At 37.5% G+C, this 144,179-nt stretch overlaps 2 protein-coding genes and 2 pseudogenes across 4 annotated transcripts; 3 read left to right on the forward strand and 1 right to left on the reverse strand.

The window, feature by feature from the left end:
* Positions 1-12,223: 12,223 nt before the first annotated feature.
* Positions 12,224-87,621, reverse strand: LOC149220048 (uncharacterized). 3 transcript variants are annotated; one of them, XM_089384614.1, is made up of 9 exons: positions 87,304-87,621; positions 86,811-87,028; positions 86,573-86,643; positions 65,066-65,243; positions 64,589-64,894; positions 63,672-63,908; positions 63,306-63,523; positions 12,866-13,050; positions 12,224-12,771 (listed from the first exon to the last, which is right to left on the reverse strand). In XM_089384614.1, the coding sequence occupies exons 5-8, from the start codon at positions 64,889-64,891 to the stop codon at positions 12,897-12,899; spliced, it is 912 nt and encodes a 303-aa protein (XP_089240740.1). In that variant the 5' UTR covers positions 64,892-64,894; positions 65,066-65,243; positions 86,573-86,643; positions 86,811-87,028; positions 87,304-87,621; the 3' UTR covers positions 12,224-12,771; positions 12,866-12,896. The 3 variants fall into 3 exon arrangements, with proteins under 3 accessions (XP_089240740.1, XP_089240743.1, XP_089240741.1); XM_089384617.1 differs by having other exon boundaries at positions 86,573-86,654; XM_089384615.1 differs by having other exon boundaries at positions 86,811-87,083.
* A 24,188-nt stretch (positions 87,622-111,809) lies between these two features.
* On the forward strand, positions 111,810-112,599 carry LOC149220049 (putative kinase-like protein TMKL1; annotated as a pseudogene).
* A 341-nt stretch (positions 112,600-112,940) lies between these two features.
* Positions 112,941-113,794, forward strand: LOC149220050 (putative kinase-like protein TMKL1 pseudogene; annotated as a pseudogene).
* Positions 113,795-115,840: 2,046 nt separating this feature from the next.
* Positions 115,841-116,823, forward strand: LOC149220051 (xyloglucan endotransglucosylase protein 6-like). The gene is made up of 4 exons (XM_089386985.1): positions 115,841-116,033; positions 116,141-116,241; positions 116,348-116,541; positions 116,628-116,823. Exons 1-4 carry the CDS (start codon positions 115,841-115,843, stop codon positions 116,821-116,823), a joined length of 684 nt encoding a protein of 227 aa, XP_089243111.1.
* Positions 116,824-144,179: the final 27,356 nt, after the last annotated feature.

Raw genomic sequence — 144,179 nt, forward strand, 5'->3', positions numbered from 1 at the left:
TGGGTTGTGGTAAAGCCAGATTGTGTACCTCGGTGAGCCTAGGAATCCTTGCCGGTGAATGGTAGGATATACGGTAAATCCAAGAGGTGTATTTTCTCTCCGTTGGGCCTAGTGATTTTGGGATGGAATGCACGGTAAAACCTGGAGAGTATGTCTCGGTGTAAGGCCTAGTGATCCCTAGATTGTATTGCGGATGCACGGTAAAGCCTGAGAGACTAGGAGGCACTCAGTTTCCTCACGGTGTAGGCAGAGAACTTCAGTGGCATCCTCATTGATTGGTGCTTTTGATGTGTTCTATGAGTCCCACATTCATGCTTGGAATATGGCATGGGGTTGATTGGCTGAAGAGAGACTTGGCTCATCCAATCTATGGTCGGGTGGAACGTAGTAGTCCCATCTCCAGTCGGTTCATTACATTGATTAATGAGAAATTCATTCCATTGATTTTCATGTGTAAATGTGTTAGCGTATATATGGATTTTGATGGTTGATATGTTTATTGTAATTATGTTCCTATTACGTTGGTTATATGTTCATTTTATAGCAGCAGTTATGTTTGGTTCTTAGCATGTTTTTACTTGTAATTGAATTAATATTGTATCTATGACCTAATAAGTGGTAAAGCAACAAATGACATGAGGAAACAATGGTTCATGGTGATTCTCAGATAAGTAAGAAATCCCTACACTTAACTCTGTTATTTACACCTATAGGTTACATGTTGATATATTTGATGAAATTCTTGTCATGGCTAGTAGGGGTCTGGCTAAGGCCTTGATCAACTATTTACGTTTGCATCATTATTTCATGTACTTTACTGAATTCTGAACTTTCATTCCATTCTGGGCAGTGGCCTGGGCTTTGGGCCTGACAAAAATGGCTCATATCTAGGAGTCGTTGGCACAAAACTGGCAAGTTGGACCACAGTGACTGACAGGCAAGCCTATGAGAGTGACTTTAGGTCTATGGTCACTCCCTTGCCCATAGCATGAGAACCACTAAGCCTTAAATTGTCCAAAACAGCAGTGGGACCCCGGGGCAGGTTGTCTGAGTGGTTGACTTGTCTCTTGAGGGTTCTGTTGATGGTGTTGGATTGCTACATGTGATGTTTCGTCGATTCCAGTTCCGTAAGGTTACCTAGGATATCGAATCTAATCATAGTAGCCTCTCGTCTCATGTTTACCCCAGTTGGCATGGTTACTTGGGTGGATGTGGGAGGAGGGTGATACAGAGTGGTATCAGAGCGTGGTTGCACTCTCCTTGGGTTGTGTATTGATTATGCCTTCATGTTGGTTGCATATGTATTCCTTATGCATGCAATCCATGTGCTTCTTGCATTTGCATGGTGTTGATCATGGTTGTAGTGATGTCGCCATGTGGAGATTGAAGGCGTCGTGGAGTATGTCTTCATGTGTGTATGGTTGATTATGCGGTTTTAAGCACGTCAATGTTCACATGTTATCAAGTGCACGTGAGATGGTTTTTGTTGTCATGCATAAGGTCATGGTTTGTGTAGTTGATATGGTCATACATTCATGACTGGACTCTAGCTAAAATGGTGTGTATATGGTTTTGCACTCATGTGTTATATGTCTATATGCAATTGTTATGCATGTATAGTCTTGGTTATAATTATGCATGAATAGTAGGTCAAAAAAATGCCTTGTGAAGTCGTTGTATGAAAATTTAGGTCATCATGGTGCGATTGGTTGTTATGATGCTAACGTGTTGTTGAGATAGAGCAGGAGATGCAGATCATCATAATGAGGTTGCAGCATTAGACTTTGGGGTAAGAGCAGATCATCATATAGGTATTGTATGTTTGGCATGCAGGTATGTAAGTTAAGGATTGTCATATGCATTAGGTTTATGTAGATGTATTTTTATGTTATGATTACGTTCATGATAGATGTTAGTTGATTAGTGTAGTTATATGCACATGTGTCGGATAGTCAAGAATGATAGTAACCTATAACTGTATGCATTGCTATTGGCGTCTTATATTAGATATCCTGATGATTATGTTATATGTTGTTGATGAATATGTTATAAGTTAACTTGTTATTGTTACATGACAATTAGCTTGACGATTATGTTATATGTTGTCTTCGATCATGATATATAGCTTATGGTTGTTATATGGTAGTGACTTGATGATTAGGGCTATTTCATTAAGATCTCGATGTCATATGTATCATGTTAAATTGGATTGGTCTATGCAAATGGTTAGGGTTACGACATTCAAGTATGAGTCGACTTATTGTGTTGTATTGTGTGTTACTAATCTAGACTGATTGTACATATGTAATTGATATGCATGAATGATAAATGCTTATGAGTCTATGATGTGAACATGTTTGTTAGTTAGTATTATGGATATCGTGATCTTATTTATGTTTAAGTTGACATGTTGTAAAGTTATATCTCGCTAGCTAGATTGATTTTGCAAACAAGATAACCTCCGCTGAGATACATTAAGGTACGAACTTTCTTATGTCGTCTATTTAGTGTTTGAAAGTTTGATTATGTCGTTTATTTGGTGTTTGAGTATTTGGTGTCTATTATATCATCTAGTTGATTTATCTAACATGGTATGTTTGCAAGTTGGTTGAATGTTTGATGAATTGCATAATATGAGCATGTGGTTATAAGGTTTCTTGCCGAAATGATCTTGTTTTAAGAGGATTGTACTAACACATAGGTGTCGAGACAGTTGATATGTCATTAGGGGAATTTTGAGGTCTAAAATGGGCCTCCTAAGAAAAATGTACAACCAAAATAAACTTTATAAGAACCAATAGGATTCAAGATGATGATGTCGACCATGGGGGATGATTCACCATTTTTGGCGTAAAAAAGTAAAAAGATTAAAAAATAATAAAACTACTTTTTGAACTCGTATTTTCAACTTATCTCCCTAAGATTTTACTCAAATTTCGAGTGGGAGTACTCGCTGGATGAAAATTTTAATTCCTCATCCAAGGAGTATCCATATTGCATACTTTCGACGGACGTTGCTACACGAAAAATGAACAATACATGAAAACCGTGTTTGCAATCACGTTTTTCATGTATTTCTCATTTTTCGTGTAATAGGGTCCATCAAAAGTATGCAACATGGGTACTCCTTGGAGGAGGAATCGAATTATGCATCCAACGAGTATTGCCACTCAAAATTTGAGTAAACCCATAGAGAGATAAGTTGAAAATACGAATTGAAACAATAGTATTTTCTTTTTTCCCTCTATAATTTGATGATGTAATCTAATCTTATTTTATTATTTCTACTATTATTTTATAATTTCCTTAGGAGGCCTATTTTAGACCTCAAAACTCCCCTAATGTACTTGAGTATAGTAGGTGACATTTGTAGCATTGTGTCTAAGGAATATGAGTTGACTATGGATTATGACATGATTGTTTGTAAAGGTCAATTTCAAATTGATAGATATGATTGCCATGATAATTGGAACGTGTGATTGACATGGGTGAGAAGTTGAAGGAAACATGTTTGGTATTAGTATGACAAGGTAATAGTTGATATGTTTATATAACTAACAGTTGGGTGATGTGACAATACATAGTAAGTCTTGATCGCAACAAAGTAAAAAGGGTAAAAGAAAGGAATTGGACAAGAATTCCTTTGGCTATATTTGGAAACCCTAATTCCAAACAAATGAGTGCCTTGCATAGAGGAAGTCTCCTTAACCTTGATTTTGTCTGACGTTATGTGGATATGTTTTATAGTCATGAACATGTACTTGACAGGTATATTAGCCAGCCTCTAGCTGCAAGTGGATTTGTCAACGGAATTGGAGTCCCTTGAGAGATGGTGTGGATGTGTTCAGTTGCAAGCAATGTGCTTGCCCAACAAGGTAAGGTAACTAGTGTATTGTTATGTTTATTTATGCACTAATAGTTATGTGGTTATGGCAGTATGATGCAAGGGATTGAATGGCAAAAGAAATTGCCATGAAATCTCGAAGAAGGCTCTGGTTGAGTTTCCTTGGAAATCATGGGGATTGAGTCATGGTGTTTGTTTTTAGTCTTTTGATTTTGGCCTTTTGTTATTTGTTTGCCCTTGATTTGCAGTTTTGTTATGTCTAGTGCGTGATCATACCACTTTGTTGCGGAGTCATGTTGTTATTAGTTTTCATGGTTTTCTTCTTGTTTGTTTCTTGTCTTGCCTTTTATGTTTTGAGCCTTGGGGATTGTTTGGGGAAAGAGGAAAGTTAATGGAGCTTGAGGAGAGTTGTGTGGTACTCGACAGGTGATGTAAAGCTTGGATGAAACTTAGTGCATGAGTAAGCGCAGCAGAAGGTAAGACTACGACAGTCAGTTGAACTGGCTCGGTCCATTGTGGTAAATGGATAGTGGCAGTATAATCATGAGAAAGGTAACAGAAAAAGGTAAAGTAAATGGATTTAAAGCGTCATATGTCTTGGCTATGTTGGGAAATGTTATTCTTAATGTTGCACGTGTTGCATGAATAAAAGAAGTTCTCTTAACCTAGGCTTTATGTTATCTGGTAATTATGTTATAACCATGATTATGTTGATGTTTATATATGTATACATGAATGTATGTACGTCGTTTGACATGGTGATGATTATTTTATGCTAACGATTATATATGTATATATTTATGTATCTATGTCACTGTCTGATGAGGATTGTTATGTATCATTCTTGTGGAGGTATAATTGCTTACGCAAGTGAATGGCATGAAAAGGTTCCTGGTTCATGAGAAATCAAGTGGGAAGAGTAGTCATGAAAAATATATGAGGTCGGTATCATGGAGTTATGAGTTGATATTATGTGATTATATTATGTCTATGTTATGGACATGTTATACTAAGGGATACATCAGCAAAATAAAAGCAATGAGGTCTGCGTCATGTTGGGACAAGCATGGGTAAGACACTGAAATCAAAGTTGCTTGGCAGAGACAGTGTGGTTGGGATGTGTGGTACTATTGTTATGCATATGTTGTATATGTCGTACATGTGACCTCTGTGATGTTGTGTGCATGCGGTGTTGTGCATATATAGTGTGTGTACATGTTGTTTATGCGATGTTATGTACAAAGTGTTAATATAGATAGCGTTGTATGAATGTTGCATATTCAGTGTTGGGTATAGATGGTGCTATGTACATGTTGGATATGTGGTGTTGTGTACAGATGATGTTATGTACATGTTAGATATATAATGCTATGTACATATGTTGTTGTGCGCATATTGTACATGTGGTGCTATGCACATAAGGTGTGGTGTGCACTATTTTACAAGTAGTGTTGTGTGCATGCGGTGTTGTGTACATGTTGTACAAATGGTGTTGTGTGCAGGTGGTGTTGTGTACATGTTGTGCATGTGGTGTTGTGTACATGTGGTGTCGCGTACATGTCGTGTATGTGGTACTTTGTACATGTGATATTGTGTGCACATTGTACAGGTGGTGCGGTGTACATGTGGCATTGTGTACACGTTGTGCAGATAGTGTCATGTACATGTGATGTGGTGCACACATGCAGGTGGTGCTTTGTACAAGTGGTATGGTGTACATATTGTACATATGGTACTGGTGTACATGTGGGATTCAGTGCATGTCATATATGTTGTGTTGCAGGCATGCAGTGTTATGTATGTGCATTGTGTAGTCATGGTATTGTGACATATGCATTCATTATGTTGCACTCTAGACATGTATTTGGGTTATGTTGTACTTCAGGGGTAGGTGCATGTATTGTGTTATACACCGGATGTAGGTGTATGTATTGAGTTGTGTTGCACATCGGGTATAGGTGTATGAATTGTGTTGTGCATTGGGTATAGGTGTACGAGTTGTGTTGTATACCGGGTGTACGTGTATGCATTTTGTGGTGTCGCACATTGTGTGTGGATTCATGTCTTGTGATGTATATTGTGTACGTATACGTGTTGTGTTGTGTTGTACACCGAGTGCAGGTGTATGTATTGAATGTCAGGTGTCGTAATGTCATGTGTAGTTGTATGTGTTGTATGTCAGGTGTGGTATGTCGTGTGTGCACACCGTTGAGGAGAAGGCACTAGATGTTTGTCGGGTGCGGCAACCAATCCAGTGTGTGTACAGAAATAACGAACGCAGAAGTAAGGGACGATGAAGGATAAGTATTGGTATTTTATTTCAGCTTCATTATACATGTGGTTTATGATGATTACCTGTGATGTATGATTCTGGTTTATGATGGTTACATGTGATCTATGATTCTGGCTTATGATAGTTATGTTTTGAGCTAACCTAATGTTATATTTTTATACATGATGCTAGTTTGACTTGTCGTGATAGGAAGCAAACATGATTGCAAGTGTACCTTATTGACGAGCTACCAATGAGGTATGATTTGAAGTTATTTCAATTTATTTTGAATATAATGGAAGTTATGTGCTTAATACAGGAAGCATGAACATGCCCGGTTGGGTGGTTGAAATCAACTACAAGAATTAGCAGCAACAGTGAAAAGAATTGGAATTGCAGCAGTGTGTTGGTAAAGCACTTCAGGAACAGGGCCATTGTGGGACACCGGTACACAATAGTGTCCATTGATTGCCATGAGCATGTTATGACCGGTATGTTGGTTTTGAGGTAGGGATATGCCTTGGTTTTTGTATCTTCCGATGCGAGAAAACCTTGCCAAGGGATGGACTACTTGAGATGGGGGTGCCAACGGAATTTGGAAGGTGAGTGACTGCACGAAAGGGTTGACCGGATTGCCCGAGGAACTGTGTAGCAGAGAAGGGAAGTCCGAGGATGGATTTGTTTTGGTCATGAGCATTGCCAGATGGAATCAGATGCACATTGGGAGTGCGCCCTGGAACAATAAGTCAGTAACTGTTCACTGAGAGGACAAGTGGCACAGGATTATAGCGTTGGACATTGGATGCAGTTTGACTATGGCAGTGAATTCTGGACTTCCTGGGAAGGAGGTGAATCCTGGTATTACTTGAAGGTGGAGGTGTGAGCCTCTGGATTCCCTTGTTGCAGATGCAGGGATCGTATCTTTTTATTTGTTGGTTGAGCAAATGTGTGTGTATATTATTGTAAAATACTATATCGACCTGGATTTATAAAGCTCCATAGACAGTATGGTTATTTGTTGGTTGAAGCAAATGTGTATATGTATATGTGATTATTGTAAATACCGTAATGAATTGTGTTATAAAGCTCAATTATGCAGTATGTTGTCCATGTTGTCATGATGTTTTGTTTTAGTAGATGGTCATTGTAAATACTGCAACGAGCTATATTATAAAGCTGCATGAGAAATGTGTTTTGTTTTCAGTGGTCTTGTTGGTTATAGGTGTCATTGAACACCGAGGATGGTGTTACCCCAAGGGGGAGGGTTTTGTAACAGCGCTGGTGAAAATTCCATGTAAAAATATATAAATACCATAAATGATGGGACACGTATTCCAAGTTAAATGGTGGGCAAGACATCCTCGTGTGGGTGTTCATTTATTAGAGTTTCTTGGAGCACTTGGGCATTGGAGCAAGAAAGGAAAAGAAGGCAAGAGGAGTCAAAGATCAAGTAGGGAAAGGTAGGATTAAATAGCTACAACAGGCTTCATTGCAGGTATCAACTTGCATGTGTATTTTCCTTGCTATATTTGGCATGCATGGAATTGCATGTGTTTCTTTTCTACCATGGCATGGGTTTTTCCAGGTGTGACAATATTTTCAACCTAGCCTTGCCATTTTCTGATAGCTTTGATGAGATGGGTTCTCTCATTCGATTTACGTGGGATGGCCAGATTGGATTTGAAGTTGAATAATTGACAAACACATGGTGTAATGGTCCCTGAACCGGACTGAGGATGCACGAAGCCACTAGCCTAAGAACCCCTGAACTGCACTGTGGTTTGCGATAAAGTCAGATTGTGTGCCTCGATGGGCCTAGGAATGGTTGACTTGTCTCCTGAGGGTTATGTTGATGGTGTTGGATTGCTGCGTGTGATGTTCTGTCGATTCCACTTCCTTAAGGTTACCTAGGAAGTTGAATCTGATCATAGTAGCCTCTCGTCTCATGTTTACCCCAGTTGGCATGTTACTTGGGTGGGATGTGGGAGGAGGGTGTTACACTACTATTCTTTGATCTTCTCCCATGGGATCCTAAATCTTTGCTTCAAGTTCATTCTTGCTACAACAAACACAGTGAAGATTAGATCTCTCACTTTGATTATGCCTACCCCCTTGCCCTTGTAATTTTTCTTTCCACATCCTCTCTTAATACCTTCTTTAGATGAATCATGTGATTGATTACTCCCTTATTGAGCAACGCATGTAGCATTTATAATGGGCTGAATTGTCTTCTTCCCAAAATCTTTCACACATTCTAAAATTTTATCCACCAAAAAATAAAAATCAAATCAAAGGACTTTAGTTGTTCACTAGCTTGAAGTGATTCAAGCTTAATGAGAATATGTGTGGTAGAGGGCCTTAATGAAGGTCATGAGAGCAATTTCTATCTTCAAACCGATAAATTCAATGCCATGTAAGATGGCTTTAATTTTGAATACTAAAGCCATTGGATCGTTATCTTCCATCTCTAGGTTGAAGAACTTCTTGGACAATTAAATTAGCTCCAGTTCTACATGTGAACCATGTAGATCTTTTAACTTCTTCAAAGCACTCCAAGCATCTTTGATAGATCTAATATGACAACTCACCTCTTCATTTACAAAACCAATAATCAAAGCATATGCTTTCTTATTTTTATTCATCTATATGGCAAGTCATTTATCTACAATAGGTTTGATAGGTTTGGTATCTCCATCACAAATGCCATCCCAAAGATCATTGAAGATTAGAGTATGCTCAAAATTCTTTTTTCCATTCAACATGATTCTCTTTGCTACTAAGCACCACACCAATGATTGAGACAAGAAAATGAATTTTCATAAACAACAAATGGAGTCTCTACAATACACTAATAATCTGTATCTCTCAAATCCGTTCCTGGGAGACAGACTAGGTCCTCCAGCATTCAGGAGCTTGTGAACCCCCCCCCCAAAAATACGATTTAGTGCACAGTCTGCACTTTCCATCGGCTCTTCATCGGGCCAACAAACTTTGTTGAGTTTTTTCAGTGTTATTCTTTCAACCCCAGATGTTAGGAGAGATGGGTTTGATCCTCATACCTATTAGCTCCCGGATCTTCTCCACTAGGGCCAGATGTTGATTTACTTCATGCATTGTATCTTTGATTTACTTCATGCATTGTATCTTTTATAGGAGACCGTTTGGTTCTCCCACTTTGTATATACATCAGTGTAATCAACAGTCCCTTTGACCTACTTTGTAGTCATTAGTTGGACATAAATATAATTATCTTCTCTTATCTTATCTGCTTTGGTGACCTCTATCATCCACAAAGCCATTTAACAAGACCCTAAAAACATTACTTTAGTCATGTACCTCCAATTTAATGACCCGTGGGTCACTACTACTAGACAAAGAACTTGTCTCAAATTTGTTGTGTTCAGATAAAACCACCAAATTCGATAGAACATGTTTAACTTCATATAGAAAGAGCACCTTTGCTTGTGCTAGAAGTTCACACACAAAGGAAGAGATTATATTGATATATTACCTTATACACGATACACAAATCATTTTTTATAGAAAAAAAAATTGCATTGGCAACAACAACCCTTTGAATCGATATTTGCAACTTTATTATCTTGAATTGAACATTGCGCTCAACCCTTATAGAAATTTGAAGATGCATCTAACGCTCCATTTAAGGTTCGATCCGTGCAATATTTGCCGCTGGAATGGCTCAGTGTACATGTTTCTTTTGTCGTTCATTATCTTCGGCCTTCTTGTATACCAGAGAGCCCTCGAGCCCTCTTCTTGCAGTCGCCAAAAATTGACAACGTGTGGACGCTTCCATTAATGGTCGAGAGAGAAGAATGCCAAAACATTAAGTGAATCCCAATGGTTCTGTCAATGTTATTTGTCTTTTCTAATGATTATCACATTGATTCTCCCTATGATTCCGAGTATCTCACTAGAATCCTAACGTAGATTAGGTTTAGGTTCCAATGCGGGTATATCTAATGTGGAAATAAATAAGCAAGGCCTACAACACACCTTCAATCTTGACGGTAGCACTAGCTCCACAACGCACACAAGTCAGGAATGACGTAATAAGGTACGACGGACAGAGCAACACATCCAACTCCATTCAACATCTAATCAAAGAGTATTGTTTATGATATGTTCCACAAGAATCGTTTAGTGCAGGGTTTCTCTAGCTGACAATGAACAAATCTCGATGCACGGGCGGCGATTGGAAGGCAGATTGCAAAGGAGAGAGACAGATGAATAACTGATGTGTTCATATTACAAACCGAGAAGACAAAAAGCCAACTTGGCACTGACATACCAGGCTTGAATAACTCCGCATATTAAGTAATTTGATCATGGAATAACTCCACACATTAAGTAATTTGATCATGGAGTTTAAACCAATAAGAAGAAAAAAAAAACTCGGCTCTGACATACCAGGGTTGAATAACTCCACACATTAAGTAATTTTATTAATAAGAACCATATATAACTTTGATATATGACCTTTGGTTTCACAGGTCTGATAATTGTTCTTATTCACCTATAACTCCTTTACATTCACAAATACATAATTTACAAAACACCAATCCTTAAAATTAAATATCTAACATATGGGATAAATCCTGAGATTCAGTATTCAAAACTTCACACCACAACAACAACTAGAAAACACAAAACACAATTGAAAACAAAAATTAACTACAATGGTTATATGCCTAATATTTACAATTCATTGACAATTAAGGGTCAAGATACAGCCGGTCAGAAAATTCAGGTCCAAATGGTCTTTTTTCCCTCTTCTTTTTTGGATCAACAAGATCTTTATCGAATCTTTATGAACAGTATAACAGCGATAAATGCAAGGGTATTTACTTCCATGATCTCCTGATCTTGACTTTGTTCAAAAATAGCCCGAGATTTGATCTCATAGAGATGAATGAATCTGACTCAACCTTCAAAACTTTACACAAAACACAATTGAAAACAAAAATTAAATACAATGGTAATATGCCTAATATTTACAATTCATTGACAGTTAAGGGTCAAAGTACAGCCGGTCAGGAAATTCAGGTCCAAATGGTCTTTTTTCCCCTCTTCTTTTTTGGATCAACAAGTATAACAGCAATAAATGCAAGGGTATTTACTTCCGTGATCTCCTGATTTTGACTTTGTTCAAAAATAGCCCAAGATTGATCTCATAGAGATGAATGAATCTGACTCAATATTCAAAACTTTACACAAAACACAATTGAAAACAAAAATTAAATACAAACCAAACTCAAATTATAACTCAAAACTTTACACAAAACAACCCAAAAAAACAATTCAAAAGAAAAATTAAATACAAACCAAATTAACTCAAAACTAAAATGTTGCTTCAATCTTAACACAAATTTTTACTTGAAACTCATAGAAGTCAATACTCTCAAATGCAAACATTTACTTTGAATTCGCATCATCACATAGGAAAAATATGTTTACACGCAAAATATAACAATAATTACGACACATCATAAATTTAATGCAATATATAATGTGTCAATTAGAAGAATCATAACAATCAAGTCTATGCTTACTATCATATTATAAATGGCACTAAGTAATGCAAATTAATCTTAAGTGATCCTTAATCCCCTGTGCTGAAAAATATGAATATAAACGGCTATTATGGTTATTTTGATGTAAGCTCAAGCATTTATCTATCATGCATTTTATTTCGAAGTTTTAGAAGTAGATATGCTGTGTGTGCACATTTTCCTTATTTTAAAAGAAAAAATATCATAGCCAAAATTTTAAAAGTTACAGAAATTTACACACTATTTTTTTAGCTGTACATTTCCTTTCAGAGAAAGGTAATAAATTCCAGCGATGATATTCACTAGATTAAGTTTATATTTAAGTTGAATATATAGTTAATGACTCGATTGGTTATAAATTGAAATGTAGATTCATCCATTTTTTCCGTTTCAAGTCATCCATATATGGTAGTGAGGGTAGCAAAGGTGTGTGGCTTATGCATTTTGGCAATAGCAGACAACAGGATACTATAATCATAAATGCCCCACTGGTTGCTTCTCAAAATTCAACTTTATTTTTTGCACTTCACAGATTCATTGATATGAATAATGATACAATTTAAATCTATTACCAGATGAAATTTGTACAAGCATAGTGTAAAGCTGACAAATAAATGTCCACACTTCGTGTCTGTCTACGAGAACTACATACCAGAGTCATAAATGCTCCACTTGATGCTTTTCAAGTTATGACTTGATCTTTTGCACTTTACAAATTCATTGATACTAAAAATGATACAATTTAAATTGATTACCAGATGAAATTTGCACCAACATAGTGTAAAGATAACATATACATTTTCCCCACTGCGTGTATGACTACAAATTTCATCTGATCGACGATATTTTTCTACAGTCAATACGACTTGTATCAACGACAAATAATATGAAGAAACATAGAATCACGTATGCACGAAAATGGAAAACTTGACCTCATCTGTTGACTGCGTACTGAATTAGAATCCATAAAAGCTCCAGCATTTCCCAACGGAAGTCACATCATGTGTCGACCTCCATTTTACTACCAAACTACATCTTTGATTTGGTTGAGATATTGTGGTCATATCCCTTCAGTTTTTTAGTATCTGAAAATATGAGACAAATCCGTAACTTTGAGCCTTGCAAATGCTTTTGACTAAAATGAAAATTCCTCAGTGCAAACTACATGGATAGACTTACAGTGTGAAGCAATTCCACTGTTGCATTGTTTTCATGTCTGCAGAGTGCGTAATGCTTTCTTCGCATACAATGTGATGCAAATTGTGGTACCAATAGCCATGCAAAAGCCCAGAGTATTATATACATTCTGCAATGTCGTTAAATGATGATATTTCATGTCTGCCAATTCTCTTAGCAGCCTGCCACTGCAAGACCAGAAAATGGTTAACATTGTTAAACATATGAATTACACACAAAAACACCATTTAATGTTTCAGAGCAATGTTCTCACGTCCACAACTGAAATAACACATTCTTTCCAAAGGAGTCGTGTCCTCAATTCAGTCATGTGCATTGCTCAATAAGGACGACTCATAATTAAAATAATTCAAAGATGCAGACAGCGGCAGGAGAAACTCAAACATTTTTAATATTAGCTAAATGGATGACACTGAATTGATAGAATTGAGTCAATTGCCAAGTATCAATGCAGCAAGGTCCAGTGTAGCATTTCTGTTCTTACGGTGGTTGAACTGTCACTATGGCATTATATAATTCATATCAAGACCAGACTCATGATAACAGATAAATATCAGATATATCTGCACATATACTATAGGAATAGCAACCTAAGAGAGTTCCCGTCGTGTTAGAACTTAGAACTGAAACATCTTCTTGAGACAAAGCCAACCAATTTTTTATTCTTCTCGTTGCATCAAAAGGTAGTAAGATGTGCTACCACACGGACTATGGCGCAGGATCTCATCATCCTATAATCTACCCCGTTGTAGGTGAGAAGGTGCAACAAATGTTGGAACGAAGTCATAGTCCCCAACAGAAGTCTTAATCTCTACATATAATTGTTAAGCCACTTTATCCAATTATGCATGTTAAAAGGCCCTGTCACTGCCCTATCTTCAAGCTATTCAGTGAATGCTCAAATATGAGTGTCCTGAACATACAATACATAAAAATACATTACAAGGCATCAATGAAGAAGTTCGTTCCTGGGTCCAAGTATAATTTCAACAAGTTGAAATAAGGGTCCACAATGTACAGAAATAATTTTGAAGGCTCCTTATTAAAATGCTAAGTTGGACTTTGCTCTGATGTATCATCATCATATATTATAACGACATATGATACTGTTCCAAGGGAGTCTAGTACAAGAAGAAAGATAACCCATGCCAAGAGCAGACTGGCAATAACCAATGGATATCAGATGCATGTGCATGTACACTCGAGGAATAACAACCTACCCTCGGGTTTGATCTGAACCATCATCTTAGTCAAAACCAAGTATGATTTCATTCCTCATTTCATGAGATGAAAACTTACAGTAAAAATGTGTTACAGCACAAGGATTATGGCCCAAAATATGTCTAGTAATCTACCCTGTTAGGAGGTGGGTGCAATTGATGTTGGAATGAAGTTATTTATCACCAACAGCAGTTAAATGACCTATGCACATATCAATAACATTCACTCAAAAACCCAGTCACTTGATTAAACATGAAGTAAATAAGTGATTTTACGAAAATAAATTGATTGTTGAGCAAATACTACATTAAAAATGACCATAAAAGATAAAAAATCAAGCTGAATAAGCATGAATGGTCACTTGGGCTTAGCTGGATAAATCTAATGCTGACTGGGAAAGCTGAACTGTAATACTCCGTCAATAAGGTGATTTAACATCCAGAACATGAGAGCTAATTGATGGGAGGAAAAGGGAGCACTATGTGTCTTTAAAAGAGTATCAAAGAGTATCAAAATCATCTCAAATGCTTACCCAATCCTCCATTCTTTCTTCACAACATGAATACAAGAATGATGTGTCTATCTCTCCCTCTCAACAAGGGAAGATATACTCGTTCCTATAAAAGGAATATACCCAAGCTCCCTCTTACCTAGGGACTTGTCCAAGCTCCCTCTGAACTAGGGACTTGTTACCAACAGCAGTTATCTGCTCTTTGGTGGAGATCATGATACTATCAGCTGCTTGTAGGGCTCCTCCTTTCAATGTCATGAACTTCATCTTCTTCATATGGAACCTTCATCTTCTAGATTTTTCATTGTAGGGCACCGTCCATGCATCACTTTCCTTCAACGAACCATAGGGTTGAACCAATAGTCATGTCATCCTTCTTAGCATCGGAAAGTGATCTTCCAGTCCATATTTGGCTTTTTCTTCACATAGCTACCTCTTCCAATTTATGTTTCTTTCAGGATCTTCCATCCATTAACATGAGTACTAGTTATAGGTGACATCTACAACTCTCTTTCGATAGCCCAATTTCAACCCATCCAGAGGTTGTTCAAAAATAAAAAAATGGACATCAAATCAAAGTTACCTTTTAAGATGGCCTTTCATCATGACATTTGCAACATCAACATCCTGCACATTCATAAACACATCTCCAAGACTTTCAATATCAAGGGTTTCCTTCTTTTATAGACTTTATCAAAGTCTTCATACCTTCTTTATGGAGATGTCATAGCTAATTCTTCTAGTTATCGGATGTTGATTGCTTATCTTATCTTACATGACTATAGTTACATTTCTCACAAATTCTTCTTCCTTTCTTCACATATTGTTCCCTGGGAACTTCTATACATAGTTCCTTCATCTTGTCAACCACCTCATATTCCATATGAGGACATATTATGTTGATTTCATCTTATCAATATGTGAACTAGTTCAACACATATGCCTTCATGCATCTTTCCAAAGGAGGAGATCCTTCTTCTTCGATCATGCTCATCAGATAGAGCATTCAACCATGTTATTTGCAGCTCTATGATGACATGACTTAAACTATCAAATATATATACATACCTCTTTTCTCCTTTTGGTCATCTAGACTTCCTTTGGTAGCTTGCTTTCTTTGAAAGAACTTCATCTTGACATGTTGCACTCCTTTGTCACCATACCATTATCCTTCTAAACAATAGATCCCACACAAGGTGGAATGATCAACGAGACACTTGCTTCTTCCAAGTGAACCTTCTAATGAAGATTTTGACGGAGGGTCTTGATTATCCTCATCCTGCAAATGCTCCTTCTTAATGATGATGATGTATGATGAATTCTTTCTATCTTCTATCATGCTAGATGACTTTTTTCCAACCATATATACTACTTATTTTGGTTGATCTTTTTCATGAGCTACTTCCCTCTATCATGATGACAGCTACAACCATGTAGACTTCTACTTCAGCTATCCTTTCAAGCTTCTATAATGATGTCATGATCTCTTGCTTCAATTGTATGCTTCTAATATGATGCATCCTATCATACTTACAATGTTTCCTACCATGATAGTTATCTTTTACAAAACTGAAAAGAATTAAGTGAAGGAGATTATCTCAGTCATAGTAGAGATCTTCACTTCTTCCTTTGATTTCTTCTTCATAGGTTCTTCCACTTCTTCAGTGACATGGGCTTCATTCCTTCCTTTCCTTTCCTTGTTGTCCTTCTTAAGTTTAGGACAATCTCTCTTGAAATGCCCATAATCCTGACAGCCATAGCATTGGAATTTTGACATATCGATCTTCTTCCTTTTTCGAGGACCAAACTTCCCAACTTTCCTTTTCTCCTAGCCATGGAAGCAAATGCTTGAACTTGTTCATTTGATCCCACATCACTTTTTGCTTTCAACCTTGTTTCTTCAATCTTACATAATAACCAGAGCTCACTGAATGGGTGGCTTCCTTCTTTCCATAGATGCTTGATACAAAGTTGCCTCATTGATCAAATAGTGCATTGAGCACCACGGTAGTCATCTCTTTGTTGGACATTATTTCCCCCAACTCTTGCAGTTGGTCTCGTATTTGTGACACCCTCATAAGACATGAGGTTATCCCTTCTTCCTTTGACACTTTCATCTTGTATAACTCAGTTCTCAAGGATATAACTTCTCCTGCAGTGCTTACGGAGAATAATTCTACCAACTTATCATAGATTTCTTTTGAATCTTCCAACTTTGCCACACAAGGGATGAGGGAATCCTTGATTGATTCTTTAAGGATTCTTTGAGCCCTTATTTCCCCTTTCATGTATTTTGCTAGAGTTTGAGCTTCTTCTTTTGGTGGTTGAGTGATTGAACCCTTAACATGTCCAATGACTTCATTTTCTAAGAGGATAAAATATGTCCTCTTCTTCCATGCAAGGAAATTTTATGACCCAACCAATTTATTATTTTCCTTGCAAAATGAAGTCATTTTGATAGTAGATTCAGACATAGATAAAAGGATACTTACTTGTCAAGTGAAGATGCTCCTTTGATGGTGATATCTTCAACTTGATGCTCTTCTTGATTTTGATGATAGTTGATGATGATAGCTTGCTTGAAGATGACAATACTTCTTCTAGAGATGTCCTTCAAATATGCTTAAGATGAGATTCTTGATTCAAATAGAGGGAGAACACCTTGATTCCTTTGATGATGTTGGTAATGCTTCTTCCTGCTTCCTTTGTATATAGAGACTTGGAGATGCTTCAATGTGTAGTCCTTCTTTAAGTGGAGGTAGGGTTCTTGAGGTCTTCTTGTTGTTGTTGCTTCTTGAGATGAGATGGGTAGTTCTTCTTGATGCTCCTTAGATCCTTTCTCTAAGATGATGTGAAGACTATTCCTTCTTGATGGTTTGATGTCCTCTTTGAAGTCTTGACTTTCTTGGTGATCCTTCTTCAAGCTGCCTTTTCTTGTCTTGTCACCTTAGCTCTGATACCATGTTGAGAAATCTAGGGCAGCTAGATTAGGTGATTTCTCTTACTTTGATAATTGCTTGTGATGTATTTTACTTAACTTGATTAGCTTCTTCTTTCACTTGATTATAATTAGTGTTCTTATCATCAAACATCTACCAAAACAATAAAGAACAATGAGACAAGAGGACACAAGATATAGGCTATCAGCCAGGGCCAAAACCTCTCCTCTTGAGAGGAAAACCCACAAGAACTCTTCTCTTCTTATAGAACTTCAAATGACGAATTCCAAGACCTATGACCCTTGACCAAGACTCCTCCAAGACCAAGTCAAACCTTTCCTCTTCTTGTCAAGTCAAACCAAGTCAACCTTGCCTTGATGTTGCTGCAATTTCTTCTTCGACCTCAACTTCAGACTACAATCTTAGACTGCAATTTTGACCTGCAATTTTTGGCCCCTGCAACAGAAACCCTAGGTGGCATGTGTGAGAGAACTATGGTGATTTTTTCCTCCTCTCTCCTTCGCTTGAGATGACTTCTTCTCCTTATCAATTTGGCTTGCAAGGGAGACTTCTTTTTGACCCAAAACTCAGCTCTCTTAGACAACTGCAACAAGTTTAATTGCCCTAGTTCTCCTTCGCACGTGTGAGAATGATGGCTCAAAACAGATTCCAAAAATCGAATTCTTCTTTGTTAGAATCTTTTTCTTCTTCGCTAATTTAGTTATCCTTCTCTTTGCTTGATATAACTTGTTGTGGGTTGCTTGGATGGTCTCCAAATGTGGTCGACTTCCCTCTTATATATAGGCTTCTTGAGAGCCTCCTTAGGCCGACATGTCATCTCTAGGAGGTCGACTTCACTGTTTGATAGGCCGACTTGTTGCAAGTTGACAAGATATTGGAGGGTCTTTAACTCTATTTTGACTCAAATAAGTTTACTTTACAATATGTAACATGCCCAAAAGGGTCTTCAATACATGAAAATGACTCTTATGACTTGTTGACTCAATGACAAACCCTAGAAGCACTCAATGGGTGCTTGACCTATAAATAAAATAACCTTGAGCATCAAACCCATGCCTCAAGAATAACAATAATAATTTTATTTTTCTCTTTACATCAAATACATAAAAACATGATTACATGTCATTATGAATACCCAACCTAGTTACATATTTCAACAATGTGTGAGTTGAATAGTTGCATTGAGGTTGTCTGAGTTAGAGCAATTCAACCCTCACTCAATCTCTCTTTCTTGGTCGTTGAAACTTTGTGATCTACTGAAACCCTAGTCTCTCCCTTCAATGATCTGACACACACTACTTATGCCCAACAAATGGCCACTTCTTCACTCTATCTCCTCTTATAATTTTGACCTAAGCCCCACAATCACTCTCAACCGCTGAGATTAGATCTTGTTGAAGGGTTAAGATTAAATCATAAGTTGACTTTAGGATTATAAATTTTTCCCAAATCTAACTTTAGGAAGTAGTTAAATAAATTAATATTTTGCTAATTGTCTATCTTGTGAGTCCCTCTGCTAGCCTTGGCACCTAGGCAAGCAAAACCCTTACTTCTCTACTCAAATCAACACTCCCTCTTAAAAAGGAAGGGTTCTGCACTACACCCAACTTCTCTCCGAGATAAACAAATCTGCTTAAGCCTTGGTCAAAATGTTTGTTGTCTACTCCTTTGTTAGTACATACTGGAGTGTAAGAATACCTCTCTGAACAATGTCCTTGATGTTGTGATAATGTATGTCGATGTGCTTTGAACGGTTGTGAAACACTGGAAAGAGTTTGATGTAACTCTAATTGTCACAATGTATCACAGTGGGCTCTACCTCCTGTCCAAACAAGCCCATGAGCAGCTTCCTGAACTAGATAGCTTCACACCTTGCCAGACTAGCAGCCATGTACTGGGCTTCGACTGAACTTAAAGCAACAGATCTCTGCTTCACGTTGAACCAAGAAACAATTATTGATCCAACACTAAACGTGCAGCCTGATGTGCTCTTTCTATCTGTGGAACTCCCTACCCAATCCACATCAGTGAAGCCTCAAGCTTCACCCCCGTCAACTTGTCTATACCATAATCCGTATTCTATTATTCCCCTGAGATATCTCAATATGTGCTTGGAAGCAACCCAATGCACTCTGGTAGGCTCGACCATAAACTAGCTCAAAGAGTTAACTGCAAATCATACATTTGGCCACATGTTTACCAGTAACCAAATATATAAGCGACCCTATCAACCATTGATAAAGTGTGGGGACTACTCGCTCCATCTTAGATCTGTCAACCTTCCTCTAGATTGTGACTAGTGGCGTGCTCATAGGTCCGCAATCTTGCATGTGAAATCTCCTGAGAACCTCCACGGCATACTTGACTTGCCCCAAGAAGATCTCCATGTCTCCTTGCGAAACCTTCAACCCAAGGAAATAGTGCATCATCCCCATATCCTTCATCTCAAACTCACCCACAATATCTCTCTTGCACACCTGGAAGAGCTTATCTACGCATGTCAAAATCAGATCGTACAACACAAGAATAAGTGGCTCACCTCCAACAACAATGTACTAGAGGTTGGGGTCTGCTTCACACTTGGTGAAACCCAATCCCTTAAGGTAACTGTCTATTCGAGTATACCATGCACATGGAGCTTGTTTGAGCCCATACAAGGCTCCCTTGAGTCTGCATACATGTGTCTCTTTGCTACATGTCTCAAACCCCTCCAGTTGCTCAATATAAATCTCCCCCTTCACAACCCCATTGAGGAATGTTGTTTTAACGTCCATTTGGTGGATCATCCACCCCATCTGAGCTGCAATTGCTATGATAGTCTTGACAAACGAATATCTGACAACTAGGGCAAAGATCTCATCATAGTCGATCCCTTCTACCTGCGAGAACCCCTTTGCCACAAATCTTGCCTTATTTCTTTCGATGCTCCCATTAACCCCATGCTTGATCTTGTAGACCCAGCGAGAGCCCACCACAGATTTGCCCTCTGGCCTCGACACCACTTCCCAAACATCATTCTTCATGATGGAGGCATACTCCTCCACCATGGCATCTCTCCACACTTGTTGAGTGGCTGCCTCCTGGTAACTAGAAGGCTCGACATCCAACAATTTCGTCATAAGTGCCATATATCCTATGTAACTTTGTGGTTGTCTACTCTTTTGAACTGATGTGCTAGGAGCACCAACTAGCTCCTACACCACCTGCATCAACTTCTTTTCCCATCTTGCTCTCCTTCTCCTTGTGTTGGGAGTCACATCTTGAGTGGGCTCCACTCTCTCCTTCAACTGCATGTCCACCTCATCCTTATACTGCTCAGCTTGCCCATCAACATGTTCAATAATAATCCGAGGTGTTAGGAGCTTGGTGCTCCTCCTCCTATATAGTATTTTTCTCACGCTCTAAGGACTTCCTCAAGGCCCTATCCTCCTCAAACTTCACATCTCTCCTAATGATTGTTTTCCAGAGTACTGGTATATACGCCCTATATGAATTGGATGTCTTGTTATAACCCACAAAGATGCCCTTCTTTGTTGTGGGATCCAACTTCTTCCTTTTCTCCTCTGGTACATGGCAGTACATCAGACTACCAAATATTTCGAAATGTGACACATCCAGTTTCTTTCCTGTAAAAGCCTCCTCTAGCATAAGTCACCCCAACATTCTTTGTGGACTCTGGTTCTGTAAAAAAAATGTTGTATTGCATGCCTCAACCCAAAGAAACTTGGGAAGGCACTGGTCATGCAACATGGCTTTAACCACTCCAACTATGGCCCTGTTCTTGTGCTCTGCCACCCCGTTTTGTTGAGGATTATATGGTGTGGTCAGCTCCCTCCTGATGCCCTCCTTGGCACACAACTCCTTGAATGCATTTGAGGTGTACTCCCCACCATTATCAAACCGCCTTGATTTTCTTGCCAGTTTGGTTCTCAACCAAGGCCTTAAACTCTTGAACTTCGAGAAAAAATCATCCTTCTTTTTCATGAAAATATCCAAGTCTTCCTCGAACAACCATCTATTAAGGTGACATAATACTTGTACCCATAAGAGATGATGTTATAGATTAGGGACTACAAACATCTGAGTGAACAAGGTCCAAGATGCCCTTGGCCCTGTTGTCTCTACTAGGAAAAGAGGTTTTAGCATACTTGCCAAGTGTGCAGCCCTTGCACACCTCACGCTGATCCACGCTACACTATGGCAGCCATGTCGCTATCTCCTTCAGAATTTTTAGCGCTCCATGGTGCAGATGCCCCATGCGCCTATGCCATAACTCCCCAAGATCCCTAGTTCAATGACGGCTCCCTCTGTAAGTTAAATTTGTAGTTGTCTCAAACTACAATTTGTACAAGCTCTTATGCCTAACCCCAATCTGCTTAGCCACCTTGGAGTTTGAGGGTTTTATAAAAACCCTACCCTATCTGAAGGTTACTTCGTACCCCTTATCCTCCAATGTTGAAACTGAAATGAGGTTTTTCTTTGGCCCTGGTATGTAAAGGACATCTTTGAGATACAGAGGGTTTCCAGACTCCCTCTCAAATCAAATTGTGCCAATGCCCTCAACCTAGTACTTCCCATCTCAATGTTGAGTTGCATGTCCCTTTCTAACCGTTTGCTACAATAGTTCCTATTCCCTATCATGTGACGGAATGCACCTCTGTCCACATACCATAAACTAGTAGTCACTAAGTTTGTCATGCAAGCAATGAGTAAAAACTCCTCCTCAAAATGAGAAGAGAACTCATCTATCTCTGCAGAGGCCACTACTTGGTCCTTCTTGGACCCTTTCTTCCTATTGAGCACTTAGTAGCATAGTGCCCAAACTAGTGGCACGAAAAGTACTTGATCTTGTTGAGATTTTTCTTCTTTTCCTCGCCCTTGGAGCTTGACTCTCCACCACCACTGCTCCTTTTTCCTTTTGATTTGCCCCCTTTATTGGCTAGGGCAAATTTACTTCATCTTCCTCGGTCTTAACACAAGAACCAAATTGAGCATGTCTGCGAATCTCTTCTTGGGCACAGTCACCCCATAATCACTCCCAATCTAGAAGCTTTTCTCTACCATTCGTGAAGGCTTGCCAAGATTTGATGAAACCCAACAGAGCCATTTACCAGATGCCTATCTAAAACAATCTCACCCACACCAACCAATTCTTCCCTCACTTGGGTAAACTTGGTGAGGTAAGAAACAATGGAATCAGACTTCGAAATTTTAATAGTCCGCAGTTTCTACCTCAACATTAGTTTCCCGGCCTCGCTCAAACCTTGATAGAGGCCAATGCTGACAGTCCACATGGCTTTGGCAGTCTTCTTCCCAGTCAAGTGAGGAATAATGTGGTCTTTGACTCCCTCCAAGATGATTCTTCTCGCCTTAGCATCTCGCCAGTTATGTGCAGCCAACTATTGAGGGTCATTGGGTGCAGCTAGGACATTATCAACAAACTCCCACACCCCTTTCTCCTCCAGAACAATGACAATTCTCTCACGCCAAGAACAGAACTTGGACGCACCATCCAACCTATCCTCAAATCTGAAGCCATTATATGCCATATAACCAATTCTCATTGCCCAGAAACCCTAGCAACCAAATCAAATTGGTGAACTCACTCCCTTTGAATTGCAAAACCTACTCCTAAAGATAAAATCTATCTTTGGTCTTCAATCAGAGGCTAGGCTTCGATGCCTTGTTAGTTTTTCTTAAAACCCAATAACTGATTTGCAATTTTCTAAGTGTGCTACCAGAAATACAAACAACCGCTATTCTAGAAACTTAAACTGCAAATACACTGAACTTTTTGACTTAGCATACACAATGGAAATAACCAAATCTGAAGACGAACACATTCAAGACATAGAACACAAGTTATACTGAGGAAACCCCAACTTTAGAGAAAACATGCAAACTGCGTGCGCCTTTTATTATCTTCAACAAAAGTTAAACTTCAGAAAATTTACATCAAGGGAAAACTTCCCTTTCACAACAAAAAATTATTGATTAGCTCCCCCAAAGAAAATCGAACTCTTACGCACTCATTCTGTCACAGTTAATCCTATTTGCCCGCAGCCCTGTCTCTACGCACACGTGCACGCTGAATGGTTGCGCTGAGGCTATTTGAGTTAGAGAAATTCAACCCTAACTCAATCTCTCTTTATTGGTCGTTGAAACTGTGTGATTTGTTGAAACCCCAATCTCTCCCTTTGTTGATCTGACACATTGCTTATGCCAAATGAATTGACCACTTCTTCACTCTATCTCCTCTTATAATATCGACCTAAGCCCCACAATCACTTTCAACGATTGAGATTAGATCTTGATGAAGGGTTGAGATTAAATCATAAGTTGACTCTAGGATTTTAAATATTTCCTAAGTCTAACTTTAGGAAATAGTTAAGTAAATTGATATTCTACTAAGTGGTTGTCTTATGTGTCCCTCTGCTAGCCTTGGCACCAAGGCAATCAAAACCCTTACTTATCTACTCCAATCAATAGTTTTATTTTCATATTTATGTTACAATGTGTTCATTTGATGATGATGTTGCTTTAGAAATTTTAAAAATTAAAAAATAAAAGAAAAATTATTATTGTTGCATTTTTTTAAGTTCACCAATAATTTTCAATATTTTCCCCTTTATTGCCAATAATTTATATTTTGGAGCCCCAACAGTAAATTCCCAATAATGATAATGTAACATTGCTCTCAATAGATGCCTTCCTTGAACAATAGGTGAACTAAATTTGTCAATAGAATACTTGTCAATCCCATAGTCTCCAAGGTCCAACTCATGAGTCTGTAGTTCATCCTCAAAATGATAGAATGAACCTAAACCCATTAAGTCTAAGTACAAGCACTGAAGATTCCAAAAGAGAATCACATCCCCCAAGGTAGAGTAACAAGAGATTTCATTGTAAAGATCATGGTAGGGATCTCAATGGATGTGAATGACAAATGCTAAAGAAGCTAGACAAGAGGAGCCAAAACATAAATAATATATCCCAAGAAGATGATGCAATTTTAATCTTGACCAACATGTGTCCAAAATACTCATCATAGGTGAGTAATGTAACTAAAAGCAAAAGTGATCTTAAATAAGACAAGCTGCCTCACTAAAACAATGGACTCCATTAGAGCACCATTTATTGTACTAAAGGTGAATACCCAACAGCAACATGAGATAATGGGGAGACCAAATCACAATCAACCATCACCCCAAGAAAGGTACCCAAGGAAAAACCCACACCATGCCATTGAAATTCCAACAAGCAATAGAGATGCCTCCCAAGCAACAACATCTAAATGACATAATTTGGAGGGTCACAATTGGAACCACCCCCTAAGAGAGAGAACTTGAAATCACCACATGAATGTTCTAGATTGCAATGCATATGTTTACATTTTTTTGCTACCATTACATATGCTCAAGCCTTCTTGAGTTCCTCAACCTAGAACCACATAAGATCATTGCCGAGAGAGATCTTGCTCGAGAGAAGGAGAAACATTCACTTGGCCCAACTCCAAATGCAATCCCTCACTATTCTAAAGTGAATAATAAAAGAGCCTTCTTGAGTTCTTCAACTTGGAATTGTGTAAGATTTCATCAAGAGAAATCTTGCCAAAGAGGGGGAGAAACTTCTATTTGGCCCTCAACTCCACAAGCAACTTCTTGTTAATCTAAAGTTAATCATAATAGTGGAGTTAGTGGTTACCAAGGAAATCCAAAGATGCATATTTCAAGGCCCTATCCAAAGAATTATATTTCAAGTCCAATGTACCATGAATGAATGTCTAGCATGCAAGGGATTGAAGGATCTAGGAAATCCACCAACAAAAAGATTCAGCTCCTTTTCCTGTCTACCCTTCTCTTCCTCAAATTTATTATCCATTGCTAGCTTAACGATGGGGAAAACTTCTTCCCCTTGAACACTTGCACCAAAGAGTTATGTCCATCAACCTATTCATGGAAAGATTGTTGAAAAATGTGTTTATTCTTGCGATAGAGAGTAAAGTATTCACTTAAGACAATTTGGCTTGTTGGACAAGCGTTAAGCCCCTTTTTTGACAGAGGCAAACCAACTATGAGAGATCAAATACCTTCCCTTAAAAGTCTCCTATTGGCTAAGAATATCAACTCACTTGTTCTTCAATTCTAATATTTCATTTTACAATGACCAGACACTTTAATTGACGAGGTTAGGGGACTCGAGCACTAAGAATTTTGATTCCAAACCAGCCATCTATTGGTCCTAAGATGAGAAAAGTGAACTCAAACTTTTTTGAAATGAAGCACTCTTTCTTGGCAATGTATCATTTGTTCTCAACACTATTCTTGTTAGCAAGTAGACCCTCCTTTTTAGTTAAGTGAGGGTTTTTTTAGGATTAGAAGCAATTCTTCAAACAACATCTTCTTTGATTCACATCCTTCAACCCAGTCTCTTGATTGGGGAGATAGGGAGTTCCAACAAAAATGGTATTGCTTTGAAATTGCACCACAAGAATCGCATTTGCAAATTTTGGATGTAGGGCCAAAAAAACAAGTTGGACCAAGATTGGTCCATAATTCGTCTCCAAATTTATCATGAAAAATTATTGAATAGATGATGAACTCTAGATGAATGTTGTAATAGGTCTAAATACACTCCTCTAGAAACTCCTCTGAATCCCTTTGATTCAAGACCAAAAATAAGGCATATACCCCTTGCTTGGCCACAGAATTCAAATTCACAAAAACTCACCCAATTGCATCTTTACTGAAATTCATGTCAAAGTTGGTCACTATAAAAGTTTTATTATGAAATTGCAACTCTTTGCATAGACCTCAAAGACCATTAAGAAAATTTGGAGCTCAAAAATTTAGAAGAGACAAAAGGATGGGGTCACACCAAACCAAACACAAATTGGGCATGATTTCAAAGGTTTCAGAGATTTCTAGGTCAAGGTTGAGTTCATCTCCAACATTGGTCATCCCCACTATAGGTAGTCCTTGGTTGGTCACCACACAAAAAATTTAAGTCATAAATAAAGAGATCATTTTCTATAGAATAATGAATGTACACACATGGTCCAACAAGTAATGCACAATGTCCAATCCTACTAAAGAGATTCATCTCCTTTCCTAAGCAAATCCATCATTGTTAATCAACATTATTATGTTACTTTTACACTTGAGACCTTCATAGATACTCCTACATATGTGTTGGACACAGATTGTCATTGATGTCAATATGGCAATATTCAAGGAAGGAGACAGAGCCAAAGAAGAGGAGCAAACAGCCATCGAAGCAACAGAGCAAGCAGAACAGAGCCACCAGAGGAGCAGATGGAGAGGAGAGGAGCATACAGAGCCAAAGAAGAGGAGCAGACGGAGCCAAAAGGAGCCAAGAGGAGCAGACGGAGCCAAGAGGAGCAGACGGAGCCAAAAGGAGCCAAGAGGAGCAGACGGTGCCAAGAGCAGCAAACAAAGCAACCAAAGGAACTAACAGAGCAAACAGAGCCATCGGGAGGATTATAGTGTTTATGGTATCAAAGCATAATTATATGTATATAGCAAGCGGAATACACCATAGCATATGTAGCAAGCGGAATACACCATCGGGAGCTGAACTCAGATATATATATATATATATATATATATATATATATATATGCATGCATTTAAACACTATCGAGAGTTCATATCATACATATGCCACAACCTTATGTATCGGCGACAAAATCATATATATGCATGCTTTTACACTATTGGGAAGCGCAAAAGACAGAAACACTGAGTATAGGCATATACACTATCGGAGGCGGAAAGCGGATTTGAAACTTTATACACGGGAGTAGTGAGTCATATCGGGTCCGGAATGGTCTGCGTGAACGTCGAGCCCTGAACCCTTGCGATTGGCGATCGCCGATGAATATCGCATCGGCACTTCGGAGCGGAAGTCATACAATGGTAAGCGGCCCCTTTGCGATTGCCGATAGCGATACATATATATGTGGACCCGCCGCAACATTGCAATATATGTTAATCTATTATCGCATCCGTCACAATCGCATGTGTTATGAAGCCTTGCCACACCCGAGCGCCGATTGCGATAAGGTCGCGGACCCGACGAGAATATTAACCATGGTTTAATGTTATAGCGCATCCGCAGGAGGATCGACCCATCGGCCATCGGCCCCCGGAAGCCTCATCTCGCCGATTGCAATTGCGACTGCCGATTGTGATTACAAGGCGGACCCGAAACACCATAGACTCGGGTGAATTAATATTGAAGTCCGTCCTTTAGCCATTTTGCCTGTGTTTCCTGTGTAAATGAATTTTTGGCTTACGCGGCGTTTAGAGGCAAAAATACATTACGGAATGCTCCCGATAGTTCAGGAGGTTGAAATAATGTCGATGGCGATTGCGATCAGGACGTGGCAGGTCCGTTAAATAATGCCATCCCTGTGTATGCCTGCTATCATGAGAAAACAAGGGCGTTGTTACAGTTTTCTAAATATGTGTCCTCTACGTATGACTTGGCCCTGGCCATTGATTCAACGTGTCCTGTCAGCATGAATAGACAAAGGAAACCGAAAGACGGGAAGCTGAAGAAGCAAGCGAGCACAGAGGAAATGACAGCGAGCGTTGAGGAATTCCAAGAGGCAAGTAAGCGGAAACGAATGGACAAAGGCATGAGAATGTATAAAATAGAAAAAACAGAGAACTGTTGGTGTTGTTGGTGTGGTGAAGGACCAGAGTGTGAGGTAGTAGAAGTAGCAGAGGCAAAAGAGGATGCAGAAGCAGCGGAGGCTGTAGAGGCAGCTGAAGCAGCAAAGGCAAAAGAGGCTGCAGAAGCAGCAGAGGCTGTAGAGGCAGCAGAGGCAGGAGAGTAGGAGTGAGAGAACCTCATCTGAACAAATTGTAGTAGCATACCAGTTTATACCAAGGTTGGGTTGGAGCCCAAGAGGTTGGAGCCTCAGAACTGAACAGGATTGAAGTCCTTGGTAGTTGGTTCTCCTAAGTCCAAGATTGGTGTCTTGGCAAAACAGAGTTGGTGCTCTGGAGGTTGGAGCCTCACTGAAGACCAAGTTGGAGCTTGGCAACTACTCACAGTCAGATATACTTATATTGTATTTATTTCATTGCACTGTATTGAGTTTTAATAAAAGCATTTATTCCAGCTGTTGATTTATGTGTTCTATGTATACCTATACATATCTATATATGCTTTTGGCAATCACTAGAACAAAAAATAATAAATACTGATTCACCCCCCCTCTCAGTATTTCCAACAATTGGTATCAGAGCCGGCTTCTTCATACTAGCCTAACAGCTTGAAGAAGGATACGCAGCCATGACGAGAAATCACGAAGCATCAGGAAGACCTCCTTTGTTCGATGGCCCTAACTTTGGTTTCTAGAAGAAAAGAATGACCTACTACTTAATGTCCCTTGGACCTGAAGTCTGGCATTTTGTTCAAAATGAATACCAAATGACTTCCACTCTTCCAACAAACCCAGACAAGAGGAAAGCCTACATCGCAAATGCAAAGGCCATGAACTCCATCACTAGTGGAATCACTGATTCCGAGTTTACAAAAATCATGCACTGTACCTCTGCGAAAGAAATGTGGGAGAAGCTAGTTGGCTTGTACGATGGAGACTCAAAAGTAAAAAAGGTAAAGCTTAAAACTCACAGAAGACAGTTTGAAAGTTTGAAGATGAAGAAGATATTGCAGCATACCTCCTCCAAGTAGCTAAAGTGGTAAATTCCCTGAAAGGATTGGACGAAAAAGTTGAAGAAAGTACCATTGTTCAAAAGGTATTAAGGTCTCTTCCAGACAGATTTGACTCCAAAATAAGAGCTATAGAAGAAGCAAAGGATCTAGATACCCTCAAAATGGATGAACTCCATGGAATTCTCACTGCTTATGAAATGAGGAAAGGTGGCCCAAGCTCCAAAGATGCAGTATTCAAGCCCTCAAAGTCAAAGAAGGAGAAAGAAAGGAATGACTATAGTGATGAGTCAGATGTGGAATCCGAATTGGCTCAAGTTGTACGTAGGCTGAAGAGAGAATCTAAGCTTAAAGGCAAGTATCCTCTTATTTGTTTTGAATGTGGTAAAATAGGTCATTATGCAGCAAAATGTCCTCAGAAACATGACAGTGATGATGAAGGAAATTCTGAAAGAATGGCACACAAAAAGAAAGGGTTCAATAAGAAAAACTTCCTCTCCAAGCAAGATGAATCTGATGAGGATGAGTTCATGGTCATCAAAAAGAAATCAGATGAGGAAGTGATCATGATGAAAGCCAAGAAACATTATTCATGGCACTCGCAGATGATGATGACTCAGGGCTGGAAGGAGATGTAGATGAACTATTAATAAGCGCCATTAAAGAAAATGAGAAACTACGGAACAAAATCATTTCTCTCAAAGTGGAAAACGAGGAAATAAGAAGGAGAGAAGATCTCTTGGAAGCAAAGCTTAAAGAAAAAGAAGAGATTTGTGAAGAACGTGAGGCCGAAATTGTGTATCTGAGAAAGGAGTTGGAGCAAATTAAAAAGGGTTGTAAAAGCTCTCAAATACTTGAGACTATTTTGAAAAATCAAAAACCTCAACATGACAAGTCTGGAATAGGTTTCAAAGGAGAATCCTCAAGCACTAAGAATAGTGCGAAAAGCTATGCCGATGCACTTTCCTGCAATCCAAAAGATGAAAATGTATGTTATCAAAAGTGCATCCCAGATCCCAAGAATGAAGAGAGAATTACTCCAAAGAAGAATGTGGAGTCGAATCATGGACACTACAGCAAATACAAACCTGTACTCCACCAAGGGCCCATCGCAAATCCAAAGAACGAGGGAGGAGTAATTCCTAAGAAGGAAATCAACTCAAACCGTGGTTGCTTCAACAAGTACAAAACCATCTTTCTTGGACACTGCTTTCACTGTAAAAACTTCGATCATCAAGCCAGACATTGTATGGCTCGCAAAAGTGAAAAGACAGAACTAAAGGACCGAATAATCAACTCATATGCCCCCAAAAGGCAGGGACAAATCAAAACCTTCAATTCATTTGATCCCTTGACCAAATTTGATCTGATTTGCTCTTTCTGCTACAATAATGGACACTATGAACAAGACTGCCCACTCAAAGGAAGCAAGACGAGTAGCAAGAATTCCAACATGGACAAACGCGGCCTAGCACTATATGCTCAAAATAATGGAAACCAGTGGTTTGTAGATAGTGGGTGCTCCAGACACATGATAGGAGACAAAAGGAAGTTTGTCTCACTGAGCAAAAAGGAAGGGAATGTGTCCTTTGGAAGTGGATCTGGCAGAATTGCAGGAAAAGGAACAGTCACTCTGATAAATGGAAAAGAAAAAGCTCAAGATGCTCTGCTGGTTGACGGACTCAAACACAACCTCCTGAGTGTCAGCCAAATCTGTGATCAAGGACATAAGGTTGTTTTCAGCACCAAAGACTGTGAAATAAGGAACTCTGCCTCAGAGAAATTTGTGGCAAAAGGGGTGAGAACACCAGACAACGCTTACATTCTGAACAAGATTCAAGAAAATAAATGCTACTTCAGTCAGACAGATGAGAGTTGGTTGTGGCATAAGCGACTTGGACATACAAGCTTCGAAAATCTAATCAATATCAGCAAGACCAAAGCAGTACGAGACATCCCAAGGTTGTTCAAACCAAATCAAGCAGTATGTGGTCCATGTCAACATAGAAAGCAGACCAAAATCAGCAACAAGACAAAGGAGCTCTCTACATCGAAGCCCTTGGAGATCATCCATGCTGATGTGTGTGAGCCAACTAGAAATCAAGCACTCCAAGGAGAAAGGTACTTTGTGTTATTTGTTGATGATTATACTAAAATGACGTGGATATATTTCATAAAGTATAAATCTGAAACTTTTGAGTGTTTTAAGAATCTAAAAGCCCTTGTAGAAAATGGAAAAAATTCAAAAATTAAGTGCCTCAGAACAGACATTGGAGAAGAATTCACATCAAACGAGTTTAGTGAGTTCTGTAATATTCATGGAATTAAAAGGGAATTCTCGGCTGCCAGAACACCTCGGCAAAATGGGGTAGTTGAAAGAAGAAACCGAACAGTCCAAGAAATGGCAAGAACTATGCTATTAGCAACGGACTTACAACCTAAATTCTGGAGAGAAGCAGTAGGGACAGTTGTCTATACACTGCATCGAACTCAATTAAGACCAAATTGTAAAAAAACTCCTTATGAGCTATGGAATGGAAGACCTGCTTCGGTGAAGTACTTCAAGATCTTTGGAAGCAAGTGCTTCATAAAAATAAATGATGGCTCACCCGAAAAATTTGATTCTCGGGTTGATGAAGGGATATTTCTTGGATACTCTACATGGAGCAAGGCTTACAAGTGCTACAATTATCGACTGAAGAAAATAGTGGAAAGCATTGATGTAAAGGTTGATGAAGATCTTCCAGAAAGGGAAATTGAAGAACATGAAGATGACTCTCTCATTGAAGAAGAAGAACCCAATGAAGAAGTAATAGATGAGGAAGAAGAAGAAGAAGAAGAGGAAAGAGAACCACCTCATACCCCTTCAAAGATGAAGTATGTCCAAAGACATCATCCAGAAGAGCAGATCATTGGCGATAAAGATGTAGCAGGACAGGGGGAGCAGGTTGACAGGGGGAGTCCGTATGCATTCCTTTGCCATTGATGTCAAAGGGGGAGAGAGCAGAAGAATATTGCCACCAATAACAAAGGGGGAGATTGTTGGACACAGATTGTCATTGATGTCAATATGGCAATATTCAAGGAAGGAGACAGATCCAAAGAAGAGGAGCAAACAGTGATCGGAGCAACAGAGCAAGCAGAACAGAGCCACCAGAGGAGCAGATGGAGACGAGAGCAGACAGAGCCAAAGAAGAGGAGCACACGGAGCCAAGAGGAGCAGACGGAGCCAAGAGGAGCAGACGGCGCCAAGAGGAGCAGACAAAGCAACCAAAGGAACTAACAAAGCAAACAAAGCCATTGGGAGGATTATAGTGTTTATGGTATCAAAGCATAATTATATATATATAGCAGGCGGAATACACCATAGCATATGTAGCAAGCGGAATACACCATCGGACGCTAAACTCAGATATATATATATATATGCATGCATTTAAACACTATCGGGAGCACATATCATACATATGCCACAACCTTATGTATCGGCGACAAAATCATATATATGCATGCTTTTACACTATCAGGAAGCGCAAAAGGCAAAAAGACCGAGTATAGGCATATACACTATCGGAGGCGGAAAGCGGATTTGAAACTTTATACACGGGAGTAGTGAGTCATATCGGGTCCGGAATGGTCTGCGTGAACGTCGAGCCCTGAACCCTTGCGACTGGCGATTGCCGATGAATATCGCATCGGCACTTCGGAGCGGAAGTCATACAGTGGTAAGCGGCCCCTTTTGCGATTGCCGATAATGATACATATATATGTGGACCTGCCGCAACATTGCAATATACGTTAATCTATTATCGCATCCATCACAATCGCATGTGTTATGAAGCCTTGCCACACCCGAGCGTCGATTGCGATAAGGTCGCGGACCCGACGAGAATATTAACCATGGTTTAATGTTATATCGCGTCCGCAGGAGGATCGACCCATCGGCCATCGGCCCCCGGAAGCCTCATCTCGCCGATTGCAATTGCGACTGTCGATTGCGATTACAAGGCAGACCCGATACACTATAGACTCGGGTGAATTAATATTGAAGTCCGCCCTTTAGCCATTTTGCCTGTGTTTCCTGTGTAAATGAATTTTTGGCTTACGCAGCGTTTAGAGGCAAAAATACACTACGAAATGCTCCCGATAGTTCAAGAGGCTAAAATAATGTCGATGGCGATTGCGATCAGGACGTGGCAGGTCCGTTAAATAATGCCATCCTTGTGTATGCCTGCTATCATGAGAAAACAGGAGCGCTGTTACAGTTTTCTGAATATGTGTCCTCTGCGTATGACTTGGACCTGGCCATTCACAAGTAACAAACATTCACAAGTAATTAGAAACCAAGTGCTAGAAGAAAATGATTGATTTCTCTTAACTTGATAATTACTTGTGAATGTTTGTTGGCTTCTTATTACTTATATTATCTTCTTCATCAAGTAATTATACAAATGTACAAAACATGAAGATCACAAAGAGACAAAGAACACAAGAAGTTAGGCTCCAAGCCAGGGCAAAACCCCACAAAGGGGAAAACCCAAACAATCCTTCTCTTATAGAATCAGATCAAAATGAGATATCCAAGACCCACGACCAACACCAAGGCTGCCAAAAAGATCCCAAGTCAGCCCTCCTCCAAGTCACCTCCAACACGTCAAAGTCAACATTGATCCAATTCTCTTAAATCTGGTCAAAATCACAGAAATTTTGGATTTGTAATGGAGGCCGAATTTCAACCCTGTAGTAGCCTAAAAAAATCGCAGAAATCTTGCACGTGTGAACAAAATTAGGGCAAAAAACTCGTCTTCTCTCTCCTTTGACTTCAGCTAATTTTTCTTTTTGTACTTCGACAGAAATCAATGTGATGAGTTGAGTGTTAGGATACCGAAAACACTGCCCCCAACTCCCAGAAACGTCATTCAACGTTTTGGATACAAAAACGTGTACGAAACAGGTTGGAAACATTTCCACCATGTTTCACTTTTTCGAAAACGGACAGCCTGAGATCGGAAACATTTCAAAGGAGTTTCAAGAAAATTTGATACGTTTCCAAAAAATTTGGATATGTTTCCAAAAAATTTGGATAGGTTTCTAGGTTTTTGAGGTTTCCAATATTCTAGGCACTTTATTGCAAGACCGTATTCCAGGGTTGTTTGTCCAAAGCATGTATATGCAGTTGAATTCTTGCAACTCATCTGAAAGTGAACATTTATCTTGAAAAAGGACTCATGACATGATAGAGGTATTTGCCAACAAGTTTTCAACAATGTCAGATCTAAAGGATGGAAACCTAGAATTTGGAATGGAAACACATAAGGTATCTATGAAATCAAGAAGGAAAGTTGTTACCCACAAAGTTGGCTAGTGGAAGCAGTTTCTTTGCATTAGGTTAAATTTCTCAACATTTCTTTACTAGTATCATACTTCACAATACTTAATTGCTTAAATTGTGGCATCTTGATTCTTGGTCATATGATCTTAGGTTGTGAATAAATAAATCCAGCTTACTTCTTTCTATGAATTTCAGAGCATCTCCTGTTGTAGCTACTGGAATACAATCCAATTTATAATGTGTAGATGTTGTTATTTACAATGATTAAATTTACATTATATTCGGTGATACTAAACAATATTTCTATGTCATGACTCCTTTAGAGTCTAGACCAAGATACTATGAAAAATACTATTTTACAAATTCAAATTCACTATGTTGCCTGTTGAAAAGGGTAACTAGGTTTAGTTTTCATAATGACATGTAATTATGATTTTATGTAATGTGATGTAAAGAAGAAAAAAAATTATTGTATTGCTTGCTTCAAGGGTTTCATGAGCAAGAGATTTTATTTTTGAGTCAAGACTCCCATTGAGAGTCTTTAGGAATTATTTGTCATCTAGTCATAAAATGATAAGAGTCATTGCCATGTAATGAAGTCATGTTACACTTTGTAAAAGGTCAAATTTGTCTATATGAAGTATCCTCCAAGACCTTGTCATTTATCGTCTTCAAATCGGCCTACAACGATGGAAGAACATTCTAAAAGAAGTCGGCCTAACCTCTAGAGATCATGTCATCCTAAAGGACATGTGTGGAGGTGTATATATAGCCACACTCAGCCTCACTTAGAGGCAAGTAACTTGACTTGCATTCGATCAAGCATTCGGTGAAGAAGTACGAAGAAGAAGGCTACAAAGAAGTGTGAAGAAGTGATAAAGAGTATTCTTTTGGGCAAGCAAAGGAGGAGGATTTTTCTGGGCATACGAAGAAAGAAGTTTCTTCTAGGGCAAAGAAGAGAACTTTCTTCTGGGGCAGCGAAGGAGAATTATTCTGGGCAGCGAAGAATGTTTCTTCTGGGATAGTGAAGGAGGTTCCTTCTGGGTAACCGAGATAGAGATCTAGAGACCGAGATTCTCTATAGGAAGCAAGTAAGATCATAGAGATAGAGTTTCTCTAAAGGAAGTCGAGAAGAAGCAATGTAAAGGATAGAGACCGAGTTTCTCTAGAAGGAGCCGAGAAAAGCAATTCGAGATCAAGAAGAAAGTCGAGGAAGGGAGGAGGTAGAGCAGCAAGGTTAGTGACAAGGATCTTGGGAGGATACTAGAGTCAAGGGTATGTGTCATGGTCTTGGTACTCGTCAATTGAAGATCTAGAAGAAGATCGGGTTTTCCTCTCAAGAGGTGAGAGGTTTTGGCCATGGATGAAAAGCCTACAGATTGTGTCACTTGTCTTTTATTGTGCATATTGGCAATTGTCTTGATGAAAAGAACACAATAATAACATAACGAAGAAAAGACTATACGCTAAGAAGTAAAAGTATATCACAAGCAATTATCAAGCAGGGAAACCTTTTAATTATTCATGCCCTATATTTCTCAACATTGCCTTCGTGTTACTATTATCAAATTCATTAGAAAAATATATAATTTCATGAAGTATGATGTGACTCTGAAAAGAATCTCATATTCCTTTAAACTGTCAATGGGTATTGACATTTTAATCAAGGTGCCTACTTGACTATTATAATAATCATTGATGAGGATGATGACAATGTTTATATTGAATTGATGACGATGATATGTATTTTTAAATATAGAATCTAGATTCTAAAGACTAAAAGATGAATGATAATATGATTTTTTGTGTTATATATATATATATATATATGTCGTTTCCTTGCCATATCGTATCCATATTTTTTGAAAAATTGTCATATATGTTTCAAACCCTGTATTTGTATCCGTTCCCATATCTATTTCAGTGCAACTTAGGTTGAGTGATGAATGAGGTCGAGTTGACTTGTATTTATAGCTATCGAGGAGGATCGAATGGTTGCTACACAAGCCGACTTGTCCAAGGAGGGCAGACTTGGTCTTGCGCTGACAATTTAACTAAAAATAAAAATCCTTTTTCTTTTCTTACAAAAAGTCCAAATGTGAGTTGACTCAAATACATTTCTTTTGAGTCTTAATAAATCATTTTTTACTCAATTGACTCTACAAGCATGAAGAACATGCTTTTGACCAAAAATAAAAAATAATAATGATGAATATAATAAATATATCAATGATAAATATTACATTTTTATTATATTATGAAGACTGACACTAGTTACATTTTTCAACACTCCCTCTCAACTAGGGAGGTATTCATAATGACACAACAATATACTCTCAAGTTGAAATATTCATATAAGAAAGGATCTGGATTAATAAGCTAACAAGCTTTATCTCTCCACTAGATCAAAGCACAAGGCCAAGACCATAAATTTGGACACCACCACCTCTTAGGTACATACCCCACCCAAGTGTTCCTAAGGTATGACCTCACAAGGCCATTTCCTTATCCAAGGAAAAGTACGTCCTCCGGAGTCTAGACCATTCTATACCAAGTCCATGTATCCAAGTTAAGATGTTAATCTTAGTCAATCACAATACATGACTCAAGAATGTACGACCCTAATGCTTATCCAATCTAGCATTCTCTATACCAGTGCCTTTACTAAGCATACAGTGGTTAGAACTGGCCATAGTACATGACAAATGGAGAACATGGTGTCCACCCTCACTCCCACTCAACCAGGGAGGAGACATTCACAAGCCTAAGCTTGTCTTAAGAATACCCATCCTTTCTCATAGAAAGGAATATCATCAATACATCGGTTATCTGCTTCGACAATGGAGACATACTGTTGCTTCACGACTTCATCCTGCATCATGTCACGAATCATAAAGCGCTTCGACGTTCTTGGTTCTTTAACAATCTTCATGTAGCCTTGATCAATATCAGGATTGAATCTAACATGTCATCAAATAGTTCATCAAACATTTTGCTTCACAATTGACTGTACCAATCGCCACATCTTCTATAGTGCTCAGAAATCTGGTAGGTATTCTTCTAGGAATCCATATCATATGTTAATCATCAATCGTAACTCTTCTTATTACCAGCACTTCTAGATCAATTGATGTATCCTTAAATCTCAAGTTTGTAAGTTTTTTCCTATCAATATCTGCTTCTGGCTTCCTTTGAAGTCGATATTACTTTCTTCGCATTATCTAGCTTTACATTCTTTCAAGAAATTTTAAGTGGAAACATACATCAACAGTATCAACATTAGCTTTGTCAATGATGTGATCGAATATTCAAACCAATCAACTGTTGGATCAAAACCTTTTAGCGATGTTGCCATATATTTGTAAATTGTCTGCCAATCTTCTTTGGAGAATAGGCATCTTTTGACTTTATGCCCAACTATCTAGATGTAATGTATCTAACCAATACGTAAATTTTCTTGTTTCCAGGTCCCTCTGAAGATAATATCCATAAGTTCATCTTGAATTTGATTTGATTCTTGATTGCAAGATCTTCTATGATCGTGAGACTCCCTTTACATAATAGGAGTAACGCTTTTATTTGAAGTGAGAGAAACTTTTCACTTTTAATTGATAGAAACTTCCTTTTGAAATTGGCTTCCATGTTGCCCTTCAATTGATTGTCTTCAATGTATACTATTAAATGTCCCACTCTTCTTGTAAAATAAGCTTTACCACGTCCCTTTAATTCTTCCATCTATTTTGTCAAAATCTAGCTTTGCTTTTGAAATCCTTAGTTCTGGTCACATTGTTTGAGTTATTATTATCTTCACTGGTACTTGAAACAAATATCATGCTGGAGAAATTCTTGCATAATGACCTTGACTCTGCTATGTTCTGCTACTATTGTCAGCTTGCAGTCCTTGCTTGCCAAATGACATGATGACTGCTTCTAAATCTTCATGATGAAATTATTAAATTAACATCACTAACTACTACGGTGACTATAGAATACTGTGACTATGGAATACTGTATAGACAACTTTTGATGACCCAATCTCTTCAAAACTATATGCTCCTTTTAAACTAGACCTTCATGATTTCAAATTTGCAAGTCTTTTAACCTTCAAATGTAACAGGAATTGCTACTCTAATTGCTATCTTCTAGTAAGAAATGAAAAAAAAAAACTTGCTTGCAAACTTGGTACTTGCCAAATTCTTCAATAGTAGAGGTCCTTATTGTCTTTAGTCTTGGGTTTCTTTTCGGCTTCTTCATCTTCTGTTGTATGTGCTTCATCTCTTTCCTTCCTTTTGTTGCTTCTATTATCCTTGGAGTTCGATTTCTTAGGACAATATCTTCTTATGTGTCCAAATTCATGGCAACCAAAACATTTAACCTTGGACATATCCTTGTTTCCATGAGACTTGTTGTTGTTGTTGTATTTGTGATGAGATCCAAATCTTCCAAATTTCCCAAACTTCTTCCTTGATTTAGCAGCAAATGCTTGAGAATTTTCATTATGGGGTTCGGTATCATCTTTTGCCTTCAACCTTGTTTCTTCTAGAACACATAGAGCCCAAAGTTCTTCAAAAGATGGAGTATCTTTTCTTGCATAGATTCCACTAGCAAAACCATTCCAAGCTGGAGGTAGAGCATTGAGTACGAAAGTGATTAATTCAGAATCAGATGATTTCTCCAAGTCCTTGAAGTTAATCCTTTATTTTTTATATTTTCACAAAATATGAGGCCATGTCTTTGTCTTTTGACATTCTTGTTTCGTAGAGTTGATTCCTCAAAGATATCTTTTGACCGGTAGTATTGACGAAATATAGTTTGACCACCTTATCATAGACTTCTTTGGATGTGGACAGATCTGAAACAAAAGAGATAAGATTGTCTTTGATAGACTCAAACAAAATTCTTTGAGCTCTGATTTCTCCCTTGTTGTACTTGGCCATTTCTTGAGCATCATTTTTGTCTGGTATTGGAACAGTGCCTTCAACATTGCATGACTTCATTCTCTTTGAGAAATATATCACTTCTCTTCTTCCAACCCCTGTAGTTAGAAGCCACATCAAGTTTGTTGCTTTGCTTACAAATAGATGTCATTTGGCTAGGAGGATTAGACATAGAGTATAGTAAAGTACTTAATTGTCAAAGAAGGAGAATCCTGTTGTAAGAGTGTTTTCAAGAATGTTGATGAGTGAGCAAGAACTTGATGATATTTCCAAGAGCCTTTAATAATGTCCTTGAGAGAGAGATGGTTGTTATGAGGATGTCTTCAAAGATCTTCAAGCCTTCTTTCTTTTGGAGAGATGACTACTGCAATAGTGTCTTCAAATATGCCAATGAGTAGTGATCTTCACACTAGATTCCCTTCACCTTAGCTAGAAGAAAATGATTGATTTCTCTTAACTTGATAGTTACTTGTGAATGTTTGTTGGCTTCTTATAACTTATATTATCTTCTTCATCAAGTAATTATACAAAAGTACAAAACATGAAGATCACAAGGAGACAAAGAACTCAAGAAGTTCAGCGCCAAGCCAAGGAAAAACCCCACAAGGGGGAAACCCAAACAATCCTTCTCTTATAGAATCAGATCAAAATGAGATGCCCAAGACCCAAGATCCAGACCAAGACTGCCACAAAGATCCCCAGTCAGTCATCCTCCAAGTCACCTCCAACAAGTCAAAATCAACAAAAGTCAATGTTGGTCAAATTCTCTGAAATCTGGTCAAAATCACAAATTTCGGATCTACAGTGGAGGCCAAATTTCGGCCCTGTAGTAGCCTCATAAAATCATAGAAATCTCGCATATGTGAACTGAATTAGGGCGGAAACTCGTCTTCTCTCTCTCATTTAACTTCAACTGGTTTTTCTTCTTGTTCTTGCAAAGAAAGTTGTTGAAAAGTGTAACTAGGTTCGGTATTCATAATGTCTAATGCAATCATGATTTTATATATTTAATAAAAAGAGAAAAAAAAAATTATTATTATTATTTTGAAGCATGGGTTTCATGCTCAAGCTCATTTTATTTAGGTCAAGCACCCATTGAGTACTTCTAGGATTTTGTCATAAAGTCTAGGAGTCAATTGAGTCATTGTAATATGTAAGACCCCTTTGGGCATTTTGTATTATGTAAAAGAAATTTATTTGAGTCATAAATGACCCTCCAAGACAAGTCAACCTAGCTGCAACAAGTCGAACTACATGAAAGGACAATTTGATCGCATGAAGAACTATCTGACCACCATGTGAAGCCTATAAATAGGAACTTGACCTCACTTTAGGAGCATTAATCAAGTTCGATTTACCAAGAGAAGAAGACCTAGAACTAGTGAAGAAGAAGAGAGAAAAGAAGGATGAAAAGTCGAAGTATAAAGGACTATTTTAGGGTTGGATCTCCCACACGTGCGAAGAAGAATTAGGGCATCAATAAGTTGCAGCAGGACCGAATTGCAGCCATCACAAAGGCGATGAATCTAGTGTCAAAAAGGGTCAAGTTTGCAAGCCGAAATATCGAGGAGGAAGAGAGTAACCAAGCAAAGGAGAAAGGAAGCAAGACTCACCATTATTTTCTCACACATGCCAAACTAGGGTTTTTGCAGTAGAAGTTGAAATTGCAATCCTGAAGCAACAAGACGAAATTCTGGAAAAGGGATCAATTCTAAAGTATTGGAGCAAGTTTGACTGGCATTGACTTTGTAAAGAGAAGTTCATCAAAAGGAGGTTTGACTTGTCTTGGAGGGGTTTTGGTTTTGGGTCATAGGTCTTGGAATTCATCATTTGAACATTTTATAAAAAGAGAAGAATTCTTGTGGGTTTTCCTCTCAAGAGGAGAGGTTTTGGCCCTGGCTTGCAGCCTACATTTTGTGTCCTCTTGTCTCATTGATCTTTATTGTTTGGTAATTGTTTGATGATAAAGAACACTAATAATAATCAAGTAAGGAAGAAGCTAACTACAAGGTACATCAAGTCAAGTAAAAGAACATCACAAGCAATTATCAAAGTAAGAGAAATCAACTAATCTAGTTGCCCCTAGATTTCTCAACATGGAATCAGAGCTAAGGTGAGAACAAAAAGGAAAGGCGGTGTGAAGAAGACCATCCATTTGAAGAAGGATACAAGGGCCGAGCACAAGGAGATCGTCAAGGAAGACTAAGAAACATCAAGGACATCAAATCATCAAGGAATACAAAGAGTATCAAGGAGGAGTACCTATCACATCACAGGGATCACATCATCACAACCTCTGGAAGAAGAAGAATACCTCGAAGACCCTACCTCTCAAGGAAAGAAGGACTTAACACTTTTGAAGCATCTTGAAGTCTCCACATTCTACATTTCTACATCTAAAGGAAGCAAGAAGAAGCATTGCCACCATCATCAAAGAAATCAAGAAAAAGAAGTATTGTCATCTTTGAAGAAGGAAGACATCATCAAGGAAGCAATCATCTTCAAGAAGGCATCTTCAATTGTCAACATCATCAAGAAGGCATCAAGTTGAAGATATCATCTTCAAAGGAGCATCTTCACTTGACAAGTAAGTATTCTATATTTTTATGTCTCAATCTACAAACCAAATGACTTCATTCTGCAAGGAGAACAATAAATTGGTTGGGACCTCGAACTACCTTGCATGGAAGAAGAGAATTGATTTAATTCTCATGGAGAATGAAGTTATTGAATATGTAAAGGGCTCCATCACTAAACCATCTCAAGAGCAAGCTCAAGCACTATCAAAATACATGAAAGGAGAAATAAGGGCACAAAGGATCCTCATAGAGTCAATTAAGGATTCTCTCATCCCTTATGTTGCAAAGTTAAAGACAACGAAGGAAATCTATGACAAATTGGTGGAGTTGTTTTCTGTGAGCACTGCAAGAGAAATCATATCTTTGAGAATTGAACTATACAAGATAAAAATCTCAAGGGAAGAAGGGATAGTTTCATACTTCATGAAGGTATCTGAAATTAGAGACCAAGAACTTGGAGAAGTAATGTATGGTCGAGAGATGACCACCATCGTGCTCAATGCACCACCTGATGAATGGACCAACTTTGCATTAAGCATCTACGGGAAGAAGGAAACCACTCCATTCAGCAATCTGTAGTCATTATGCAAGATTGAAGAATCTAGATTAAAATCAAAGAACGGTGTTGGGTCAAATGAACTAACACAAGCATATGCAGCATCAACAAGGAAGAAAGGAAAATTTGAGCCTCAAAAGAAGTTTCACAAGAAAATTGATATGTCTAAAATCCAATGCTATGAATGTAATGAAAATGGGCATTTCAAAAGGAATTGTCCTAAACTTAAGAAGGACAACAAGAAAAGAAAAGAGAGAAATGAAGCCCATGTCACCGAAGAAGTGGAAGAACCAAAAAATAAGAAGTCAAAGAAGGAAGAAGTGATAGACCTCCACTATTAGAAGGTCTCTCACTCACTTAGCCTATTGTTCAAGTGCATAGAAGTTAGCAAGTCAAAGTAAGAAGCATCTCCAGAATGATAGGATGCATTGTAGCAAAGAGTGAAGATGACATCATCACAAAAGCATGGCAGGATAACCGAACTAGAAGTTTAAATGGTTGAAGCGGTCATCTTGATAGAATGGAAGTAGCTCATGGCATCTTCATTAGGATAACCGAAGTAGCAGTATATATGGTTGAAGTAAGTCATCTAGCAAGATAGAAGATAAAGAAATCATCATACATCATCATCATTAAGAAGAAGCATTTGCAGAATGAGGATCATCAAGATCCTCCATTGGAATCTTCATTAGAAGGTTCACCTCTACTTAGAAGAAGCAAGTGTCTCTCTGATAATCTACATTCCACCTTGTGTGGGATCCACTGGTTAGGAGGATGAAGGTATGGTGGCAAAAGGAATGCAACATGTCAAGTCGGTTGAAGTATTTTCATCTTCAAGGAAGGAAATGAAGTTGTTGGAATGAAGTCTAGATGACCACATGAAGGAAGAGGTATGCATATATTTAATAGATAGATAATGTCATGTCATCGTATAATTCAGATCGAATGGTTAAATGCTCTATCTCATGAGCACGATGAAAGAAGAAGAAACTCTTCTATTAGAATGATGCATGAAGGCATGTGCCTTGAACTCCTCTACATATTGACAAGATGAAATCAACATAATATGACCTCATGGAGAATATGAGATGGTTAGCAACTATGGTTCCTATGATGAAGGAACTACGTATAGAAGATCTTGAGAAAGCAATATATGAATTAAAAAAATAAGTGAAAGAAGAGTTCGTATGCATCTATAGTCGCATAAAATAAGTGATCAACCTCTGATAACTAGAAGGATGAGCTATGACATCTCCATGGAAAATGTATAAAGCCCCTGATATAAACATTGGAGAAGGAAAAACCTTGGTAAATGTCTTGGAGATGGATTTGTACGATATACAGGATGTCGGTGTTGCAGGAAACAAAGGTCATGACGAAAGGCCATCATAAAGAGGTAACTTTGATTTAATGTTCATTTTGATTTTGAGAAATCATCTGCTTGGGTTGAAACAAGGATGCCGAAAGAGGGTTGTAGAAGTCACCTACAACTAGTGCTTATGAGATTGAATGGAAGATCCTTAAAGAATCATGACAGTAGTTGTATGAAGGATAGTCAGATCAGGACAAAAAGATCACTTTCTGATGAAGAGAAGTATGACATGACTATTGGTTCAACACTATGTTCCATTGGAAAGAAGTGATGGATGGTCGATGCCCTACAAGAAGGCTCCATGATGAAGAAGTTGAAGTTCATGACATGATGCGGAAAGGAGGAGCCCTAAAAGCAGATGATAGTACCATGATCTCCACCGAAGAGAGTTGTTGTTGGTAACAAGTCCCTTGTTAAGAGGGAGCTTGGGTATATTCCTTTTATAAGAATGAGCAGATCCTCCCTGGTTAAGAAGGAGAGATAGACATGTCATTCTTGTCTTCATGGTATGAAGAAAGAATGGAGGATTGGGTAAGCATATGAGATTGATTCTGATACTCTTTGAGGATGAGGTAGGGCATCCAATAGGTAAGAGTAGTCGAAGAGGAAATTCCATGAGGATGTGTTAATCCAAGATGGGAATGGTCCTAGAAGGACATACCTTGTGAACATCCGGATGGGGTATGTGCCTTGAGAGACAATGATGAAGGTGTCTATAAATCATTGTCTCCCCAGCATTGTGCTCTATTCTTGTGGAAAGATAGAGTTGTTAGTCAAGGCCTTGCTATATGACAATGTTGGTCGATATGATGAGATGCACTGATATAAGCTGATATGATAGCTTGTGAGATGGCTTACTGTTAAAATTAGCAACTAGGGCCAAATTCCACCTTGGGACAGCTCATTTGATGGAGATGATGATTGCATTAAATCCCTCTTTTCGAGAGGACAAAAATTGATATAAAGATCATACAATTTGGACAAGAAGAAGTGTGTTTTTGAATTTATGCCCACACGTGCAAATTGTTCAGGTTGATCACATCATCATGTAGGCTCATGAAGCCCAATGGACGTGACTCTTCACCCTCAACGACTTGTATAAATACAAGTGCCCTCTCACCTCATTTGGCATCATCATCACACACATTTCTTCTCTCTCCTTCTCTCATTGGTTCGTATAACTATTGGGCAAATCTTTTCTCTCTTACGTGTGTGGCAGAAGGACGAATTTTCTGGGCAAAATGGTAGGGCCGAATTTCAAGACTATTGTAGGAGTTTGACCAAGCACTTTGACTCATCCTTTGACTGCGATTTTTGTGGGAAAATTGGTTTTTGGAAGGTCGTACAGTTTGGCACAGGAACCAAGAATTTCTGGGCACTTTGCCCGCAAGGCTGACTGCAGGGTTGACCGCAAACCTACCCACAGAGTTGATTGCAGAGTTTACCAAGTTTGACCGCAGTTTTCGGGTTTTTTTGGGCTAACTTTGACCACCTTATCAAGCCGGGTTTGACTAGGTATGACCGACCTCCAAAAAGGGAAGATTTGTTATTGCGTTGACCATCTTTGACTTTATGGTTAGCGTTGAATTTGACTACAGCGTTGACAGGGTTGTTTTGACTATGATTTGGCAAGTCAAATTTTCACTTTTGTACTCTCTCTCTGCTAAACATTTGATATAATAATAAGAAGAATTGATCAAAGGGTTCCCCACATTGGGGTTTTTCCCTGGCATCCGCCAAATCTGGTATCCTCTTGTCTTCTGCATTTTGTTTCATGTTCTATCAACTTTTACTGTCAATGTGCTTAATGTGATTGTTATAAAAAACTAAATTGGAAATTGTCATTAAAGGAACATTGAAGTAATTTTGCTAAGCATAGAACATACTATTATTAACTAAAATTAACCTGGTATCAGAGCCCAGGTGAAGACAAAGCCCAAGCAAGAGAGAGAAAAGAAATCACTAAGGGAGAACTGTTAGACAAGATTATTGGACTAGCTTCAACAATGACCACATCTTACTTCAAATCTGAGGATAAGCTCAAGGATAAATCTGACTATCATGCATGGAAGATGACTTTGGATTTGACCTTTGGAAGAGCATGATGCCACGGACTATGCACAGGGAAGAGTGGTGGAACCTCCTTCAAATGCAACTGTTGCTGCAAAGACAAAGTACAAGAAAGGTGATGTCAAAGCTAAAAGAATTATCATAGACTCCATTCAAAAGCATTTGGTGGACTACATTTCTGATTTGGGAACATCTAAGGAGATATATGATAAGCTGATTGGGATGTTCAAAGTAAACAATGCAAATCAAATCCTCTTTCTCAAGAATAAGTTGAAGGACATTAAGATGGATAAAGGGGAGTCTATCTAATCCTACTTCATGAGGATCACACAAATCAAGAATGACGTTTTATCTATTGGACAAGTTATTGTTGATAGGAAGCTCACTCTCATTGCACTTGGAGGTCTTTCAAGAGCATGGGATGTGTTTAACACAACCATTCTCAACAATGACAGGATTCCTAGTTTCGGTGAATTATTGGCTAGATGCACTCAAGAAGAGACAACGATGATGGAGAGATACAAGCCCTCAAATGGAAATGAACCTACTGCCTTCTCCGCTCATGCTAAGAGGAAGAATAATGTTGGTCCAAGGAGACAAGGTCAAGGGTTCAAGCAGGGATTCAAAGAAGGAAGAAAAGGAAGTTGCTACAATTGCAACAAGTTCGGTCACTATGCTAGAGAATGTGCTCACATGAAGAATTCTTCAAGGGATGATGACAACAACAACCACAACAATTTCAAAGGCAATGGCAATCAAAGGAACAACGGGTTCAACGATAGAGGAAAGAGGAAGGCTCCCGCTGCTCGATATGGAAATGGTCGACCTCCCAAAGAGACGACAAATTTCAGGTATGAGGAAAGTAATGTTGTAGAGAAACAAAATGAATTTTATCCTATTTCCGCTCTATCTACTGCCTCTCCTTCGGATACGTTGGATCATTGGTTGATTGATAATGGAGCCTCAAGGCACTTCACTGAGTACAAGGAGGCCCTCTCAAATTTGGTTGAAAAGAAGATTAATTTGGAGATCATACTTGGAGATAATGCCACCTACCCCGTGAAAGGGATAGGTACTATCACTCTTCACTAAAATCAAGGTCAAATCATTCATCTACAAGAAGTATTGTATGTACCCGATTTGAAAAAGAACATTGTGTCTATTTCTGCGATGGAAGATAAAGGCTTCAAGATAGCATTCATTGATGGAAAGGTACGTATTTGGCAAAGAAACCCTAAACATGCATTTACACTTGGATTTGGAGTTGAAGGTCTCTATCAAGTTGGATGAAGTCCTTTGGGAGCCTTCACTTGCGATACTTCTCTTCAATCTGAATTATGGCACCGAAGATTTGCTCACCTTCATTATAAAGCCTTACCCAGGTATGGAAGATGGTCACGGGTATGCCTGAGTTCAACATGAATCATGAAGGAGTTTGTCAGTGTTGTGCAGTTGGGAAACTTACAAGGGGCGCATTCCCTTCAAGTGAAAGCCAAACTACCGATATTCTTCAATTGGTGCATTGTGACCTATCTGGTATGTTGCCCGTAACACCATTGGGAGGATACTTATGCTATGCAATTTTTGTGGATGACTTCTCTCACAAAACATGGATCTATTTCTTGAAGAAAAAGGATGAAGTGTTCAAATGGTTCTGTTCTTTCAAAGCCTTGGTGGAAAATCAAACAAGGAAGAAGATCAAAATATTGAGGACCGACAATGGAACCGAATATGAATCAAATGAATTCAATGACTTTTGCAGAGAGGTTGGCATCAAGAGGGAGACAATTGTTTCATACACTCTTGAGCAAAATGGAGTTGTTGAAAGGAAGAATCGAACAATCATGGAAGCCACTCGTGCCATGCTCCATGATCAAGGTCTATCGAAGTTCTTATGGGGAGAAGCTGCCAACACTACCGTGTATGTTCAAAATAGGAGCTTGCATCAAGCACTGGATTTCAAGACACCCGAAGAAGTTTTCATTGGTAAGAAACCTGATGTGTTTTATTTTAGAATATCTGGTGGTCCTGTGTATTTTCATGTGCCTAAAGAGAAAAGAAACAAGTTAGAAGCATCTGGGAAGAAAGGTATATTTGTGGGCTACAATGAAAATTCAAAGGCATATAGAATCTATGTGCCTGGTCAAAGAGATGTGGAAGTAAGCCATGATGTCACCTTCGATGAAGACACTGCCCTTGGGAAAGCCAAAGATCTCCCCATTCCAAGGAAGGATAATGATGATGCTGCAGAAAAGCAGGATGAACCTTCAACAAATGAGCCTATGCCCGATGTTGAAGGCCCAATGGATCCCATTGATCCACCTCCTGGTGATCCCTCTACCTCAAGGAAAAGACCTTTGTGGCTCAAAGATACTCTCGAAGATGTTGAAAGACATATTGCTCCAAGAGGGACATTCCGTGAAAGCAAGAAGTTGAACAGGTATCAAGGGTACTTAGTTTCTATGAGTACTATTGTTCAATCTGAGCCATGTACATTCGAAGAAGTCGTAAAGCACCAAGTCTCGAAGGATGCAATAAATGAGGAATATGAATCTAACATGAAAAATGATGTATGGGATGTGGTGCCTTGTAAAGTTTTGTAGATGTTCTATGCTAAGAGCAATTTCACTTTTCTCACAGCAATCATACAAGTAGATAAGCAAAATGCAGATAGAACATATAAGCAGATCTTACAGAAGACAAATCAGAAACAAGAAAAAAATGTATGTGTTTGTTTCGGCGGTCAACAGGATGCTTCAACCAGCAAAGTCTCCTTTGGTCAGCCAGCCCAGCATGTGTCACAACAACCCTCCAACCAGTAGATGAGTCAACCCAAGTCAGTTCTACAAAAGTCGACGCTGTCCTGAAAAGTCAACGCAGGGGCAGCAAGCTAAAAGTCAACGCAGCAGCAAAACGGTCAACCCTTTGACCTCGATTTTTGTGCCAGGTAGTATGGCCTTCAAAAATCGAACCTCCCACAAGTTTTCAGCTTGTTTGGACCAAGCGTTGACCAAAGTCAACGCTGGTCAAACTTCTGCGAAACCCTAGCAGCAGAAACCCTAGCAGCAGAAAACCTTAGCAGCAGAAAAAATCCTCTTCGTCCTTCCCACGTGTGGCTGAAATTCGTCCTCCAGGTAGCTCGTACTTTTTAGGATGAGAGAGGAAGATGTGAGTTGTGTTGTGTTCAAATTCTCTCCAACTTTTCCTGTATATATATATCCATCAATGAGGGTGTGTGACACATCTGTTGGGCATGTGAGCCTACATTACAAAACTGGCTGACCTTTGCACATATAATTTATTAAGAATAATAAATTCAAAATATAAGTTCTGCTCATCGGATTAAGACTATTTTTATATGGATTTTACACCTCTCAGAAAGAGGAATCCAACAAAAATATTAGCCTCTTAATCTGAGCATCAGAACATGGAGTTTGGACCTAGTTGTCCAAATTTAACATGCCTAGACCGAAGGACAAGTCCATAGTCACCTCAAAATGGCTATACAAAATTAAACATGGAGCTAATGGGAGTGCTGAAAAATATAAGGCCAAGTTCGTTGCTCGAGGCTTCTCTCAAAAGGAAGGAGTGGACTATGACGAGATATTTGCACCGGTTGCCCGATATACCACTATCCAATCGATTATTGCTCTTGCTGCCTCTCAAGGATGGAGCCTACATCAAATGGACGTTAAGACTTCTTTCTTGCATGGCTCGCTTAAGGAGGAAGTCTACTTAGAACAACCTCAGGGGTTCAAAGTACAAGATCGAAGGACACACGTATGCAGGTTGAAGAAATCCCTCTATGGGTTGAAGCAAGCCCCTAGGGCTTGGTATGAGAGGATTGATAGCTATCTTATGAAGCTGGGATTTACAAGGAGCGATGTTGATCCTAACCTATATTTCAAGGTTGAAAAGGACATGCCTCTCATTTTGGTCCTTTATGTAGATGATCTCTTTCTGATAGGTGCAGACCCTCTCATTTATCAATGCAAGAGGGAGTTGGCTTCTGAGTTTGAGATGAAGGACCTAGGTTTGATGCACTACTTCCTAGACCTATAGATCTGGCAAAAGCCAGGTGAGATTTTCCCTTCTCAAGGAAAATACATTGTGAAGTTGCTCGAGAGATGTGGGATGGTGGATTGCAAGTTTGTGTCTACTCCGATGGAACTCAACTTCAAGAAGTTATGTGGAAGTGTTGTTGGGCCCAAATTGGCAAACCCTTCTGAATATAGACAACTTGTGGGGGCCCTGATGTTCTTGGTAAACTCTCGTCCGAACATATGCTTCGTTGTGAATACATTGAGTCAATTTATGGTCGAGCCTCATCACATACATTGGATTACTGCTAAGAATCTCTTGAGATATCTTCATGGCACAATCAACTATGGACTAAGATACACTACCGAGAATTTGAGGCTACATGGATATATTGATGTTGATTGGGCTGGCAGTGTGGTGGATCGTAAGAGCACGTCTAGATGTTGCTTCTCATTGGGGTCTGCTTCAATTTCTTGAATGAGCACGAAGCAGAAATCGGTTGCTCTAAGTACTGTCGAGGCCGAATACATTGCTGCTAGTATGGCCTGTTTTGAAGTTGTTTGGTTGAGGAAGCTCTTTAGTGAGCTATTTAAACATGTGCAGGATACCACCGTGATCTACTGCAACAACCAGAGTGGGATTCGCCTTTCAGAGAATCATGTGTTCCACGACCGCTCCAAGCACATTCATATCAGGGACCACTTTATCCGAGATATGGTACAATGAGGAGCAATAAGGCTCCAACACATCAGGACTGATGAGCATGTCACAGACATCCTCACGAAGCCCTTAGGAAAGGTCAGATTCTTAGTCTTCCAAGAGAGACTTAGAGTCGTGGAAAGACCCTCCCATGAGGGTCCCGCTTGAGTTGGACATTGAGCTTTGGGAGCTCCTGGGGGCTTGGGGTACTTCTTGGAGCTATGAGCGACCATAGGGTGAGTGGTTCACCGTCTCCTCTTGGTGCGTTGTGTTTAGGGTGAGTGGTTCACCTTCCCCTGTGAAACCCCATGATGATTGACATGTGTGTAGGGTGAGTGGTTCACCTTCCCCTACGATTGATGACACGTGTGTAAGGTGAGTGGTTCACCTTCCCCTACGATTGACATATACATAGGATGAGTGGTTCACCTTCTCCTATGGCATATGAGCAGGATGAGTGGTTCACCTTCTCCTGTTGATGCCCAGCATACATCCTACCCGTGTAGTCCGGGACTCATGGGAAGTACCTCTCATCTGGCTAATGAGTTGGGAAAAGTGGATAGGGACCATAGCACTACCAACGGACGCATCGTGTACTACCGTACTCCCTATGTCTAAGATGCATGGTGTTCAACAACTTGAACTGGAATCAAGTCTGATTGAGATTCTACCTCTGGATTGACTTTTGTCAGTGGAGAGTGTAAGGTCTTATGACTCACTCTCGATTGAGTCTTCTTCATTATTCATATCAGTGTTCAGCAGAATAGAGATGAGATACAGAGATGGTACATGACGGCAAGATGGCATGCTAATTGATGATGATGGATGGATTGGCAGGTGGAATTCTCCCTAGTTGAGAGGGAGTGTTAAAATTGGCAACTAGGGCCAAATTCCACCTTGGGACAACTCATTTGATGAAGATGATGATTGCATTAAATTCCTCTTTTCGAGAGGACCAAAATTGATATAAAGATCATCCAATTTGGACAAGCAGAAGTGTGTTTTTGAATTTATGCCCACACATGTGCAAATTGTTCAGGTCGACCACATCATCATGTAGGCTCATGAAGCCCAATGGACGTGACTCTTCACCCTCAACGACTTGTATAAATACAATTGCACTCTCACCTCATTTGGCATCATCATCACACACATTTCTTCTCTCTCCTCTCATTGGTTCGTACAGTTATTGGGCAGATCTCTCTCTCACATGTGTGGTAGAAGGACAAATTTTCTGGGCAAAATTGCAGGGCCGAATTTCAAGACTATTGCAAGAGTTTGACTGGCATTGACCAAGCACTTTGACTCATCCTTTGACTGCAATTTTTGTCCGAAATTTTCGTCTTTGGAAGGTCGTACAGTTTGGAACGGGAACCGAGAATTTCTGGGCACTTTGCCCGCAAGGCTCACTGCAGGAATCCTGCAAGATTGACTGCAGAGTTGACAAAGTTTGACCATAATTTTCAGGACATTTTTGGGTTGACTTTGACCACCTTATCAGGCCGAGTTTGACTGGGTATGACCGACCTCAAAAGAGGAAGATTTGTTTTTGCATTGACCATCTTTGACTTTCTGGTTAGGTCTTAATTTGATTGCAGATTTGACAAGGTTGTTTTGATTGTGATTTGGCAAGTCAAATTTTCACTTTTGTACTCTCTCTCTCTCTGTTGAACATTTGATATAATAATAAGAAGAATTGATCAAAGGGTTTTCCCCACATTGGGGTTTTTCCCTGGCATTCGCCAAATCTGGTGTCCTCTTGTCTTCTGCATTTTGTTTCATGCTCTATCTACTTTTATTGTCAATGTGATTAATGTGATTGCTATCGAAAACTAAATTAACAATTGTCATTGGGCTGCAAAAGGAACATTGAAGTAATTGTGCTAAGCATAGAACATAACATTGTTAACTAAATTAACACTTACCAATCCGACTCTTTCTTATGAGAATTCTTCAGTATGAGAATGTTTGGTAGAGAATTATGAATACCTCCCTAATTAAGAGGGAGTGTTGAAAAGTGTAACTAGGTTCAATCTTCATAATGTCTAATGAATCATGATTTTATGTATTTGATAAAAAACAGAAAAAGAAATTTTATTATTATTATTTTGATATTATTATCATGCTCAAGGTCATTTTATTTATAGGTCAAGCACCCATTGAGTGCTTCTAGCGCTTTGTCATAAAGTCTAGGTGTCAATTGGGTCATTGTAATATGTAAGACCCCTTTGGGCATTTTGTATTATGTAAAAGAAATTTATTTGAGTCATAAAAGACCCTCCAAGACAAGTCACCCTAGCTGCAACAAGTCGGCCTCATGAAGAGTTATTCGACCACCATGTGAAGCCTATAAATAAGAAGAACTCGACCTCACTTTAGGAGCATTAATCAAATTTGATTTACCAAGAGAAGAGTGTTGAAAAACGTAACTAGTGTTGGTTTTCATAATTGTACTCGAGTCAAGATGTAATATATTTGTCAAAAGAAATTTTTATTATTATTAAATTGACTTATTATACCATGGATTTCATGCTTGGGTCAATAGTCATAGGTCAAGCCTCCATTGTAGGATACTAGGATTTTTTCTGTTGAGTCAAAGTCAAAGTTTGATGTAAGAAACCCTTCTTAGGAACATGATAGAAAAATATTTGAGTGTCCAATTAAAGTCCTACCTCTCCTCCATCAAGTCGGCCTCAAAATCAATTCTCTGCAAGTTGGTTCATCAAATTACTTATGTCGGCTCCATTTTTCGGACAAGAACAACTATATATACCCATATGAACTCGACCATAATGAGAAGCACAGAAGTTCGGACATATTGCAGGGGACAGCGAAGTTAGATGATGCAAATTATCTACAGGATCAAGGGCCGACATACTAAGTTATTACAAGCCGAAATGTGACAAGATTACAGGACCGAAATATGGCATGAAGTACGAGACTAAAGGATAACAAGACCACAAAGATTCTATCTATTACAAGGATGAGACTCCTTGAAGAAACTACAGGACCGAAACTTAGACTCATATGTGACAGTTGTCATGTCCCTTCTCAAACACATTTGTAATAGGGTGCTGCTACACAATTTTGCACAATTTTGGCCAAGGAAGAGAACCCATCATTTTCGACTTAGGGACTTAGGAGGCAATTTGACTTTATTTGGTTGCTAGTGGAATGTGGGGGCCACCCACATAGGAGTTCGAATTGGCTCATTCGAATAGCTTGGAGGGAAAGTCGAATAGGTGGATGGAGGGAACCACATGAGGCTAGGGAGGCCCAAGGAGTTATAAGGAGAGAGAAGCTCTCATTTTGGATTCATTCACACATCTTGCAAACAAAATCACTTGATTGTTCACTCTGCTATTTAGCTGAGTCAACCGGCTGTTTAGCCACGAATCTCTCAAGCGAGAGATTCAACCTCTACTTCGGGGGACCATCCGTGCCTGCCCTAGAGAGGCAGTTCTACAAGGATTTCAGGAGTTCCGGGGCAGTGACATAGCACCACCAACCAGCGCAGAGCAAGGAGTGTGTATTTTTTAGCAGCCAGGAAACACGCAAAGGGAGATTGAGGCAAGCAGAGATCTGATTGCTTGTCCGGGAGTTGGGGAGTTGAGGTAGCAGCATTAGACCAGCGTTCTTGCTAGGTTTTACAGCCAGCTAAGCCAACAATTCGAACTACTGGGCTAGGGGACAACGCAGAGGCCACACAACATATTTTCGTTGTACTTAAGCGCAGCTGAGTTGGGCCAAGAGATAATCCGAGTCAGGGATTGGATAGCACGAGTGAACTTAGCATTTTGGAGAAATTTTCAGGTGGATTTACAGGCAGTTTCCAGCAAGTCGAAATTAGCAGCGAGAGCTGAGGTGAGGCTCCAAGGGGGTCGAAAATTAGAAGTCTAAACCAGCCAAAATCATTTCTGGGTTTTTTTGGGTTTTTGACAAGGATCCCAAATATAAAGTTTCATAATTTTCTGAGCACCAGAGGTGGGGTTTTAAGCCGTATATTTGCAGCAGACAGTGTAGAATTGCTGGGGACTGAATAGTGCTTTTGGGGATCGATTTTGGTAAGTCCAAATCGAGCCAAACCATTTATGGGTTTTTGTGGGTTTTGGCCAAGGAATCTGAGGTTAAAAGCATATAAATTTCTGGGCAATTTCAGTGCACCTTCTAGCCATTCAAACTTCAACAGAGCAGTGGTTTCTAGGGAACGCAGCAGATTGGTGCAGCAGTTTGGCAACCTTTAGCTTAGCCATTTTCCTACCCGGGTTTGGTCCTATTTGTCCTTTCAGACAAGCCCATGTGCACCATTCTATTTTACTATTGTATTTGCTCCTAAAGAAGTAATAAAATGGCTCAGCAGTTCTCTATTTCCAGTGTTTCCATGGGTGCTTAATGTATATTTCGTTTTTCTTAGTGTTGGATCGTTTGCATTCTTTGTATATCACTTACATTCCTATTTAGGAACATTACAGACTCCTATGTGACTACAGTACAGAGGTTCCATATGATGACAGGGCTAAGACTTCATATAACTACTAGGTTAAGATGACTACTATTGCAAGACCGAAGTATAAGAAATCCAAAGAAGAACTACTTTTCATTAGCATATGAAGAAATCAACCAACAGATATGTGTTGGGCTGACCTAATGGACGAAAGGTTTTTTTGGTCTAGGTTGTTAAACAATCAAAAAGGCAAAAAGATTTTCTTATTCTTGATAATTGCTTTCGATGTTTCTTATTATTATGATTCTTTATATCTTCTTTCCTTTAGTTCATCAAGCAATTACCAAAGCAGCAGCACATAAAACAATAAACACCAGATGTAGGCACTATGCCAAGGAACAACCCCCCTCGAGGGGAAAACCCAGTCAAGAAATTCTTCCTTTCAATAGTATTCTTTGAGACTCTTCGCCCTAGACCAAGACAAGACCTTCCCTCCACAAGAAGTCAGCCTCCCATAATTTCAACCCCTTTCCAGCAACTTTGACTAGGCAACAGCTTCCGGCAACTGGCAGCTTTCGGCAACAAAAAAACTTGGAAGACTTCGATCTCCCAATCTAGGACACGACACACAGAGAGAGAGGCACCGAAATTTCGATTTTTCTTTTCTCTTTAGACTTCTCCAAACTCGCACTAACTTCGGCTTCCCGGCAACAAACTTCGCACTTTTTCCAGCTACAAGAGATATCGAACTTCTTGTGAGAGAGTGATGCTCCAAATGACTTCGACTAACTTGTATTTATAGGCTTCTTGTGGGTCGAATTAGGGTCCTTAGGCCAACTTGATCTCTCTTCTAGGCCGACTTGGTGTGGAGGATACTTAAATCATATTTGACTCAATACTTAACCTTTTTACATGATTCAAAAGCCCAAGAAGGGTCTCTTTAAAAGTACAATGGCTCTGTTGACTCAGAATAAATCCTATAACTCCTTAATGGGGACTTTGACCTAAAACATGGTGACCCAAGCATGAAACCCATGCTTTAATAAGTCACAATAATAATAATAAAAATTATTTTCTTTATTCTTTTGACAAGTACATTACATGATGACTCAAATACATTAAATCAAGACCGAACCTAGTTACATTTTCCAACATAGGTGTCAAGTGTCTTGGTTGTCTCACTGTGATTTGAATCTACTGGAGCAAGAGTTCTTGACTAGGTTTTGCCCTAGCTATGTGCCTATATCCGGTGTTCTCTTTTTGTTTGTGATCTTCATGGTTTGGCATTAGTCTTAATGATAAAAATATAACAAATTCTAACAAGATAATGTCAAACTAGAAGAGAAATCAAGTTAAAGAATCAAATTATATGTAGCCCTCGATTTCTCAACAAAGAAGACCTAGAACCAGCAAAGAAGAGAGAAAAGGAAGAAAAGTTGAAGCATAAAGGACTACTTTAGGGTTGGATCTCCCACACATGCGAAGAAGAATTAGGGCATCAATAAGTTGCAACATGACCGAATTGCAGCCATCACAAAAGCGTTGAATCTAGTGTCAAAAAGAGTCAAGTTTGTAGGCCAAATTATCAAGGAGGAAGAGGCTAACCAAGCAAAGGAGAAAGGCGAAAGGAGGCAAGACTCACCATTATTTTCTCACACGTACCAAACTAGCGTTGGAAAATCAGAAAGGCAGAAAGATTTTCTTTTACGCAGATAATTACTTGTGATATTCTTATGTTCTTATTAACTTTCTTGTGTTCTTCTTTTAACATAGTTCATCAAGAAATTACCAAAACCATAACACGAAGATCAAAGACACCAAATGTAGGTGGACAGCTAGGGAAAAACCCCTATCTAAGGGAAAACCCAGTCAACAACTCTTCCTTCAATAGTTTCACGAGATGATCCAAGACTCCTTGACCTAGACACAAACTTCCTCCAATCACCAAGTCAACCCTTCCCTTCTTTTGCAGATGATAACCTTCCAGCAACAACTTCGACCTAGATGCAGCGACAGCAGATCTTCGACCTTGATGCAGTAGTACTTTGATCTTAAAGCAGCCGCACTACGACCTAGAAGCAGAAACAAAACTTCGACTTAGAGATATCAAAAATTTCGACCTTGATGCAACAACAGAAACTCGACCCTGATGCAACACTTCGACCTTCCAGAAACATCTTAGTAAATTCACACGTGTGAGAGAGAGGTAACCCAAAAACTTTGATTTTCTTCTCCAGCAAATCTCCTATTTCTTCTGCAATTTTGTATTCTTCTGCTTCCCTCTCTTGAATATCGAACTTGTGTGAGTGATCCTCCAAATGAATCGAACTACCCTTATTTATAGCCTCTTCTGTGGGTCGAATTTCCTTGATGTAGGCCGACTTGATCAGGTGAGGGCCAACTTGGTGTGGAGGTGACAAATGACTTATTTGACTCAATAATAATTATTTTTACACGATTCAAAAGCCCAAGAAGGGTCTGATAAAATGGATAATGACTCAAGACAAAACCTAGAAGTCCTAAATGGGGACTTTCCCTATAACATGATAACCCAAGCATGAAACCCATGCTTTAATAAGTCATAATAATAATAATAATAATAAATTTTTTTCTTTCTTTTGTTAAATACATTTCATTATGACTCAAATACAATTATGAAGACCGAACCTAGTTACATTCTTCAACAACTAGGGTTTCTGCAGTAGAAGCTGAAATTGCAATCTTGAAGCAACAAGCCGAAATTCTGGAAAAGGGTTGAATTATGAAGTATTGGAGCAAGTTTGATTGGTGTTGACTTTGTAAAGAGAAGTTCATCAAAAGGAGGTTTGACTTGTCTTGCAAGGGTCTTGGATTTGGGTCATAGGTCTTGGAATTCGTCATTTGAACATTATATAAGAAGAGAAGAATTCGTGTGGGTTTTCCTCTCAAGAGGAGAGGTTTTGGCCCTGGCTTGCAACCTACATTTTGTGTCCTCTTGTCTCATTGAACTTTATTGTTTGGTAGTTGTTTGATGATAAAGAACACTAATAATAATCAAGTAAAGAAGAAGCTAACTACAAGGTACATCAAGTTAAGTAAAGGAACATCACAAGCAGTTATCAAAGTAAGAGAAATCACCTAATCTAGTGCCCCTAAATTTCTCAACAAAATCGATGTGATGAGTCGAATGATGAATGAGATCAAGTTGACATGTATTTATAGTTGTCCAGTGGGGTCAAATGGTTGCCACACAGGCCGATTTCAAGGAGTGTTTACTTGGTCTTGTGTTGACTATTTGACTAAAATTAAAAATCCTTTTCTTTCCTTACAAAAATCTCAGATGGGACTTATTCAAATACATTTCTTTTGACTCTCAATAAATCCTTTTTGACTCAATTGACTCTATAAGCATGAAGAACATGCTTTTGACCAAAAATAAAAAATAATAATGATGAATCTAATAAATATATCAATGATCAAAATTACATTTTATTACATTATGAAGACTAACACTAGTTACATTTTTCAACATTCTACTCCTAAGGTTTGGCCTAACAAAAGTGAGCAAAGGAACCACCAGTTCCAAACCTTTCTTTGAAAATGTCAAGAAGTTTCGTCTATCACAAAACAAGCAGCTATACCAAAGAAGAATGGCATACATTGCAAGTGAAAGAAGCCTAGAAGGCCAAGGCCCTATTCATTGTAGAAAATAAAGATTCAAAAGTTAATGCCAATGATTAAACCCCCATTGATTCTCAACTCATCTTGATGGCCAAAGATTATTCACACAACAAGAAGGAAGCACTGTCCACAAAGAATTGCCAAATCAAAAATAGATTGATGATTGACCTGCATCATCTTGGTTAATGGTAACTGGAATAACCCAGTGCCGCAATAGTTGGTGGAGACACTCAAACTACCTACCTCAAAAAATCTCGGGCCATAGCAACTTGGATGGCTTATGGACACCAGACAGCCCACTTTGATCATCAAATGTGTTCAATTACCCCATTGGCTATTGTGGCATGATACTTGGTAAACCCTACAAATTTGACAAAAGACCAATTATGATGGGTACTAGAACACCTAGAGAATTCACAAAGACAGCAAGATCTACAAGCTCATTTTTTCTTTGTTAATACTCTCATTTTTTGTAGGATAGTTGTTAAACAAGTTAATTGGAATAAATATATGACACTTTGAATGGTCATCAAAATCAAGGAGGGCAACAAAGAAAAGCTCCCTCCCTCTAATATTCAGGCACTCAGATTCATATTTTGATGCTTTTGCAAAAACCATGGGGCTCCCTCCCTTTTAGGCCATCCAACATTCTGTTGACTTAGTCCCAAGTTCTTATCTACCTAATTATCTTACTTATAAAACAATACCTGTTAAGAGAACAAAGATCAAATGACAGATAAACAATTGTTTAAAGATAGAAAAATCAGACATAGCACCTCACCCAATGGATCTGCACAAATTACAAGGCTCTCAAAAAGATAATTGTCAAGAGTCGCTCTCTGCTCCCAAGGATTGATGATCACCTTGAACAACTCAAGAGACCACAATACCTCACTATTATCGATATAGCTTTTGGCTATTACCAAGTCTACATGAAGCTAACATGTAAGGAAAAGATCCTTCACAACTAAGTTTGATTTCTATGGGTAGTTGATCATTCATTTTGGCTTCACCAACACTCTTACAACTTTTATGTCAATCATCAACGGGATTTCAACCCTCACCTTCGCAAATTTGTTTTCGCCTGCTTGGATAATAACCTTTTTTATAGTAAAATCTAGGGAAAACGATTGGAATATCCACATAGTGTTCAGCCTTCTTCACCAACACAAAGTTGTAAGCAAAGATGAAGTCTTTGTTTGGGCATGTTCAGGTCCAATACCTGGGTTTTTGTTAGTTTTTGGTATATTGCAAAATGTGTCCAAGTCCTAGGTGCACATGGAAGAAGAACATACAGTTGCAGGTACGAAGAACAATTCAGTAAAAGAGGTACTGGAACACGTCTGTACTACAGCAGAAGGTACAGCAGGCACTGCTAGTCCATAGCACATACAGGCTCATGTGGCACTCTCAACAAATCTGCACAGTATTGATTTCAGTGTAGCATGATGGTCTGTTGATGAAATTGCAGCAGTAGAATAGACTACGAGGGTGATAAATCTTTATCTATAGGCTTCCAGAAGTGAGGACTAATAAATGCATGTATGCGCCAGCTCTACATAGGACAGGATAGGTTATCTGTATAGATTTGAGTTCTAGGAGAGTGTACATTGTTCTCAGTAAAAGAGTGTACTCGCAGTTGCATGTGTTAGTTTCGGTTTATTGAGCAGTTTTCTAATTGTAGCTTAAGTCACTTAGACGCACACATGCAGATAAGTGTGCATATCTCTAAAAGGATGTCATACATGCATGTATGCACCAGCTCTACATAGGACAGGATAGGTTAACTGTATAGATTCCAGTTCTAGGAGATAGTACATTGTTCCAAGTAAAAGAAGGTACATGCAGTTGCATGTGTTAGTTTCGGTTTATTAAGCAGTTTCCTAATTGTAGCTTAAGTCCGTTAGACGCGCACATGCAGATAAGGGTGCAGATCTCTAAAAGAATGCATGCTTGCATGCCCCATATCATCTCAAGTTGAGACATTGTTGTGCATGTGTCCAGATTCATTGTACCTACTCCTCTTGTAGTCTATGAAGGAAAAAGGGGGGCCATAGATTTATTCATTCAGTTCAGCAGCGAGCAGTGAAATAGCTTTCTGTAATTTTGTTGTTGCAGATTTCCATTCTGAATTAATGAGAAAGTAATGACAGGTTTTGACAGTTCGTCTACTGAGTTTCTATTTTGCTTTTAGAATAAATTAGCAAGCATGCTGTAATTCTGTTTTCCTGCTTAATAACAGCAATGTGATTTAGGACAGACCTGTGAGTTTTCATCATATATATTCAACAGTATGTTTTTGCAGAGTTTAGAAATATTACAATTTACAACAGCAGTTTTGAGTGGGTTTTAAGGTTCAGCTATATAGTAGGTCAGGAATTCTTTGAGTGCAAAATCCACTTACCATGGTTTGATAAAATCTAACAGTTTTGTTGTTGATGCAACAAGAACCCATACCAATCTAGAAAAGATCAAGTTTCTCAAAGAGCGGCTTATTCTAAATCTAAGGAATCTCAATAATTTTGTAGAAGGCATGAATTTCTATCACAGATTTCCACCATTATCTCATCCTTTCAATCAACTCAGAAATCAAAAAACTCTTGCATGCACTCCATCAAAAAATAGAACATTTTAGCAACTAAAGTATGTTATTTGCTCTGCAACTGTGCTTGCACTCCTAGATCTACAACAACAATTTGAAATGGAGACTGGGGCCTTGTCCCACAAATAATGGGTTCTTATACATCAATGTTGTGTCTGGCTAGGCAGTGACAGTGTGACCCTATAATTAGATTATTATTATTTTAATGTGCAATTGACACCAGTCTTGAGTGGGCAGGACACACAATTGTGTACCATTCTGAAACATTGTTACAAGCCAAGTGCTCTCATTTTGAATATGCCTAGAATCTGAGAAGGAATGGAAGTATTTCTAGTGTATATGAGCAGTTAATCAGATTACACCAAAGGGCGGATTGAAGATTTGAGGCCTATACTTCAGTTTGTAAATCTCCACGTGGGTTCTTCTGCTGGTCAAATGTCCTACATGCATAAATTTTTATGAAGCAATAATGAGATAATACTTTCTTGTCAAAGAACTATTTTATGGTCTGACTCAGCATGTCTTTTTTGCAATAAAATCAATTCCCAGCGTGACCTGCAATTCTGGGTGTGATGTCACTTTCTGAGACTGAATTCATGCTTACCTCACGCATCTTAATGTTTGAAAATATCATTTCCTGCAACAGTTTCTATCCCCATTACCACTCTCCCAGAAGGCCTATCATTACTCTCTTGTTGTCATTTATGATTTATATGGTTTTGCTACAGTCCTTTTAATCTGTGATATTACATGCAAAACTAATATTCCATCAAAACAAAACAAGTTTTCTGGACAGCACATGGTATGCTAATTTTTCTACATCATTTTTCAGCACTCTATTCTCACCTGTTCTGTCTGTGCTAAGGATGCAGGTTGGCAAACTCAGTTGCACTTGATACAACTGCACTAGTGAATATGAATTAATAAGCAAACATAGACATAAAATAAATCACTGTTGCATGCCAATGACCATGTATTATGAAAAAGTTAAAATCTTTTGAATTCTGACAATAAATATGATCCAAATCAACTCGATATACATTCTGAGAAGTTCCAAACACAGGTGCATCATTTTTTCCTGGTTTTTCCAAGATTTTGAAATCATTCTTCCCTCCCTCCCTATATTTCAGGTAACCAATTCATAGAATACCCAATAAAGAAACACAAGAGACTATAGGTGTGGAGAAAAACTCCAAATATGCACGATGACTTGCAAAAAAATTCTTATAATAGCAACACAGAGAGATAGAAGGATGTTTAACAGCACTGCTCAATATGAACATCCCTGAAGGTTTAACTAATGCCTAGAATGGCTAGCTTATCAATCTCAAGGACCAGTTTTCAAGAGCAACAAAGCTACCGCCACCCAGAAACATTTATGGATGGGTGGAATTTTCTGATCTCATACAGTGATATAATTGAATTCTCCTCATTTTAAATATAAAATCCAAATTCCTATGTAAAAATGTAATGGCTTAGTAGCCTCAGATTGTAGAGTGTAGATCTTATGATAACACAAACAACTGAGAAACTTTTCAGTCAATCACTAAAGGTCCCCAATTTATTGAGAATATCATAGTATGCTTTTTCATGAGAGCAACCCATATTATCTATTACTGCATAATATTAACAATGTTAAAAATAAGCTTGCATGTATGATAAAAAAATCCTATCATCATTTGATGATATGCTCTTAAATCAGAATCGATGTCAAAAGATAACAAGGCCTGACCTGTAGATAGTGATAAAAACTTCAGGTATTGTTCCAACGTATGACCCGATTATGTATGGACAATACTTGACATTTGTCGCAACAACAGCATAATTGAAAATAATATAAGGAAATGGTGAGATCCTTAAGAGAGCAACAGCTCGAAACTGATGGAACCAATTTCCCTCTCCTGCTAGCCTGATCACAGCAGCTTTTTTAGGCCATCTTTCAAGCCATTTCTGCATCAAAAAAGTATCTTTGATTCACAAATAAAAATCACCCTTGTGAACTTCTCTGGCTAGCTTTAGCATGTACAAAAACGTAGTGAAACTTGAATCAGCTGAATTGTATTTAAACGTAAATAAAATAGATTGGTTGAAACCATACTTGTATCCGGCTGTGAAAATGTGACCCGATGAAGTAAGGTAAAGACATGCCCACACTGGTGCCTGCCATTACTATGAGGAATCCAAAGCCATATCCAAAGTTTATTCCTGCTAACCACATCGAAGGTGCCGATGGTAGCAAGAAAACAGGAAAGAAACCTATGGATAAAATAAGCACAAACACAAGAGTGTGTGTGCTAAAAGTCAACGCCTCCCAATCCAAAATGGGTATAATCACCTATCAAACATATAAAAAAAATCCTGAGAAAACCACTGTGTTAAGCAAAGGAAACCAAATCCAAACAATCTGCCTCTCATCTTACAATATTTGCATTGAGTTTAAACCTCACTCCACTTGGATTAGTTCAAAGTCAAACACAATGGATCATCAGATCTATTCAAAGAGATAAACCAGATCTCCACTGCCCATGCCCTGACCCCCACCCCTGTAGGCTATCCAATCTAAAAATTCTCGAAGCCTGAGAAAGCTATCCTGAACCAGAAGGAAATGTTTCCCAACCATTCTATTTCATAGTGGTTGACCACCAACAGTTACAGACGTCAAGAAGTTGCTACTTCTGGGAAATGGTTGTTTTAAAGCCATGTAGGAATTGAACAATAGTTACAAATAATCACTGAAAACTTTTAAAAAATATCCAAAACTTCACACTCCTTCCAGGTTTTCCTGTTTTCTTCCTCCTAATCTGGAGTCATCCTACACATCTCTTACATGACTTCACAAAAGCCTAAGTTTTCTGTACCCCTATTCCAAAACATTTAAAAACTGACATAATATATGCTTTTCCCATTATTCCCATCTCAGATAATAAGACTAGACATGACATAAAATAACATCAAATGGAAACTTACAACAGATCATAAGAGTATGAATTAGAAAATAAGGGAAAGTTGAAAAACCTTGTCAATTAGAAATGGCATTCCCCAGATAAAGAAAGAGGCTACAAGTGCCAACAAACAAAGGCCTAACAAAACCACTTTAATCCACCACCACATAGAACATGTGCCCGGCACTTTAAATGGCAGGAACCTCCCATATTCCTCAGGCTCTCGCTCATCAAAATAACCCAATCTAACATAATCAGTATTTTCTTGCTGGATTCCCTGGGCAACATTTATAGTTACTTCCCCCATTGTTTCAAAGTGGTAATTGGACAACTTGTCATTCTTAAGGTTACTTTCTGTAAGTTGATCCAAAGACATTATCTGTGCAGGAAAATCACAAAAACTATGTTAAACCAAATGTTTGCTGGCCACATTAAAATAAAGACAGACCAGATTAGTTACATTGACAAAAATTTGAAATATAGTAAAAAACAGTCAATCTAACATAATACCTAATAGAAATGAGAATGAAGCACTGTTAAAAATAGTTACCGAGGGATTACGCTTGCAACAATCTTTAGTCTGTGCATAGCATGCTGTTTGTCATTGGTATCAGACATCTGTACTCTGATGTCTACAAAAGGTCCATGAGATGTCATCTTAGTCTTAACATTTCTGCCAAAAGAAACTTGAATGTTCAAGGAAGTGCAGTTGAAGGATATCTTGAATTCTGTTAAATTCCACAGTGAACAAGATGCCGAACAACGATTAGTTCACATCTTACTAAAGATTATCTTATAAATAATATTAAGAAAAATTTAGCAGCATCAAAAATCAAATACTGCTTCTAACATCATGTGTTTCTCGTCTACTATCTTATAAAATTCGTTTCACAAATAACAACAAAAAGATCTTGGAGTGGGTACACTAAAAATATTTGCAAATAGAAACTTAATGATCCAGGGACTTCAACATTGTCAACCACATCAAGCTTCTTGTCAACGGCATATACAACATCGAGTTCCTTGTCGGCAGACTTCTTGTCAACAAAGCAACCTATCAGTCACCATTGCTTATGCCTGTTGGCTTTTCACCAACTCTCCCCTTTTCACTTATATCTCTTTGATTCTCTCTCTGCTCATTTTCGTACTGCAGAAGAACATATAAGGGTGTAGCCCTCTCATATGGTTTCTTCGTTCATTGGTTGCTGGCACACGAGCATGCTAGGCATCTCTTCTTTCAAAGACACAAGACCATATCTTCCTTGACACCAGCTCAAACAACCTCAGACAGCAGAAAACTCAAGAGCAGAAGATCCCATTAAAAAGTTTCCAGGAAGCCCTCAAGCGACATGAAGAACAGATGTTGGATTAATTCACTCAGGTTCCTGCAGCATATACCTGCTGTGATGAATCCATATTCATCCAGCCAACCCTTTAAAGGGCATTCATCATTCAAAGTAATCTGGACATTCCCTTGTTTGAAGCAAAGATAGATGCATCGGTTGTAGAAAAGTGGCTCAGTAAGTTAGAAGGGTACTTCATGTTAATAGCTTTTCAGATAAAGAGGAGATTACCTTTGCCTTGTTGAAGGTGGTTTTCCATGTTAAGAATTGGTGGTAGTCAGGGAAACTATTGTCAACAAGCTACAGTATAGGACAACCAAGCAGTCCCCTATTTGAAACAAACTGCCCTGCCTGGGGGGGGATTTTGTGGATGCCCTCAAGGGGGAGTGCCTCCTTGTACAAAATAATGATGACTAATACACCAAGTGGACACAACTCCCTCATGGTCAAGGCCAATCTGTGCAGGATATTTGGATGCATTCCATGCCTTGTATACAAAGCTTAGCATCTAAGACTTAGAAAGGCATCTAGATTGAAATTCCACAGCAATCCAGTTGGAGATGGAGCTTTTTAATATCCACTATCTGGAAGCAGCTTACAAATATGCAGTCAAATTGAAGAAAAGTTCAAGTAAAAGGGGCAGTGGGAGTTTAGTTGTGCAAACAAGCCACCACAAAGAAGGATAGAGGAGTTTCCAATTTTAATCACAAAGCACAAGGCAAGGAGAACCAGCAGTAGAATCAACTAAAAAATCCTCCTACAAAACAGACACCCCAAAATGAAAAGACAAAGAGAGATACAAGCAAGTGATATGATATTCATAGGAGCAAGCAGCACTCAAGATGGGAGTGGTAGGCATGGCAGACTCTAATAATTGAGATGTGACCCTCTACACCTGCATTAGAGTGGGCACCATTGCAAACCAAAGAACATGTGTAGCAAATCATGAAAGCTGACCCTTGCATCTCCATTGCCATTTCACCAATGTGACTAGAAGAGCCTAAGTACTCAAAAGAGGGTGAACATCTCTTTCAATCACAATTGTGAGTGACGGGAACAGCCTTGAACTTCAATATCAACAATGACAACCAAAAGAATTTGATTTCTACAAAATTTGTGAAAATATTAAGACCACCAACAATATGTCACCTTCATCCATACGCCATCAATTGGCTATGTCAAGGAAGACATTTGCGTATCAACCATGTTGAAAATTGGTAGCTTCGGTCGGTATTTTCATTGGCAAAACAAAGAAGAAATTATGTATTTTTCATTTTGGACAAGTCGGCCTCAAATTGGTCAAGTCAGCCCTCTTAACCCTCATGTCGCCTCAGAGTGAGTGGCACCCTTTCGCATGGCTTGGAGGCTATATAAAATAGCCCACTCACATTCCTCAATGGATATACATCGCACCTCACACATCTGATCTGCCCTCGCTCAAAGAAGACTTGGAAGGCTGAGTAGAAGATGAAGAATACACATATCTGATCTACCCTCAAAAAGGATTTGGAAGGCCAAGTATAAAGACACGTGTCTCTGATCTGCTCTCGCTCAAGAAGACTAAGTTTTGTGGCTCGTTCCTATGGAAGTAATGCGAAGCTCTGAGGTAACTGTTATGTGATATATGTGAGGTCCTGAGGCACGTTGCTCTCTGATATATGCAAAGAACAGAGGTTTGTTTTCTTTGTGATATATGCAAAGGACAGAGGTTTGTCTTCTATGTGATGTATACGGTTTGTCATATCTGTGATATATGCGAAGCATAGAGGTTTGTTTTCTTTGTGATATATACAAAGGATAGAGGTTTGTCTTCTTTGTCATGTATGCAGTTTATCGTATCTGTGATATATGCAAAGAACAGAGGCTTGTTTTCTTTGTGATATATGCGAAGGACAGAGGTTTGCCTTCTCTGTGATCTATACGGTTTGCAAAGAACAGAGGCTTGTTTTCTTTGTGATATATGCGAAGGACAGAGGTTTACCTTCTCTGTGATCTATACAGTTTGTCATATCTATGATATATGTGAAGGACAGAGGTTTCTTTTCTTTCTGATATATGTGAAGGACAGAGGTTTCTTTTCTTTCTGATATATGTGAAGGACAGAGGTTTGTCTTCTCTGTGATGTATGTGGTTTGTCATATCTGTGATATATTCAAAGGACAGAGGTTTGTCATGAAGATCTGAAGCTCATCATCTCTGTGACATGTGTGAAGGTCTGATGCCCATTGTGATCTGAAGTTGACCTCATTGCAGACCTTCTTAGAGGACAGGCTTGTGACATTTCGTTTTGGCACATTGGAGAGTTGGCTTGACACTTATAGGAGGTCACTTCACTGGTTAGTTTCTGTTTATGTCTTGACATCTTGACTTGAATATTCATATGTATAAATTGATGAGTTGAACTGTCTCTCTCGTAAGGAAAGATTGTTGGGTTTTCCCCTTGTGGGTTTTGCCCTGATTGCTGGCCTAAATTTTGGTGTCTCATATTATTGTTTCCTGTGATCTCTACTGCTACTACTCTATTGTTAATGGTTGAAATTTGTCATGTATAACTGCTTGATGATTAGAATGCTCTAAAGAAGTGAAATTGTATCATTGGAAGTAGTTATCAGTTTGAAATTTTGCACTAGTCTTGATTGCACTAGAAAATCAACATGGTATCAGAGCTATGGTGAAGAAAAGAGCATGAGATCACTCTTCAAGAGACCCTATTCTACATTTGAAGAAGATTGATCATCTACTCCTAACACAGCCCTAAAGATGGATTTGATTCTGTTTGCCCTACAAGCCCTAATGAGCTCTATCCTTATTTGAGAGGCTAAGCTATCTGACCAAATGTCTCAGAAAAATGATCAAAGTTCTGTTCAAAAAGCCTCTGAACGAATGCCAAAGCTCCCTCATCATTGAAAAAGGATATATTCATGCAGTGAAAAAGATGAGTTTGAAGAACTGGTATATTTTAGGTATGTTTCTCATTACAAGAAAAGGACCAGAGTTCTCTCATCAAGCTTGAAAAATCATCTCTGGTTTCAAGCTTTGACTTGTCAACAAGACAATGAAGATAGGCACTGGAAAGTTATTTCTCTGTTCAGACCAAGGTTAAATATCAATGAGCAAAATACTTGAGGAGAGGCCAAAGGCCTCAGTAACAATAATAGAAGGCCAAATCAATAAAGATTTGTTGCAAAATATTTGAAGTAGGCCGAAAAAAGATCAAGGGTCTAACTGTGCTTAATTAAAGTGTTTTGGATATGTTATGACAGCCCTCCAAAAGGAAGAAGCTCTAGAAGGTCAAAACTCCTTAGACAAACTGTTAAATTACTATGAAACTCTGCAACTACTTAGATGAATAACTGAAAATTGATATCTAGCTTACTTTCACCAAGATACAGAGTCTCTTAACCATTCATAAGCAGCGGAATAAACACAGAGATAAAGACAGTCACATAGTTTAACACACTTGATTTTCTTGGGAAAATCCTCTTATTTGTTGTAGTATTTTATTGACAAACTTGAGCAATGGAATCTCTTACAAGGCAATTTGAGAGCAGGCGTGTTATCTGTTGTACTAGCCTAAAACACCCTGTAAAAACACTTGACTCCTGCTCCTAGACTTTGCATACCAGCAGCCCTATTTCCTAGCGCACTAGGGCCTATATCTGTGCGCACAAAAACTCCTATTATGTAGTGCAGCAGGCTCCTATTTCTCTGCACACCAGGTCTCCTATTATCTAGGATGCAGTTCCTAAACCTTTGCGCGAGTCTGCTCACCAAACCAGTGTGTGATTGTTCCTAAAGGCTACACACACCACAAGCAAGCAGATCACACACCAACTCGTGCACACACAATGAATATACTTGTGCCTTTCGTCCTTCCTTTATAGATTCTATCCACGCTATAATAGGCAAGTTACAAATTTGGAAGTTGTGACTGACTAGTTAACTGAGTTGAACTGATCCTCTTCTCCAATCATCACTTGGATTTATAACTTGTCCTCCTTAATCAAAGACTGAAGTTCCCAACTCATCTTTTTCTAAACTCAAACTGCCATCTATCATGTAGTTAACTGAAGAAGGATCCAGGTGACTGATCGTCCACACTACGCAAGAACTCACCATCTCCATGAACTCGCTCCATGGTCAAAGGAAAACAAATTGTGGCCTTTCTGTGTAAGACACGAGCCAGAGAAGACCTTCCACACTACCAGTTTCAACACAAACAGCATGTGAAGGCCTTGCCCTTTTGAAGGCAAGTACTCATACCTCTCTTGAAATATATCTCTCTATCGTGTGTGTGTGTGTGTGTGTATATATATATATATATATATATATATATGAGATCACTCCTCCACCAAAAGACACTTCGAATTATCCCATGATCTCTGTGCTTCCTACGCAAAATCTGAAGCTCCCATACGAAGTTATGTGGCTCCATACTTAAGCGCAGTTTGTGGCTAATCATGTGAAGGCCTGTGGCTTTGTAGCTCATCATCATCATACGAAGTTCTATGGAGAAGTTCTGATTTTGTAATCCGAAATTCCAAGGTCTGCTATCTTGACTAAAGTCTCAATCAACACCTTGTTAAGAAGCCAAGCTTGTACTATTTCAAAAGGTGCAGTCAAAAGGAAGTTTGAAATCCTCCCTTGAAAGGTATGTATCTGCTAACAAATTCTTTTGCTCAAGATCATGTTTCTATTGGTTACATTCTTGAAAGTTCTGTATATAAAAAGAGGTACACTGAAGTTCAGAAAGGCACTGAATATCTTTCTAATCCAAGTAGCATTGAAGGATATTGCTTGATGATAGTTATCTAAGAACTAATGTGAAGTTTGATGCCTCTTTAAATTCTTGGATGTAAGGTATAACCCTTGTCTGGAATATTTTGATCAATAAGCCCATATATAAAGTGCTGAAGTTACTAAGTTTGAAGTTGAAACTTCAAAGATGACAATCACTTGTTGTCATTCAAGATTGAAGACTGAAGTGTTGAACTTGATGAAGTTTCTTCATTATTGATCTTTAAGGAAACATTTGCTTGTGGATATCATGAAAATCTATGACAGGAGAAATGATATTAGTCTGTTATGATATGATATATCACTGCATTGTTAGAAGATCTATATCTTTGAACTATGGATACTTGTTTTCAAAAGCAGGAAGAAAGGTATCTCTGCCACTAATCATACCTTTGCAAGAAACCATGATTACAATGGAAAAGAGGCTGAGTCCCTCTTCAAAAATCATTTACAGCAGTCCTTAAATATTGGCTGAGCCCATCATTAATAAAATTCTTAGAGAATTAATATCATATGTACTTCTGTGGGAGAATCCATCATGATATAGGTCTGAAGGATGATGTTTCCTTTGAACTTGAGGAAGGTATTCAATGAAAAAGAAAGGTCGAACCCATATGTTGAAATATGTAACTAGGTTTGGTTTTCATAATGACATGTGTAATCATGATTCTATTTAATTGATGTAAAGAAGACAAATAAAATTATATTTGTTATGCTTGAGACACGGGTTTCATGCTCAAGGAATTTTATTCTTGCAGATAAAGCTCCCATTGAGAGCTTCTAGAGCTTGTCATACAGGTCAAAAGAGTATTTTTCATATATGAGAGACCCTTCTTGGGAATGTTACATATTTATTTGAGTCATTGTAAGAGTCAAAAGACACTCCAAGGCCTTGTCACAAGTGCACAATCAGTCCTCAAAAGAAGCAAATTGATTTATCAAAAGGACAAGTTGGCCAAGAAAATGTCATGCCGGCTTATTTGCATGGAGAGATCACTATGTAAAGGAGGACTCTGCCTCACTTGGAGAATTATCAATCAAGCATCCGAAGAAGAGAAGGAAGTGCGAGAAAAGGGAAGAAAGAAGCCTCTCATCCAGCAAAGAGAAGAAGGAGAAGATCAAAGGTTTTTGGCATTTTTTTGGTCCTTCTACTCACACGTGTGACTGCAGCTAGGGTTTCTGCAGTAGGGCTTCAACAGTTCATGAAGAAGCCGAAATAGGGATCACAAAAGGAGCATTCTTGCTAGTCGAGATCTCAAGGAGAAGAGTTCAAGTCAAGCAAAGGAAAGGAGCCTCCTAATCTGCCCCATCAGCTCACACGTGCAGAATTTCTGTCATTACAGATAGGCCGAAAATTGCAGGCCTGTAGCAAGAGGTCGAAAATCAAGAAAAGCCGAAAATAAAGGTGCTGAAGTCAGTTTGACTATGGTTGACTTGGAGAAGAAGAACAGTTGTTCAAGTAAGCATTGTGACTTGGTCTTGGAGAGGTTTTGAGGTCAAGGGTCTTGGTCTTGGAGTTCAACAATTGAAGATTCTATAAGAAGAAGAATTCGGTGGGTTTTCCTCTCAAGTTTGGAGAGGTTTTGGCCCTCGCAAATATCTTATATCCTGTGTCCTTTGTTTCATTGTGTATTATGTTTTGATAATTGTTTGATGAAGAGAACACAATAATAATCAAGTTAAATATCAATATAATCAAGAAAAGTAAAAAGACTTCACAAGTTGTTATTATAAGCAAGAGAAATCTCCTGCATCTCGTTGCCCTAGATTTCTCACCATGGTATCAGAGCTAAAGTGACAAGTCAAGGAAGGACAGCTTGATAAAGGACACTCAAGGATCTAAGTTCTAGAAGGGTATCAAGGGCATTAAAGCATCAAGAAGATCTTATCATCTCCAAGGCATTTCGAAGACAAGGACTACATCATCATCTTGAAGAAAGTATCAATACCCTAGCTTGTTCAAGGAAAGAGTCTATACTTGAAGCATTCTTGGGAATCTCGCTCAAATCATCATCACAAGGAAGGAGACCTCAAAAGACCCTACCTCTACTCAAATTGAAGAGATCTACAAATCAAAGCATCTTGAAGTCTACTCATCTAAGGGAAGCAAGAAGAAAGGAATTGTTGCCATCATCAAGGAGTCAAGGCGATCTCCCTCTATTTAAAACAAGGATCACTATTTGAAGGAAGACATCTTCTTCAAGAAGAAATCTTCTATTCTCAATATCATCATCAAAATCAAGAAAGTTGCAAGTTGAAAATATTGTCATCAAGGAATATCTTCTCAAGTAAGTATCTTTATGTCCTCATCTGAATTAATCAAAATGTCTTTTTGCAAGGAGAGCAACAAGTTGGTTGAGTCTACAAACTTTCTTGCATGGAAGAAGAGGACTGATTTGTTCCTCGTAGAAAATGAAGTGGTGGAACATGTTAAGGGGGCACTAAACCTCCAAAGGAAGATGCTCAAGCACTTGCAAAGTATGTGAAAGGAGAAGTAAGGGCTCAAAGGATTCTCATTAAATCAATCAAAGATCCCCTCATACCCTATGTCTCAAAGCTGGAGACATCAAAAGAAATATATGACAAATTGGTAGAATTATTCTCTGTAAGCATTACCGGAGAAGTAATATCATTAAGACAAGAACTCTACAAGATGAAAATATCAAAAGAAGAAAGAATAGCCTCATACATTATGAGGGTGTCAGAAATAAGAGACCAACTCCAAGAGTTGGGAGAAATGATGTCTAACAAGGAATGTAATATCATTAAGACAAGAACTCTACAAGATGAAAATATCAAAAGAAGAAAGAATAGCCTCATACATTATGAGGGTGTCAAAAATAAGAGACCAACTCCAAGAGTTGGGAGTGTTGACTACTACGTATCAACAACCCATAGCAGTACACCCCCTTTTTTCGCAAAAGGGATAGTACCTAATCGATGTGTCTGTGCCATCCAACTATCATCATCAGCGTGATTTCCAAGATGTTATGTAAACCCATTTTGCATGTGTATAATGTAAATAATCTCAGTAAACCTGTGTCATGTATGTAACGACCTGGGTAAACCTACCTTTCTAGTGACGATCTCCATTCTAGGAGGTTTTTCGTCTCACCGATTCATTTTCGAATAATCGGCAGAGTTTTTCCCTCTAGTCTTACCCCAAAGCTGGAATGGATTTTGTCGCTAGGATCTTAGGCGAGTCCTAGTGTTCTAGATCGAGTCTATGTAAAAGTAATTTGAGAATAATCCTAACTATTTGGTTAGATTATTTTATTACAAATTACTTGGTCTGCTGGATTATACTTGTGTCGCAGAAATGGGTAATCTGTGAGGGTCTTTTACAAATGGGTTTTCCCTCTTATGATGTAAAAAATATGAAAATCATGATGTAAAGTGTCTTGAGGGTTGGAAAAATAATTTATCCCCTCATAGGTTAATTAATTAAAATTTCTGGCCCAAAATTAATTAAAATCCTAAGCCCCTGGGGTTAAGTCAAAGTCAATTTTTTTGGGAAATTAACTCAAAAATTTAATTTTTGAGTTAATTAAAATGCATTTAAATGAAAATTTCGAATTTCCTCAAAAATTAAATATTTCGACGGATGAGATTAAAAGAAATTTTTATCTTCATCAACAGTCGAGATTACTTTGACGAGGATCACTCGAACTAGCCGTTGGAGGATTTATCTTTAAATAGGAGGTCATTTGTCAGTCGATCCATCCGATCTCTAAGTCGTGTGCTTAGCAAGAAGCTCTTGTGTAATCTTTTTCTAGATAATAAAGAAAGACTTTGGGGTTAATTTCTGTTGGTGTTACTCTTCATGGGAATACTGTAAGATGTTTTATTTTCATGCATAATTTTTTCTAAAACCATTGATGATAGCTTCTGAAGAGTGATTTGAGTACAGGTATCTTGCTCAGTCGTTGGGGTTTGAATAATAATCTAAAGTTTAAATGTAATAGTAGGTATCTCTATTTGTCTAAGTTTATTATTATTTTCTCGCTCTATTTGTAATGGCTACATCGAGTTTTGCAGGGAAATCTTGGTTTAGATCCTTGGGCGTTAGGGGAAGTTTTCAGTTGAACCAGCGAACTCCCGATCTGTGTTTCTTGAAGAGCCCAACTAAATTAGCTCTGGGCTTATCATAAGATTTTTGTTTTGTGATGCACGAAGGGTTTCAAGTTAGCACCTCCTTTTAAAATTTAAAAAAATCTTTTAATTTTTGTGCGGCATAATGATAGATCTGGCTACTTAGAGCCTTCAGCTTGTAATTATTGTAATTTAACTGGGTTTTGGGGGTTTTAGATTTCACCATTGTATATATTGTTTCTGGGTGTTTTGTTTTTGTCATTACAAGTACGGATCTGAAGGAGAATTCTTGTTTGAAGCCAGACCTGGGCCCTGGAGGTTAAGATCTGGCCTTAATATCATTTTGCAAAGGCATTATTCTTTTTACAATCTGAGGATTTAAAAAAAAATTCTGTGGATTTTACGAGTTTTCCCTGAAAAGATATCTGAAGCAAAAGATATATTGGTGTGAAATTCGATTTTTCTGGGTTTATTTTGGGGTTTTTGAGGCTACCATTGGCTGCCTGGAAGCCTCTCTTTTCTCTATTGCCTGGGGTTTTCCATTTGTCTGCTGCAAATTTCGATTTTTTTTAAAACCCTCTATTCCTCCATCCTCTGCCATCCTCTATCTATTGCACTTGCAAATCAAGCTCGATTTTGCCTGCAAAAAACCTTGTCGCAGCTCCCTCGAGCTCTTCTTCCAAACGTTGCCTTATTTCCTCTGCTCCTTCGCGTCCCTCAACCCTACATCCTTCCTGCACTATCGTTCCTCCATCCTTCCTACTCTCCCGTGTCCCTTCCTGCGTGCTACCAGCTCCCTCTCAACCTGCATCACCTCCAACACTGCCCATCCGCAGTTCCCTAAGCAGCAGCCCTTTCCCTCTCTTTCGTCTATTGCTTGCCTCACTACCTGAGCTCCCTCGAGCTCTCTCCTTTTTTGCCTTCTCCTGCACATTTCCATTCCTTTCCTTGCCCTCTTGTCCCGCAGTTCCCCTCGCTCGAGCTCCTCTTTGCCGCCACCAATCCTACCTATATGAACACAACATAACATTTTGATTTCCCTTTACCTTTTTATCTTTTTGTATTTTGTTTTAGGGTTAGGTTTTGACATCATTTCGATTTCTTTTTTTTTTGTGGCCTTTATTTTCTAACTTTTTATTTTTGTTTTGATTTATTTAAATTAAAAAATCTCAAAATTTAAATTTTTTACTTTGATTCTTTTTAATTTCAAATTTCATTTCATTTTTTTTTATTTTATTTTTCTTTTGTTTTGATTTTCATGATATTGTTTTTCGTTTAAAAGAAAAACTAAAAAAAAAAAAATTAAAAAATCATTTTTTGTGACTTTGAAATTTTGAATAAATTAAATCATAAGAGGACCTACGCTTTCACATTTAAATAAATATTTTTTTATGTGGCGTGTGGCCCATTAAAAATTTAATTTATTATGGCCTTTTGATTTTTATTTTTTCTCACATTAAAAATTGAAATTAAACATTTACTGCATTAAATTTTCTCATGAGCTTAACACATCAAAAGATCACCTAAGGAATAATTACATTTTTAACCTAAAATTCCTTCTTGGTATCTTTTTGTATTAAAGTGTTTTTAAAAATTAAAAGAAGGGGAAAATTTTGTGGTATTGATTTCTCTACAGTGAAGCGCGATTAATGTTTTAGAATCATATCTAAAGATTGACTATAGGAGAAAGGTGAATTCTAGATCTGGGATATAAAGAAAATCATTTTAATTCTAGAATTATATATTGCATAGCAGTTAGATTTCATAGTTCTTCATGGTATTTAATTGCTAGAATATCTTGCATGATAAAGTTTTGAGCATTTGCATTTAATCGTTCATGATCGTCACTTTCATCACATTTATAAATTGCTCTGGATAACTTGTTTTCATTTGGTTTATGGTTAACTGAAGATTAAGGCACTAGTCTAAAATCATTTCTATTTTGAGGTTGCATTTGCTTTAATTGTTTGATCTGTCCATCTCAGTTAACCAGGGCTTGTTTCACATTCGTCAAGTTGTTCATCCTTAAGTCTCCTAGAGTTTGTGTTCCACAGGTTTCCTTCATTCATTCATTTACCCCTGGGGACTACCCCCCTTGACTTGTCTAGGAGAGAGTCTAAACGGAGTGAGTAAGGATTAGAGTGACAGCCCTTACTCTGAGCGTTGTCGCGGTGCCTAGGCACTTTGTGCAACAATAGGGAGAAATAATGTTTGACAAGGAAATGACTACGATAGTGCTCAATGCACTACCAGAGGAATGGGGAAACTGCATATCAAACATCTATGGGAAGAAGGAAACTACTCCATTCAATGAACTATGGTCATTGTGAAAAATCGAATAAACAAGGCTGAAGACAAAAGTTGATGTAGAATCAAGCGAGCAAGCTCAAGCATTTGTTGCCATGACTAAAAGAAAAGTGAAGTTTGGGAAGTTTGGTCCTCAAAAAAAGAAGAAGAACATATCGAAGATTCAATGTTATGGTTGTCATGAATATGGGCACTACAAGAGAGATTGTCCTAGCTCAAGAAGGACAACAACAAAAGAGGAAGGGAAGAAGCCCATGTCACTGAAGAAGTGGAAGAAGCTGAAAAGAAGAAATCCAAAAAGGAGGAAGTAAAAGATCTCTACTATGATTGAAATAGTCTTCCTCGCCTAGTTCTTTTCAAGTTTTTGTTTCAAGTTCTCTTTTGTAAAAGCTATAATGGTAGGAAACATTAGGAGCATGATAGGATGCATCATGTTAGGAGATGGCATCAAGAAAGCATACAATTGAAGCAAGAACTTATGACATCATCAGAAGAAGCTTGGAAGATAGCTAAAGTGTAAATCTATGGCAATAGAAGGAAGTAGCTCTTGGCAACCTCATTGGAAGATTCACCATACATCATAGAGCTCATCATACATCAAAAGGAGCATTTGCAGGATGAGCATGATCAAGATCCTTTGTTGGAATCTTCATCAGAAGATTCACCTACTGGAAAAAGAAAGTGTCTCACTGAAAACTCCACCTTGTATGGGATTCATGGGATGGCGATATGATGACAAAAGAAGTGAAACAAGTCAAGGTGATTGAAGTACTCTCAATCAAGGAAGTTGCCAAAGGAAGTCTAGATGACCAAAAGGAAGAGATGAGGTATGTATGCATGTATCTGATAAAATTGAGTCATGTCATATAGTTACACTTACAGGTAGCAGGGATAAATGTTATACCTCATGAGCATGATCAAGAGAAAGGGATCTCCTCTTTTGAAAAGATGCATGAAGGCATGGTTCACATACTGACTAGAAGAAATCACCATAAGAAGTCCTCATATGGAATATGAGGTGGTTGACAAAAATGAAGAAACTATGGATGGAAGTTCATGGGGAGCAATATGAGAAGAAAGTAAGGAGAGATCATGAAAGATGCAACTATGGTCACACAAGGAAATCAACATCTGATGCCTAGAAGGATTCACTATGACATCTCCATGGAAAAGGTATGAAGACTCTGATGCAGTCTCGAAAAGGAGGAGACACTTGACATTGTATATCTTGGAGATATGTCAATATGTATGCAGGATGTTGATGAAACAACAAGCAGATGTCATGATATACGAACATCACAAAGGTAATGCTAATTTGATGATTCATTTTTTATTTTTGAACAATATCTGGATGGGCTAATACAGGGCTATTGATGGAAGAGTTATGGATGTCAACTATAACCGGCACTCACGTGGTGGAATGATAAGATCCTGAAGAAAACATGATATGGAGAAGGTAGTTGTATAAACCAAAGGCCAAATATGAACTAATGAATCACTTTCCGATGAAAGAAAGATGACATGACTGACATGATTCATAAATGAAAGTGATGGATGGTCGATGCCCTACGAAGAAGTCCTAAAAGATGAAGGCTCCATATCAAAGAAAGTGAAATCCATGACATCGAAAGAGGGAGCCCTACAAGCACTTGGTTGTCGCATGATCTCCACCTAGAGAGCTGGTGGAAGCAAGTCCCTGATTAAGAGGGAGCTTGGTCAAGTCCCTAGTTCAGAGGGAGCTTCGGTACATTCCTTTTACAGGAATGGGTACAGTCCTTCATAGGAATGGGTATATCCTCCCTAATTGAGAGGGAGAGATAGACACATCATAATTGTCTTCACTTGGGAAGAAAGAATGGAGGATTAGGTAAGCATCTGGCATCCGATATCCTCCGGATGCTTTGGGATATTGGTTAATTGATAGTGGTGCCTCAAGGCACTTCACCAAGTACAAGGAAGCTCTTTCAAATCTGATAGAGAAGGATACAAATTTGGAAATTATCCTTGGAGACAATGCCACCTATCCCGTGAAGGGAGTTGGGAATGTTACCCTTCAATTAAATCAAGGTAACATCATTCATCTTCAAGAAGTACTATATGTACCTGATCTAAAGAAGAATCTAGTGTCTATCTCGACGATGGAAGACAAAGGATTCAAGGTGGCATTCATCGATGAAAAGGTACGGGTGTGGAAAAGAAATTTCAAAGAAGCATTTACTCTTGGATTCGGGGTTGACAGATTATATCAAGTTGGAGGAAGTCCACTGGGAGCCATGTCTTGCGACACATCTCTTCAATCCGAACTATGGCACCAGACATTTGCTCATCTTCACTATAAGGCTCTACCCGATGCAAGGAAGATGGTTACAGGTGTGCCCGAATTCAAAATAGAGCATGAAGGTGTATGTCAGGGATGTGCTGAGGGAAAACACACAAGGGGATCATTCCCCTCAAGTGATAGCAAGACCACAGACATGTTGCAATTGGTTCATTCTGATCTATCTGGTATGTTGCCTGTGACATCATGAAGAGGATATTTATATTATGTTGTCTTTGTGGATGACTTCTCTCGCAAAACATGGATATATTTCTTGAAGAAGAAGGACAAAATATTCTCATGGTTTTATGCCTTCAAAGCCTTGGTGGAAAATCAAACAAGGAAGAAGATCAAGATAATGAGGACCGATAATGGAACCGAGTACGAGTCAAATGAATTCAATGACTATTGCAAGGAAGTTCGCATTAAGAGGGAGACTACTACTGCATATAATCCTGAGCAAAATGGTGTTGTTGAAAGGAAGAATCGTTCCATTATAGAATCCACTCGTGCCATGCTTCATGATCAAGGACTTCCAAAGTTCCTATGGGGAGAAGCTACCAACACTGCTATGTATGTTCAAAATCGATGCCCTCATCAAGCATTGGACTCCAAAACTCCCGAAGAAGTTTTCACCGGTAAGAAACCTGATGTTTCTCATTTTAGAATTTTTGGTAGTCCCGTATACTTTCATGTTAAGAGAAGTAAATTGGAGGCATCTGGGAAGAAAAGAACTTTTGTGGGCTACAGTGAAACTTCTAAGGCATATAGAATCTATGTGCCTGGTCAAAGAGAAGTAGAGTTGAGTCATGATGTCACCTTCGATGAGGATGCTGCCCTAAGGAAGATTAGCAACCTTCCTATTCCAAGGAAGGACAAAGAAGCAGATGCAGGAAATTAGGGAGATTCGCAGGATGAGTCGATGCCCGATGTTGAAGAACCGATGGATCCCATTGATCCTCCTCCTCATGAGCCCTCCTCCTCCAAAAGGAGACCCTCATGGCTGAGGGAAACTCTCAAAGATGCCGAGAGACATGTTGCACCGAGGGGGACATTTCGTGAAAGCAAGAAGCCTAATAGGTACCAAGGGTACTTAACTGCTATGAGCACCATTATTCAGTCTGAACCTTGCTCATTCGAAGAAGTTGTGAAGCAACAAGTATGGAAGGATGCTATGAACGAAGAGTATGAGTCAATTATGAAGAATGATGTCTGGGATGTGGTCCCTAGACCCCAGGACAAATCTATTGTCACCTCTAAATGGCTCTACAAGATCAAGCATGGTGTTGATGGAAGTGTTGAGAAGTTCAAGGCCAGATTTGTTGCTCGAGGCTTCTCTCAAAAGGAAGGTGTAGATTATGATGAGATATTTGCACCTGTTGCTCGCTACACCACCATCTGTTCGATTATAGCCCTTGTTGCCTCGCAAGGATGGAATCTACACCAGATGGATGTCAAGATTGCCTTCTTGCATGGTTCACTTAAGGAGGCAGTCTATGTGGAACAACTTGAAGGGTTTGAATTTCAAGATCGTCTTACACATGTATGCAGGTTGAAGAAAGCCCTCTATGGGTTGAAGCAAGCACCCCGGGCTTGGTACGGGAGGATCGATAACTATCTGATGAAGAGGGATTTACAAGAAGTGAAGTTGATCCGAACCTTTACTTTAAGGTTGAGAATGATAGACCTCTCATCTTGGTACTCTATGTGGACGATCTCTTTCTGACAGGTGCAGACCCTCTTATTCATCAATGTAAGAGAGAGTTGGCTTCCGAATTTGATATGAAGGACCTAGGACTGATGCATTACTTCCTAGGGTTGGAGGTCTGGCAAAAGCCAGGGGAGATTTTCCTTTCTCAAGGAAAATATGTTGTGAAGCTACTTGAAAGATTTGGGATGGTGGACTGCAAGTCTGTGACTACTCCGATGGAACTTAACTTCAAGAAGTTATGCGGAAGTGTTGCCGGGCCCGATTTGGGAAATCCTTTTGAGTATCGTCAACTCATAGGGGCCCTGATGTTCTTGGTGAACTCCCGTTCGGACATATGTTTTGCAGTGAACACATTGAGTTAGTTTATGGTTGAGCCTCATCATATACATTGGATTGCTACCAAGAATCTCTTGAGATATCTCCGGGGCACAATCACTTATGGACTGAGATACACTGTCGGGAATGTGAAGCTCCATGGTTACTCTGATGCAGATTGGGCTAGCAATGTGGTGGATCGCAAAAGCACATCAGGATGTTGCTTCTCTCTAGGTTTTGCTTCAATATCATGGATGAGAAGGAAGCAGAAGTCGGTTGCTTTAAGCACCACTGAGGCTGAATACATTGCTGCTAGTTTGGCCTCCAATGAAGCTGTCTAGTTGAGGAATCTCTTTAGTGAGCTGTTTGGACATGTGATGGATACCACCATGATCTTCTGTGACAACCAGAGTGGGATTCATCTTTTTGAGAATCCCGTGTTTCATGATCGCTCCAAGCATATTGATATCAGGTACCACTTTATCTGGGATATGGTACAACGGGGAGCAATAAGGATCAATCATATTGGGATCGATGAGCAGATTGCGGATATTCTTACAAAGCCCCTTGAGAAGGTCAAATTATTAACCTTCCGTGAATGACTTGGAGTCGTGGAGAGACCCTCTTATGAGGGTCCTGTATGAGATGGATAGTGAGCTCTAGGTGCTCAGGGGGGCTTGGGGTACTTCTTAGAGCGATGAGCGACCATAGGTTGACTCACCCTCCCCTAGTGATGCGTTGTGTACAGGGTGAACGGTTCACCTTTCCCTGTGATACCCCATGGTGGCATATGCATAGGCTGAGTGGTTCACCCTCCCCTATGGCATATGAGCGGGATGAATGTTTCACCTTCTCCTACCAGCACATCCTACCCATGCAGTTCGGGACTCATGGGAAGTACCTCTCGTCTGGCCAATGAGTAGAGAAATGGGGATAGGGACCATAGTATTACCGATGGACGCATCATGTACTGCCGTACTCACTATGCTAGGACATTGATATTGATTTGGGATCAATGGAAACTGACTACAGGTCAGTTAAGAGTGGTATGATACACTCTTTGTTGTTGGACACTGACTTCGAGTCAGTGGAGATACCATTCTCGATCATTTCTTATTTCTTCATGGTTCAACAGAGCAGAGCATAGCAGTGCAGTGATAGGGATCGTACAGATTGTCAGATAATTTGGCAGGTGACGTTCTCCCTAGTTGAGAGGGAGTGTTAAATTTGGCAACTAGGGCCAAACATCACTTTCGATAGCTCTTATGAGGCAGTTGATATTTTTCTTGGATTCCTCTTTCCGAGAGGTGTAGGATTAATCTAAAGATCATCCCATTCTGACATGTACAAATGAAGTTATGATTTTATTTTGATTATGGACAAATTGTCAAGGTCGTCTAGCCATCAAATTAGCCTCCTCCCACCTTCAACGTCGCATATAAATACAAGGTGCCTCCTCCTCATTTTGGCATCTCATCTCATTGATCTTCCGCTCTCTCATCTTGATTGGGTATGGATTTCTAGGCCTCTCTCTCTCCACACGTGCAAAAGGAAGACTGTCTTTTCTAGCTATTGCGTTGACCAGATTTGACCAAAATTTCAAGAGTACGAAATTTCATGAGGCCGAAATTTCAAGAAGCTGACTTTGACCAGCATTGACCCTGTTTGACTTCGATTTTGTGAGGGAGACTTTTGTTTGGGCAAGCCGTTGTTCTGGGCACAAAAATCGAGGTAGTTTGACCCCTGCGTTGACTATCATTCACTGCCTTAATTCAGGTTGTTGCGTTGACTTTTGTTGACCAGATTTGACTGATTATTTTCGTATTTTTTGGGCTGCATTATCTTGTTGTTGGAGACCGAGTTGACCAAGGTTGACCGAGTTGTTTTGGAGGTCAATTTCAGACCTGTTGACCAACATTGACTTTCTGTTTAGGGCTTTTTGTTTCTGTTGTTTTGACTGATGAGTTTGGGCAAGTGAATATTGTAAATTGTATTCTCTCTCTCGACTAAACTTTTGAAGAATTATAAGAAGAATTGATCAAGGGTTTCCCCACATTGTGGTTTGTCCCTATCTGGTGTCGTATCTTGTGTCCTCTTGTGTTGGCTTGTCTTCTACTGTAATTGTTTATGTTCTATCTACATTTTACTATCATGTTGATGTGATTGCTATACTGGATATGTTATTGGGCTGATAAAGAAAATTGAAGTAAAATTGCTCTAAACATAGAACATACCATTGTTATCCTAAAATTAACAGTACTTCTATACATTTGGGGTACAATTCAATTTGGGATATGCTATAGTTCAAGGAGGACTCTTTTGTTGGTTGGTTTCACTAATTCAGATTCAGGTGTTGACCCTAATGATCGAAAGTCTATTGCAAGTTATGTTTTCAATCTTGGTTATGGATCTGTCACTTGGACTTGTAAAAAGCAGCAAAACATTGTTCTTTCTTCAGCAGAAACAAAGTATGAAGCAATAGTTAATGCAAGTCAAGATGCCTTGTGACTTCAACAAATCCTTTTAGAGTTTATATTCCAACAATAGCATCTGACCACCCTATGGGGCGACAATCAAAGTTCCATCAAGCTCACTAAAGATCCAGTTCAGCATCAATGCAAAGTTGCAAACACATTGACCTGCAAATGCACTTCATTATAAAGCTTATTCATTACCAAGTTATTGAAATGTTCTTTTGCCCTACAAATGATCAAGTTGTAAACAACTTTACAAAGTCTCTTGCAGAAGCGAAGTTTAGTCAACTTCGATCCATGTTAGGGGTTCAGAAAGTTGTCACTAATGGGGGATAAGCTCTAATGCCTCCCTTCTTCTCCTATTGTGCCACCTTTGTAAATCCTTCAATCATATCACCAGTTGTCCTTACGGGGAGGATGTTAGGATATTAAACTTTAAAGACGTGAGGGTTAGTTAAGTTCAACTTAGTCTACTGTGTCTATTAGGTAAAAATGTGCTTCTTTAGTATGCATCGGTTGCATTGTAATCTGACGATCATGATATGTTCTAGACATAGAGTGATTTGACAACTCATATTCACCTTGACACTAATGACTATTGTTCCATGGCTTAACACCTGATTAGTCCATGATCTCTATTTAAAAAGCATGGAGTGTCATGGTTAATAATCGATTGTGATATCTTATGTAAAAAAAAAACTTTTGCATTAACAAAATTGTCTCAAGTGGCCACATTCGCTGGGGCCGTGGACTGTTTTTTCATTAACAAAATTGTCTCAGGTGGCCAAATTCGCTGGGGCCGTGGACTGTTTTTGCATTAACAAAATTGTCTCAAGTGGCCACATTGGCTGGGGCCATGGACTGTTTTCCTCTTAAACAGTTTTAAACACATAAAAATATTGGCATTATGATCTTTGATCTGGTAGTGTCCGTGGTTATTGAAAGTTTTTGTCCTGTATGGAATACCTCGTTTTCCCAAACAAATATAGAATAAAATAATAAATTACTTATAGTTATGTATTTATTTAATTATATAACTTAAATGAATTCATTTGTTAAATTATATAATTTAACAAATGTAATCCTTAGCAATAATAAAAATAATAAATTTCAACTAAATAGGGTTTACCTCGCATAAATTCAATTCACCCACTCCCCCATGCCGGCTAGTTCAACCTTTCTTGTTTGTTATGCAAAGGCAGAGTTACACGATCTCCATTTAAGCTGGCTGCAATATTCTTATTGCTTATTCTCTACTTTCAGTTCAAACTAGTCAAGCCCGCCTGTTGTTTTCTATGTAAGAGCAAGCAATTTCCTTAAACCAGTGTAGAAAGGCATTCAGAGAGGGCATGGCACAGATGGATTTTTCATTGGCAGTGCTCGAGAACAACCCTAGGGTGTGGCTGGATAGGTAATGACACTGGAAACTCTTTCCAAACCAAACAGAGTAAAGCCAACCTAAACTGAACCTAAGCCAAATCTGATTATTTTGTTGAGGTTCGCTGAACTTCGAACATCAAGGTTCAAGTTCAGTGAACCCTGTGACATTGATCATGTATGAGGAAGTCTTCTAGGCCCAAAGCAGCCATGGATCTACTTGCACAATTATTCAGACTCAATTTATGCCTAGAAGAAATCAGTTTAAACTTTAGACAATGACTTAAATCAGCTGATTAATGCTATTCTTACAGGCATATAACAGTCTCCTCTATGTCACCATTGCACCTAAGAATTGGGCTTTATCAGTTAAGGTGACCATAGAACCACATAAAAGTTCTGAAGCTTGATATCTCCATGAAAAACTCAAACGTCTAAGGTTAGGCTGTTTAAGGATTCATGCATGTAACTTAACTCTGAATAGAGTTTTCAGACAGAAATACAGTAGTTGACCACACCAACGGCAACTTTACAGTCTTGCAAATTGGTCCTTGATTCTCAGTGGCAAATAATGATCATAATCCAGTAAGAGATCTCAACCTCAAAATTCAAACCAAAACCCTAGACATTTTAGCGTTGGATTCTCTTAAGGAATTCTATGATTTGGTGAACCGTGAAACCTGACTCAGTTTTCCTGCTACAATACATCCAGGAAAAATTGAACGAAGAAAGCAGAGGCCCAGTAGTTTGATGATTATAGGTGCACTAACACATCAGGACCTTCAAAGTAAACCTTTCTCTAGACATATCAAGATATGTGAAGCAAGCCTTTTTTTTTGCAGTAGCAAACATATGTCATCTCATGCGTCAACGATCTCGGCACTTTTCGCTTATGATTCCTGCGAAGGACCTCAGAATTTTAATTCTCAGTGATTCAAAAAAATGTGCAGTCCATTCAAATTCAATCTCGCTTTATCGCACACAAAATCCCTCAAAACGTTTATTCATCATTTGTCTGCTTGTAAAACTTCCCTTCAAACCTCTAGTGTATTGGATCACAAAAGTTGCAATCTTCTGTCTTCATTGAATGACCTTTGACCTGAGATTTCTCTTATCAGATTGAAAGTTTCCCTAGTACATTAGCTTATTAAAGGTTAAGGTTGGTGGGCAATGATGCATTAAAAAAGAAATACCAAACAGAACAACAAACTATATTCATTGTTAGAAAACCAATACCAAACAGAACCAAAAAACTGTATTTATTGTTAAAACCAAGAATAAGAATTAAACTAGTCATTGGATGATTATGTTTACAGTGATATACCTGGATCCACAAATCTACCTTCCTTTCAAAACCAGCAACCACTTGTCACTGCACGGCTTGATGATTTATTCCTACATAAAATCTTCAATATTATAGTTTTATTAAAAGATCTGACTGGTTCTACGGTAGTTACTTCAAAAACATGCACAGTTCTATCTCACTCAACCCCAACAGCGAAAATATCAGCATAAGTGATTCAAGGGTTGAATTCAACATTGTAGATTCAAGCAACTCTGACCTGAGCCGTTGTACTTGTCAATATGGTCCAGACCAAAAGATCAAACTGGGGTCGTCGGTAGAGGCACTCACTTGCCATTAACTGGAAATAAGGCCTTGCATTGGCACAGAGCTGGCAAGCATTTGCAGTCTTTTCTGTAGTAATTTATGCCTGAGACTTTAACCCTCGAATCGATTTTTTCCCAATTGGGATTATACATGACGTCTTGACATCAAACCCTATAGAGGTGACAGCAAACAAACCCCAAGTTACAACAAATTCCACGCTGCAATTCTGGTGAACAGACACACGGCATTCAATCAAAATTAACGCAGACATGTACGAGATTAACATTCGGAGTATTGAAACCCTAAAACGCAGCTATATACTGAAAATTTTCCAATTTCTGTGGGAACTCATGATAGTTTTTCAAGAATAAATATTCATCTGAATTGCACAAACAAGCAGCATTTTCTGCGCTTTAGCAGGGTACAGAAATTAGGGTATAATTTACCCTATGGACATGAGATTTCTGAACGTCCACGCGCTTTAACAGCAAGATTCCATGCGTGAATGAGCGGCAGCCGGCGTACAATCGCCAACGCAGATGGCTAATTGAAACTCCAATAGCCACAACAACCTGCGCTGCCCGCAGAACACGCCAGCGCTGGCTTACCTTTGAACGTTAGGTATATCTGACCCTGCTGCTCTTCCTGCACGCCTCCCTTTTGCTTTTCTTTTACTTTGCAGCTCGCTCTGATCACATTTTTAGTTACAGTTAATGTTTGTCGCGGAGTATTAGTGAGAGTGTTTTACGCGCAATTATTGTTGTTTTTTTAATGATTATTATTGCCATCTGTGGATTTTGGTAAAATGCCTCTGGTTTTTGTATTTGGTATGGTCGAGGAATGAATAAATTTTTAGTAAATATGAATATTTATAATTGTAATTGTTTGAAAATATATCATCGTCCATCATTATGGTTAATCATAATTTTTATGAATGTATCACATGAAAGTAAGTAGTGTAATTTAATTATTACTACAATAAATAATATTATTTATAATGTCAGTTTTTATTATTTATGATATGCTGTTCTAATGATGAATAGTTAGTTAGTTGAAAATATGTTGACAAAATTTTTCCCTATATAATTTCTATTAAAAATACTCTTCTTCATATAAATAATTGTTATTTTTTTAATAGATCTAAGTTTGAGATTTTTTCCACCCTCAATAAGATATGACAAGTTTGAGATTTAGCCCCTAACCTCAATGAGATGTGACATATTCATATTGTAAAGGAAAATTCAATAAAAGTCTTATAATATGAATGTGTCATATTTTTTTTTCTTGGTAAAAGCTAAATCTATTAAGAAAGTAAAAATATGTACATAGAGGTTACATTTCAGGAGGAGGCCTCAGCCAGTCCTCAGCAAGAAAGTCATGGATATTACAATATAACATTTCAGTCACAATTACAGTAAGGTCCTGCAGACTAGATGCAGCAAACTTATGAAATTCTGGACCTACATTGACAACCATTACCAAAATGACCAAAAAGTCTCTGCTATAGACCAAAACAGCTAACAGGGTATGCCAGTACTTAACTTTGGACTTGCTATCCATGACCTTAATAGCAAAAAAACAAAACAAAAGAGCAGGATGGCCACCCGGCCAGAGATTACTGTGCTGAACCGCCATGATTCGGGGATGTTGGCATTTCCTTCCTTTCCGGGCTGGGCGATGCTACCCAGGTAACATACCCGTCTTCATCTATCACTGGCTCGCCGTTGGGATGAGTGACCAGATGGAGGACTCCAGAGTACCTATGCGAAGGACCAACAGGTGGAACATCTATCTGAGTTGGAGGTGAATTCGGCCTCTGTTCCTGAACCATGGCGCTTTCATTAACTGGATTCGGAGGCAGAGTTTGAACAGGAGCCGGAGGGTCTTCTTGCTGTTGACCCGCACGATACACACGCCCTGACAGATCCCCAAGCAGGATACTGTTATCTTGAGAGGGGTCGTTCTCCGTGGGAGCAGAACTGGAGGAATTACCTTCCTCTTCTACCACCGAAACAGTGAAATTGATAGTAATAAGAGGCCTATTAACATCACTCTGGAAAGAAAAGCTGGAAGACTGAAACGAGTTGTTCAGACGAGCTCCCACAGGTTCCTGCGACGGAGGAGATGGCGGAATTGAAGAAATGGGATTGACAGTCGGGGGTACAGGATGAGCTCGACCTCCCCGATTACCATAGTTGCTGCCCCTCCGAGGAATGCCGCGCCTGCGCATTTTGATAGCAGGCACCGAGAACTGATGAAGGCAGAAGGAAATACAGTGACACGGAGAGGAGGGAGCTCTGGATACCTCCTGAATTCTTCCACTCCAGACACACATCGTAATGCTGCAAGACAGGAGCGGCTTGGTATTAAAGAACAATGTAGCATTAATGCCATGAGCTGGTATCAGTACCCAAAACCCATGCGCCTTCATGTTTGCCATGCGCGAGGTGAAATCGAACCAGTTTCGAGACATCTCCACAGTTATTGCAATCACCTTGAACCTATAAATTTCAACTACCTCCTGTACCATGCGGTACGCCCTTATGCCAGCAAAGAAGCCAGCTGTCGGATCTGTGAGGTTTGACATGGTTACCTGGAGGGAGCACCCGCATCCGGGTAATATGAATGTGTCATATTAGGAAAAGAAAATTAATAATATTTTATTATTATACTATGTGATATTAAAATATATTTTAATTTAATAGAAATAATTTAGGATGTATTTATGATTTTAAGTTTATATTTTTTATTATTAAATTTAATTTATGTTATAAAGGAAAAGAAAAATATTTTTTAAATTTAAATTTAATTTTGTAGAAATGATTTTTGGAGAAAACTCTATAATGAAAAGTTGAAACATTTTAGATATTGAGTGAACACTTTTAAAGTGTATATGGGAAAGAGTTGGGTAGAAAGAAGAATTATTATGTTCAAGAATTCAATCCCACTTGTGATTTCCAACAAAAAGAGTTCTTTGGAGCTAGCATTCCATGGAAAGCAAAGATTCTTAATGCTCATTAGGAACTAACTTGCTTCAACTTCAATGCGAAATGGATTGGTGGAAAAGACCTAAAGAAGCTTGGAGTGTGTACTTTTTGCACTTCTGGGGCAATGGAATTTGAAAAACATTTCATTTTGGAATGTGATGCTTTAAGAGACATGAGAGACCGTTACAGCACTATATTAACATTAGTTCCTTGGCACTATATTAACATCGGTTCCTTGGCATTGTCTTTTCAGTGAGGGGATTGTTAGAAGGTTAGGTCAATTCATCATTAAATTGAGCAAGAAAAAGATTGAATTGCAAAAGGCCAAAAGCAGGGGGGTTGGAGGTCCTATATACTATTTTTAGTCTCGTAGACATTAAAATTTCATTCATTCATTCTTCGCCCATCATCACTTCTACACTATGTAGAGTCACTGTAAAAATATACATTAAAAAATCCTAAATTTAATTTTTATATTAAGATTTCAATAAATATATTGTTATGATAATTTTGAATTTTATTAGACGTATCCTTAAGCAATGTATATAATATTTTATTTGTCATTAATCATTATTTAGATAGTATTTAATTTTATCATTAATCATTATTTATTTTTAAATATCTTTATTATTTAATGTTGTACAAAAGTAAATGAAATCATTTATAATATTTAAATTAATTTATAAAATATATTATTGGTTGACATGTTAAAGGTTTGTTTTTTGTTTGTTTGTTTGTTTTTGTTGTTGTTGTTGTCTTTTTCTTTTTCTTTTCTTTTTTTTAACTAAGTTGAGCCCGATGGGGATCAATTTGAAGAACGATTTACCTACCAATGAGATGTTATCTCTAGAATTGTGCGAGAGGTTGGAGGACCTCCTAATAGTTTTAATTCCCCAAAAGATTGACCATTGCATTATTGGTTGACCCTCAATTAGTTAGTATTTAATTTTAAATATTTTTAAATAATATGATTTTATATTTTTAGATAACCCAAATAAGAAGTTTTATTGGACTTTATCATGTCAAATACCATGGGATACCCAATACCATGTCCTTTGAAACCTTAAACCATTAATAATAAAATCTTCAATAACTGCAATCAAAGTTATCTTGATTACTCTATCATTCAACCAAAATTAAATCAACATTCCCCATTAATCTTGAATTCAAGTCATATTAAATAATTAAGTTAAATTTCAAATTTCAATATTACATATATTCTCACCTACTAAAATTATTAAAATTTAAAAAGGAAAAAAATTAAACTCTACTTAATTAAATGAGAAAAAAAAATATGAATACATTTTTCATTAAATTAATTTAACACACTTAAAAGGTATTATTTCCCTTTAGCACCACCTCTTCATCTCACTAATAATTTTTTTAAACAAATGTAATATGTCGCGTTGTTGCTTAGTACATGTTTTTTTATGTAAAAAGTAATTGATAAGTTAATTAAAGTGAAAACAACAATAAAGAACTAAAATTACATATAGACAAATGCTTTCGACAATGAATAAGTTGGTTTAAGTGATTGTATTAAACATAATCACTTTATATAAAATATTTGTCACTCAATAACTAAAATTACATATAGACAAATGCTTTCAACAATGAACAAGTTGGTTTAAGTGATTGTATTAAACATAATCACATTATATAAAATATTTGTCACTCAATGGCTGGTATGCAAGGACTTAGAAATTAAAATGATTAATAATTTAAAAAAACATGTAATAAACTTTAGTAATATAAGTAAATTTATATTTCACATTTCTAACTTTTTAATAAATTTATATTTTTTAATAGTTATAATAATAATTATAGTTTGTTTTTATTAATAAAATGATTATTAAATTTATAATTTTTGTTTAATAATTATTATAGTTTATTTTAATTATTAATAAAATGATTATTAATTATATTACTTAAGTTTTTTTTGTTAATTTTTTATTATTATTAAAATTAGCCAAGAGAACAAGATTATGAAGTTAAGATTGGCATAAGTTGACATGTTGGTCACTTAATAATCAAACCTATATATACAAAGGTGTTATTCCCTTTCACAATTCTATTTTATTATTTTCATGGACATGTGGAAGATTGTAATTATCACATTTTTTTAAGTTGTATATGGTGCACATAACATTATAATGATGGTTGAAATTTCAAAATTTGTTTAAAAGTGAAGAGGGCATAAATAGAAAATTTATACTATATGGAATAATTTGATTACTTTTATATAATAGTTTTTATAACATTTATATTTTTCGAAGTAATAAATATTAGTTGCACACTTATGAATTATGCACTATTACCTAATACTCTCATAAAATTAAAGTAAAAGGTGGTTGGAACTAATTAAGGTATTTTTTCCCATCTTTTCTTTTTTGTTCAAAAACCAAAGTCTCATGGATTTATTAATTTCGTAATAGTTATCCTTATATTTTAAAAATATATATTTTGTTAGCCATGTCTTAATCTTCTTAAAATAATATATCTTCTAATGTTTATTTCATTATATTTATAAAAGCATTGCATTATATTTATGCCGAAAATCCCGGCCAAGTCACAAAATATGATTGCTTAATATTACATCCTTGATTAGCTCGGAATTATATATATAAGAGAGTAAATTTTAGATATATGTGTGTGCCATCAAGTAAAAATAGTGGGTACGAGAAAAATAGTGGGTACAACTCGAGTGTGTGATCTTTTGCATCATCACCATTTTTCACGTTAATTAATTATTATTTTTATGATAAATATAATGTAAACCCCCTTAAAAATTGTCAAATCCATGTTAATAGGCCATCAAAAATTGAAATTTTGTTTTTAGAAAAGTTTAAAAATAATTTTAATTTTAAAAAAATTGTGCTAATACAAAATTTTGAAAACATTATAAAAACTTTATTATTTTTTTGGATTTAATTAAAGTCAAAGTTTTTGAAAAAAAAAAACAATTACAATAAAACTTGCCTTGAACGGGGATAAAAATGGTCTCCCTTAATATATTTAAAGGGATGTCCACATTGCTTACTTAAGATGGAGAACTTGATACTTTTGTCAATGTTCCAAAATTTGATTGAATAAAATGCATTTGCGAAATATCTTCACGATTTCACATTTGAGATTTATTGTTTGTTTTTTCTTTATGTAATTTTTTGTCTTCAAAGCCATTTGTATATATTTTTAAATTATTTTTCTTTTACAATAACATTGTGAAATGAAAGATGACTCATAAAATAAAATAAATGTAGCTGTGTGACGTGTCATTTTTGTGGTGGTTAAGGTTTAGTATTAGTTGGTTTCTCCCATCTCTTTGTCGTCTCTAATTGGCTCCCCTATTGATGGTGGTTCCTGTAAAATTGATTATTTCAGATTTTGGATTTGGATCTCTCTCAAGCTTCTTCATCTACTATGGTTCCCATGGCGACAGACTGTTTGAAAGTGTCCCCTTCTTTTGGTAATGCTTCTCGCTCTTTTTAAAGATGTAGTTAGCTATGGATTTAGTTCTCTCCCTCCCTTTCAGGTGGTCCATGAAGCCGCTTCCATAACAATTTCATTGGGAGAAAAAGCTTTTAAGGATGCTTTATGTTTTTCTAAAAGAGTTTTAGTTCGTAGATTCAATGGTCTATAGCCCCATTTAGCTTACATCCATTAGCGGATCTCAAAGAATTGGAAACCCTTCTCTTTGATGAACTTAATATTTATTTTATAGCTCATGGTTTTTTTGTGGTGATGTTCGAAAAGTTAAATGACAAGAATGTTATTTTCAATAATGGTCCATGGATTTTGTTGAAATTAATCTGACATTTCTATACTATGTGTGGGTTTAGAAGCTGGATTATGAGAATGTTTCATTTCAATGTCGAAGTGTGGTATGAAATAGGAAATGTACTAAAAAACTGGCCAAAGCATTTGCAGAACAACATAGTCTGAAAAAATAATTGTAGACCCAAATGATGGGAAGGAGCTTAGATCGAACATTGTACAATATATAAAGAAGAAGAGACTTGGGGTAAGAAAGAAGCAAAGGAAAAACAAGAAGAATGTCTTGACCAAAAAGATTCACCGGGAAAAAAAAAAACAAAACAAAACAAACAAAACAAAACAAACAAACAAACAAAAAAACAAACAAACAAACAAACAAAAACAAACAAACAAACAAAAACAAACAAACAAAAAAACAAACAAACAAACAAACAAACAAAAAAAACAAACAAACAAACAAACAAGAAGATGTGTGTGAGGATCCTCCAGATTCAATGATAGCGGGAGCACAACATACCCGGTGAAAGTTGGATCCCCCTCTGAATCCTTAAGGAAAACAACTGGAAAAGCAACTTCATGGGAAAATCAAGCAGATAAGGAAGAAACGAAAGACAACAACGCTCATTCATCGAAGGGTGATACATCAAATACAACAAAAAATGTCGGTTGCATTCAAGTGGGCAAGAAGGGAAAAAATATTTCACCAAGGAAAACCAAAAGCCAATCAAAATTAAATTAAAAGCAATGAAAAATGGAACGTAAATGTATCTAGATCTTAGGAGTCTTTTGGAAAAAAATTAGCTGGAACAGGACTGAAAGTTTTGTATCATGGGGCAACCACTTAAGGGATTAGATTGAGCCTTCGTGCTCAATCTCAAACCTGCAAGGAATATTGGAATTTTTTAAGAAATGTAACAGTTATGGATCAGATCCTAGCTTTATTTTTAAATAAAACTCTCATACCTATTTCTTTGAAAAAAAGATTAAAAAAATAAATAAATAATGGCCCCTGGTTTTGGGGTAGCGCAGAGATTTTGATGCAGCCATGGTCCCCCTCATTCGATCCTCTTACAACTTCAATTTCTTTTGCTCGTGTTTGGGTTAGACTTCCAAATATGCCCCTGCATCTCTAAAATCTCTTTTCACTTAAGGCTACTAGGGATGCAATTGGAGTCTTCCATTGCCACAGCCTAGAAACAAAAGATTATCTCAACCCCACATATGTTTGTATCTATGTCGAGATGGATTTCAGTAAGGGTTTTCCAGTATAACTGAATTTGACCAGCATAGATTACTTGTGGGTTCAAAAGTTCAATTACGAGAACATTTCTTTTGGTGGCAAGTGTGTTATGAGACAAGGCACATAGTTAAAAACTGCCCAAGAGCCATGAAAACTACTAATACACAGACAACCCAGAAAAATAACCAGAGGCATATATGGGGGGAAGGTGCCTAGAAAAAACACTATACCTTTTTAAAGGAAGAAAAGCCCCATGATAAGGCAGAGGACAAGCAAGAAACAAAAATTGGACAAGAAAAAATGGAAGTTATAAACAATCCACTGGACCCAACTTCAGTAGAGGAACCTGCTCAACGGAGCCCTAAGAACAATGCCTCTTCCTATGTTTTTTCATAAAATAAGACTAAACAGGTAACTTCTTGGACAAATTAGGCATACGAGGAAGAGCCATTAAGGAGCCAAAAGGATGATGTTGCTAGTAGAGATCATCTTTATAAGGTTGACTCGCCATATTCATCAGATAACTTGAGATGGACACAAATTGGAAAAAAGGTGAAAAATATTTCACCGAGTAAAATGAGAAGCTAGTCAAAATTAAAGTGACACTTATATTATAATGTGATGCAAATGTATTTGGATCTTTGGGGTATTTTGGAAAAAAAAATTGGTTGGAATGGGAACATTTTTTAGTATTGTGGAGTTCTCGATTGAGGATTTGGATTGAACATGTATGTTCATTCTCAAATCCTTAAGAAATTGAGCTACAAGAGGCATTCACTTAACCTATTTCCTAGATACTTGCCACAACTAGGCATGGATTTTATATAAAATCTTCTCATTTCTATTAAAAAATTAATATTACTAATATTTTTTTATATACAATTCTACTTTAAAATATTTTAAAAATGTATATTTTTATATTTCAATAAATTGTATTTATAAAAATTGTATTTTTATATTTCAATCAATTGTATTTATAAAAAATATATTTTGTCTGCTTGGGGTAGCTCAAGTGGCGATGGTTGTGGAATGAAGTCTCACCGAACCAAAGATCTTGGGTTTGAATCTTGTGCTACCCTCCCCCCATAGCGGGGTGAATAATGGACATGTAAACTCAAAAATTGGAGAGTCCTACCAAGCTTACAAATATATATATCTATATATATATATATATATATATATATATATATATATATAAAATATACTTATATATAATTATTTTATTAAATAAATCTAAGTTCAAAAGAAAAGGTGTATAAGCAATGTTTCCTTTTAATCCTAACTTACGTTGTTCAACTTGTAAAACCTATCTAATGATCAAATGTGTTATATATATATAGATATATATTGATTGCATTTCTCAACAAGTGCTATATAGTAGCTAGTACCTGTGTCTAAGCTTAAAATTAGCTTAATTAAACAAAACAAAAAGACAAAAATTTCATCACAAAAATAAAACACCTAATAAAATATTGTATTATTGAATGTCATCACCAAAAATTAAGAAATGTGATTAACTAATATTGTTTATATTAACATACATATATCTAGATGTGTGTATTTTATTTTTATTAATATATACAATTGTTTATAATTAAATTTATTAAAATATATTTTTAATATATTAATAAGTCACCTTAAATTGAAAATATTGTGAAAAAATTAGAATTTATGAAAAAAAAATCAAAAAGCTAAATAAATATGAAATAAAACTAAAAGCTAAAAATTAGTAACTAAAAGGAATGGAAGTTACTAAAGAACTCATAATATGACCTCAACCAATCACCTTACAAATAAATAATTTTAAATAATAAAAATTGAATTCCTAATGTTAAACTATGGATAAACGTCATAATTTTTTGGTCAAAGACAAACTAATACTCAGTCAAAGGCAAAATTATAATACCTACTCAAAATGTGTTATACCATGTCTATGGCGGGTATAATAATGTTTTCATTACTTTAAAGTTTTTGTTCTTTCTAATAAAAATAGAATTGGAACCATTGTTAAACATATAATTATGCTAAATAGTATGAATATAACAATATGAACATTTTATTAAGATTATTGTAATATATAATTGAAATGAGAATGTAGGTAAATATTGTTAAATAGGTTTTTTAATTATATAGGATTAAGTAGTGTAGTATAAATTACTAGAGATTTATTTTAATTTCAGTTTTATTGAATGTTTAGAAAGATAAAATATTTTAAGACTTAAATATGTTTTTTACTGCAAAATTTGAGGAAAGGTTTGCAACTTGAGAGATTTGATTCCTCCTCACTCTTGGTAGATCTAGATTTAAGATGGATTTATGTTGATTTTGAGGAACACAGCAATAAAATGTTATAACTATAACAAAATTTTATTTTTTTCACTATTTTTTAATAACATATACATAGTTGACATTGAAATATTTTATTTATAATTCACATTCTCCACACTAAAATGTTAATACATGCTTCTTTTTATATGGAAGTAGAAAACATGTATTCATTGGATATAGTATATGCCTATCTTTTTGTTATTAATATTTTCTAATATTACATTTCAACTCCATATTAAACCTCTAAGGAATTATAAATATCCCTTATATGTTGAATTAGAAAGCACTTATTAATGGAATAAGTTCCATGAGTGTGTGTCTATGTTTGTATTTGTGATGTTAAAATATTTTACTCAACATGCATATTGAAATATTTGATTTATAACTTTCACTAAACCTTTTTATTTTTATTAATATATTTTTATTTTAAATATTACCTGTCAACTCAACAAAAAAATGAATAAACACCATGTAAAATTAATAATATTATTTTTACATGTCATCTCTCAACTTCAATCAACTCTATATTAAGTAGGGAAGGTAAAATACATTTCTACCTCGTACTAGAAAGTAAATTGATTTTTTTATTTTCGATTACTTTACATCTCTAAATAAAGTTAATGTAAAATTAAGGTGGAAGTTGAAATATTTACACTATAAGGCGTTCCCTCTCGGAAGAACTCCCCCAGCTGCTACTCTGCATTGTTTGGCACTGTCGATCTTGTGTTAGACAATTAAAATATTATTCGTCGTCGAATGAGTTGGTTAGGGTATGTTCGTTGTCACATTTCCTAGTTATTTAATCTGTCGTTGGATGAGTTTTGGTTCGATAGAAGAGAAGCGTGCTCAAATGGCCTTGGAAGAGGTTTTTACATGTCATAATCTCGGGCTCTCCATGATGTGATTGTTGGATCACATGGCACCATTGGTCGTCTCTTTCCTTTAGGCTATGCCTGGTCGTCTTTCGAGGTATGGAATAGTGTAGACAAGGGCAAACCTTTGAATTAAACATTAGAGAGTGGATGGGTGGCACAAGAACCACGATGAGATCGTATGTGATTAGGGTATGATCTAATGATCCAATTTCCCCTAAAAGCTCTGCAGCTTAGGGTTTCACTGGGTATTTCAAATTTCAAATTTAATTAAGGAATGACTCTTCCTCACCAGATTGATTGGCACATCTGACGTATCGACTTTGGTTTCATTTTCTTTTTCATGTAAATTTCAACCTCTTATGGGCGCTTTCTCACCATACTCTTGGTGTGCTTGAACTTACAAGTGGGAAATTTACAAAATGGAAACATTTCCAAATGGAAAATTATTGCATTAATGACAACCATTGTTTTTGTGTGTCCTTGTTGATAGGCATTGGAAGTGCTCACAATATGAAAGTGTTGGGAGGAGGAGGGGACCCTTCTTTGAATGAATTGGAAGATGAAGAAATGGGGGAGGTCAAATTGGTGGTTTTTGAAGGTGGGGAGAATCTCATGGTGGAGGATGTGTTGAATGCAACAGGTCAAGTATTGGGTAAGTATGCTCATGTGTTGATAGCAGGGAACTCTGAGATGGCATATAATCTTCTCATCTGAGCTGGAAAATGTATTAGAAGCGTTGAAGATCAACAATCACTATCTCATTTTCAAATGAAAGTATGTGTCTGATTTCATCAATCTCTATTCTGGAAGGCTTTATGTCTTGTTGTTGGTCTTTATCTCTTACTTCCTTTTGTATGGTATTATCAAGTGTTCTTATCCCTAATCCATTCTTCTTTATCCCAATCTGCTTCTTTGTGAAGCCTTAATATTCTTATGTGTGTTAATTGTTTGACTCCTGAAATTTCTAGGAATGGCAACATAGTTGTGATGTTCATATGTTTAGAGGAGCTATACCTTTAGAGTTTGGGAATAGTGTTAGGCTTATGCCTCTTTGATTCTCAGGGAATAAACTCAATGGAAATATTCCTCAAGGTTGCCAACTAACCTTTAGGAACAAAACCAAGGCTAGGAATCTTGATTTTTGGGCACAAGATTGGACTTGAAGAAAGGATTGAGTTTGTCTGCAAGGAAGTCCTCTCCAAAAGCCTAATAGAGAAGTAAATCAATCATATTCTTTCTTCTAAGAGAGTAAATAAAAGGAAACATGACAAGGTCTCATGTACTCTTCAAGAGTTTTTGCATAACAATCAGAATAAACTTTTAAACACTGAGATAATGATTTGCTGCCAAAACTACTCAAATTGATGGTTTTTCAAGGTAGTTAATGCTTATCACTTTCACCATGGACTTTAGATTATATTAAGCAGATATAATAACTATTTAGGATTTTATGTTTTGTTATCAGTCCCCTCCTAAAGATGAGGAAGATAATGACGACTTGGACCTCTTTAGTGAGGAGACTAAGGAAGAAAAGAAGGCAACAACAAAACAAGAAGCATCTAAAAAGCATTAAGCAAAAAGAAAGAAAGTGAGTATATATTTGTTTACTTGGACCTTGTTTCTTGAACCATTTTTGTAAATTTCAAGACGTGTTTGGCTTATCTGACTAAAAATTATGTGCCTTCAGGTCCATCTATTGATGCGGTTGTATCCATTGTTTACAACATTATCTATTGACGTGGTTATATCTAATATTTACGACATTAACAGGTGCGATGGAATAAGATGATGATGATGAGAAAGACTATAGGTTTATTTAAGATTATTGATCATGAAACAATTAGAAGCATGTAGTGCCTACATGTTTGTAACACCCTCCTCCCACATTTACCCAAGGTAATTGATCCGTTGGGGTAAACATGTGATGAGAGGCTACTATGATGTGATTAAAATCCCCATGTATATAGTTAAGGAAGTGGAACCAACCAAACCAAACCGTTATGACCTTCCATGCATGCTACAAAACTTCCAGGAGCCAACCAACCTTTCTAGGTGATCAACCCTTGAGACAACTTGACATTTCACTGACCTAGACCCCCAACCACTCATATGACAAGGCATGCATGCGACTGAGGCCTTCTAGTCGCTCCCACAGCAAGGGCATGCCAACGACTGTGGACTTTTCCAACTAGTTCTGAGCTAGCAACCCCGAATTCTGTGCCACCTTTTCAGGGCCAGGACTCAGGCCACTACCCATAACTTCCTGAACACTTCATAAATGATTAATAACATCGAAACAAGGGTACTAATGCAAACATTTGATCAATGAATTGACTGGATCCCTACTAGCCATGAGAAGTATTTCATCAAACATGTCACAAATATGCATTCTACAAGTCATAACAACATATCTGAGCATAAGGGTCTCATACTTATCTGAGAATCGTAAGGAAGTATTAATGCCTTATACAATAGCTACATTATCATCTATTAGGTCATATATTCATTGTTCATTCATTTTAAAATCAAAACATGATGGGATCCATACATCAAGTTTGTCATAAATCATACTCATAACCAGCGTATAACCAATAGAAATAACAAGGATATGATAGGCATAAAAACTATATATAAATAAGTATATCTACCCATAATATACAAGAGGAAAGAAACTCTTATTAACATATGCAAAATGCAATGAGGTTTGGGACTTCCACGTACCTTCCGACCATAGATTGGTTGAACCAAATCTTTCTTCCATCCAATCACCCTCGTGCCATATTCCAAGCATGAATGTGGGATCTCATAGAACAAATCAAGGCTTCTAGAGGCCAAACCACCTCAACCTGTAGAAATTATGACTGTAGATTAACCTGATAATGCAATATAACCAAAGCAAAATACTTTAACCTACTTCTATAATCAATTTTGCGGAAGCTTAAAAGATTTGAGCAAGATAATGCTAAACGCATATAACCAGAAGAAGAATCAATGCACATGAAACACAGAAGAATACTCAGGGGAAAGCCTCAGCTAAAAACCCCACTATCTGTATTATCATACAAGTTGGAAATATCTCAGAATTACACCAAGCCTTAGCTCTCACAACTAGCCAACTCTCAGTACAATCCTCACAGATGCTCATAAGCAAAATAGACTTCTCATAAGCCTTCACCTCTGCCCTCCAAGCTCCTATTTCCTTACACAATTTCTCCTGGGTGATCCTCTTGTTACCAAGTGGAACACTGATCTCTCACACTGATCTCACACCCTGTAAAATTGCACAATCCTCAAGGAATGAATTCCTTCTACATGCATGAGTTTTGTTTATAGGAAAACACATGCAACTGATAGTATATTGTCCCTGTCTTTAATCTCAACGGGGTCTTTCTCATAATAGACATGCATGAGTTAATGATGAGAGAATCTTTAGTTATCTGGAGTACACTAGTTGAGTGCATGCATGCATCAACTCACTGATAACTCACAATTAGTTCCTCAAACAGTTTGGAACTAATTTAACTAGACTTAACTCAGTAAACTGAGCTAACTAATTACAACTCAATCTTATCTCCTTAATTTAAGGGATAATTGTTGCATGACTTCAAAAAGACTTCTAACTCTAATTTCTCCAACTAATTAACTCAAGATGAATTAATTAATTATTTTTCAAGCAGCTGGTGAGACTAAATCCAAATTTTAATTCACAATTTTAATTCAAGGACAAATTAAAATTGGAATATTCTTGTTGCCACATTTCAACACAACCCTCAACTAGTGATTCCAGCTCATGGTCGGACATCACTAACCATCACCAGATTGGTCTCTACCTAAGTTGTCAAGGGCTCTAGAGCGTTTGTTCCAACCAGGGCTTCTAGGGCTAATAACTCAACCCACAACTGTTGCCAGGCTTCCAAAGCGTTTGTCCAACCAGGGCTTCCAGGACTAGTAACTCAACCACCAAGGGCTTCTAGAGCGTTTATCCAACTAAGGCTTCCAGGAACTAGTAACTCAACCCACAAACATAAGGAACATGAGAACCAACCAGAAAACAAAAGGAAAGACACCCACAACACCATGGCTATCCAGGAAATGACAAGGCTAGGAAAATCCACCGTCAATCCAAACAATCCTCCATGTCAATGACAAATCATAACCAAGAAACCACATGCATGCCAAAACTACAAAGGAAATCATACATGCAACTCGGTACCTAAAAGCAAAACCTGTTGTAGCTGTTGATCCCGATGTCCTCTTGCACTTTCCTACTCTTCCTTTGCCTTCTTACTCCAAATCCCAAATATGCCACACTCCTCCAAGGGTGCTTCAACAAAATTCTAAGTGTCCAAGAGTATGAGAGAGAGAGTAGAATAGAGAGCTCCAACCTATCAAAAAAAAAAAAAACAAAAACAAACAAACAAACAAAACAAAACAAAACAAAAAACAAAACAAAACAAAACAACAAAAAAACAAAACAAAACAAAAAACGAAAAAACAAAAAAAAACAAAAACAAAAACTGTTGCTCATAAGCCTTTTTGCCTTTGCCAATTATATATATTTACTAACTGATGCTCATGAGCCTTTTTATCAATGAGGCCTCTATTTTATTCATTTTCCATTATTTTTCCTTCAATTTCCTTCTCATGCAAATTTGTGACCTTTCACCTTCCTTTTCTCATATTTTCTTGTATTTTCATAAATAAATGCCAATTAATGCCTCTTTGCCTTTGCTAATTTCCCTTAGCCATAATAAACCAAATGAACACCCGCTAGGATGTTTTTCCCACCATTCAACTTGTAATATGTGTCCCATGACCTTAGTATTATATATGTTTTTACATTAATTTTAATCGGGGTTGTTACAGAACCCTACTCCTTGGGGAAACACCGTCCTCGGTGTTCAATGAAACCTATAACCAGCAAGAATGCTGACAACCAAAACATATTGACAATGGATCTTTATAACACAGATCGTTGCAGTATTTACAATGAAATCTTGTTAAAAGCATGACAACCATACTGTTTACCGGAGCTTTATAACACAACTCATTAAGATATTTACAATAACAACAACATATACTCTTATACATATTTGCTTCAACCAACAAATAATCATATTGTCTATGGAGCTTTATAAATCTAGCTCGATACAATATTTACAATAATATACACATTTTCTCAACCAACAAATAAAAGGATATGATACCCGTATCAGCAACAAGGGAATCCAGAGGTTCACACCTCCACCCTAAAGTAATGCTAGTATTCACCTCCTTCCCAGGAAGTCCATAATCTACTCCCAAAGTCAAAGCTGCATCTGGTGTCCAGCGCAACAATCCTCACACCACTTGTCCTCTCAGTGAACAGTTACCAACTCATTGTTCCAAGCACACTCCCAATGTGCATCTAATTCCATCCGGTAATGCTAATGACCAAAACAAATCCATCCTTGAACTTCCCTTCTCTGCTACACAGTCCCTCAGGCAATCCGGTCACCCCCTTCCTTCTAGTCACACACCTACCAAGTGTCACGGACATCCCCTTCACTACTACACAGTCCCTCGGGTGACCCCTCCCTTGGTAAGGTTTCCTCACATCAGAAGTCTAAAAACCAAGGCATATCCCTACCTCAAAACCATCATATCGGTCACAACATGCTCATGGAAATCAATGGAAATTATTGGGTACCAGTGTCCCACAATGGCCCTGCTCGTGAAGTGTTTTACCAACATACTGCTACCTATTCCAATTCCTTTTGCCACTTCTACTAATTATTGCAGTTGGTTTCAACCACCCAGTCCAGGCATTTCCATGCTTTCATGTACCAAACACATAATTCCCATTAGATTTAAAACGAATTGACATAAATCCAAATCATACCTCATTGGTGGCCCGTCAATAAGGTACACTTGCACTTATGTTCACTTCCTATCACAATAAGCCAAGCCAGCTCTTGAGCAAATCATCATGTATAAACATATCGCATCCAGTTAGCTCAAAACTTAACCATCATAAACCAAGAATCATGAACCACATGCAATCATCATAAACCAGAATTATAGATCACATGTAACCATCATAAGTCAAAATCATAGACCACATGCATAATCAAAACTAAAATAAAATATTGATACTTATCCTTCAATCTATCATTTACTTCTACCTTTTTCCTTTTCATACTCACACCAGATCAGTTACCACACCTGAAAAATACCCAGTGACTTCTCTTTAACCACGTACACATACACATAGTGTTCAACACACACATACAACCACACACGACATACAACACCATAAAATACATGCACCTACACCTGACATACAACTCATATACCTACACCCGTCGTACAACACAACACATACACTTGCATCCAGTGTACGACACAACACATATATATACACATAGTACAACACAATGAATACACATGTCATTATACCACGACTACACAATGCATATACACAGTGCCACTCGTACACAAAACATGTACAACCTGCACACAATACCACATGTACACAACACAACATGTATGACATGCAAACAATCCCACATGTACAACATGTACACGACACCACATTCACACAACACCACATGTACAATCATACACACAACACCACATGTACATAGCACCATATGTACACAATATCACATATCTAACATACACACAACACCATATATACCCAGCACCATATTTCCAACATGCATGCAACACCATTTGTACACGGTACTGCATAACAACGTACATAACACCATATATACACAACATCACATGCACACAACATCATAGGTGAAACATGTACAACACATACGTAACAATAGTACTACACATCTAGAGACCACACACTGAATCTACCAAGCAACCTTACTTCCAATGTCTTACCAACTTTCCATGCTTGTCCAACATGTTACAAATCACACTGTTTTCATTTCGTTGATGTATCCCTCAACATTACATGTCCATGACATAAACATAGGCATAATACAAGCACATAATATCAAATCATATCCACATGATACTAACCTTAGAGATCTGTCAAGGCTACTCTTCCCACTTGATTACCCATAAGACCAGGAACCTCTTTCATGCCATTCACCTACATAAGCAATTATTCCTCCAGAAGAATGATTCCTGACAACCCTATCAGACATTGATATACATACACATATAAAAACATTAGCATAAAATAATCATGATCCCTGAAAACACTAGCATAAAACAATCATGATCCCTGATGACCATGTCAGACAACAACATATGTGCATACATGTATACATATATAGACATCAACATAATCATGATTACAACATTATTACCAAGTATCATAAGGTCAAGGTTAAGAGAACTCCCTTTATCTATGTATGACATTTACAACATTGAGAACAACAGTTCCCAACATAGCTTAGGCATTTTACGCCTCAAATCCATTTATTTTACTTTTCCTAATTACCTTTCCCATGACTGTCCTGCCACCATCCATTTATCCCAATGGACACATCCAATCCAATCGGCTATCATACTCTTACCTTCGGCTGCCCTTACATATGCATCAACTTCATTCGGGTCTTACATTACCTATTAGGTTTCATTCAACTCTCTCTTAGCTCCATAAACTTTCCTCTTCCCCCAACCAATTCCCAAGACACTCAAAACATAAAAGGCAAGAACAAGAAACAAACGAGAAGAAAACCATGAAAACTAATAGCAATACGACACCACAAACAGAGTGGCAAGGCCTTACACCAGACATAAACAAAATTGCAAATCAAGCACAAACAAATCATAAAAGACCGAAAGCACATGACTAGCAACAAACACCATAACTCAATCCCCATGGTTCCCAGTGCTTCCAACGGAAAGCTCAACCTGAGCCTTCTCCAAGATTTCATGGCAGTCTCTTTGCCATGCAATTCCCTACATCATACTACCATAAACACATAACTATCAGTGCATAAATAAATATATGATATACTAGTTACCTTACCTTGTTGTGCCAGTCACGTTGCGTTGTAACTGAACACAAATGTTAGCCAGATGTTCCAAAGATCAAGAAAACATATCTATTAATTTGAAATCAACCTTTACCAAGTCTAACAACCATGTCATAATCAATAATTAACTCACATTCGTCAGTCATAATACATAATGCTACAACTATCATCTACTCACACTCAAGTACATATCAATTGTCTCAACACATATGTGTTAGTGCAACCATCTTAAAACAAGATCATTCCTTCATTCAATATTATAGATACAAACTCATATCATGCAACTAATCAAACATTCAAATGGCATATAGATGACATAACATACGCCTAACACTCAAACACCAAATAGATGACATAATCAAACATTCAAGCACCAAGTAGACGATATAAGCAAACTCATACCTTAATGTATCTCAGGGGAGGTTATCATGTCTACACAATCAATCTAGACTAGCACAATATAACTCCACAACATATCAAATCAACATAAATGAGGTCATGATGTCCATAAGAGTAACTAGATAACATGTTCACATCATAAACTCATAAACAATTGTCATTCATGCATAACAATCACATATGCACAGTCAGTCTATATTAGTACAACACAATATCACAAATATGTCGACTCATACTTGAATGTCATAACCATAACCATCTCCATAGGCCAATCCACATTAGCATGACACATATAACATCAAGATCTTAAATGCAATGAACATAATAATCATGTGTATAACCACAATGTATATAACAACAAGTTGCTACCATTCATGACTATCCAACACATGCATATGACCCTATTGAACAACTAACATTTGTCATGCATGTAACCACAACAATAATAGAATGACAAGAATGTACATAGCCCTAATACTTATAACATCCATTAATCAACATACCTGCATACCCACCATACAAACTTGTATGACGATCTACTCTTACCCCAACGTTTAGTGTTGCAACCTTACTCTAATAATATGCATCTCCTGCTCTATCTAAGCCAACATATCAACATCATAACATAACAACAACATCATGATGACACAAACTACATAATGACCACCACGATGCATTCCTGACCTACCATGCATGTATCCACATAACCATGACAATGCATGCCTAACCTACCACGTGTGCATAACCATAACCATGACAATTCATGCATAACAACATATAGACACTAACATGCATAACAAATGCATACACAACCGACATGCACTCACAACAAACGCATCCCAACAACAACATCATCGACTTCTACATTTAAACACATTTTTAACAATGACAATCACCATGCGTACATAACAAGCACATATACAACCTACATGCATGCATGACAATCCACATTCCACCCATCCAGTCCAAGTGTTCAACCGTGCTCTGAGACCACTCTGTAACACCCTTCTCCCACATTTACCCAAGTTAACCGGTCTGTTGGGGTAAAAATGTGATGAGAGGCTACTATGATGTGATTCAATTCCCCATGTACAGTTAAGGAAGTGGAACCAACCAAACCAAATCATTATGACCTTCCACACATGCTACGGAACCTCCTAGAGCCAACCAACCTTTCCAGGTGATCAACCCTTGAGAAAACTTGACATTTCACTCACCTGAACCCCCATTTGTTCCCATGACGAGGAATGCATGTGATTGAGGCCTTTCAGTGACTCCCATAGCAAGGGCATGCCAACGATTGTGGATTTTTTCAGCTAGTTCTGAGCCAACGACCCCAAATTATGTGCCACTTTTTCAGGGCCAGAACTCAGGCCACTACCCATAACTTCATGAACACTTCATAAATGATTAATAACATCAAAACAAGAGTACTAATGCAAATATTTGATCAATGACTTGACTAGACCCCTACTAGCCATGCCAGGCATTTCGTCAAACATATCACACATATGCATTCTATAGGTCATAACAACATATATGAGCATGGGGGTCTCATACTTACCTGAGAATAATAAGAAAGCACCGATGCATTATCAAAATAGTTACAATATCATCTATTAGGTCATATATTCATTGTTCATTCATTTACAAATCAAAATATGATGGGAGCCATATATCAAGTCTGTCATAAAACATGCTCATAACCAGCATATAACCAAGAGAAATAACAAGGATATGATAACCATAAAAGCCACATATAAACAAGTATATTTACCCATCAAATATAAGAGGAAATAAGCTCTTATTAACATATGCAAAATGCAACCAGGTTTGGGACTTCCACGTACCACCCGACCATAGATTGGCTAAACCAAATCTTTCTTTCAGCCAATCACCCCCGTGTCATATTCCAAGCATGAATGTGGGATCTCATGGAACAAATCCAACAAAACCAAACCAGGGCTTCTAGAGACCAAATCACCTCAACCCTCAACTAGTGATTCCACCTCACGGTCAGACATCACTAACCATCACCATATTTGTCTCTACCCAAGTCGTCCAAGGCTTTGGAGCCTTTGTTCCAACCAAGGCTTCTAGGACTAGTAAATGAATCCACAACTATTGTCGGGCTTCCAGAGCGTTTGTCCAACCAGGACTTCCAGGATTAGTAACTCAACCCACCAAGGGCTTCCAGAATGTTTTTCCAACCAAGGCTTCCAGGACTAGTAACTCAACCCAAGTTGTTACATGGCTTCCAGAGCGTTTGTCCAACCAAGGCTTCCAGAAACTAGTAACTCAAGCCACAACCATAAGGAACATGAGAAACAACAAGAAAACAAAAGGAAAGACACCCACAACACCATGGCTATCCAGGAAATGGAAAGGCTATGCAAATCCACTGTCAATCCAGGCAATCCTCCATGTCAATGACAGATCATAACCAAGAAACCACATGTATGTCAAAACTAGCAAATAAATCATACATGAACCTTGGTACCTGCAAGAAAAAACCCGTTGTAGATGTTGATCCCAATGTCCTCTTGCGCTTTCCTACTCTTCCTTTGCCTTCTTGCTCCAAATCCCAAGTATGCCAGACTCCTCCAAGGGTGCTCCAAGAAAACTCTAAGTGTCCAAGAGTACTAGAGAGAGAGAGTAGAATAGAGAGCTCCAAGCTAAAACTGAAATTTTTTTACCAACTAATCCTCATAATCCTTTTTATCAATGAGGCCTCTATTTTCTTCTTTTTCCATTATTTTTCCTTCAATTTCCTTCTCATGCAAATATGTGACCTTTCACCTTCCTTTGCTCCTATTTTCCATTATTTTCATAAATAAATGCCAATTAATGCCTCTTTACCTTTGCTAATTTCCCTTAGCCATAATAAACCAAATGAACACCCGCTAGGATGTTTTTCCCACCATTTAGCTTGGAATACGTGTCCCATGACCTTGGTATTATATATATATATATATTTACATGAATTTTAACTCGGCCTATTATAATGTTCTTGCAATTTTATGAGTAAGCATTCTCTTAACTTTTTTCTATTTATGCATTTGCTTCTGCTTATTTTAGGAGTAAGCATTTACTTGACTTCTTTTTATTAATGCATTTGCTTTTGCTTCTAGTCATAAAATAATGTCCCAATGATGTTCATGTATGTGCCATGTGGAGGATAGGTGTGAAAATGTAGAATTTGAATTTAGGAAAAGGCTTATATATGTATGCTTCAATTTTAGTGCACAATTATAATTTCAACTTTTCATCACCTCCTTTTTTTTTGGATAAAGTTTGATTTCCTTGATTTTCCCTATCCATTAAAGACAATGATAAAGTCCACCGGTGTTGACTATGTGACTCAATAGACAAAACGATACAAGAAGACTTATAAAATCTTGACAATGACAATTGAAGCTTAAATGGATTAGAATGAATTATTTCAATATTGAAGTGACATTGAAATGAAGAATCATTGTTACCAGAAAAATTACCTACACACCCTCCACTAAGCATTAGGTGCCAATATCGAAATTGTGTCACGAACAAGACGGGGAAGATATTTCTTGCTCCCATTGGGCCACATCTTTATCACATAATGCTCTGTTGCCCAAACTACTCAAATTGATGGTTTCTCAAGGAAATTAATGCTTCTCACTCTCACCATGCAATTTAGATTATATTAAGCATATATAGTAACTACTTAGGATTTTATTTCTTGTTGTCAATCCCCTCCTAAAGATGAGTAAGATGACAATGACTTGGACCTCTTTGGTGACGAGACTGAGGAAGAAAAGAAGGCAACAACAAAACGAGAAGCATCAAGCAAAAAGAAAGAAAGTGAGTTATATTTGTTTACTTGGACTTTGTTTCTTGAACCATTTTTATAAATTTCAATATTCATTTGGCTTATCTGACTGAAAATTATGTGCCTTCAGGTCCATCTATTGATGTGGTTGTACCCACTGTTTATAACATTATCTACTAACATGGTTGTATCCACTGTTTATAACATTATCTACTAAGATGGTTGTATCTATTGTTTACGACATTAACAGGTGCAATGGAATAAGATGATGATGATGAGAAAGACTATAGGTTTATTTAAGGTTGTTGATCATGAAACAATTAAGAGCATATGGTGCCTACATGTTCTTGCAATTTTAATAGTAAGCATTCTCTTAACTTTTTTTGTTCATGCATTTGCTTTTGCTTATTTTACGAGTAAGCATTCCCTTGACTTCTTTCTATTAATGCATTTTATTTTGCTTCTAACCATAAAGTAATGTCCCAATGATGTTCATGGATTTTCCATGTGGAGGATAGGTGTGAAAATATGGAATTTGAATTTAGGAAAATGCTTATATATATGTATGCTTCAATTTCAGTGCAAAAATATAATTTCAACTTTTCATCACCTCTTTTTTCTGGTTAAAGTTTGATTTCCTTGAATGACCCTATCCATTGACAACAATGATAAAGTCCATCGATGTTGACTATGTGACTCAATAAACAAAATGACAAGAAGACTTATAAAATATTGGCATGATAATGAAGCTTAAATGGATTAGAATGAATTATTTCAATACTGAAGTGGCATTGAAATGGAGAATTATTGTTACCAGAAAAAATTACCTACACACCCTCCACTGAGCATTAGTTTCCAATATCAAAATTGTGTCACGAACAAGACGAGGAAGATGTTTCTTATTCCCATTGGGCCACAACTTGATCACCTTTCTCCTACTTTTTCCGCAATATATCTCTTGTGTGCCTAAGAGGAAATGAAGTTCCAAGAAGTGAGTACAATAATTTCAGTTCAACCAGAGAGCTTTGATTCAACTAACACAATTACAGATCTTGAATATATCTAGCTCAAGGTAAGGGCAAGTAGCAGAAGGAAACTTATGTTTCTATTTTGAAATGAATATTGGTAGATGTATGTTATGTGTGGGAGAGAAGAATACAGTGCAGTGGAAGCATGAATAAGCATCCATGGTTTGGAACACAAGTTGTTGAAAATAATATTGGGGAAATGGGATTGGAATCAGATGCAAAGCAAAGGGAGGAGGCCTACATCCAACTCTCTTTAAGTATTATGTAAATCCTTGCTTTCCCACCCTTTTCTTGGGCTTTCTTTAATAAGAATTAGTTATAGCAGGGTCATTCTTTAACTTTATTCAGTTTTACCTTAATATGAAGGGATAAAGAAATCCCCAACTTCATAATCTAAAGTCTAACGTTCGTCTTTAAAAATATTTCTTTGTGTAGAGATATTCTTTTGTGTGTGCATGTGTGTGTGTGTGTCTATTGTTTGAATCTTGAAATTTCTAGGAATGACAACAAAGTTGTGATGTTTATATGTCCAGAGGAGTTATACCTTTAGAGCTTGAGAATAGTGCTAGGTTTATGTCTGTTTCATTCTCAGGGAATAGGCTCAATGGCACATTCCTCCTTTAGTATGGAATCTATGTGGGAAACTTGTGGATCTTCTTCTAGATGGTAATGATTTGAGCAGTTACATACCATAGCCTATTTTGCCTAATGTTACATGCAATAATTTATAGATTTTAGACTTCAGAAGTAACAATCTGTAAGGGTCTGTGCCTTTGTTTCTTATACAGTTTCATGGCCTGCAAGAGTTGGATATGAGCAATAACTCTTTGTCTGGTAAAATACCTAAAGCTCTTGTCCAACTGAATTTATCAAGTTTGAATTTGGCTCTTAACAATCTCAGTGGACCCATTCTAGTGTTTTCACAGAGTTTTGACTGTGAGTCATTTGCAGGAAACAGGCTTTGTGGGCCTCCTCTTGCACCTTGTGCAGGAACTCAAGTTCAGAGCCATTCTGGACTGAGCCCCAGGGTAGCTGCAAGAAATTTTAGTGCTTAATGACCACCATTTTTGTCTATGTGTCCTTATTGATAGGCATTGGAAGTGCCCACAAAATGAAAGTGTTGGGAAGAGGAGGGGACCCTTCTTTGAATGAATTGGAAGATGAAGAAACAAGGGAGGTCGAATTGGTGGTTTTTGAAGGTAGGGAGAATCTCACGGTGGAGGATGTGCTGAATGCAACAGGTCAATTTCTGGGTAAGTATGCTCATGTGTTGACAATGGGGCACTATGAGATGGCATACAATCTTCCCATTTGAGCTAGAAAATGTATAAGAAACACTAAAGATCAATAGTCATTATCTCATTTTCAAATGAAAATATGTGTCTGATTTAATAGATCTCTATTCTAGAAGGCTTTAGGTCTTGTTATTGGTCTTTTTCTCTTACTGTCATTTGTACAATATTATCAAGTGATCTTATCCCTAAGCCATTCTTCTCTTCCCCTTCTCCTTTATGAAGCCTTAATATTCCTATATATGTGTGTGTGTGTGTGTGTTTACAGTTTGACTCCTGCAATTTCTAGGAATGGCAACATAGTTGTGATCTTCATATGTTAAAAGGATCTATACCTTTAGAGCTTGGGAATAGTGCTAGGCTTATGTCTGTTTCATTCTCAGGGAATAAGCTCAATGACAACATTCCTCCTTCAATATGGAATCTTTGTGGGCATCTTATTGATCTTCTTCTAGATGGTAATGATTTGAGCGGTTACATACCAAAGTCTGCTTTGCCTAATGTTATATGCAATAATTTGTAGATTTTAGATTTTAGACTTTGTCTTACTCATGCAAAAATATCCTTGCTTTTGCAGATGCTCAAGGTGGGAGGCCCTCTTTGAGCTGGGTTCGTAGGCACAAGATTGTTCTTGGAGTAGCAAGAGGACTTTCCCACCTTCACACTAGGCTTGAAAAACCCATCATTCTTAGCAACCTCAAATCCAAGAATGTTTTGGTGGATGAAAACTATGTGGCACATCTGACTAATTATAGTCTAGATTGGTTAATGACTCCTTCATCTACTGATCAGAGGATGAATGCAGCTACACTTGAGGGCTACAAGGCTCCTGAGCTCTAAAAGATGAAGAGGACCAATACCAAGACAAATATATACAACTTTGGCATTCTCCTATTAGAAATACTAATTGGAAAGAAACCAGGCAAGAATGACAAGTATGATGAATTTGTGGATTTGCCTTCTATTGTGAAGACTGATGTATTAGAGGAGAGTACGTTGGAGTTGTTTGATGTTGATATCTTAAGGGGATTGAGAAGTCATGTAGATGATGGATTAATTTGATCACTTCAATTTGTCATGGCTTGTTGTGCAACTTCTCCATCGGTGAGACCATATATTATGGTTATCATTCAACAACTGGAGGAATTAAGGCCTTAGACTCATTCTGCTTTATATACTCCCACTGATACTAGGAGTGAACTAGAGCTTGCATTTTAGCTTCAAATTCACTATTTGTATTCACCTTTAGGAAGTTTTTTGCCTCTCCATTTGCATGCTTTACTCTGCTTTTTCTATTGCTTTGATGGTATCTTTAATGTAGAAGACATAAACAAAACTATATTAGGTATTCGGGAATCATAGACACAGATTGCAGGGGATTAAGAAAATTGTTTTGAAACTGACAAAGAAGATTTATTCTCAAATTTTAGGGAATTCCATGTGAATAAATGAAAAGAAGCTAATGTTTCAAACAAAAGAGATGAAGGCATAAGGTCAACCAAAAATGACAAAAGGGAAGTGTAGCAAAAAACTGAGAAATTTGTCTCATGATGCAATGATGCTTTGGAGCATAACCTGTTACTCTTGTATAATTTAGTTCAGAAAAATCAACAAAAATGATTTATTGCTTTATTAGTGTTTGACATATGGAATGGTCATTCATATTTTATTCTAGACTTCATACCCATATTCTGCATCATTGAATGCTTGCTTCCAGGACCATTCAAAGCTCATAGATAAAGTAACATATTTGATGAAGATACTGATTGTATATAATATTGTATTGATGCATCGTTGATGTTATCATGATTGAGGAGACTTTATTTGCAATATGCATCTTTCAATGCGAATAAGATTTATATTCTTGTGTGCGTGTGTCTATTGTTTGACTCCTGAAATTTCTAGGAATGGCAACAAAATCAAACCATGAATTCTATTCTCAATTTTAATTTTGGTTGGCCTTCGGCTAGTTAACAATCTTATTTTTTTATGTCCTATGCTAATCCATAAATGAATATATTTTTATTAGTCGTAAATATTTTTTTTTTATTTTTTAGTGGACACAAAGAATGGAACTTTGGCTCTATTGGACCCACTTATTTCTAACCTCTTGCTAACAATTATTTAGATTACACTGTATAACCTATCATGAGTTATTTAGGATTGCAGTGGCACATTTGAGTTTATAATCTAGGAAATTTACATCTTATGTCATGGTCAGGTACTGAGAATTTTATGTCTTGTTGTCAGTCCCCTCCTAAAGATGAGGAAGATGATGATGACTTGGACCTCTTTGGTGAGTAGACTAAGGAAGAAAAGAAGGCAACATCAGAACGAGAAGCATCTAAAAAGCATCAAGCAAAAGGAAAGAAAGTGAGTATATATTTGTTTACTTGGACCTTGTTTCTTGAACCATTTTTAGGCCGATAGGCCTTTCCTATGCATCAACTTTTCGTCAACACTTTTACTTTAAGCCGTTGGATCAGATGAGACATTTTCAACCGTGGATGTGAACCAGAAAAAGAAAAAACAGAAAATCAAGAAAGCATGGAAAGTCAAGAAAGCGGACTGGTCGTTTTGGCAAAACCCAAAATTTTTAGGCCGATAGGCCTTTCCTATGCATCAACTTTTCGTCAACACTTTTACTTTAAGCCGTTGGATCAGATGAGACATTTTCAACCGTGGATGTGAACCAGAAAAAGAAAAAACAGAAAATCAAGAAAGCATGGAAAGTCAAGAAAGCGGACTGGTCGTTTTGGCAAAACCCAAAATTTTCCTTGTTGTTTCTATTATAAAGCTTTCTTCCTCTGCCTCTTCAATGCAATTGCCATGCTTTTCATTCAATTGCTAGTAATATTAATATATATAAAATATCGGTGTAACCATCCAATTTATACATCATAATTCCGCTCGAAGCAGTATCGGAGACGTGGCACATTTACACGGTAACTACCCGCCAAGTGGCCCTCATATCAAATGACAAATAGGGGCAAAAGTGTGGTAAATTTTGAGAAAAGGAGTCTCCATTACGGTAATTAACTGACAGACTGGCAATACGTGAGTGAGTACAGGCAAACAAACATTATTTAAATGGAGTCGTGGGACCACTGGGGGCAGATTTTTATGATCGCAGTTAAGTTTAGTAGAGTGCCAGTCAAGTTACCATTCCCTATAAATTTTCTCGGTCACGCAGCTATTTCTTCATTGAACTCTGATTCATTTCCACTGGCTTGATACACAGTCCAGTCGAATCGGGTCTTGAGGATGGCATTCGTAGGTTGTCAAGAAGGGGGTTGTGTCATGCACTGCGCTCTTCTTTGTATCTTTGTAACGTTGTGTAGCCTGCTCGTGGGCTCTCAATGTGCGTCCTTCGACGATTTCTTCTACCCCAGTTGGGCTGTCGATCATGTCATGTCCCAAGGGGAGTTGCTCCAGCTCAAACTTGATAACATTTCTGGTATTTATATATATTCTATTTTTTATCCCATTTCTATGCTTTTACTACTGATTGTGCGTCTGCTGCTTACATCAAGTCAAGTCTCATTAAGGTTGCTCTGTTTTCAGGTGCAGGATTTGCTTCGAAGAGCACATACATCTTCGGAAAAGCGAATGTGCAGATCAAACTCGTTCCCGGGGACTCTGCTGGCACTGTTACTGCATTCTATGTAACTGTCATTTGCCATACAATAGATCGGATTATATTGCATTTCTTGGGTTCTTGATTAAGTTTGATCAATGATTGAATTCATACTTTATACTTGGTTACTGCAGATGTCTTCCCAAGGCGATCAGCATGATGAATTCGACTTTGAATTTTTGGGGAATACTTCTGGGGAGCCGTACGCTGTGCAGACTAACGTTTATTCAAAAGGAGTTGGCAACAGAGAACAGTGTATTTTCTTATGGTTCGACCCAACTGCAGACTTCCATTCCTATTCCTTTCTCTGGAATCGCCAGCAAGTTGTGTGAGTATATATATGATAATTGCCATGCCTAGTTAGTCTGTGTATTACAGTGTCTGATGAGCTGGATGTTTGATGCATGCAAGCAGTTTCTTTGTAGATGATGTGCCCGTACGGATATTTTCCAACAATGAGAAAAGAGGAGTCCCGTATCCTCAAACTCAACCGATGGGCGTTTACTCCTCTATATGGAACGCAGACGATTGGGCTACTCAAGGTGGCCTCGTCAAGACGAATTGGACCCACGAATTGGAGGCTCAGGGAGGAGCTCGTTGCAATTGTTGAGTCGCAGATCCTATTTTCTTTCCCTTCATTTTGGTTTAAATTCTGCTCTTCTGGGGAGCCGTACGCTGTGCAGACTAACGTTTATTCAAAAGGAGTTGGCAACAGAGAACAACGTATTTTCTTATGGTTCGACCCAACTGCAGACTTCCATTCCTATTCCTTTCTCTGGAATCGCCAGCAAGTTGTGTGAGTATATATACGATAATTGCCATGCCTAGTTAGTCTGTGTATTACAGTGTCTGATGAGCTGGATGTTTGATGCATGCAAGCAGTTTCTTTGTAGATGATGTGCCCGTACGGATATTTTCCAACAATGAGAAAAGAGGAGTCCCGTATCCTCAAACTCAACCGATGGGCGTTTACTCCTCTATATGGATACTCAAGGTGGCCTCGTCAAGACGAATTGGACCCACGAATTGGAGGCTCAAGGAGGAGCTCGTTGCAATTGTTGAGTCGCAGATCCTATTTCCTTTCCCTTCATTTTGGTTTAAATTTTGCTTCTTTGTTTTCACTGATGTTGAACGAACCATCTTTAATAATCCAATTTAATAATCCTATCGGCCTCTCTTTGTACCTTTTGGGACAATTGCTAGTTATAAATTTCAAGATGCATTTGTCTTATCTAATTGGAAATTATGTGCCTTCATGACCATCTATTGATGTGGTTGTATCCACTATTTACAACATTATCTATTGATGTGGTTGTATCCACAATATATGAGAAACTTTGAAGATCAACAATGTCTAATTCAATTTCAAATGAGTATTCAAGTACAAGTACAATTGATACCTTCTATTTGACTCGATGAGAATTTCAATTTAGTTATTTCCAAAAGAATGAAATTTGCATCAGGAGCATGTTATATGGAACAACTTATAATTAACTCTCAAAAAGAAAAAATGAAAATATGGCGTTGATAGATTTATAAATATAATAAATGCAACTTTAATATCATGCCAGTATGTGCAATTTATGAGTATTTTTATTGATTGGTAACAAAGAATTGATTCCATATATTATATTACTTCCCCCAAAAATTGTCCCTTTAAAATTGTTAGCCTCAACTTTCTTAGTTTATGCCAATGCGACAATTTGTGTTTAACTAAATAGGATTCAAAGTTCAAATTGTTGGAAAATCAAAGATATTATATTAGGGTTTGATTCTCCGATCTTGATAATTACTTGTGAGTGTGTTGGCTTCTTTTACTTCTTTATTATCTTATATTTCATCAAGCAATTATACATACATGAAGATCGCAAAACAAGAGACACAAGATATAGGCACATGCTAGGGCAAAACCCCCATCGAGGGGAAACCCTAGTCAAAGTAATTCTTCCTTTCAATAGTATTCTTTGAGACTCTTCATTCTAGACTAAGACCAAAATTTCCCTCTAAAACATGTCAGCTTCCAAGATCTTCGACCTCTTTCCAGCAACTTCGACTATGTAGCAGATCCTAGCAGCATGCAGCTTGCAGCAGCAACAAAACCTTAGGAGACTTCGATCTCTTAAACCAGACCACGAAACTAAGAGCGAGAGAGAGAGAGAGAGAGAGAGAGAGAGAGAGAGGCACCAAAAATTCAATTTTCCTCTTCTCTGGAGACTCCCCCAAACTCACACTTCTTTCCTCCTCCCGACAACAGACTTCACATCCCCAGCACTTCCCGAAAGATATTGAATTGCTTGTGAGAGTGATGCTTCCAAATGACTTCAACTTACTTCTTTATATAGCCTTCTTATCGGTCGAATGAGGGTCTCTAGGTTGACTTGATCTTCCTTAGGCCGACATGATGTGGAGGACACATAATTCATATTTTGCTTGATATAAAACGTTTTTACATCATCCGAAAGCCCAAGAAGGGTCTCTTTGAATGTACAATGACTCTATAAACTCAATATTAATCCTAGGAGTTCATAATGGGGACTTTGACTAATATGATGATGACCCAAGCATGAAACCCATGCTTTATTAATTCATTGTTACAATAATCAAAATTATTTTCTTTATTCTTTTGAAAAGTTCATTACATAATGACTCAAGTACATTATTGAAGACAGAACATAGTTACTTTTTTCCAACACTCCCTCTTAACTAGGGAGGTATTCATAATGTACAAATACAATGGAAGATCTCAAACTATATTAAAACATGAAGAACCTTTAGGCACCGCAATGCCATGGACTAGATTCATGATTAGGGTAATCTATCCAACCAGTCACTCAACAATTTAGGCACTGCAATGCAATGGACTAGATTCCTGACCAGGGAAATCTATCCAATTAGTCACTCAACAATTTAGTCACCGCAATGCCATGGACTAGATTCTTGACCAGGGAAATCTATCCAGGTGGGACTAAGGTGGACTCAAGCTTTCAATCCCTCTAGGTACCACTAGGCTTACTTGCTAACCACCAACCCAAACATATAGGTGTGTATCCAAAATCTAAGCTCAATAAACAACACCACCTTTCCAATTTCGGGATTCCCGACATCAACACATAGTGTCAACCTAATGTCTCCCCAGGAAATGCTTCACTCGCAAAGCCTCAACAAATATCTTCCTTTCCTTTATCAATAAAATCACCAATATCTACCAAACCTAGCAGGTTCCTTAGATATTCGAACTTCTTATTAGGAAGAGCCTTTGTCAGAATGTTTGCTTCCTGTTCATCTATTGGAACATATTCTAGCTTCACGATCCCATCCTACACCAAGTTCCTAATAAAGTGGAACTTATTATTGATATGTTTCATCCTCGCATGAAACACGGGATCTCCATACATCTTGATACAACCTTGATTATTACAGTTAATCAAAGTAGGACTCAAAGACTTTTCCAACAAGTTTGTTAGAAGCTTCCTTAACTAGACAACTTATTTTCCTACTTCACATGCAACCACATATTCTTCCTCGGCACTACTCAATGCAACAAGATCTTGCTTCCTACTCATCCATGAGATCATAGCAGCTCCGAGACTAAAGCATCCTCCAGTAGTGCTTCTTCCATCAGTCTCACTGCCACCCCAATCAGAGTCTGTGTAGCCAATCAACTTGACTTCCTTACTATCATACTTTAGGCAGTGATGTATAGTGCCACGAAGATACCTCAATATATGTTTGGCAGCTATCCAGTGATCATGACGAGGCTCCAACTGAAACTAACTAATAATGTTCACTGCAAAACATGTATATGGCGTAGTATTTACTAGATACATAAGGGAACCTACCAACTATCGATATGAGGTAGGATCCACGAGACTAGAGTCAGAGCTCCTTAACTTCTTGAGGTTGGTGATCATAGGAGTAGTCATCAGCTTGGAATCCATCATCCCAAATTTTTGCAATAACTTGATGATGTAATTCCCTTGCCCCAAATATATCTCCCCAGATCTCTTCCATACTTCTAGACCTAGGTAATAGTGCATCAGTCCTAGATCCTTCATTTCAAATTCAACGTCCAACATCTTCTTGCATTCTTGAATTCTTTGCTCTACACCTGTGATGAATAGATCATCCACATATAGTAGAATAATGACGAGCTCATTTAGAGATTCAGATCAACAGAACTCTTCATGAACCCAATTCTAAGTAGACATGAAACCATCATTTCATGCCATGCCCTAGGTGCTTGCTTCAAGCCATATAGGGCCTTCTTAAATCTGCAAACATGAGAGTCCCTGCCATTTACTTCAAATCCCTTAGGTTGTTCGATGTACACTTCCTCATCAGTGGTCCCATTCATAAATGTGGTCTTAACATCCATTTGATGGATATTCCACCCCATTGTAGCAACCAATGAAACCAACAATCTAATGGCAGTGTACCTTGTTGTAGGTGCAAAGGTTTCTTCATAGTTATGCCTTCCTTTTGAGAGAAATCCCTTGCAACAAATCTTGCTTTGTACTTGTCTATACTTCCATCAACAACATGTTTGATCTTATAGATCCACTTCGATGTGACAATCAATTTGTCACTAGGTCTAGGAATGATTTCCCAAACCCCATTCTTCATGATGGATTGATATTCTTCCTGCATAGCTTTCTTCCAAACCTCTTCATGATCAACTTCCTTAAATGTAGATGGCTCGACTTCAATTAAATTTGTCATATATGTAGCATAATCATAATACCTTTAGGTTTCTTACTTTCCTTGGAGGACCCTTTCACATATTCTTGTCCTTCAACATATTCTAATGTAGCTCTCAACCAATATGACATTTTCCTTGTGGTTGGGATAGCCACTAATTTAATAGGCTCACTTGGTCCTTCTTCTTCATCATTTGGAGTAGATTTCTCATGAACTTCATCTTCTTCAAATACGAGAACTTCCTCGTCATCAGAATCAATAGGAATATCCTTTGATTTCTTGTAAGCTTGATTCTCTTCAAATATGACATCCATGCTTACTTCAATGTATCTTCCCTCCTTTATGTAGAATCTATAAGATTTTGAGGAAAGACTATAACCAATGAATATTCCCTTAACGCTTGTAGAGTCCAACTTATTTTGCTTGTCCTTCGGAACATGGACATATGATGGACTTCCAAATATGCATAAATGATCCACAATCGATTTCTTTCATGTGAATACTTCTTCAAGTGTAGTATTATCAAGACTCTTATGAGGACTTCTATTTTGAACATACATGATAATCATCGTTGCTTCACCCCATAAGAACTTTGGTAGATCTTGATTGACCTATTGACTTATTCTTTCTTTCGGCCAATCCATTTTGTTCAGGATAATAGGGAACAATGAGCTCCCTCATAATGCCTGCATCCTTACAATATGAAATTATCTCTTTAGAGGTGTATTCCCGCCATTGTCAGACCTTAGAGTCTTTATCTTCTTTTCGGTTAGGGTTTCCACCTCAACCCTAAACTCCTTAAACTTATCAAATGCTTCATATTTAGTTTTGAGTAGATAGAGTCATGTCTTCCTTGAATGATTGTCATTGAATGTTATAGTAGAGATGACCTCCAAGTGTCTTGTTAAACATGGGCTCGCACACATCAAAATGGATTAGATCTAATATTTCTTTAGATATAGATTCACTATGATGAAATGGATTTCTAGTATGCTTCCCCAAAGAGAATCCCTTGCATACACCTTTATGGTTCAACTTCATATCAGGAATGTCATTAACCAATTGACTAAGAGTAGGGATGACCCTATAATGAAGATGGCCATACCTTCGATGCCATAGTTCAATGGGAATTATTTCCATATGAACAAGAGATTGAGGAGATGGAGTGATAACCCAGTAAAGACTTCCTTCTCGAACTCCAATAACCCTAGCTTTGTCAATACTAGAGTTCTTTCTCCAAACCAATACTTTTCCATCAACAAAAGAAATTATTTCCCCTTTATCTTCTAAACAACAAATAGAAAGTAAATTCTTTTTCAAACTTGGAACATAGAGAATGTTGTTGAGATGCAGCTTCAATCCATTTTTCAGCTTTAATGATGTAGATCCTAGGCCTCTAACAACATAACTTTTGTTGTCACGCAATTCCATTGCAAGGGAGGATTATTCCTTTGATAGTGTGTGTAGTTTCCTACTTTCACTTGTCACATGTCTCAATGCTCCACTATCAATGATCCATGCATTATAATCAGTAAGAGATCCTGTGAGGGAAGCCAAGAATCCATGACTCTTGACTTTGTTGAATAGCTAGTAGATGATCTTCTTGATCCATCTTCCAACAGAGTTAAAACCCAATCTTATGTAGTTCACCATAGAGGGATAATCCATGCCAACAAAGTGATCTTCGACTTTTCTTGACCTTATCTTTGATACCATGTTGGAAAATCAAAGACATTATATTAGGGTTTGATTCTCCGATCTTGATAATTACTTGTGAGTTTGTTGGCTTCTTTTACTTCTTTATTATCTTATCTTTCATCAAGCAATTATACATACATGAAGATCACGAAACAAGAGACAAAAGATATAGGCACATGCTAGGGCAAAACTCCCCTCGAGGGGAAAACCCAGTCAAAGTAATTCTTCCTTTCAATAGTATTCTTTGAGACTCTTCACCCTAGACCAAGACCATACTTTCCCTCCACACCATGTCAGCCTCCAAGATCTTCGACCTCTTTCCAACAACTTTGACTATGCAGCAGATCCCAACAACAACAAAACCTTAGGAGACTTCAATCTCCTAAACTAGACCACTAAACAGAGAGAGAGAGTCACCAAAACTTCGATTTTCCTCTTCTTTAGAGACTCCCCAAAACTCGCACTTCTTTCCTCCTTCCAGTAGTAGGCTTCACATCCCCAACACTTCCCAGAACATATCGAATTGCTTGTGAGAGTGATGCTTCCTAATGACTTCGATTTCATTCTTTATATAGCCTTCTTGTGGGTCAAATGAGGGTCTCTAGGCTGACTCGATCTTCCTTAGGCCGACATGATGTGGAGGACACATAATTCATATTTTGCTTGATACAAAACCTTTTTACATGATCCGAAAGCCCAAGAAGGGTCTCTTCAAATGTACAATGACTCTATAAACTCAATATTCATCCTAGGAGTCCACAATGGGGACTTTGACTAATATGATGATGAACCAAGCATGAAACTCATGCTTTAGTAAGTCATTGTTACAATAATATTTGTTTTTTCTTTATTCTTTTGACAAGTACATTACATAATGACTCAAGTATATTATTGAAGACCAAACATAATTGCTTTTTCCAACACAAATTATTTTACAAGGGATTCATATGAAATAAAATTAACCTCAAGCAACATCCATAATATGTTTGAAACCCTGAATATCAACAATGTCTCTCACTTTCAAATAAGAGTATTTGTATGATTTCATCTACCTCTATTTTGGAAAAGTTGCACACTAATGATCTTATCTGAATCCAAGTTTTTTTTTTTTTTTTTTATTTCTATTCACTATATGGCATATTGGATTTGCAAAGAGAAAAACCTTTCAAAAAGAGACTTGTGTTTGAAGTGTGCTCCATCTATTTTTATATGTGGGTTGTCAAACCATGATGACATTGTTTAATAGTCTGTTGTACCTTAACTAAATATACTTTGTATACTATCTATATTGACCGAAGGCTATAACAAACCAATTTCTTTGACCAAACAATTCTCCAAACTTAATTTAATTTTATTTAATTTTATTTTAATTTTTTAAATAAAATAATTTATTTTTATAATTTAAATATTCAATTAAATCACATAACCCATCACATCTTTCTTCTATGTTATTCTTTCTTATGCTACCGCTTTACGATGTTTCCTTTGCAACATGTGGTGTAATTGCTAGTTTATTTATGACATACATTGATTTCTTTTGTCATTACTATTTTTTAATTTATTAATGTAAGTATTATTTTATCATTTTTAAATATAATGTTATGGGACAACATCTCCCTCATACAAAATATGTAATAATTTTGAGGTGTATAGTTAAAATTTACATATAGCATTAGAAGTATAGTTCATACTATTTATGGGACAATGCCATATAAATATAAAAAAATTATGAAGTATATATAATTTTAAAATATAATTAATATTATGAAAATGTGAATATCTAGTTATTTAAATTTTTTAAATTGAAAATAATAAAATTTATAATCCATAAAAGGAGTAGAGTGATGAAGATTGTAAGAATCATCTTAATCAATTATGGTTTACCTTAGCCATCACTTGTAATAAATTTTTCATTGTTCCCTCAATAATTTGTTGAAGTTGGAATCAAAGAAGATTATTAGTAAAGTTTAGCAAAAGCCTTTAGATTGAGTTAGGTTTATGGGTCCAAGTTTGATTCAATACTCCCAAATTTGAGTTCCTCTTCACTCTAATCACCAAATTTGAATTGCTCTTGCCTTAGCTACTCATCATGGGAAAGCCCTCCACTTCAAAAGAGGAAGTGTTTCCTTCATTGATTAAATCCTCTAGAGCTACTTTTTAGAAATGTCTTAAGAAGAGAAAATTTGCCAAAAGGGTAAAATCCATCTGCAATCTAGAGATGATGTCCTTTGAGGTAAAAAGGAATTCTAGTCTTCTACGTGCGAGAGATTTAGTAGGAGAGTTTACAAACCATTGGCCTAGTCCTCAAATAGTCCAAGAAAGGATCTCAAAGAATCGAGATGTTTCAAATCATGCTATTGGGATTTATCATGGAAAAGGTTTCTATACGTTTATATTTATTAGAAAAGAAGAGAGTAATTTGATCTTTAAATTGGATCTCTACTTCATGGGTTTCAAAGGAATATTCCTTCCATGATATGGATTGGATCATTATATTGTTTTTTATCCATCTTGATGCTTTCAAAGCGGAAAATAAAGGAATAAACTCCTAGGACCATTTTTATTGGTGGGTCCCAGTTTGGCAAATTGGGGTTGAAACATTCCAGAAGCAATTTGAGGCATTAAACAATGTTTTTTCTTTTTTGGGGGTGGGAGGGGGGAGACAGGGGGGTCGGGGGGTAAAACGTTGCCACTTAAGTGCGACACCGTATAGCGCTATTCTACATACAAATACCTTTCCAAGGGTGTAAGAATCACATCAATCGTAGTATGTATGCAAAATTTATGCCACCTAAAAGTTGACCTTCCTATTTTGACCGCCATGATTCGAGAGGATGCCACATCAACCCCCGTTATTCATTGAAAATAGGTTATCCACATGATCATGATGAAGAAGACTTTATAAGAGTTGATATTGTAAGTTTACTTAAGAGTTGAAGGAGTCAAACTTGACCACTAGTAGACTATCTAGCTATGTTATAACCGAGCCAATGGCAGGAAAAGGGGTTACATTCTATTCAAGTGCATTTTGTTCCATAAATGAGCAGAGTATCTGAGAGTGGATAGAGAGAGAGAAAATAGAGGGTTTGTGCATTGTAGTAGCCCATGGCCCACAAGTCTCACTTCTCTATACTTGCATCCATTTCCATTTAGAGAAAAAGGGAGCAAAGTAACCTCACCTTCTAGCTAGTTTTTCTCCCGAGAGGGTGTCCTAATCTTGTGTTATTATGGTTTTGAGTGATTGTATTTTTGTTTGTTCTTTATTTAATGCATTTTTTTTGTATATTTTGCATAAAAACAATAGCTTAATAAATCCATAAGTCTAAGGAAAATAACCTTCAAAGTATAGATTTCATAATTTCAATATAAATTTCAGATATGTTGTGACAAATTGTCTAGTGGAATATCCACGATAGATTAAGATCATTTCCCATTGAACTCTTAATTTTGATCCAAACATGAGAATTTATGTTGCTCTTGTACGAATCAGATTGTCACATCTCCCCATTATTTTATTGGGTGAAGTCTCTCTTAAAGCTATTGGAGACAAGTTGGGTCATTATATTGATCCAGCTAAGCTAAAGGGTAACATTTTCACATGCACAAGAATTTACGCCCGAGTTTACTCATGGCCACGTGTTGGGTGACGTGGTTCACATAGGGGTTGTAGTGGTAGCGATCAGAATCGACCTCATATCACGCAAGTACAAAACTAGTCCAGTTACAGATTCCTTTAGTAAAAAAATGGATAAATAAATAATAACAATAATAATATTTATGCCAAATTTTTATGAAAATTTATCAAATATAATTTAATATAATTCAATTTATTACCTTAACCCACATTAACTTACACCAACATAATTGTGGAATTTAATTGTGCAATTATACTATTAATTATACTTTTAACCAACCAATAAACTTTCATCAAGATTGAAAAAACAAACAAACAAATTTAAAATATTATAATAAATGAAAATATATAATCACCAACCTAGATCCATCTTAACTTCAGATCTATCAAGTGTTGAGAGGGATCAAATCTCTCAAGGTGCAATTTTTTTTTCGAGTGCAAAACTTGAAGAAAGATTTGCACCTTGAGAGACTTGATCCCTCTCTGTACTTGATAAACCCAAAGTTAAAATAAACCCAGATTGGTTATATATATTTCATTTTATTTTTATTTAACCAAATTAAAATATTCAAATAATATTACATCTCTTATGTACCAGAAAACACCTCTTAATATAAAAAAAAATACACATTTTACTATATAAAACCCAAAAAAAACATGCATCATCTATTAAAAAAAAAAAAAAAACATTTTACTACATAAAACCTAATTTTTTTTTAGGTTTAATTGGCCACACATGCATCATATATTAAAAAAACATTTTCGCATCGGTTTTTCCTTCTGTACTGGACGCCTTCCTTTGGTGGAGCTCTCAGCGGCCCCCCCTGGCGCGCACTCTTCATCTTAACATGCTGGCACATCTGGAATTGGAGAAATCATCGCCTATTCCAGAACTCCAACATGCCTCTGCATTCCATCTTGGTGTCCATTTCGGGATTTATGCCCTCTTCGGCGTAGCTCTTTCTTCTTATCAGGCTGGCACCTTCTACATTTTGCTATACTTACGGCTCATATGTGTTTTCCAAATATGGTTTTCAATTCGGCATATATATCTCTCCTCATTAGATTGATGTTGCTAACTGCAGGCCAAATATATGTTTTTCTCTGTCCAGGATCTTCTCTGTTATGAGGAAAATAGCATACAATCAGTAACATGTCTCCACGGAGACAACTGTAATGACGATCAATTATATCATCTTAATATAATTACATTCTGATTTTTTCTTTTGAAAAAAAAAAAAAACCTAAAATTAAATAAATTAGGGTTTAATTTGCCACACATGCATCATATAGTTCCGTACATTACACGCTTTTGATATTTGATACCCAATATCTAAGCAAGGTACTAAATCTTGACACTCAATTCTTTAATAAATCTTGTATTGCGTAAAAATGTTACATAAAACGTCGCCTCTAGGCAACCATAGTTTCCAAATTGTTTATGAAATTTAATATATATATAATGGAGGTAGAAAAGTCATTTAACGCGATTTAAAAGATAATTTATTTTATTAGTTTAGTAAAATATTAAAAAAAATTATTGTGGAATACGCTAGTAAGTGGGTACACTCATTTATTTTTATGATATTATTATGGGTCAGTGACTTTGATTTATTTATTTTAGACATTTAAAAACTATATAATTTGAATTTATTTATGAGATATTTATTTTTTATTATACTTTGAATTAAAAATATTTATATTATTAATAATTTTGCTTGCTATTACCAATCAATTCATAAACTCCACGCAATAAGGTAGAACAATAAATAATAAATAAAACATTATTAGGTGTACACTCTATTAATAAAATTATTATAGAGTATTATTAGGTTAAAAAATGACATACTATAATACATATCGGTTGAAATGCACGTGCACCATAGTTTGTTAGAACCGAATATCCTTTACATGTCTCAGAATCATATTATAATAATAATATAGAGTTTCAACTACTGCAGTGGGTGCGACTAATGAAAATGGACGTGTGTATATATATATATCACTATGGACAAATTAATATATATATATATATATCACTATGGACAAATTAATATATATATATATCTCACTATGGACAAATTAGTGTTAGAGCTATAGTTTATTTCTTTATGAATGTGTACTTGATTTATAACATTTTTTCATGTTTCCATTGCTCCTTAAGTGTACGCATATTATTAGACCATTCATTTGGATTCAATGTTGCATCATATCGAATTATATAATATTTAAATATTTTATATTTTTAAGCCATTGGTTTTTTAAGATAATGAGGGTAAAATGTTATCCTACGAAGAAGAAATAAATTTCTGAAAGTGTAATTTTTAAAATTATTTAATTTGTATTTAATATATATATATATAATTTGGATTTGTTTTTATTGTGTGGAGACGTATTTTTTAATTTAGTATATAGAAGAGATGTTGTAATTTTATGTCATGTCTTATTATATAAATATTTTTACTCAGTTAAATTATAAAAATAAATAATTAATAATTAAAATAAATTTGAGGTAAAATAGTCAATTTATTGTTGGTGGTTTTTGGGCTCTAGGTTTTAACTACCCACAGTTTTTCCCATCATCTCTCTCGGCGTAGATATGGAGTTAAGATGCATATAGGCCGATATTTGATAAATATAAATTTAAGATGAATCCATGTTAATTTGTTTTTGGGATATTTTCACATATACATGTACATTAACTCACTCATATAAATTAAATGGTTGAGCAAATACGCATCAATCTATAATAGCGCTGAAGACACTTACTTCATTATACATCTCTCATTGCCAAGATTTACAAAAATAATAAAATCTAACTAAATTCAAGAAGAATATAATAAAGTAATAATAATTCAATATCATAAATACAAATCGAATGGACACTGAATCTAAAACTTGTTGATGACTTTTTTTTTAATTAAATAAAAAAAAATAGAAAAAAAAAACCATAACTACCTTTAAGATAAATCTTAACCTTTGTCCCTAACTATTATTAAAAATATTTTGTGAGTATTTTAAAAGGTTAAATTCTTACCATCCACCTAATTATTTATTTTCATTTTTTTACTTATTTTTAATTTTATTTTTTATATCATATAGATATAAACATAGGTAGTTATTTACAATGTCTCCCCCAGTATAAAGGGCAAGGTAAATAAACATAATCATAAACACAATATAGAAGCAATTACACACATGAACAACACCAAGAAATGCCCTAGGAAAACACCAACTCTGAGAAAAAACCCAACGATTTCAATTCCATTAATCCTTGGCCAAAAGCCTAGCCAAGCTAGTTGGGGAGCCCACACTTGCTCAACCCTTGGCCCCTTACAATGGCCAAAGAGCCCACACTTGCTCAACTTGTGGCCCCTTATAATGGCTAGGGAATCCACAATTGCTCAATCCTTGGCACCTTAGAACGAAGATGAATAAGCCTTTTTATATGCTCATTTCCATCCAAATACAATTCGCATAATACCATGGGACACACAATTATGTGCCCAAAACCATTAGTTGAGACTATCATTTCCAAGTCAAGGTTAATTTAATAACCCCCCTTAAACTTGACTAGGGAATTGTTATGGATCTAATCCCCCTAAAGACCTGGGTACTCAAGAGAATCCTACGCACCCCCTATCACTCTAGATTTTGGGTACACATGCCTACTTGGTCTTACAACAATATGCTCAATTACATCATCTCCACTATACTTAATGTCTTTTTACTTAGGTATTGTTAGTACTCCATTTATTTTTACACTCTCGTCTTGCCTTTCTCTGTGTGTTGCACATCTGATATCGACGTCCATATAAAAAGAACGCATTTATCAGATTACATGGGTCATTAGCCACTATAACTGCCATTTATCTAGGAATTATCTTCATATACATGGTTCATCAATGTTGACCTTCCATCATTGCCTAGTTATTTGCAGATCGATTTTCTGTTCGTTCCAAACCATCCTCGAGCACTATTTTGACCACATGGAGGGGTGACTCTCATCTCCATTAGCGTGGGATTATTAAACCCATTTTTAACTCACCATGCCAATAAATATTGTTGGTAGTTATGAAATCCACACCTGCTATTTCCATTAACCTTTGCAAGTTGGAGAAGTTCTGTGAAAAAACATGTGTGGGCATTGTGCTAGGAGTGGCAACATCAACTTTTTCACTGGGAGACAAATCCTCTGACATGTCCTCAGTCACATCCCTCCACCTTTTCTCATGCTCGAGACGCCTCTTGGGAAGCCTTTGTGCAATTGTCCCACTCAATATATTTTTGTCAGCGTCCATGTGCCACATTCTCCACCACATATTTTGAGCCTGTTGTTACGTTCCAGGGAGTTTTGCACCACCGCCAGCCTTATCCATGTCTGATGGAGACTGGATTCATCGAAACCAATAATGACCTCCTCCACAAAGTACTTTGTCAGATCAAAACATTTTCCATCACTAATCGTAAGTGCAAGTCAAGTCTCAACTTCTGTAAAACCTTCGCCAACATCTAATGTTGCTTTAAGATATTCATTTATCAGATCATTCGTAGCCATTTTTCTTAAAATTGAACCATTTTGCACAAGGATTTGTGTAACATTTGGCCCTTTCATAGGTTCCATGCCCAATGACATCACCTTCTCTTTATGTTGTTGCTTCCATTTTGTATTCTCAAGCAGTGACAACTACAAAAGGGTCTGCCTCGTCTACGACTGCGTCCACCAATTGCAAATACGTCTTCTTCTAGGCCAAGGTTGATGTTGATGGCAGTATAATAATGGTGGTGGTTGTAACAAGAGGCCATGAGATCCATACAACCACATGAAACAATATCATGTAGGAGGATTTGGTTGAAGGTAAGCTATGGGCTAAACTTGTGCTCCAAGCATGGTTTTAGTGATAATCCTGAATTGTTAGCAGAGTTAGATCTAGTAATGATGGTGACAAGTTAGGGAGTATTTGTTATGCAAACAACTTACAAAACATAAGAGTAGATAGATCAATGACTTGAAAAATAGTTTCTTCGAGGGAGAAACCTCCTTTCCATCACATAAATAAACAATTTTTGAATGATACAAGTGACAAGACCTCCTTTGTATATATAGGAGTCTAAGGGGCCACAATATAATCAAAGCCTACATAACAATAAGAATGCAAGGGCACAACATTAACAATAGTGGGCTTCTATGGGGCACAACAATAACGATATGGGACTACATGGGCACAACAATAATAATAAGGGGGCTACACTAATAATAACAATAAGGGGGTTACATGTGTTGAAAATGGCAACAAGAAATGCTAAAAATAGCATTGCTTATAAATAGCATTTCAGGATATACTCCAACTCTGTTGGAAATAACAAAAAAAAGAATTGCTAAAAATAACATTTCGGGATAGATTCCAATTTTAATTAGTCCCTTAATCAAAATTCGAATTTGGTCTCAGTAGCTGTTTGAAAAATAATTAATTAATTCAACTTGAGTTAATTAGTTGGAGAAATTCAAACATGAAGTCTTGTGAAGACATGCAACAATGATCCCTTTGATTGAGGAAGTTATCCCTTAATTAAGGAGATAAGGATGAGTTGTATTTGAGTTGTAATTAGTTAGCTCAGTTAACTGAGTTAAGTCTAGTTAAATTAGTTCCAAACAGTTGGAGGAACTAATTGTGAGTTCAGTCAGTTGATGCATGCATGCATGCAACTAGTGTTCTCCAGATAACTGAATATTCTCTCATAAATAACCAATGCATGTTAATTCAGAGAAAGACCCAGTTGATATTAAAGACAAGGACATTGTACTATTAGTTGGAGGAATTTTCCTATAAAGGAAACACATCCATGCAGAAGGAATCAACTCCTTCAGGATTGCGCAGTTATTTCAGAGGTCAGTGTTGTGTGTGAGGAGAGAATCACATAGGTTGCAGTTGGAGGACCCAGGAAAAACTGCGCAAGGAAATAGGAAGTTTGGAGGACTGAAGGAAGGCATATGTGTTTTCTATTCTGTCTATGAGCAGCAGTGAGGGATTGTACTGAGAGCTGGATAGCTTGTGAGCTAAAGCTTTGTGTAATCCTGAGATATTTCCACTTGTATGATAATATAGATAGTGGGGTTTTTAGCTAAGGCTTTCCCTAGAGTATTCCTCTGTGTTTCATGTGTGATTGATTTCTTCTTCATCTGTTATATGTGTTCTATTTGATCTTGCTCAAAATCGATTAAGCTTATGCAAGTTTGTTTGTAGAAGTAGATCAAGTATTTTGCTTTAGTATATTGCATTATCAGGCGATCTATGGTGAAATTTCTACAACATGGTCATGGAAATAATAGTGGGGCTAAACTAATAATAACAATAAGGGGGCTACATGGGCACAACAATAATAATAAGGGGCTATACTAATAAAAACAAGAAGGGGGCTACACTTGTATAGGGACCTAACATGCCCCTCTCCTTTAAAAAAGTATTGTCCTCAACACTTGAGTAATTTTGGATGCTTTTGTATAAAATTCTCATCCTCCCATGTGGAATCTTCAGTCGGTAAGTTTTTCCATTTAATGAGATACTCTGAAATTGATCAATTTCGTAGGTGTTGGGTTCTTGTTTCCATGACTGCTTCAAGCTCCAATATGATTTTTCCTTCTTCGTCAAGTTATGGTAATATTGTTTGAACCATGAGCTTGTCACCTATAACCTTCTTTAATCATGAAACATGGAAAATTGAGTGTACTCGGGAAGATGTAGGCAACTCCAATTTGTATGCCATAGTACCAATCTTTTGCAATACTTTGTAAGGACCATAATACTTGGGTGATAATTTATTATCCTTCTTAGCTTGCTTGAGGGACATTTGTTTGTATGGTTGTAGCCTTAAAAATACCCAGTCGCCTACATCAAAACTTCTTTCACTATGATGTTGATCTACCTGTTGTTTCATTCGATTTTGCACTAGAGTGAGGTTATCCTTTAGGAGTTGGAGAACTTGTTGTTGATGCTCGATGTGATCTTCCACTACTTGAACATTGGAATTTTCTCTCAAAGATGTTGTGATGAACGGTGGATGATATCCACAAAGTGCCATAAATGGGGTCATTTTTGCTGAAGTATGGAAGGAAGTGTTATACCATCATTTGGCCAAAGGTAACCACTTGACCCATTCTATTTGTTTATTCGATACAAAGCAACAAAGATACCCTTCCAAATTTTTTTTCACTATCTCAATTTTCCCGTCAGATTGAGGATGATAAGATGAGATATGAGATAATTGAGTACCAAGAAAAGAAAATGATTTCATCCAAAAATTTCCAATGAAAATGGGATCTTTGTCACTTACAGTAATCTTTGGGTTTCCATGTAGATTTTGAATTGTTTCCATAAATGTTGTAGCAATTGTACTGGATTTAAAATGATGAGATAATGCACAAAAGTGTGCATACTTGGTAAGTCTATCAACTACAACCATGATGACACTCTTTCCTTCAGACTTGGGTAAACCTGTGATAAAATCCATTGAGACCTCCTCCCAACACTGACTTGGAATGGCTAAAGGATGTAACAGACCCAAGGTCTTAATTATCTGAACTTTATTTTGTTGGCAAACCAACCATTTTGCCACAAACTTCTGAATATCAGATTTAAGGCCATCCCAAAAATTTCATTCTTCACCATGTGGTAAGTCTTTAAAAATCTCGAGTGCCCTCCTAAGGGGAAGGTGTGCAATGTAGAAATTTTGAATAATAAACACATATTCAACAGAGATTATCCCGATTATACACTATTGCGGAATACATGCATAATACATAACCTCCTCTACGTTGATCATCAATTTAGCAGCATCAAAAACAATGAAACATCAATAGCGTGCACACATTAACACAGTATGTAACCCGGGGAAAGCTTACAGCTGAAAACCCCACACTATCTGTATATTAATGATTGAGGACATGTAACAATACATAATACAATACTCCTCACAAGTATCCAACACTATCTCCACCTGTTACACACAAAACTAGCTCAGATCCGAACAAGTCACAGGTTCAAATCTCCTCCGCTGCTTTCCCTGCCTCTATTGCACAATACCATGTGAAAATCACTCACACTAGAAATCACGTGAGCACAGGCTATATCATTGGGCATATATTGGGCAATCATCATGGGCATACTCAATACATTGATTGTGCAAGATCTCATGCACAACTATAGTCACAACTGATAGCAATCTCAACCTCTAACACTTGTCTCCACTGAATTGTACATGCACTGAGTTAACTGATGTATTCTTCAGCTGCATTATGAGTTAATAATTAGTGAATTAATTTAATCAATTAATTCACATCACTCATCACTAGTCTATTTGCAGTTAGACTAATTACAATTAGTTTAACAAAGTCAAACTGAGCACAACTCCATCAACTCCACAATCAACTCCACAGAACTCACATGCATGAGTTCTAACTGATGTCCTGCATGCAATAGTTCAATTGACTCATAAGAAAAGCGTATTTCCTTCTGACAGCTGCATATGCCACATCTGTAGCTCAACTGAAGTGCTCCAAGAGGATAAGATAAAGTTTATAGTCCAAATATTATTATGAGACAATAATATTTGACTTTTGTATTTTTGACTAGCAGTCTAAAAATAGACTCTGATCACTCCTGCTGTGATCCAAAAATAGAAGTCCATATATTTTTCCCAACATGACCAATCATCCATAAACAACATCTTGCAACTCATAGACATGATCCATATGTCTAAAAATAGACTTTGCGCCATAATTTGCCTGCAGGCCCACTTAGTGAAGGCGACTCCTTTCCACTAAGCTCCATCATCTTGTTGCATTCTCAACATGCAATTCCAAAAGAATCTTTTGTTTGAGTAAGGAATTCTTACAAATATATAGGCGATATTTGTACCATAATGAATCATTTTTCCAAATAAATGTATCAGATGTGACCTTGTTTCAACTTTTGAATGAGTGTCCACACCTCTTCGTCATTCTTCCATTCATCCCTTGCTTCAGTTATCCAATCAGGTTGGATAATAGAAATGGCACAAAGTAATGCTTCCACATCCTCATCCTTTCTTGAGAGTGCATCTGCAACAACATTTTGCTTCCCTTTTATGTAGATAATTTCAAATTCATAACCCAACATGATCCAGGTGGATCTCTAGACACTAGTGGCATGGAAAAGGCTCAAAATTCAAAGTGGCGGAAAGATGATTATCTTGGCATCAAATTAAAGTGCTCGTCGCCCTGATTCCAACAGTGCGAACGACACTCCAATCCGAGTTCGGATGAAGGAGATAGAGGCAGTCAAAGTTGGGTTGACTTTTCGCTGACTGGGCAGGATTAACAAGGGCACAATTTGAACTTTTCTGGTGGACGGAATCCAGCCAGATTCTGGGCGAAATTGTTTCCTGGTTAAAACAACTCCTTCGGTCAAAAACCGAATTTTAAAAAATGCACAGTTTGTTTTATTAAACAAAAAAAATATTAAAAAAAAGGGTGGCAGGCCACCAACCCCACCACCCCAAATCTATCCACGTAACCATATATTGGTGGACGGGCGGGCCACGACCCCCAACCCCTCCCATGGCGCTGTTGAAACAAAAAGCGGGGTGGGTGGCCATGACCTTGCCACCCCACAATCCATTGTCAATATATATATCGGGTGGTGGGCCGGCCCTTGGGGCACGAACCCAACCATGAAACCAACCCCGCATTAATACTTGTGATAGCCAATGGATCCGACGGAGGTAGGTACGGGGGGTGGGCCCAGCCCAACCCATAAGTTAAAAAAAGGGATTTGCTATATTAAAAAAGGAGGAGGTGGGGTTTGACCGCTCGCCCTCCTCCATAATAACTGGATCATAAACCAACTCAGCCAACTAACTTATTGAGAAATCCGCCACCACATTTTTTATTTAAACGTAGTTTATCAGTGCGCCCAGGAGGGAGGAGGCAGTGCACGCAGTTCGAGGTAGAATTTTGCAGGAGGGCCGAATTTCCACTTTGTTAGATTTTGACAAATTTTATATGGTTTCAGCATTTCTCGACACCATGAACGCAATGTCGCTGTCCGTTTCTCCATCAGAGTTCTGCATTTTTCGGCCATTTTTTAGTATGGAGGTATAAAACTCCTTTTTTGTAACTAATGCTTGTACTCTTCTTTCTCATGCCACTTAATGAATGAAGGCCTCCCCATTGATCGAGCAGGGCCCAGAGATGTAGTCCAAGTCGGACGAACTCCGTTATCAAGTCTTGTTGTCTTCTTTCATGCTTTATGTGTTTCTCCTCTTGTCTCATGTGCACATTAAGTTTTCTATGTTAAGCTACAATTTATGCATGTAATTCTTTAACACATCTATAAGCAAAAGATTTTGGATCAAGTGGTATCAGAGCAGGTCTTTTTAGATGTGAATTGCATGTTTATATGCTAACAAGAAACAGGCTCCGAAGAGGCGAAGGGAAACTAAAGTCTTTCGATCCCGAAGCGGGGCGTGCACATCGAAGGAGAAACATAGCAGATGAAGAGGCTTGTCATGAAGAGGAGCACAATTTTCACAAAACCTTCTATACAATGGTAGAAAATGTCGGTCAGTTGCTTTCAAGGCTGGAGAAAGCAGAGGAGAGAAATCTAGAAGAACAAGGTTCAGTGCATGGAAATAGTGGAGAAGAACCCCCTCCTTCTCCTTCCACGAGTGAAAGTTCTTGTTCCTCTCATCACAATCATCATAGAAATTCAGGGGATGCATCTAAGAAACCTTTCTTTAAATTAGATGTCAAATTTGATCTTTCCAAGTTTAACGGTGAAAGTAATGCAGAAAAGCTTAATAACTGGATTAGGTATATTGAAATCTACTGCAGGATTCAGCAGATCGGAGAGGACGAGGCAAAGATTTAGCTAGCCTCTCTTTGGCTAAGTAGCACCACTCTCGTTTGGTGGGAGAGAAAATTGCGAAGCAGTAAGAGTGTGAGTAATCTTCTTTCCTCATGCGCTTGTTTCATTTTTGCATTAAAGGAACAATTTTATCCCTTGGGTTATAAACAAAAAGCCTTAATGGATTGGCAGTACTTAAGGCAAGGCAGAGGTCAGGATGTTCAAAGCTTTACAGAGGAATTTAGAAAACAGGCACTTAATTTGGGCATTGCACTTGACTCACTTGAAGTAGTAACTAAGTATATTGGATCATTACATAGTTACCTTAAACATTCATTATTATTGTTTGAACCAACTACTATTGAGTCGGCTAGTGTAAAGGCCATTAATCTTGAGAACAGGGGCAAAAATGAAAGAGATGAGAATTTCAAGAAACCACCTTTCAAACCTCCAAATGGCAAAACCAAAGTGAAAGGAAAAGGAAAGGAGAAGAGGATGGCATCAACCAAGGAAGATGAAGGAGAAAGACCTTATTGCACTCACTGCAAAAGGGAAGGTCATGACGATGATCATTGTTGAAAACTGTACCCGGAAAAGAGACTAAAGAAGTATGTAGGAAAAGGCAAGCAGAAGATAGTGGCAACTGTGCAGCAAGACCTTGGATCCGATTTGGGAGATGAAGCATTGATCACAGCAACAAGAACAAAAGGTACTCTTACAACTCATGTTAATTTTGTATCACATGAAGGCACTAGTTCAATAGACGAGTCTCCTCCTATTGAATGAAAGAGAATTGAGCTATTTCATATTAGAGTTATCATAAATCATGCAAAAGTGGAAATTTGATACCGGATCCCAAGTAAACTTAATTTCAGAGTCCTTGGTAAAGAAGCTAGGCTTGGAAACCAAACCACATCCAAAACCTTACCCACTTGGATGGATACATGATAAAGCAAAACTGAATGTAACTAAGTAGTGCAAGGTTAAATTTGTGATCGCTTCTAAGTTAGTGGATGAGGTAAAACTTGATGTGATACCATTGGATATCTGTGGCATGGTGTTAGGGAGTCCATATCTATATGATAGAAAGGCAATCTTCTTCCGTCATGAAAACAAATACCAAATCACAAAAGATGGGGTAGAATATATTGTAAGGGCTCATCAAACTAAAATCAATGCCAACCTTGTAAGTGCAAGACAAATGAAGAGGTTGGTGAATTCTAGTAAGGGTTGCATGCTTATGGTTGTAAGGGGAAAAGATGCAGAATTATCCGATGCTTTCCAAGGTTGTGATCATGTGCATAAAAAGGAATTATGTGAATTAATTTCTAACTATGATGAGATGTTTCAGGAACCAAGGGGATTACCTCCGAAGAGGGAAATCCAACATGAGATCCATTTGCAACATGACGCTCCTTTACCAAATATTGGCATGTACAGGATGTCGACCATTGAGATGGAGGAGATCAAAAAGTAGGTGTAGGAACTATTGAACCAAGGGGTCATTAGACCGAGCACTTCTCCATGCGGCTCACCGATTGTCTTAGTGCTGAAGAAAGATGGCACATGGAGGATGTGTGTGGATTACCGAGCACTAAATAAAATCACGGTGAAAAATCGTTACCCTCTTCCTCGCATTGATGACTTATTATATCAGTTAAAGAATGCTATCTATTTCACCAAATTGGTTTTGTGTAGTGGTTATCACCAGGTCTGAATTGCAAAGTAGGATGTGTGGAAAACCGCCTTCAATACCAAATAGGGGTTGTTCGAATGGATGGTGATGCCATTCGGACTTTGCAACGCTCCGGCCACTTTCATGAGGGTCATGAATGATCTCTTTAGGCCTTTCATTGATGAATTTGTTCTTGTATGTCTAGATGATATTCTTATCTTTAGTAAAAGTTGGAATGAACATGTATGTCATGTGAAGAAAGTGCTTGATGTATTGAAAAACGAAAAACTCTATGTAAAATTGAAGTGTGTAAAACTCAGCCCTTGCAGTATCTTCTGTCACAAACCAAGTTGCAGCAATCGCGTCATTTCAGGTGGATGGGTTTTCTTCAGCTGTTTCATCTAGTAATAAAGTATAAGAAGGGCACTAGCAACAAAGTGGCCAATATGCTATCTCACCCTCCTATTTCTGCTTCTGTTATTTTGCATAATGCTTTGTTATCTTTTGAAAGTTATGCTGAACAATATGCTAACGATGATGAATTTAAGGAGATTTATGCAAAACTAACCCATGGTTCACAGGTGGAAAACTATCACTTGCAGGGGAAACTATTGTATCACCTTGGCAAATTGTGCATACCCACAGGAGAAAGGGTACATGTAATCTGGGAGGCCCACACCTCCCTTGTGTCTAGTCATTTTGGTGTTGAAAAAACTTTGTGTCATGTACAAAGATTTTGTTTTTGGCCTCATATGAAGAACATTGTAACTCGCTATGTAAAGGGATGTGTGATGTGTTCTGTTTCAAAGTCCTTTAATAGAAAACTTGGGCTCTACACACCACTCCCTATTCCGAGTCGTCCATGGGAAAGTGTGTCGATGGATTTTGTAGGAGGTTTGCCTTTGTCTAGAAAAAGTCACGACTATTTGTATGTTGTTGTTGACCATTTTAGTAAGATGTGTATTTTAATGCCTTGTAAAAAGAAAATCACTATAGAGCAGACTGCTCATCTTTTATTTCAGCATGTTTGGGTCTATTTTGGTTGCCCACATCGATTGTGTCAGATCGGGACTCTCGCTTTCTCGGAGAGTTTTGGACCAACTGGTGGAAGATGATGGACACCAAGTTGAAAAGAAGCATGGCATTTCATCCACAGATTGATGGACAAACAAAGGTTGTCAACTGCGCCGTGGTACAATTGTTGAGAGGCTATTGTGGGAAACATCCTAAGTTGTGGGATAAGCATCTTCCATATGTGCAACATTCCTACAATCGAGCAATACACTCATCTACACATCGTTCACCATTTGAGACATGTTTTGGCTACCCGCCAAAAGATTCTTTTGATATGGTCTTTGGAAGGGAAGATGACTCTTGTGGACGTGATGACAGGGCCAAAGCACAGTAGTTCATTCAGTGGATCCAGTTGATTCACCAAGTAGTACAGGAGCAATTGGAGAAAAGTCAAGTCCAGTACAAGGCTCGACATGACAAACACTGAGTCGACCATCAATTTCAAGTGGGCGACAAAGTGTGGTTCCATATCAGCAAGGACAGGATGAAGGGAGAAGGGAAGAAGTTGCGACCAATCCGGTATGGTCCATTCACCATCTTAGAGAAGATTGGAAACAATGCCTTCCGTCTCGATTTGCTGATATATATGCAAATGTACTTTGTAGTGAATGTGGAAAACTTAAAGCTATATGAGCCACCATTGGTTATGGACACCGAAGAGGTGGGCACAGTTCCTATAGTTGATGACTTTGCACCAGAGTATCTCGATGAGTTACCTGAAGACATCATCCTTGACAGAAGAACCAGGACTTCACGATGGGGAGATGTGGAATACCTTCGAGTTGGTTTCAAGGGGATGCACCCTAGCAAGGAAAAATGGCTGGAAAAAGAAAGAGTGAGGGAACAATTCCCTCACTTTCCAATTGACTGATAAAGCTTTTGGCGGTCCAAAAGCTCCTCAATGGGGAGGATTGATCTAGGTGGATCTCCAGACACTAGTGGCATGGAAAAGGCTCAAAATTCAAAGTGGCGGAAATATGATTAACTTGACATCAAATCGAAGTGCTTGTCGCCCTGATTCCAACGGTGCGAACGACATTCCAATCCAAGTCTGGATGAAGGAGATAGAGGAAGTCAAAGTTGGGTTGACTTTTTGCTGACTAGGTAGGATTAAAAAGGGCACAATTTGAACTTTTTCGGCGGACGGAATCTGGCCAACTCCGACTAGATTCTGGGAAAAATTGTTGCCTGGTTAAAACGATTCCTTCGTTCAAAAACCGAATTTTAAAAAATGCACAGTTTGTTTTATTAAACAAAAAAAAAATATAAAAAAAGGGTGGCAGGCCACCAACCCCGCCACCCCAACTCTATCCACGTAACCATATATTGGTGGAGGGGCAGGCCATGACCCCCGACCCCTCCCACAGATCTATTGAAACAACAAGCGGGGTGCACGGCCATGACCTCGCCACCCCACAACCCATTGTCAATATATATATCGGGTGGTGGGTCGGCCCTTGGACCCAACCACGAAACCAACCCCGCATTAATACTTGTGACAACAAACGGAGCCGGTGGAAGTAGGTATGGGGGGCGGGCCCAGCCCAACCCATAAGTTAAAAAAAAGGATTTGTTATATTAAAAAAGGAGGAGGCGGGGTTTGACTGCCCGACCTCCTCCATAATAACCAGATCTTAAACCAACTTAGCCAACTAACTTATTGAGAATTCCGCCACCACATTTTTTATTTAAACGCAATTGATCAGTGCATCCAAGAGGGAGGAGGTAGTGCATGTAGTTCGAGGCATAATTTTGCAGGAGGGCCGAATTTCCACTTTGTCAGATTTTGACAAATTTTATATGGTTTCAGCATTTCTCGACGCCATGAACATAATGGCGTTGTCCGTTTCTCCATCAGAGTTCTGCATTTTTTGGCCATTTTTCAGTATGGAGGTATAAAACTCCTTTTTTTGTAACTGATGCTTGTACTCTTCTTTCTCATGCCACTTAATGAATGAAGGCCTCCCCATTGATTGAGCAGGGCCCAAAGACATAGTCCAAGTCGGACGAACTCCGTTATCAAGTCTTGTTGTCTTCTTTCATGCTTTATGTGTTTCTCCTCTTGTCTCATGTGCACATTAAGTTTTCTATGTTAAACTACAATTTATGCATGTAATTCTTTAACACATCTATAAGCAAAAGATTTTGGATCACAACATCTTTGTGGCCCATTTTTATTTCTCTTCTGAAGATAATATTTGTTCCAAAAAGTATTTAAGACTATCATGATCTGTTTTTACCTTGAAGTGTCTTCCCATTAGGTAAGGTTGCCATTCTGTTAGTGCATGTAGTATTTCCAACATTCCTTCTCATAAATATGTTTATGTGAATACCTTCCCTTGATTGGGTGATTTTCAAAAGTAATGGGTCTTCCTTCTTGCATTAAAATAGCACCAATTCCTTTTCCTGAGGCATCACATTCCATAATAAAGGTTTTTGTGAAGTCTAGTGTAGCTAAGATTGGTGCTTGGCACATTGCCTCTTTAAGATGTTCAAAGGCCTTAGTCGCTGCTAGAGTCCAAAAAAATGCATATTTCTCTAGTAATGTTATTAGAGGCACTGCTATTCTCCCATAATTATTAACAAACTTGAGATAATACCCTGTCAACCTAAGAAATCCTTGAAGATGCTTTAGGGTTGTGGGGATTTTCCATTCCTTAATGGCTCTAATTTTGTTAGGGTCTACCTTAACACCCTCATGGGATACAATATGACCCAAATATTCCACCTCTTGTACCCCAAAGAAACATTTGGAGGTTTTTGGATATAATTGTTTCTGCTCCAATAGTTTGAGCACCCTTTCAACATGTTGAACATGATCCTTCCAAGACTTGTTGTAGATTAGTATATCATCAAAAAATTGTTGAGAAATGGCAACAAGAAATCCCAGTTTAATTTGTCCTTGAATTAAACTGTGAATTAAAATATAATTCTTTTCTCATAGCAATTTGAAAATAATTAATTAAGTTTAATTAACTTAATTACTTTAGGAAATTTGAATTGGAAGTCTTTTAGAAGACAATATGTTCTCCCTAACTTATAGGAGTTAAGGACTATTTATGAATGAGTTGTAATTAGTTAACTCAGTTTATTGAGTTAAGTCTAGTTAAATTAGTTCCAATCAATTTCAAGAACTAATAGTGAGTAAATAGTCAGTTGGGACACTAGTGACCTAATTAGTGCTACTCTAGTTAACTGAAGATTGCACCATCAGAAACTCATGCATGTTGATTATGAGAAAGACCTAGTTGAGACTAGAGTGCAGGGACAATGTACTATTTGTTTTATATTTTTCTGAGTTGCACTGATAGTGCATGCAATCAGGAACTGATCCTTGAGGGATTGCGCTATTTTTAGTGGCTTTATTTTCCTTTAAATACAAGCTATTGTCCATAGGAATTACACATTGGAATAGAGACTTTGAGAGTTTGAGAGCTTGTGAATTGTCTAAGCTTTGGCCTTGAGCTTGCTTATGAGTTGGAGATTGAATTTGCTGAGTGCTGGGATTGTTCTTGTGAGAATGAGCATTGTAATTTCATCTTGATTTTCCGGATTAACACAAAACAGATAGTGGGGTTTTGAGTTGTGGCTTTCCCCAGATATTTATTGTGTTATGTGCCTTTGATTCTCTTCCTCTATTGATTATTGTTTTCTTGATGTTTATGGGCTTCCGCTGTAAAGAGTAGAAGTAGATTCTTATCTCTTGCTTTAGCAAATTGCATTAGCTTGTGAATCTACAAGTTTTTCTACAAAAATACTAACACAAATTTTCTAAGAAAGGGTTTGAAAATGGAATTAATCAAACCTTGAAATGTGGAAAATGCATTAGTAAGGCCAAAAGGCATGACTAAAAATTCATAATGACCTTCATCAGTTTTGAATGTTGTTTTCAGAATGTCTTCAGTCTTCATTGTAGTTTGATGATATGCTAAACGAAGATTCAACTTGGTGAAGTAAATTGCTCCATGTAATTCATACAACAATTCATGAATGACAGGAATGAGAAATTTATCTTTAATAGTGAGCTTGTTGATCTCCCTATAATCCAGACATATATGCCATGATCCGTCTTTCTTGTGGACCAATACTACTGAAAGAGAGAAAGAACTTTGTCTAGGTTGAATTATACTGACTTCTAGCATACGTTCAATTTCAATCTTTTGGGCATAGGGATATCTGTAAGGCTTGATGTTTGGAGGAACACTTCCTGGAATCAAGTGAATAGCATGATCATAATCATGAATATGTGGGAGGCCTTTGGGAGTCTCAAATACCTTGGAATGACTGTCTAGGAATTTTTGGAG

Source organism: Pinus tabuliformis, chromosome Q (assembly GCF_031772625.1).
Source record: "Pinus tabuliformis cultivar Carrire ecotype Pingquan chromosome Q, CPIR1, whole genome shotgun sequence".
NCBI lineage: Eukaryota > Viridiplantae > Streptophyta > Pinopsida > Pinales > Pinaceae > Pinus > Pinus tabuliformis.

What these genes read in the sequence shown, in the direction of transcription:
- LOC149220048 (XM_089384614.1), bottom strand. Translation starts at nt 64,891, where the DNA reads ATGTCTTTGGATCAACTTACAGAAAGTAACCTTAAGAATGACAAGTTG. An exon ending in TGCCATTTCTAATTGACAAG is followed by an intron (nt 63,909 to 64,588) that starts GTTTTTCAACTT and finishes TATGTTTGATAG; the next exon opens with GTGATTATACCCATTTTGGA. An exon ending in ATTTTCACAGCCGGATACAA is followed by an intron (nt 63,524 to 63,671) that starts GTATGGTTTCAA and finishes TTTTTGATGCAG; the next exon opens with AAATGGCTTGAAAGATGGCC.
- LOC149220051 (XM_089386985.1), top strand. Translation starts at nt 115,841, where the DNA reads ATGGCATTCGTAGGTTGTCAAGAAGGGGGTTGTGTCATGCACTGCGCT. An exon ending in CAAACTTGATAACATTTCTG is followed by an intron (nt 116,034 to 116,140) that starts GTATTTATATAT and finishes CTCTGTTTTCAG; the next exon opens with GTGCAGGATTTGCTTCGAAG. An exon ending in GCACTGTTACTGCATTCTAT is followed by an intron (nt 116,242 to 116,347) that starts GTAACTGTCATT and finishes TGGTTACTGCAG; the next exon opens with ATGTCTTCCCAAGGCGATCA.